Here is a 144179-nt window from a genome sequence, read left to right on the forward strand (position 1 = left end):
ACGTCCGACTGGAAGCTGTAGGGGTTCTTGTCCTGCAGCCGGATTACCTCTGGAGCCTGACGAAGCACAAGTTACACCGACCGTCAATAATTCACTGCTTGTTCAGTTGAACTGAAAGGAAACGTCTACAAAGACTCAAATCAATATTATGGCAATGAAAGGGGGGCGCTTCTTTTTCATATTCTCTGCAATACTCTGTTCCCCCAAACAGGGTGAGAATGGGCTGATCTGCATTTCTGATCACTTCTGCGTTCTCACTCTTGCTGTATTAGCCTCAGCACGCCTGGTTTAACGCATGAGCACATTTAGAGAGCACACATCAGATGGAAAGAATGACAGGAAAACAAAAAGTGTCTCGTAGGACACGAACACCGACCATCCAAAGAATAGAGCCTGAAAGCTGTTCAAACTGGTGGGAGCCACTCCAGCGGGACTTCACCGTAGCCAGACCAAAGTCCCCGATCTTCACTGTTAGGTCCTCATGGAGGAAAATATCTGGGACAACGGGTCAAGGAAACACTCTGAGCTCCTTCATATTCCAAGTATGGATTTTCCATTTTGATCCTTCATGAAATGACAAAAAACCAAAACACTGACGTGACAATAACGACACACATGCTGGATGCTACAATCCAGCGAATCAATAAGCAGCGTTTCTTCTTCAGTTCCAGATGTTCTGTATCGTGTGTCTTGCAGTGTTGTAGTATTACGCAGTATTGGACAATCACTGCATTCTGATCCCATCACTTTGGTGGATGAACGGTAATAATATCATATTTGATATATTGGTGCCTCTGTCTGGGCCGGGGTCGTGGGAAGGTCCATACCTGCTGTAAGGTGTGCTCTTCTTATTCTCCCCTGAAACGAAGCATTTCTTGGTCCTGCTTACGCTCCTGTAGCACCAAGTCCAGCTTATCACCCGATGACTTTGATTCAAAAGGATACTGTTGCTCTTCAGATCTCTGTGTATGATGGACTTGGCATGCAGGTAACTGAAGGTGAAGAGCAAAGCGTCATTAGAGCGACGGCGCTCGTTGTGGAATTTGACAGCGCTCGATGTTTGAAAGGTTACTCACTCCATGCCCTGAGCGGTCTGTCGGGCTATGTCGATCAGTTTGATCATCTCGAACTTGGTCTCGATGATGTGCAGGTGGTGGTACAGACTGGAGCCTTCACACCACTGGGTCACGATGGCCAGCTGGGGCTTGGTGGTGTAGCCCATGAAGAGCAAGATGTTCACGTGACGCGTTTTCCTGGTGCAAACACACAACGTGTTCAAATTACAGCAGGTTTACACTGATGACGCAGGCTGCATCAGTAAGGTGACGTTCTGCAGCGTGCAGCAGCGCGCTGGTGCACAAAGGAGAAGGCGGGGCTTACCTGAGGACTCCCACTTCATTCTTGAATGCCTGAAGCTGCTGTGGCGTGGGAGCGGTGACATTCAGCATCTTCACTGCCACATCACCTGAGAGCCCGGGGACAAAATGATTAAAGATGACGCTAATTTACTAACTGCTGAGATTTAACAAGGAAAAGCTAACGCACGAAGCTCTAATCTGCTTTATTTATTCCAAATCTTTTTCAATTAAAACTAATTTCATTTTTATCTGTGGCGAGCAGGTTTATCCAGTTTGTTCACCCCGAGCTGATGGAAACTGTTCTATCCCAGAAAGAGCGCCGACTCAAGCTCGTCCCTGACCTTAACCCGCTTGCTGGTCCTGCAGGACTAACTGATGCAGGAAGCGGCGTGTACACGCTGCTCATCAAAGTATGAACACGATCAGCAGGCAGGCTGCGGCATGTAGACGGCGCTCTGTAAGTGTCTTTGCGTGGGGTGTGACGGCGCGGCGCAGTCTTACCGTGCCACTTTCCCTTGAAGACAGTTCCAAAAGATCCAGAGCCTATCCTCTGACCCAGAGTAATCTGACCTTCCGGGATTTCCCAGTCATCACTGGAGTCCCGCCTCCCCAGGGTTTTCTGTCATACAGGACACTCGATCAGCACGAGCACACAATGAGACGCAGCACAACGCTAGCATCTGCGGACGCCACTCACCATCTTATTGCGGTCCTCGGACGAGGAGGACGATTTGCGCTCCCTCTGCGGGCACGGCGACTTCTGTGGGACCTTGACGTTGGTCAGAGAGCCAGGCAGAGAGGCGGGAGGCGTGGCCGACAGACCTGTGGTCGAACCTAGAGAAGAAGATAAAGAGTAGTGAAAGGTAAAGGTCTGGAAGTGAGGGACTTGTCAAAAACAGAGAAGGCAGGAAGGGAAAAAGAGAGAGAGAGACTGAGGCTTCAGCATCAATGTGTGTGTGTGTGTGTGTGTCTGTCTGTGTCTGTCTGTGTGTGTCTGTCTGTGTGTGTGTGTGTCTGTGTGTGTGAGTGTGTGTGTCTGTGTGTGTGTCTGTCTGTGTCTGTGTGTCTGTGTGTGTGTCTGTGTGTGTGAGTGTCTGTGTGTCTGTGTGTGTGTCTGTGTCTGTGTGTGTGTGTGTGTCTGTGTGTGTGAGTGTCTGTGTGTCTGTGTGTGTGTCTGTGTCTGTGTGTGTGTGTGTGTCTGTGTGTGTCTGTGTGTGTGTCTGTGTGTGTGTGTGTGTCTGTGTGTGTGTCTGTCTGTGTGTGTGTCTGTGTGTGTCTGTGTGTGTGTGTGTGTGTGTGTCTGTCTGTCTGTGTGTGTCTGTCTGTGTCTGTGTGTCTGTGTGTGTGTCTGTGTGTGTGAGTGTCTGTGTGTCTGTGTGTGTGTCTGTGTCTGTGTGTGTGTGTGTGTCTGTGTGTGTCTGTGTGTGTGTCTGTGTGTGTGTGTGTGTCTGTGTGTGTGTCTGTCTGTGTGTGTGTCTGTGTGTGTCTGTGTGTGTGTGTGTGTGTGTTCACATGTACAGGACAGGTGAGGGTGTGCTTGGCTGGATGGCAGCTGTTTGTGTCACAGATTTGATATTTTTGGTCACTGATTCTTCCAAAACAAAGGTTCGAATACGTAATCATCTTTTTTTCTCTGAACGGGTCCTGAAGTTAAGATTCAGAGGTCCTGAAAGAACTACAAAAATGTCGTCCCGACATTTTCAGCCGGCTCGTTTGAAAACAGACTTCACAGTAAAAGCAAAAAAAACTGCTACTCCTAATCCGAGCCAATCAGTGTGCAGACCTGTTTGGTCAGTCAAAGGAGTGCACAGACTACGCCGTACTCTGGCACTCTGCAGCATGGAGGCGTTTTATTTTTGTGACACTAGCAAACACCTTTTTGATTTCAAACAGCTGCCAGTTCAGGCAATGGCTTCATATCCAATAGCTACAGATGCTACAGTTAGCTGTGATGTCTGAATAGAAATGGAAAAAAAAAATCCTGCAAACGAATCAATGGATCGTTCATGTCGACCAAAATCATGATTCAGTTATGAAGCTGGGAGGCTTTGGAAATCTTACAAAGACGACATATTAAAAGAAAAACACGACTCTTTGTTATTATGTAACAGCTATAAACTGATTTTAACAGCCTGCTAACAAGATGCTGCAGTGAACATCAAGAGGCGGGCTTTCTGATTAACATGTCATTCTTTTTAACCAATGACTGAACACAAGAGCGCCTCCATCAAAGAAACCGCTATCCATCGAGCAGGCAGCGTGTGGTACTGCGCCGTGAGGTGTATGGCTGAAGGAGCATGTGAGGGCATAAAGGCAAAGAACAGAGAGAGTGTGGAGGGAGACGGGGTTGAGGTGGAGATGTGGGTGGGTGGGGTGTGTATGTGAATGGAAGAACAACACAGGAACACAGAGGCCTAACTACCTCGGAAAACGGGCTCGGGCTCAAAATCAAACACTATGTCATTGGGATAGGAGTATAGGAGGGGGCTTGAGGTCCGTGTTCGGTGCTTCCTCAAGCAGCAGGCGGGGTGGGTCGGGGGGGCTGCAGGGCAAAGAGAGACAGACAGACCATCACTGCTACTCAACACGCCCCTGTCACTAACTAGGCTCTAACTATGGCTACACAGTCAGAGCTATAAGCTGTCAGTCAGGGTGACTCCAGGGTTTGCTCTGGGCGTCCTCTGCCATGAAGTCCATCTCCATGGTAACTCACACTGTGAGGGTCCAGGTTAGAGATCGACTGTTGTGGAGTTTTTGGATGACGTGTACACCTGCAGTAAACGTCAGCAGATGTTTGCTCTCATGCAGCAAAACCAAAACCTGTCTGCAGTCAGAAGTAATGAACACAATAAAATCACCGCAAGGATTATATGATCATGTACACACACGCACGCACACACACTCACAGGTTTTTAATACTAGCGCTCTGACACACACTGTCTGCAGCCGTGTGTTACTTCCAGCATATATTTCATGTATCGTTTCTTTTATCACAGAATTTTTTTTTCCAGCTTTCGTGTCCATGTGTAGCTGAAACACTGGGTTAGCTTATGATGTTTGTAGCTAGCTTCACGTGACTGCTTACTCTGACAACTTAAGACAACGGCTGTATCCCAACTCAGGGTCTGCAGCCTTAAAGGCCGCATTTTAAGGCCGATTACGTCACCGCGACGCGACGAAGGCTGTCCCAATTCAAAGGCTGCTCGAAATGCGGCCCTCAAATGAGTCCTTCATTTCCCTGAATTTTAAGGACGTGGCGGTGTAGACTTCGTGGCCCAACATATCCCAGAATGCATAGCGCGGCGGTGGGTGTGGATAATTTTGCCGGGAAAAAAAAAAAAAACGGCGGATGAGGGGCGCCCGAAGAGTAAACTTTAAGTAAGTCCTGGATATTATGTCACTTATTTATGTGCAAATGTTTAATAACGAAGAACATTAAACATTACTGTTGGCAACATGTCGGCAAAGTCATGTGACATTAGTGACGTTTGTGCTAACTTGGTTTTAAAGCCTTTACTTTAAAATATACGCCGTTCAGTAGCTGAGCTTAATCTCACAGAGAATGATCAAAGCTCATGTAGAAACAAACACATGAACAAAAGATTTCATTTCATTTCTGTCAAACACAGCTGTATGACACGTTTCCAGCTGTTAGTATCATGGTTGCTAGGCAACCTGGGCAGCGCAACGGAGGCTAGACCGTCCCATTTCACAAGCCTCGCACTTCCGGCCTTAGCGGTCTTTCAGTACGCGGCCCTCGAGGATCGTTGAGGCTGCGTACTTTAAGGCTGCAGACCCTGAATTGGGATGCAGCCTTTGACTGCACTTTGTAGTCGACTAATAACTGAACACCACTCATTCCCCAGCATGTCTTTATCCGGTCTTCCTTCTCTCACCCAAACCGGTCGCAGCAGATGGCCCCGCCCCTGTTAACAGGGAGTTTTTCCTTCCCGCTGTCGCCAAAGTGCTTGCTCATAGCGACTGTTGTGATTTCGAGCTGTATAAATTAAACTGAATTGAATTGCAAGATTAGTTTCGGGATCTAAAACTGCCACACTGAATGTAAAACAGTCCACACACGTGTCACAGGTGTCCCCTCTGTATCTTACTGCACACCCAGACTACACTGGAAACATTGTTCAACACTGTGCATGTATTGCGATGCTTTGCTGCAGAGCTGCTTTGTTGGAACTTTTGGAAAATTTGTCAAATGTTTTAGTTTCACGTGAGGAGGAGCCGAGCCTGGAGGAGCACTCAGACCGCTCATCCTCGAAAACCCCTGACCTTCAGCTCACGGCTCTGTGACTGGCAAGGCACAGGACTGAACGCGCACACACACACACAGATAAAAAAAATTCAAGAGCACAGAGATGTGAGATGATGGGGAAAAAGTTGAGTGTGAAGTTTCCCTCTTGGATGCTCACCTCCATCTGACCTCGGTAAGCCCTGATCTCGAATCAGGTCCTGAAATAAAGAAAGCAAAACCAACATGAACACGGTGATTTCAGCAGCTGCAGAGGGTGAAAAACACACTTAACATAAATACATGAGGACTTGCTCCGAGTGCAAACTGATGGTATTTACAGAGGGTAAAGTATTGAACACGTCACCCACTTTTGAATTAAATGTGTAAATGACATGAAATCCTCACCAGATGTTGGTAACAATCCATCCAATCCTCACGTGCACAGAAATCAAAGCACAGGTGTCCAACAATTAAGTTATGTGTAATAATGAGAAACGATTGAACACATGAAGAAAAGACCTGGAACAGCAGCTGAGATCTATCAGTAATTAAAAGTCCTGCCAATTAAAGCAAATTAATGTCAGCTGGTTCATTTACAACTGATGGCCCGTAAAATGTGTCTCATTACCAACCAGTCGCCCAAGAAACATCTCATGGTGGGTAAAAACTGCTCAAGTGTTGCCAAACATACTGATGGTTCCAGTTACAAATAGTACATAACCTTCTCTCTGCCCAACCAATCACAGCAGATGGCCCCGCCCCTCCCTGAGCCTGGTGCTGTCGGAGGTTTCTTCCTATTAAAAGGGAGTTTTTCCTTCCCACTGTCGCCAAAGTGCTGCTCATAGGGGGTCATATGATTGTTGGGGTTTCTCTGTATGTATTATTGTAGGGTCTACCTTACAATATAAAGCGCCTTGAGGCGACTGTTGTTGGGATTTAGCGCTGTAGAAATAAAATTGAATTGAAAGTTGAATACATCTTGATAAAAATCTGCAGCCATCCACCGGCATGAGGAAGATGAAATAAGGGTGGACGTTTCAGCAAGACGACGATCCCCCGAAAACAGCTGAGGAAACTTAATCGGGTTCAGAGAAATGTTAGAATTGTCCAGCCAATCACGTGACCCGATCCCACTGAAACTCCACGGAAAGAACTAAAGACGGGGCCCATGGAGCCCCGAGGATGTGGAGACTGTTGGTGTTAAAGACTGGGTCGAAATCACACCTGAGAAATCGTGCGATTCGTCTCTCTGTACAGAAGCTGTCGTTGTCATCGGCGACAGTTTTTACATTTGTATTAAATAAATTTCAGCGAGCATGTTCAATAATTCTTCCCTGTGTCATTTCTCCTCATTACATATAATATTTGGACATCTATGGTTTGATTTCTTTGCATGTGTGGATTGGATGGGCTGTTGTTCAGGGAAGTAAAATACTGCTAATAAAGAAAGTAAATAATAAAGTGTTATCAAAGTGTTATGGAAGAGTTCGTCCATCAGAGCGGCTCCACCGTCTGTGGACGATCGAGAGCTTCTGTTGTCAACTTAAGGAAGTGTATTAACTGTTATTTTAATGTCAAGAGCACAAAAGAAATAAGAGACTACATCATTCTGGTCATCTGTAACACATCTGTAACACATCTGTAACACAACTGTAACACGTCTGCAACACAACTGTAACGTCTGTAACACAACTGTAACGTCTGTAACACAACTGTAACGTCTGTAACACAACTGTAACACGTCTGCAACACAAGTGTAACGTCTGTAACACGTCTGTAACACAACTGTAACGTCTGTAACACAACTGTAACGTCTGTAACACAACTGTAACGTCTGTAACACGTGCTGGACGTTGACGTGAAACCATAGGGCGCTGTGTGAGGTGATGAAAAACATAGAATGAAAGAAAATTCTCATGTGTCAGCGAGTCCAGCGGACTCACATCGATGTTGACCGGTTCGATGGTGTTGATGTGCACATTGGGGGCAGAGGATGAACGGTCTCGCTGGCCAAACTGGTTGCGGTGGTCCTCCTCGTTGGGCCGGAAACTGGGCGGGATGGGTATGGATTTGGACGGCGACACAGTGGCGTGGCATATTGATCTGGACAGAAAGCCGCTGGTTAGTACTTCAAACTTCAGAGTCTAAATGTTCTGCTGAGGAAACAGAAGGAAAACGTCTCCTTTTCGGTATGAGGCTGGAGGACTCACCCAGTGGAGTCGGATGGGGGAAGTGATGGACAGGCCTCAGACACAGGCGTGGTTCCCTCTGAGGAGACCTCCTCCTGGGTGAACGGGTGGTGCTCAAAGAACTTGGACACTAGTAGCAAGCTGCAGAGGACACGCCGAAAACATACGATTCAGGCACAGTTGGAACGTAACCTTAAACAGGCCAAACAAGCACTAACACACATCCTTTCACACTGAGCACACTTGTTTCATTTGCCTACCACAGGAACCAACGGTGAATTTTGGAGCTTACAGTAACTCGTTTTTATGTAGTCATGACATTTCTCTCTTTTTTGTTGCACTTTAAAATCTGAGGCATTTTTTGAACCCATTGAAGCTAAAAGCCTGAATATGTCACTGCTCTTTGTTACCATAAAGATGAATCAGGATCTGTGCAGACGACAGCTTCGTTCTGTTCGCATTTTTACTGCCGGTAGCGTCCTGATCCCTGCTTCCCCGTGGCAGTCGCACATGTACAAAGATACAAGCGTAGCTGCCTGTCAGCGCGTAACTGCAGGTTCTCAGTGTCACGAGCACTGAGAACCAGGTCACTGAGCCGAGCCCGTGGAGCCATAACATCCTTATATCGTCCCAAACTGCTCACAGCAGTGTGCGCCTTCCTGCACTGAACTTACTCGAGCTGGTCGTAGTTGACGCACATGAGAGGAACCTCAGTGCTGCACCGCTGGTGGAACTTGTAGCCACAGGTCTGACAGCGGAAACCCTGGAACAACAACTTTCTGCAGAAGTCACAGAAGGCCAGTGTAAAGAAAGTCTTCCTCACCTGTGGATCAAACAGAGACATACAGACCAGAGTCACCCCGGCTGCACTGAGCACTTCTCACTACGGGACACTTGGTTTTCTGAAAGTACTTACAAAGTTGTGTGTGGTGAGCGGCACGTTTTCCAACACTTCTACATGCAGCTCCTCCCCCGTCAGCCACGAGATGTCTGTGTCCCAGCCAATAGGCTTCTTCTCTCTGAAACAGGAAGTGGGGAGTATCGGAAACTGTCTACACCTCAGCCAGCCGTTGGTTTAGCCACCGCACCAAGAGCGGTGCAAAACTAACCAAGATGGTTTCCAGCATAAAACCCAAACATCCTACTGCTCCACTTTCATACAGCAGGACTCATGATACTGTGCGCACTGTATAACCCTCCCCACAGTGTGGGACGTGCACCGCACTGTTGTACATGACATGAGACTGCCTACATCAAAAATACCCGATGGCCATATGGCGGTCCCAACACATAGGCCTATGAAAACCTTCAGAAGCAATAACCTGACGTCAGCATTTTGTGTATGGTGTTATCGGTGTGTCACATCGTGCTGGAGAAAGTTTGGCCCTCCCATCTTTACGCCGTTGTTTTAGTTTGAGTTAAAGTTTACGGACATTAATTTTGCAGCGATGTGCCATTCCATCCATACATCCATCCACCCACGTATATCCGGGGCGGATCGTGGGGCAGCAGCCTAATCAGAGAAGCCCAGACCTCCCTCTCACCAGCCACCTCCTTCAGCTTATCCAGGGGAACTCCAGCCGAGAGATGTAGCCTCTCCAGAGTCTGCCCTGTTGGGACATGCCTGGAACACCTCAGCCAGGAGGCATCCAGTGAGAGGAGGTTCCCTCCTTTCAAAAACAGCGCGTCAAACAGGCAATATGGCAACGGGGGTGGAGAAGTGGCGATTAGCGATTAGCTTATCCTCTGCACTGCTGCCCATTTCTGATTATTGCACATAACTTCTTTGCATGTGTGGACTGGATGGACTGTGCTGTGAGAACTTCAAGTCAGTAGCACCTTTACAAATATATTTACTTAGAAAATAGTTTTGTTTTTGTTTTTTTTGACAAGTGGGCCGGAAGAGTCGGCCATGGACCCAGGATGCACTGGACACACTGATGGAGCACATTCAGGTGTGGCCCATGTTGGACACCATCTCCATCTGACAACACTCTGCAGGTGCGCTCTGAGGACTGCGCCATCCCTGTGACTGTGAGACACGTGGCCTCACATTATGTGGCTGTAGCTCAGAAGGTGGAGCTTAACCTCTACTATCTTGAAGGTTGGTGGTTTGATGCCTGGCTGCTCCAGTCTGCAGCCAAATATGCTTCCCATCGGAAGTACGACTGTTGGAAGGTGCCCAGGTCTAGCGGCTGTGCCCCTCCACTACTGTGCTTGACAGCTGGTACGAGGTCTTTGTGCCGATATGCTGTATGACGTGGTTTCAGAAGTTTTGTGGTTATCCACATGTAGCTTTAAAAACCTGCGATCGTGTTCTTTTTAGAGAGAAGCTTTCCCTCGCAGCCCCTCCAAACGTGCCACACTTGTTCTAGTTAGACTGTTATGAACGTTAACTTTAAAGTGCTAACTGAGGCCGATAGTCTAAGCCAGCGGTCCCCAACCCGGCGCCGGTCTGTGAGTCGTTTGGTGCCGGGTCGCGAGAGTTGAGGCTTGGGTGTGAAATTTACGGTTTTCAGGGTTTTTATCGTCAACTCCGTTTCCCCGGGTCTTTTCCCGTGTTGTAGTTGTGTCTTATTTTGAAAGAAATAGTTACGCGTTACCATAGCGACCAGAGGGCATTAAGGGGCAGAGAGGAGGACGTTGCTCTCAATGTTGTTGGCGCATTTCAGGAGGACGCTGCGAATAAAGTTACACAACTACACAGTGAATTCGCACTTATTATATTTAAATAAGAGCCCCGTTTTTGTCTCGGTCGTATCATTTTTCTGTCGTATTTATCCACCACACCTTAAAGAAGGTTGGGACCGCTGGTCTAAGCTGTAGTTCTTGGGTTTGTTTTAAAGTGGTGCACATTCAGACCTCGGGGTAAATTCGCTGAGGTGTCCGATCCTGTGGGTCATTGTGCCACACACATCTGAACCAAAGCAGCCAACTACTCAAACTTCTGCTTTCACAGAGGCGCTCACACTCACCACATTTCATGAAGTAGCCGTTAGCTGCTATTTGCTCTCTTAATCATTCAGAAGCAGTAAACAGAGATTCCCAGCTGTTACCAAACTCATTTTCATACTATAGTTCTTATGTCTGCAGATAAAGGCCTGAAGCAAAAAACTGGCTAAACATTAAATTGGAAGTATCCTGACTGCCAGACAGGGAATCTGCACGTGACATCGACATCAGTCCATTCTTATAATATCTGTAACGAGGCAGCAGAGGTAAAATTAACATAATGTCACAGTGAAGTTGACCCTTTAAACACAAACTGTAATAACTTGGTGAATTCAGGTTTTATGCTAAGAATTAAATCACTAGCACAGTCCTCTCATCTGGCAGCTTCTTCACATCTTTCTCAAACATCCTCGCTGGGAGGAGTCAAGACGTGAAGACGCGAGGAGACGCAGTGACACGAAACAGCGACTGATAAGTCTGTGAGACACCTACCCATCCTGTATCCTATAGACTGCACAGCACTCTGGAATGAGTCCTCGCATCATCAAGGCTTTCTTCAGGGAGTCCCTCACAGTCATCCCACAGCGTGCCGGCACCTGAAGGCAGCACAACGACACTCACTGAACTGACACAGAAATGACAGGATGTAACCAGGTTTGGGTTTTACATCTCTCAGCCAGCAGCCACAGGTCATCGCTTCAGGGAAGGCTGCCAGTACAGTAGTATTACATTCAGTCACCTCGCCCGACCTCCGCCGATCGTCAACATTCAGAGAACCAGAACACCGACGATCCAGCTGACGTGCAGGGCTGGGCCTCGCTGGAAGCTTTACTCTGACTTTATGGGTCAGACTAATGCTCTCAGCCTTCGTCTGCATTAAACCACAGCAGACCTGTGAATGCACTTCAACCTGCTAAGACCCGAACTCTTCCACAGCAGCATTTTTAATCTCTCTTTGATATTTGGGCTGATTGGGACCTGATGAACGTAAAAACAAAGAATTACCAGATTTTTTTTCTTTACCCGATTTTTGTTTCTAAGAAAAATCAGAGCCACATATGAAGATATTCGTTTGAAATTTCGACAGAACAGTGGCAGCATAAAGTCCTCGTAAGTGGATATCAGGCCCTTGTAGAACAAAATTGAGTATTTTGGTCTAAATAAACCAAAATGTGATGCCCACACATGTGGACGCAGGTCCTAGGAGGTTAATGACAAACTGAAGTTTTGTGCAGATTTATGCAGAAATCACCACACAAGTCCGTCACAGAGGCTCCGAATTACTCCCAAGCTGAGCCAGACGCTGTCACACAGAACTACGTTTAGCCAGAGACAGAAAAGAGAAGCAGCCGTCCTGTACATGTCTGAGTCGATCTGCGGGACTTTTTTTTTTATAATAAGCAAAGAGTTTGTCTTAGTAATAAATACCAAGTCAGTACGTCTTCTTGGCTATAATCTTTAGTCACATTTTACTTTTCAAAGTTAAGAATGCAATGTTTAAATCAAGCCTGATGTTTCCTCAAATGTGCAACAATAATTCAGAGGAAGAGCCAAGCTGATGTCCATGATGGACACCACCGACCACAGCTGTTACAGCCACGGTGCAGGATGAGCTGCACGAGTCAGACTGAACAACGTGCATCAATCATTTTCTGTCGGACCCTTTTTGCTGCTTCACGAGTGCATTTCTCTGGTGATGGATTAAGATGTTGAACAGTAAATGGACTGGTTCTGATACAGCGCTTTTCTACTCCAACCACTTTAGACAACTTGCCTCATTCAGCCATTCACACAAGCACTTTTTTTTCCTACACCCACGTGCTTTTTATCCAACAGTCATACTAACTCTGAGATTCAGGGTTAGTATCTGCCCAATGCTCGACTGTCAACTGAATGGAAATACAAATACATAAAGGGACTTATAATATTTATGCCTTAATGTAAAACCACGTTTTATTTTAAACTAGATTTGTATTGCTGTGAGCATCTGACAGCGAGTGAGACCGAGCACTTTGTGCAACCTAAAGTCAAAAAGGCTGCACGCCGTCTTTCATCTCTGAGGTTTTATGACAAAATAATAATCACGTGTTCCTCAGCAACACGTTACATGTTACACTGTATCATCATTAACTCAGCAAAAACTAAGTCAACATGAAAAAGCAGTTTGTGAAAGACCAGATGCAAAGCTCACCAAGAGGATGTATCAACTCTGAACATCTAATATCTGCTGCTGCAAATGAAGCGCTGGCTCTCAGGAGCCTCGTCAATCAGACTTTCGTGCCTTAAAATCCACATAAGCATCCCGAGAGAGTGGCTCTCACTTACCACTGTTCGCTGTTTGTTGGGCAGGAAGACCCTGACAATGGGTTTCTGGGGGGAGCGAGGGTTGGCTCGGCTTGTGTCAGTGGGGGTCTGCAGGACAGCCAAAGTGTTTGGGGCCGAGTGGAAAGCCTGAGGCCCTGCACCAACCCCACAACCTCCTATCTTGACTTCCAGAAGGGCTGGTATAGCAGACTGAGAGCAGGAGAAGTCTGCGCTGTTCCCGATGGCCTCCAGCAGCTGCTGCTCCCTCTGCTGCAGAGCGTCCAGTTTGCTGGTGTACTCCTCATAGGCCTGCCAAAGAAGAACCGTGAGGAACGAACTCGACAGCTTCAACACCTCCGGTGACATTTACGAGGGTCACAGCAAGTTCTGTTCACATAAGCCGAAACGATCTTACCTCTAGATAAATGGAGGGAGGGTTGTGTTCTCCGCCAAACTTGTCCAGGAGAGCCTCCAGATGTTCTTGTGTTAACTTTATCATCTGTTTGATGTTCCAGATCTGCAAGGAAACAGGGTAAAACGTAAATACCTGCACGACTAAAAAACACATTATCATACCAGCTTTACCAGGATCAGATAACATGGACACCCCTGGAGATGTACAGATGTAATCAGTAAAAAACAATAAAAAATAAAGTATTTAATTGGTTCTTTCTACTTTTAGGACCTCTGTGAAGTAGCTGGGGACACTGGGGCTGTAGCTGCTTTACTAACAGGTTGGTGTTCGATCGCTGGGTGTTTGGTGGAGACACCTGTGGTACATTTTTGTCACGGGGGTAGGAAAGAACAACACAAAAGCCAACCCTCCATCACCGGGCTTATCACATGCCGAGAGATGAAACGAGCAAAACCAAATAATTTATGCATCATTTATATTGCTACACTCAGGGGTTAAAGGTGGGCCGGAACCAGCATTAGGTTCATTACTCAAAAAAAGTAATGTTTACACATTACTCATTACTTTTCTTTAAACCAAATGTTACTTAGTTTCTACCAGAGTACACCTGTTACATTACTTTTGTCTTTGTCTGTAAAATGATCTGAAATATTGCATAATTACCAGCTCGCAATATAAATCTGAGACTACAGACTCACACCAACAAAAATCCTTATGCTCACACACACACACACACACACACACACACACACACACACACACACACACACACACACACACACACACACACACACACACACACACACACCATTTTTCTTTCAGTTTGTTCATGAACTCAAACCAAACACACGCAGTGAAGATGAACACCAGAGCGACCGTTACAGCGATTCTCCTTCACAAACACGAACAGGTTGACATGGATGCTGCGCCGCTGCCTTTGTTACCTGATGAAGTTCAGCACGATGTAGCCGCTTCTGTCCTGGGTGCAGTTTTACTGTTGCACTCTTATTTTTAATTGCTCTAAAGCACTAACGTAGTGACCATATCTACACTTACTTTGACATCGGGCCTGTAGCGGGACGAAAAGCAGCAAGCTCGATGTTTTTCCCTCTTTCTACCCACCCATGTGCAGATAAGCGAGAATTTTGTTAACACAAGTAGCAGCACAATTGTAACTACAATTACTGAAACAGTACTCTGTTACTGATTACTGTAATATCTACAAGTTGTTGTTTGAGGCACTTCAGCGAGTGTTGGAGCGGAGCGAGGATGGAGACAGTAACGTGTAAAACACACAGTAAATACACAAAGTGCTTCAGTGTGTCAGCTAATGCTAATGCTACTGTATTACTCGCATAGAGAGAAGTGAGAGCTAATTCCCCCAAGACAGACAGCACAGGAAAGGAAAAGAGAGCTTAGAGCTAAAGGAAGGACAGCTCAGCCCTACGTTTCTTTCTCACTGTTGTCCCGACTGTATCATTATTCTGTGGACACAAAGTCATCATCTACAATGCAGGCGACAGGAAGCAGAAATTAGCTTTCGCTGAAAGGTAGATGGTCTATGCCAGGGGTGAGCGATCCAGGCCTCGCGGGCCGGTGTCCTGCAGGATCTCACCCTGGGTCAGCACACCAAATGATTAGTTCCTTTCCAGGCCTCTGCAGAACTTACAAGACATGTTAAGGAAGTAATTTAGCCATTTGAATCAGCTGTGTTGGATCAAGGACACATCTAAAACCTGCAGGACACCGGCCCTCGAGGCCTGGAGTTGCCCACCCCTGGTCTACGCCTTAGCGTTGGGTGAGGAGGTCAGTAAGTGAAAGAAAATGTTTAACGATGTGAAGTGCTACACATTTATGCGGCATCATTCATGATTGAAGAACGTGAATAATGGTTTAAAACACCTTATTAGTTTTTGACATTTTCCATTAAACGGTTCTCAAACGTCACTTAATATCCGAGTGTTTCTTGATTTGAGATTAGTCGTTTAGTCTAGAGATGGCACGATACCACTTTTTTATGTCCGATACCGATATCATAAATTTGGATATCTGCCGATACCGATATGAATCCGATATAGTGTTTTTTAATCAACAAAACTGTTTTTTAAATATCTTGCTGCATTTTGTATAAGTTCATACTCAAGTTTAAAACAACAACTACACTAAAGCTATTCTGTTATACCTGTATGCAAAAAAAAAAATTTCATAGTTCAGCAATACTGATCAATCTAATAAACTTAAACCTACACCATCCTCCCTATTCTGGTATTTTAAAGAGTACTTAGCATTAGGGCTGCCACAAACGATTATTTTGATAGTCGACTAGTCACCGATTATTTCTGCGATTAGTCGACTAATCAGATCATCATCCATTGGATGTAAAACGTACAGCTTATTGCACCAGCAGCATCTGCTCTTATATAACTATCATTAGCTTACAGCTTGAAGTGTTTAAGGTCTGTGCTAACTAAAAATAAAGACAAGATGATAGTTTATTAAATTTTAATGAAATTTGCAGATTGTTTCGGTGAAGTTTAATAAACTCCTTGCTATCTAAAATTTAACAGGACACCGGAGTAAATTCTGGAGCATCTCACACTTCTGATAATCAGCTGTCTGCTTGATGTTTATTCAGCTGTGTAAAAACTATAACTTTAATCTCAGCCAAACCGATTTACTCAGGAACAAATAAAACACTGAAAAAAGCCAAACAATAACATTTTAAGTTATCTAAGTGACTCATATATCATGTTTAACCTGAGTAGCGAAAGACGGCGGTGGGTTTGAAAACAATTTGCCGGGAGTCCGGTGTTCTCACGGCTCTAGTTAGCCTTGCCCCCGGCTAGCTATCGAGCTAGTGGGTAACAGACGTCTCCGAAAACGTCGGAGCGCTTTTGAAAATATGTGGTGTCCTGATAAACTGAGCCGATATTTGAGGTTTACACAGCTACATTCTCGCCTGAAAATATGTTAAACGTTTATTTTGTGACCCAGAAAGAATAATAAGAGTAATATTAAAACTAACTAGCTGCCGCCATTGTTGGAAACTGAGCTGGGCCGCGCTATGAATTCTGGGACACAGCTGCTGCTTCTTCTTCTTCGGGGTTTAACGGCAGCTGGCATCCTTGTACATGCAGTGCTGCCATCTTCTGTTTCAGTCCGTTATTACACTCTTAAATCCTGCTACTTATTCCTGCGTCTTTTGGGATCTTACAAAGCTTCAAACGACGCGTCGACTATTAAATCAGTCGTCGACGATTTTGATAGTCGACGTAATCGTGGCAGCCCTACTTAGCATATATATTAAGCAACCTAACTAATAGGGTTCCAACTCCCAGCAACAATAAAAATAAATAAATAAAAAATAGGGAACCACCCCTCACGCTCCACCTCATGATGCTTAATCGACGTAATCAACCTTAATTTGATGCAGTGTGGAAAAAAAATGCACAGAAATCAATTATTTTTCAAGAAATATTAAATAGATTCAACATCTTTCTTCAACAAAATTGCAGACTGCACAGATGGTACCTTCCCAAAGGAAAAAGTACTATAGCTTACTAGGGTATATATATATTAGACTTAATAGTCACTATATACAGTAATTGACTTCTATTCATTTTGCATCAAATTAAAACTTTGGGTGTCAGATAATTATTTATTAAAAGCTCGACATTTTAAATGAGAATAAGAAAGAAAAGTATGTCTTTGTGCCCCCTTTTCCCTGTTAATGCCCTATCGGCCCCCCTGGCTAAACTTTGCTAGATCCGCCCCTGCACAGTTACCAGCGTCAGCTACGTAGAAAAAGATCCTGGTGTAGAAAGTAATATTAAATAAATTCTAACAACAGCTGATCAAGCTTAAACGTGCTGCTGTTGTTCAGCCGCTGGTTTCCTCTTTCTGGTGCAAAGTGGGCCAAAAGCAAACTAGAGACACGGACTCGCGACAGAAAAGCCGATCAGCTGATCGTTAAGCAGTTTCATGATTGAAGTAGCAGCAAGAAGAGGCAGTCGCTCCATATATCGCTTGTTAAGCTTAACGCAGGAATGCTTTACAAACATTCAGAGATGGACTTACACACTTGCTTTACTTCTCTCGGGGATAACTTTATCGGAGATGAAATGCTGGGTTGCTAGCGAAGCTCCAAATGCTATCCAGACCACCGACAGGTCCCGCATGCCACAGCCGCTCTATCACGTGATGCATACTGCTCCGACGTGCTAACGTTCTGAGGTGAGTTACAGCGTGTTGCAAGTTTTGTGAGGTGCTTTCGTGATATTTAATGGATCGGATTACATTTTTTATTTTTCTCCGATATCCGATCCAGTAATTTAGGTCAGTATCGGACCGATACCGATACGTAATATCGGATCGGTCCATCTCTAGTTTAGTCCAGTTTACTTTTCCTCGTTTAGTCGACCAAGTGTCAGGAACAAGGGTGATGTACAGAGCTGCAGAACAAAACAGAGGGACAAAGCTGATGAGGCATACCATGAAGACATGGGAAAGATTTGAAGCCAGGTTAAGAAGAGAGGTGTCAATCAGTGCGTGGCAGTATGGTTTCATGCACCGAGTGGAAGAGCACTACAGATGTGACGCTTCACCGAGTCTTTATGGATCAGAGAAAGCAGATGATACAGTGCCAAGAGAGGAGCTGTGGTTCTGCATGAAGAAATCAAGAGTGGCAGAGAAGTATGTGAGGGTGGTGCAGGACGGGCGTAAGGATGGTGAGATTACATCAGGGATCTGCTCTGAGCCCACTCTGGTGTGCAGTGCTAATGGGCAGAGTGACAGGTGAGGCCAGAGAAGCACCTGTTTGCAGACGACACTCATCTGTAGTGAGAGTAGAAATCCAATATCCTATGAGGTGGAGGAATGCTCTGGAGAGAAGAGATGAAAATCAATAGAAGCATAAGTATAAATACGAGTCGGGCAGGTGGGACAGTGCAGACGCAAGGAGTAGAGACAGTGATGGTAGAAGAGCTTCAGTAGCTGGGACCATCGAAAGAAGTGAACAGTGCACATGAGGGGTGAAGAAAAGAGTGCAGGCAGAGTGGAGGTGAGTGCAGGGGTGAAGCGTCAAAGTAGGATAGCAGCAAGAGGGAAGCAGACGGTTATAAGATGGTAATGAGACTTGCTATATGCATGGCTGGGTGTTGTTTGTGGCTGAGCTGCAGAGCAGGGATGGAGCAGTGGGTTCCGGCTGTGGTGAAGGAGAGGCTGACGCCACAACAGCCAATTATGCCTCCCCTACTGAAGTAGGACAGGGAACCTGGAGGACAGACAGCTGAGCAGAGCACAAAGCAGAGGGCTGACTCAAGTGAGTGCTAGGAAGTGACTTCACAAGTCACTTCCTTCTTCAATGCCCTGTACCAACACAGAGCGGAGCAGCTACCTGAACGCTGCTCCAACAGAGGTCGATCATCTTGTTAATAATTTCACCTCCTCACTACGTACGACTCTGGATACTGTAGCTCCTGTGAAAACTAAGGTCTCTAATCAGAAGTACCTGACTCCGTGGTATAATTCTCAAACACGTAGCCTAAAGCAGATGACTCGTAATCTGGAGAGGAAATGGCGTGTCACAAATTTAGAGGATCATCATTTAGCCTGGAGAAATAGTTTGCTGCTTTATAAGAAAGCCCTCCACAGAGCCAGAACATCTTACTATTCATCACTGATTGAAGAAAATAAGAACAACCCCAGGTTTCTCTTCAGCTCTGTAGCCAGGCTGACAAACAGTCAGAGCTCTGTTGAGCCAACCATCCCTTTAACGTTAACTAGTAATGACTTCATGAACTTCTTCACAAATAAAAATTTTATCATTAGAGAAAAAATTACCAGTAATCATCCCACAGATGTAATATTATCTACAGCTACTCTTAGTACCATTGATGTTAAGTTAGACTCTTTTTCTCCAATTGATCTTTCTGAGTTAACTTCAATAATTACTTCCTCCAAACCATCAACGTGTCTTTTAGACCCCATTCCTACAAAACTGCTCAAAGAAGTCCTGCCATTAATTAATGCTTCGATCTTAAATATGATCAACCTATCCCTAATAATCAGCTATGTACCACAGGCCTTCAAGCTGGCTGTAGTCAAACCTTTACTCAAAAAGCATCTCTAGACCCAGCAGTCTTAGCTAATTATAGGCCAATCTCCAACCTTCCTTTATATCAAACATCCTTGAAAGAGTAGTTGTCAAACAGCTAACAGATCATCTGCAGAGGTTTATTTGAAGAGTTTCAGTCAGGTTTCAGAGCTCATCACAGCACAGAAACAGCTTTAGTGAAGGTTACAAATGATCTTCTTATGGCCTCTGACAGTGGACTCATCTCTGTGCTTGTCCTGCTAGACCTCAGTGCAGCGTTCGATACTGTCGACCATAATATCCTATTAGAGCGATTAGAACATGCTGTAGGTATTACAGGTACTGCACTGCAGTGGTTTGTATCATATCTATCTAATAGACTCCAGTTTGTGCATGTAAATGGAGAGTCCTCTTCACACACTGAGGTTAATTATGGAGTTCCACAGGGTTCAGTGCTAGGACCAATTCTGTTTACATTATACATGCTTCCCTTAGGCAGCATCATTAGAAGACATAGCATACATTTTCACTGCTGTTCTGTCATTGCCTGTTCGTAGCTAGTACTAGCAAAATAAATGCAGTTATTTTGTTTATAGCGGTAATCAGTTCAAGTATTAGTATAACACTAAGTCTATTTTTATGTTTGTGAAGTAGGGGCTGGCGATATATCGAACTTACTCGATGTATCGCTAGTTTTTCCATGGCTGAAATCGCTTTATCATAAGCTGTTTGCAAAATGCGGTAATTTGACAAACATGCTGTAAAACTATTGTCGCTAAAAGGCAGCAGCGCCACAAATGTCTTCCACCAGCTGAAAAGTCATTACCTGCAAAATGAATGTTTACAACTCTGCATGTGACCGTCTCTCTACGCACCAAAGAACAAGTTAAATAAACTACCTGTGACGGTTAGTCGTTTTATAGTCGCTATCCAGACTTGTGTCTGTAATCTGAGGTCATCACATTTTTTTATTTTCTCATTTTTATATGTTATAAATAAAACAGAGCACCCTTTTTAGTGTTGACCACAGACTTACTGTCACAGTCATTTGTGGAAAACCTCTGTGTGGGTAAAATCAAACGTTTCAATTCATTCAGACTTTTTGTTTTCATGTCTATTTGAATAAGTAAACCAGCGCAGTGTTCGGCACTACATGGTTAAAAATAACATTTAAGGTTATTTACACATATCGTGATATCAGATAAAAATATCGTGATATCAGGTAAAATATCGTGATATCAGATTTTCCTCATATCTCATGGCCCTCTCAGACAAAACTGTTTTTATTATAGTGGAAGTGTAATGTGAGGCATTCAGTTTAGCCGCAGGGTCATGCAGCGGTCATCATGCTACGCTCTATACACTTGACTTCATGCGTGTAAAACAAATATATAAATGTAAAACAATACTAATTAACTTGGGGAAATAAAAGAGGCTCAAATCTCTAATAAACAGATAACAAATAAATACATGGCATCGTCTCATTGTCAAAGAAGACAGGCAGAGGAGACAAGATGATGTTGATGTCTGGGAAGGAAAGCGGACATTTCTATGTCTTCTCTGATCTCACTGACGATTCTCCACCACAGCGATGCACTTTGACTGCTTTACACTCTTTAGCGTTAGGAGGCGGCTAATCGCTTCGAGTCAGGAGATGCTAGAGCGAGATTTCCCTTCCAGGCCTGCAGTTAGCCGTTTGATCTGTCTCTGAAACAAAAGTTTGGCTTTCTTAAAAACGTATCACTGTCCTAACGCTGCCCATGAACAGCTGCTCTGTTGCTGAGGATCAATCATTTGGGAAACTGAAGCGATGCCTCCTCTGGCCTCCTCTCTTCCACTCCTTCAAGCTTTTTATGCCACTACTCCACATCTTTGCTCTCCTGTGCTTCATCGCATTTTGCTGGTCATCTCTGCACTTTGCTCCCCCCCACCTGTCATCTGACCTCCGTGTGTGGCTCACAGCTGATCGCTGGACAGCTGGTTTCCACTGATAATGTTTTATGGTCCAACTCCTCATACCTGGAAACCAGTACTGTTTGGATGTGGTGCTCTGTGCACACACTAAGTGATGTGAATTGCACTTTTAGAAAAAAGGGGGAGTTTTTAAACCAAAGCTTTTTATACTAATGTTAAAACAACGGTTCCCCAGCATTAATCAATAATCCATCCTCACCATCTTTGACTTTTCCTCTCAGTGTCAAGCTCTGCTGCAAACAGACAGACCCAGCTCTCAAAAGTCTCCATGATTCTGTTCATCTGGACATGAATCAACTTTTGATTGTGTTCATGGTCCAGATGAACAGAATCAGCTTCCTGGGATTTCCACACCTGGACTCTGGTCACACATTAATGACCACATCCTCTAAATATGGACATTTGTGACAGTTGGTTCAGGGGGTTGGAAAGCTCATCTGTAACCGGAAGGTTGCCGGTTGGATCCCCCAGCTCTCTCTGTCCTGGTCGTTGTGTCCTTGGGCAAGACACTTCACCTACCGCCTACTGGTGATGGCCAGAGGGGCCGATGGCGCGATATGTCAGCCTGGCTTCTGTCAGCTGTGGCTACAACTGTGGTTTGCCTGCAGTGTGTGAATGTGAGAGTGAATGAATAGTGGAATTTGGGTGCCTAGAAAAGCGCTTTATAAATGCAATCCATTACTGACATGTCCAATTTTGGATGAACAGAATGCAACTGAAAAGCACCATCAAACACAGTCGCAGCTCAAGCTCAGCTCTCATTATTTCAGTCACTTTGGAGCTTTATCCAAGTTTCCAATGCACAGCAGGTTCAAATAGTTTCTCCGTCCTACAAAGTCCTGAAAATAATCAGAGTGAAGCTAATTCAATAACCAGCCAAACACAAACTTACAGAATTTAGAAATGATTATTTTTAAATAGGGTCAGAAAAGCTACGGTTTACTGATTGTTTATGTTTACACAGCTTGAGACATGCTGGGAAATGCAACATGAAGGTCATGTTAGGGAATAAAGACTGATTATCTATCCAGCTGCACAGCAGCAGAGCTGGATAACCGATGGATCACAGTTTGCTAACTGTACTGTACAGTTAGCAGCCTTGAATTATCCCAGTGTTCTGGGACGACGTTTAATCCTCTCAGGGTGATGTCCAAACTGAGGCACCAAAATATTCATCCCAGGTTTCCCTTTAAATCTGTAGTTAGAGCCATAAAATAATTGTAACCAAACATGGAATATTCTCAGTGAGACGCAGTGAGAGAGATGATCCAGAAACGACTCAAACCAGCTGCTGGAGAACGGTGCAGCAGGGACAGGTGAGACTTCATCTGCAGTTTTTCATATAAAACAGCGCTGTGTGCGTGGACCAGGGCTCAACACGTCCTGCACCAGATGTTATCTGGAGTTTGAATGGCACATGAAAAAAGCCCGTCTAAAATACACACTAAACCATTTTATGAAGAGGCCTCAGAGTCATACCTGAGCTCAGATTTGTGATTATAGACATTTGAAGAGAAACCAGCAGATGCGCCTGTAGCCGACACACCGCAGATGCTCCAGAGACTAAAATCCAGAGTCAGCGCAGTCTTTAAATGCTTTTATTTTTAGTCTCTGGTGAGCTCGGGCCCCTGGAGCTCTCACTACAGAGCTGCAGTGACAGAGACGTGGACACAGGAACTCTCCAAATGTTCACGCAGGAGTTCTGGACCCTAATTTCTGTAATATACTCACATATCTATATTATTGCTAATATATATTGTAATATATCTATATCACTAAAGCACTTCTGGATGGATGCAAACTGCATTTCGTTGCCCTGTACCTGTGCATGTGCAATGACAATAAAGTTGAATTCTATTCTATTCTATTCTAAGATGGGTGCTGCCAAAGCCTGTGGCGGATTTCTCATGTTCTGTATGACATAGCAGGGAAATGTGTTCACGTCAGACATGAGCTGCAGTGTTGTTTGTTCCAAACTTTGACACAAAGCTATCCTGCTGTGTGCTTCAGGCTGCTGTCGTGGTCCAGCAGGGAGGCCTGTGACCTGCAGAATCAAGGCTAGGCTACGTGGTCGGTGCAGACACCGCTGAGGACACAGCCTGATGCTTTCTGCGTGTGGAGGAGTTGCGGAGATGCTAGTCATCTTGTGTCACATTAATAAAAGTAGCATGTGTGGCTAAATCACACCTCAAACACCACAAGCACGACTCGGGCTAGCCTCCAGGTCCACCATCAGCAGCCTTCTGAGCGCAGGCCTCGCAGCACCGCTCGCCGTCAAACTTTGTCCGCACCACAATTCCGCACGACACAGCACGAAGCGCTAAACTGCGTCTTTGTGCTTTGAACAGCGGTGTGTGCGCGCGCGCGTGTGTGCGCGTGCTGTTGTCGCAGCAGGCTGCAGATGCTGTGAGGCTGGAGAGAGAGGCGAGCAGGCCCGACACAAACACAGCTCCGCAGCCGGAGCTTCCCCCGCCACGGAGCCCGGCCCGCGAGCCGGGTGAGCCGGGGCCGCTCGCATTTCCAGCCCTGCGCCGCAGCCCACCGCCCGGGCTCCAGCCGCCGTTTCCCGAACCTTTCCATCCAATTACCTCCGCTCGGAGCCCGTGTCCCCTGCCCAGCTTCGACCCGCTGCCGTGGGGCTTACCTCCTCATCCTGCGGACCTCCCGGGATCCCCGACGAGCAGGACGAGTCCAGTCCGGCGCCCAGCTCGTCCAGGCCCCGCTCCCTGCCCGGCTCCAGCTCCGTAGTGTCTCCGTTAAAGACGGGCGGTGGGGACTCGGCGCTGCTCAACGCCGCCATTTTAAACTGCGAGAAAGTGAGTGGAAAATAATCGAGGAAAACGCAACCCGGTGCTGAGGACAGGAGGGGGAGACAGAGGCACGGGCCAGAGCTCCGGACCTCTTTCGATTGAGTAAAACCGGAAAAAGCAGCCGTTTGAAACGACCACGGAGAGCTTCTTACAGCCTTCCTGCGTCCACCTGCCGCTGGGAGCTTCAGGTGCCCGGGACGCTGAACACGCAGGAGTGCTGCAAGGTAGCAACCCTGGATGACCTGAAGCGTGCCGAGTGCCAGGATTCAGCCCCTCAGTACTCAGCGTGGTAGGAAACGCGGGCTTAGCATGAGCGAACCGTGGCTGATTATGAGTGTGCGCTCAGCCAAAGTGAAACAAGTCCGCACAAAGATGGCAATGCAGTGAGACCCGAACATTAACAACATTGAATTAAAACTTTTATTCACATCAAGTCCACTTATTTAGCAGCCTTCTTATAGATCACAAGTGGGGAACTCCAAGTGTCCAGGGCCGGTGTCCTGCAGGTTCTAGATACCTGAATCAAATGATTAGTTCATAACCAGACCTCTGGAGAACTTCAAGACATTTAAATCAGCTGTGTTGGATCAAGGACACATCTAAGACCTGCAGGACACGGGCCCTGGAGGCCTGGAGTTCCCCACCCCTGGTTTAGTAACTACCTGCAATAGCAAACCTTTTTCTTAATGTCACGGAAGTCAGAATGCAGTAAATGGATGGGCTGCTACTTAAAGAACACCTTAATACTCAATGTGAGCACTCGAAGCACTTTCTCCTACAATGAGACGCCTCATTCACCCAGTCGCACACACTCAGTGCTTTTATCTGTGCCCAAGTACTGTCCGACCGACCGACCGACACACACACACACACACACACACACACACACACACACACACAGTATCCATCGGAGTGTCTCAGGGTTCAGTATGTTGCCCAATGATACTTCAACTCTTGGACAGTAGGAGCTGGCAATCATCCCGATTGGTCGATGACTCCACCAGCCACAAATTGTTTAATGCCCACATGTGCTCACGTCCGCAGGTCGACCCAGAAAAACAGACTGTGGATAGCAGCATATGCTGAGCGTTTCCTACATGGAGGGATTTTATCTCCCTCTTCTTGATTTTTCCTCTTTAAAGGCAATAAAACAAAGTTTTGCACCACTCTGCAGATTTATCACATTGACTTTATTGTGAAAAATAAGGGTGTCTACTTCTATACATTTGAGCCGTTCCATCCACAGTCAAGCTGTCAGCAGCTAACGCTTCCTCCTGGGCTGTTCGACAGAAAGACATTATGTGGTAATAAGATATAAGCACAGCCCTCTTACTGCCACACACACGTTCAATGACATACACAATTTAACAGAAGTGGGATACGCCCGACTCAGAGCGTCCTGTCAGCACAGAAACACAGGACAGTCCCGACCAGTGGAACGCTCTCAGGACCAGCATCCCACCACGGTGCACAGCAGCCAGCGCAGCCTGCAGAGAAACCGAAGAACGAGTCCTGTGCAGCCTCGGGGAGCAGACGTGCCGCAGTTCACTTCTTCTTGCCTGCTCTCTTCCCCTCTCCTTTTTTTGGCGTCCCTTTTCCTCTCAGTTTCCTCAGACGACGCATCTCCTCCTTGAAGTCTTCATGCTCATCTCTAAAACAAATTAAGGATTTGATTAGACACAGTTTTTACTTCTGCCATACTTACATGCACTTCATCTTATGGGTTTCACTGTTTTTCACATGAGATCTCTTCAGAAAGTTATCAAACCATCACTCAGGACTTTCTGGTGAAGCAGATGAAAGCCACTTTGAATAAGTGTACAGGACATCTCTGCAGACTTTACCTGCACGGGTATGTAACATAACAGCTACCCGAGTATATCTGTGACCCATTTGAACTTTTTGTTTCCCACTGGGAGTGATCACTAAAGGCAGTAAGGGTGTGGAGGCAGCAGAGGGCTGTGAGCTAAACCTGGTGGAGGAGTGGTGCAGCTAATTTGCTCCCTCCAGGCTGCTCACTGGTCGTCTGTCACATTCAGTGGACTGGTGGACATTAAATGGACACACAATCATACAGTGAAGCAGGTTTATCTAACATTCACACTCTGATGGACGGATCGGGGGCAACCGGGGTTCAGTGGGACACTTTGACACATGGACATGAGGAGCTGGGGATCGTTTCCTCGACCTCCCAACTGGTAAATGACCCACTCTCCCATCACTGAGCCACAACCAGTCACTTAAACACAATGATGTTCTTCATTCTTCTCCACACATCTTGTGCTGTTAGCTAGTAGTCCTTGTATTTCTTCAGCTTCGCCTTCAGCTCATGCTGGACCCTCCTCAGTGGGAGCCTGACCTGGAAGCTTTAAGCCAGGGATGGGATCTAGATATCACACCTGAATCAAATGATGAGTTCATTACCAGGCCTCTGGAGACCTTCAAGACATGCTGAGGAGGTCATTTAGCCGTTTAAATCAGCTGACACATCTAAAACCTGCAGGACGCCCGGAGTTGGACACCCCTGATCTGAGCAGTTAAACATGTCTTTAAGGGAAGTAATGAGCCAAAGCTTCTTGTTCACAGAGCAACATACAGCCCTGAGATGGTAAGATGGTGTAGTTACACACAAATGTAATATACTCTGTCATACAGCTTATTAATGTCCTCTCAATGTGGTTTACAAAGTTTATTCCAGCACGTGGACCCCTGCAGTGCCTCAGCAGCTTCAAATAGCCAGCCTAATAACTCCAGTGACACTGTACGCTTTAGCAGCATTACCACACAGCATGTCTCGTTCTCTGTTCTAGTGCACACTCAACTTATTGTTGTCTAGTGAGGCGTGGTTAAAATCCCCACTGGTAACCATGAGACATTTTCCATAATAGGATAAATGATGACACCTCCACATCACATGATCTTTGAATGCACACAAAGAAACAAAACCCCTGATGAATAATACAGCAAATCATTTGGATACAATCAGTTCAATATCTGGGCCACAGAAACATTTCATCACAAAACAGAATAAATAACAAAAAAAAAATGCATATCTAGTAACAAGGTAATTAGTAATTAAGAATAATTAAGTGATTAAAAACTAGTGGGAAGTGTGGGAGTGGCAGGATGTTGTCAGGCTGCACAGCTCCATGGTAGGAAAGCCTGCTCCAGTGAGCAGTGGGTCAGCACGAGGCCACGCCGACGCTGAGAAACAAGAACTGTCGTCGAGTTACAGTCCAGACGTGAACCACACTTTACATTATTAACATTTATGGATAGAATCGAAGATGCCGTCCAATATGCCAAAATCAAAGAAAGCAAAAACCCCTCTTCTTCAGACTTACCCATGATGACCTTTAAAATATTGCATTCAGCGTCTTATACTTTGTAAATGAGTCATTTCAGTTTTTAACAAAAAGGCAAAGCAGTCAGAGTACTTTCTGAAGCAACTGCAGTTCACATTTCCCCCATTTATAAGTCACTTCAAATTCTTTCTGAAGTAATAAATAGTTGCTGATAAATTTCAGAGGCACCGACAGAGGCAGAGGGCGGAGCTTGGATCTCTCTCGGATTCCGGCCTTCATTTCCTGGTTATCTTTTTTGGTTTTGGAAACAATGTAACTGCTCCTGCACTGACATACTTATTGTATGTTACAGTGTTTCATGCTGAATTTCAATTATTTATAAAATGTATTTCAAACAAAACATTTTAGCGTGCATATTCATATTTGTTTGTTGTTTAATCAGGATGATCCTCAGTAATCAGTTCATTATCACAGCTACACTGTAATGTAATTACATTTTTAAAGGGAGAAAATGACAACAGTGGGATTTGTTTTACATTTTTTTGTAAATCCCACAAAAAATGAAAATAAATGAACTTTCAAACTCTTAAAACTGTGTTTCGGCAGCACAACTGTGTAAAAATAAATGAAGCCATGTTTGCTTTTACAAAGGTAAATACTGTCATCGTATCACAGGTGTATTCTACTGTACCTGAACAGACCCATGAACCTGAGCTTCTGGGTCACAGCGTAGTAAATCTTGTGGTGTGGGTACCAGTCATACACCTCCTTCCTCTTGGCCATAGGGGGCTCCTGGAATAGCTGGACCACCTTCATAGATTTCGGGTCAGTTGGATGCACAACTTCTCCAAAGATCTGTGAGCTCAGTCTGGCCATCCGCAATGCATAGCTGGACAGGCCTGCCATCACTAATGAGCACAAGAAACACAGAGTTTGACATGTGACGAGTTTGGACACGCCTTCTCATTTAATGTTTTTCTTTATTTTACTACTTTCTACATGGTAGATACAAACTGAAGACATCAAATAAGTCAAACAGGATATATGGAGTTACGTAGCAAAGAAAAATGTGAAAAATAACTCTGAACACGTCATATCACAATGTACAGTTTTTGGGTTTCTTTGTGGTACAACTTATCTGTTTAATCAGCATGAAAGTTACATGAACGTAGCATGTGTAAAAGTATTCTACGTAAGTTTTTCTATGATTTTAAAAGAGCTGGTGATTCATCTTCATGGTAAGAAAGGACTGAAAATTTTGGGCTTTTATTTGGAGGAACAATGAGATGCTCGTGCTTGTCAGGGAACACTGGACCAGCTCTGCATCCACTCAAAACATTCAAGGGCGTCTGGGTGTTTGCCCAACTAGCCTGTGTGTGTTTTGTGGATTTGGAGCAAGCATTTGACCGTGTCCCTCGGCTTCCAGAGTAGATCGAGCCTGTTGTTGCAGGGTCCAGTTCCCGTGAAAGTTTAGTCTGCGCTGCAAGCAAAAAGTCAGACTCATCTTCAGTGGGTTTTGGACTCTGCTGTTCTGCTCATAATATTTATGGACAGAAGTTCTAGTTTGCACTCAAGGGGTAATGTGAGAGGCTAGTTCATTACCAGGCGTCTGGAGAAGTTGAAGGCATGTTGAGGATAGAGCAGGGCGATATGGCCAAAAATATTTATCACGATATATATTTGAAAATTTGCGATAACGATATAACTGATGATATAATTGATGCGAGACAAAATACAACTCCACAACATTACTAGTGCAAAAAGACAACCTTCCATTTATTTTCACTTAAACAAGAAGCTGGTTTTTATGTACATTAAAGCTTTATAAAAATGTAACAGTGCAAATGCAAATTCCTTGCTGAAAGTTTAACCAAAAGGCATTTCCAGCAGAAATGGGCCGACATATCCTGAGCATAACCATGTATAATATCCACTGAAGTTAAAAAGAGGTGCTACCTGAAGGAGATTAGGAATCTGGAGAACTGGTGCCAGAGGAACAACCTCCTTCTAAACGTCAGTAAGACAAAGGAGCTGATAGTGGACTTCAGCACTAAGCAGGAGAGGAACTACCAGACCCCCGTCATCAACGAGTGCCCAGTGGAGAGAGTGGACAGCTTCAAATACCTCGGAGTTCACATCACGTAGGACCTGTCATGGTCCTGTCACATCAACACCGTGGTGAAAAAGGCCCGACAGCGTCTCTACCACCTCAGACGCTTGAGAGACTTCCAACTGCCCTCCAAGGTGCTCAGGAACTGTTACTCGTGCACCATAGAGAGCATCCTGGCGGGAAACATCTTAACCTGGTTCGGGAACAGCACCATGCAGGACAGACGAGCTCTACAGAGGGTTGTGCGGTCAGCTGAGCGCACCATCCGCTCCGAGCTCCCTGACCTGCACTCAATCTACAGCAGGCGGTGCTGGACCAAGGCCAGGAAGATGGTGAAGGACCTCAGCCATCCCAACAACAGACTGTTCTCTCTGTTGAGGTCAGGAAAGCAATTCCGCTCCCTGAAGACCAACACAGAGAGACTGAGGAGGAGCTTCTTCCCGCAGGCGATACGGTCTCTCAATCACACCACCACACAGTACTGACCCACACATATGGTTCTTACACACACTGGACTTTCTGGACTTTGTTTTTGCACAACACTGGTCACTATATTCTTCATTTCCGGTTAAGACTTGTACAGCTGCTGTTATTGTGTATATATTTATTTATATTTAGATTTCTTCATACATTCTTATATAGTTCTATATTGTGTATTGTGTATTTTGTTGTACAGTTATTTTATTTTCAACTTTAATTTATATATTTATCTTTATCTTATTCTTCCCAGTTAAATTTACCCTTCATTCTAATTTGTGTTGTACAGTTATTTCATTTTTAACCTTAATTTATATTTTATTCCTTCCTAGTTAAATTTACCCTTTTTAATTTTTCATATTTATTTCCTATCTTATTCATAGCCTTTCCTTTTTTGTTTTCTTTAGGTCACGAGCAGTTGTCCAAGCATTTCACTACATATCGTACTGTGTATGACTGTGTACGTGACAAATAAAATTTGAATTTGAATTAAACTGCAGTGTGCAGTACGTATTTTTCGGACCATAAGGTGCACGGGATTATAAGGCACATTAAGCGAAACAAAGCAGTCAGATAAATCAAACTTTATTAAACTCATTCTTCTTGCTTCCTCCACTTCTGTACCATTGATTCATTAATGCTGTATTCTATCACAGCTGCTCTATTCCCATGTTGTTGCAGTATATTAATGACTAACCTGGTATTGTGGATGGATTATCTCAGTTGTTCTTCTGACTGAAGTTTGGTCCGTTTACAGCATCCTGCCATGCGATTGCATTTGTCCCTAACCATCAGGAACCTTCACGTTAACTTTTTTAAGTGGAAAAGTGTTAGCGTTCATCCTCCAGCTTCACTGTTTATATTATGCTAACATAGCTGTGTTGCTAGCGATCACGTAGCACATCATTAATACCAGCTAGCCCAACTTCAGTAACCCTACAAACGTCACTGCTGTTTAGTTTCCTGTCTTCATTTATGTTGGAAGTGATAGCAGAGCTGTACGTTTGATTTTTTTCAGAAATCTCTCAGTCAGAACATGCTATATCATGCTTAGGTAACTAGCGAAACTAGCGAGCTAACTTCCGCTAGCTTCCTGCTAACTTCTAACTCCGTTAAATGTAATACATTTTGTTTTCATGGATGCCTGGAAGTTAAACTTCATAGTTTCACCTGGTAAAGCAGCGATGCTGATCGTTTTATTAAAGATGAAAGAATATAGACAGTTTTTAACTCTCAGTGATGCTGCAGTGTTGTTTGACCTGAAGAATATGGAGTTTAGGACCCAGATTACTCCCAGATTTAATAGCATCTTAGTCCGACAATCCGGTTAGGGTTAGGTAACCCTAACCCTAACCCTATGGCATTACTGAGAGTTGAAAAACTGTCTTTCATCTTTCATCTTTAATAAAATGATCAGCGTTCTGCTCTACCAGGTGTAACAATTGAGTTTAACATCCAGGCATCCATGAAAACGGAATTTATGACATTTAACGGAGTTAGAAGTTAGCAGGGAGTTAGCTCGCTAGCTTCTATCTAAATACAATATAGCATGTCCTGACTGCAGGGTTTTGGAAACAAATTCAAACGTACAGCTCTGCTATCACTTCCAGCATAAATGAAGACAGAAAACTAAACAGCAGTGACGTTTGTAGGGTTACTGAAGTTGGGCTAGCTGCTATATAATGATGTGCTACGTGACCGCTAGCGACACAGCTATGTTAGCATAATATAAACAAGCTAACTTTTTTTCCACTCGATAAAAGTTAATGTGAGTGTTCTCGGTGGTCAGGAACAAATGTAATCGCATGGCAGGATGCTGTAAAAGGACCAAACTTCAGCCAGGAGAACAACTGAGATAATCCATCCACAATACGAGGTTAGTCATTCATATACTGCTGCATGGGCTGGGCTGTAGTTACATCCTAAGGTTTTAAAAACTGAGCTTAAATAAATGATTAGCGGTAATAAAAGCCGAGGGAGGTCAACAGTGGTCGCTGACTGTTTTAGGAGCTTTTTGAGATCAAATAGAAGAAAATACATAACATTAAACATGTTAACAACACAAAAGCCATATTAAACGCAGACTACTTTAGACCCGGAAGTAGGATTCGTCGCGTCATCACTGAACAACCGGATAACGACGGCCGCTTGCATGTTCTGCAAAAAAATGTGCTTTGTCGTGTATCTGACGGACAAACACCAAACCAGTTCCACATCACTGAAGTTGCACCATTTTTACAAACCAATTCTGGTTCATCTGTTTCACTCAACAATCGGCCATGTGCGTATGAAAACAAAGGCACTGCGCATGCGCGTTTTACTCATATTCTATCGCGATATTTCATTTTCCTATCGTTGCCTAACATTATACCGGTATTACCGTGAACGGTATAATATGGCCCAGCCCTAGTTGAGGAGGTCGTTTAGCCATTTAAATCAGCTGTGTTGGATCAAGGACACGTCTAAAACCTGCAGGACACCGGCCTTAGAGGCCTAGAGTTCCCCCACCCCTGCTCTACACGATGGTTTGGCTTCGCCTTAGAGACAGGGTGAAAAGCTTGGTTATTCAGGAGGAGCTTGGAGTAGAGCTGTTACTCCACCACACTGAAAGGAGTCAGTTGAGGTGGTTCGAGTATCTGACTAGGATGCCTCCCTGACACCTCCTAGGTAAGGTGTTCTGGGTAGGTTTCACTGGAAGTAGATCTCAGGGCAGACCCAGGATACACAGAAGAGTAGATTTCTCAGATTTTTTGGAAATACCTTGGTGTCCCCCCAGGATAGCTAGAGAAGGTGGCTGAAGAGATGGAGCTCTGGGCGTCTCTAATATGTACTTATTGAGACATATAGCTGCATATGACTGGAATGCATACAGCAAGAACTGGTTTATTTTCCTCGCACTAATACACAATACGTAAAGGAAACAATAAAAAGCACAGTGAACATTCCTCCAAAAACATTTAACATACCATGTGCCGTAGTATAGCTAGCCTTCTCCCTGATGCTAATGTAATAACTAGCTATGCCAGCCTGACATTCAAGGGTTAATAAAGATCAGCAGGTTTTGGCCTGAACTGGAAAATGCAGCGTTAGCATCTAAATGATCTGAGACAATTGAGTCGGTCGTGTTGATTATTGCTGTAAATTATGAGAAAGTACAATTTTTCCTCTCTCTGCTAAAGGAGCTAATAAAGGAAACATATGTTAGAGCTGTTTCTTATAGTTTATAAACTGTATAATATGCTGTATTATTTAATTTAGTCCAGCCTGTTCTGGTCTTGGAGAAACGGCATCATTTCCATAGAAATGAATAAAGAATTCTGATTGAAGCACCATTGCTTATCATTTCAAATATTTAACTGCAGGTCACGTCACTCACAGAGCACAGTGGAGTACACATACACTGGTTTGTCGGTAGCAGCTCCTGAAACGTAAGACTGCCACACATCTGTTCGACCAACACCAGTTGATCTAAGCGCCAGTTAATCTGGAACACCGGTAAACCCAGGAGTCCGGCGGCGTAGATTTACATAAACTCGCTAAATCCAGATTATAAACTATGTTAACTTATCAAAGTGCGTTCGTGGGTCCGTATAATTCAGTTAGCAAGGTTCGTTGTATTGCAGATTTAGAACTATTAGTAATTATATATTAGCACGTTTTTAGTTACTTTGGGTCAGCTGGGATAAATTATACCGGGAGGCCGCCGAAGTGAGTTAGACTGGATCACTGAACAGCAGGTAAATATGAGAAGTAGGGTTTCTGATGCTGCAGTCACAGGACGATCTGTTAACACTGTTCTGTGTTTGAACAGGAGGAAGCAGCTCGTGTCTGTGAGCTGCTGTGAGCAGACGAACAGCTTCATGACAGTGAAATTAATCCTTACCGCAGCTGCGCACGGCGTTGTTTCCCGAATCTGTCTGTAGCCTCTGCTTCAGGTAACAGGTAACAGTGCACACGTTCAACTAACCGTAACCTTCACCAGAGACGGTGCATCACGCGTGACACATGCTCCGTGGAGCTGATTGGCTTGTTCCTCTTACTTCCTGTTTGTGCGACTCTGTGTGAATTACACATATCTATCGTTGGAACAATTAGTAGTTTTTATTACACATATGTGTACCCGTTAGCCGTCATTAAATTCTCGAAAACACCATCCTAGAAAACAGTATCCTAGTCGATATATTCTAATTTATCTACGCATACACCAATGCGTTTACGCAATCAAAGCGGAAGTCCGTCCCTGTTAATAGTTCCGTGGATGTGACAGGTATAGGCAAAGTTCCGCTTAAATGCAGCTGTTCGCTTATAAGTGCAGGAGGCGCTGATTTTTAATTTGGCTTGGTAATAATGAGACGGAATTGGTTTGAAATACACTGTTGGGTTTCACTCAGAATTTCCAATGTACCTGCCTTCACATCTAAGGATATTCTTTACTTTATGGACAATCTGGATTCTGAAATCTCAGATGTTGTCAATTTTGTAATAGTGCTATGTAAGTTTTTTATTCATTTATGTAAGTGGAAGAATGCCTCTCCTATGTTTACCGTCTTCTTGAATTACTTTTGTCAATATTTTAAGTCACTTAAGCTTATTTCAAATATGAACAAAAAAACTGCTGTACTATGCTGTAAAATCACAAAATACTTGCTATTCTAATTTTCCTGCCTGTGTCAAAAGGTCTATGTTCCTTATTACTTTATCCTAGAAACTTTTATTTTCTCACTGTAAAGTTATGATGACTTGCTTCACCATCTTTATAATGTAAATTGTTACAATTCTGGTCTGTTTCCTTGACTTGTTTTGTATATGAAAATTTCTTTCAATAAAAAAAAAATAATAATAATAATAATGAGACGGAAGCATTTCAAAACAACATTTAGCCCACGTGTTCTGCAGCACATAATTCAATCAATTACTCTTTACTGACACACTTTACGTCCATCGTTAAAAAAACCAAACAACAAAAAACACAACATATAAACTTAATAAAAAAATAAAGTATTAGTAAAGCTGGTATAGCTGGTAAGGGCGCGCTAGCATCATATTAAATATTAAATATCCTGTGGATTAAGAAAGTTTATATTCATGTGCAGACAGATGAATGAATACTTCTGACAACATACTGTAGCAAACCTGTCGAACACTAAAGGTGCTTTCTAAAAGTCTCATTTTGCAGCACTTTTATCTATGCTTAACACTTTTTCTGACACACACACACACACACACACACACACACACACACACACACAGGCACAAATTGGGTTTAATTTGCGCCTGTATAAATAAAAAACTGTAAATTCATAATGATATTTTAATAACATTGTTTTGTGACATTTCATTAATACCTTTCTATTCAACATATCTTTGCTATTTACTTTCTTTCTGTCATTCCTTTTCACACAATCTCGAGTGTTTGCGTTCCTGACAGTTAAGTTCTTTGTATTTAGTTATTTGTATTTTCTCCAGCAGTAAAGCTGTTGTTAAGTTCAGTCCAGCTTGAGAGGTATTTGGGTCCTAACCTGCCTGGCGTTTAAGACGTTTAAGGTAGGTGCATGGGACCCATGGCTCAGTGCTCTATGGGACCACAGTGCACACGTGTGCTTGAACCTGCCAACAGAGTCGCTTTACTGTAGTCACATTCACTCAGCCAGTCCAGAGTGGAGCACAACCAGCAATAGTGCAGTGTATAGTAGTGTAAGAATGCATGAGACAGTGTCATCAGTAGCACACTTGGAAAAGATGCTTTTGCAAACGTTTGTCTAAGAGCCGTGCGTTACACAGAACCTTTTTTTATTTACTGTGGTTGAATATGAGTTATTGAATAAAAAGCTCATCTACAGTACCAGCATCATGGTTTTGATGTTAGACTGTAAAAGTCTTGGTGACCTGAAGTGTTTTCACGTCTGAAAATAGACTTAAATTAAAATGTACCAAGGTAAAGCAAGGCTTTCATGTCAGACAGCTCTGTCATAAAGCTACTCACCTGTCAAATAATATGTGCATCCAGCCTTTACATTACAGCCTTTACATTACTTGTGGCTGAAGAAAGCTGTGCTTGTTTCATCTCATGGCAAAGTGTATTTATCTCTCTCTGAAGGCATTTTCGTCTCATGTTAACAAAGACTGCAGATGAGCAAGCTGAGGGGCCAGCAGCTTGTTTCTGGTGGTTTGTGCATGCTCGTTGTGGATAAACTGCCACTCTGTGACTGAACTGATGGAAGGTATGGTGCCTACTGTTCTGAGATCAGTTAGACCAGCTACAGTTGATGGCAAAATTATTAGCCCCCGTTATGAAATTAGACAGCACTCTTGATTTCAGTGTGAAAATGACCATTAACAACAAGTCTTTGTTTTGTATAGTGTGTCTGCTTCCAAAATAAATATGTCCACTAAGTTTAATTACAATATTTTATTGATACACCAAACTGAAAAAAGGGCAAAAATGAAACATCCAAAATTATTAGCCCCATGGCCATTAATAGTCAATACTGTACCCTTTCTGAGCCACAACTGACAACAATCTCTTAGAGTAGGTCTTTACAAGGTTGGCGCAGGTCTCCTGAGGGATTTTGGCCTATTCCTCCATTGCAAACTGTTCTAGCTGCTCCAAATTGAATGGTCCACTCCAGGATCTTGGTTTTGGTATCCTTGAGGAACTGTTGGACTAATTTTGATGCATGCTTTGGGTCATTGTCTTGCTGGAAGACCCAGCGATGACCTAAGCCTAGACTATGAGCAGATTTCTGCAAATTCTCCTTCAAAATGTCAACATAATTTCTTTTTTCATGATGTCATGCAACCAAACAAGGCTTCCTGTGCCCGAGGCGCCAAAACAGCCTCACAGCATGATGTTCCCAACTGTGCTCCAGGGCCCTATTTCAGGAAGCCGGTTTAGAAAACTCAGAGTGAAAAACGATACTCAGGGTTGAGTAACCCCGAACTGTCCAACTCGGAATATTCGGTTTCAGAAAGGCTGATAACAATTAGTTCAGTCAACGCGGAGTTGCTTTAACCCCAAATTAAGCGCGCGCACGAGGATACATAAAGCCCTGATTAGTGGAGCACAGATTAAGCGAGTCACCATGGAGACGGAGGGAAAGAAGGCGCGGTCAATGTATTTCACAGCGCTTGAGGCCGAAATTCTGATGGCAGCATATGCTGATAACATGCAAATTTTGCGGAAAAAAAGTAACACAGGCTCAGCTGTAAAAGAAAGGGAGCATGCATGGCAAAACATAGCCGACAGAGTCAATGCGTGAGTGTTAATTTAAACATTGATCGAGGGATTTCCACCCATTTAACACGTTATTTTATCATATTTTATTTTATTTTTTATTTCATACATTTTATTTTGTGATGTGATGTGAGCGCAGGTGCAACCCAACAGGCCCCAAACGTTCCTGGCAGCAAGTAAAAATGAAATATAAAAATATAGTCCAAACAGGTAAGGTGTAATTGTATTATGAGCCATAGTGCTTGGTCTGTTTGTCCCATGTAAATCAATTGCAGTTAGAGGCTACATTAATTTTCTTTCTGTAAGCACTTATTGAAATTATCTGAGCACATTACAAGTACATATTTGCTTACTCTGTATGCTCAAATGTGACCCGTTATAGCCAACAGAAAAAAAGCGGAGGCCCGAAAAACAGGTGGGGGTCCTCCACCACCACCACTCACAGAGGCTGAGCAGTTGGCTTCCACATTTGTGATAATGTTGGCAGCATCACATATGATCTTCACAGTGCAGAGAACACAAATTAGCATCCATTACTATAATGAAATAATCTGTTAGTTTGAAATGCTACAGGGAACTATGCACCTGTACATTAATGCTGTGGAAAGACTTCCTGTTCACATAGTCTCCTTCATTTACTGAAGGAGCAATGATTGGAATGTGAGTGCCATCTATACAGCCAATCACGCCTGGGAACTGTGAAAATAAATGTAAAATTTAAGTAGTAGTTCAAATATCACCACATCATGAATTAAGTTTCGTTCATCCTGCTACCTGCAATTTTGTGGCATCCCTCTTTGATGAATCTTGTGGGTCTATGGCCGGGGAACACCACAGACGAGTACAGGAGACGTTTCAGTGCAACTGTAACATTCCTGACTGCCCGACAGACGGTAGCCTTGGAAACGTGCTCAGCGTCACCAATATTATACAGAAAGCTCCCGTTTGCAAAAAACCGAAGTGCAATACAAATAATATGTACAGAACTGAGAGGATGTCCGCGATGTGTCACATGAGCAATATTAGGCCTGAGGATGTTATTCAAATAAATTATAGATTGTGCTGAAAAACGGTAACGTTCACACAGGAAATCATCAGGAAATGATAAAATGTCCAAACGCGCTCTAATCACTCTCTCCCGGCGGAGAGCTCTGCGGAGAATTTGGGCTTCAACATCTACTGGCTCTTCAAGGAAGGAGCACGCCATGTCTGACACTTCCTACAGTCAGGTTTCCGACAAAGAGGCGGGGTCAGTCAGGGTTAGTTGAAGTAAACCTGCTAGGGGGCAGGTTAGCTTCACGGAGTGTGTCGTCATAGTAACTCACTCAGAATTAATCTAAACTCGCTTTGTGAAACCGAAAACCCAGAGTTTCCGTTAACTCAGGGTATACTTACTCAGAGTTTGCACTAAACCGGCTTCCTGAAATAGGGCCCTGGGGTTGAAGGCCTGTGGCTTTCTTCGCCAAACATAAGCAACAACTGTGCTGAAACAGTTCCAGTTTAGTCTCATCAGATCAAAGCACAGACTACCAAAACTCATCTTTACCTTTCAAATGTTCATGGGCAAACCTCAGTCGGGCTACGATGTGCTGCTCTTTGAGTAAAGGGGATGTTCTGGGACGATGCTGCTAAAGTCAATGAAGAGCCGTCACAACTGTGTTCCTTGAAACATCAACTCCAGATGCAGATGTCCGGGGTTCCTTGCTGACATCTTTGACTATTTTCCTCTCCAGAGTTCTTGAAATCTTGTGTTTACGGCCACGGCCAGGTTTGTTTCTTACAGAATTCGTCTCCTTGTACTTGGCAATGATGCAACATACAGCATTTCTAGACACTGTGAATTGCTTGGAAAAGGCAATGTAGCCTTGCCCTTTATAACGAGCCTCTACTATCTTTTTTCTGAGCTCCAGAATTATTTCCTTTGTCTTTGGCAATGGTCAGTAACAGTAACTCTCATGTGTTCAAGTCCCTGTTCCTTGGACCCTTTCTATGCTGATTGAATGTTGTTAGGAAGCCAGTTGACTGCACACCTGTGGTTTCAAAGCTGATTGGTGAATTGATCAAGGAGTTTTGAAAGCAAACATTCACATAGGGCTAATATTTTTGACCACCCCATTTTTTTATTATATTTGATATAAAGCAAGCCTAGAAATGCATTTTATAATATACCAAAAGCTACTAAATAGCGCTGGTGAATGTTTGATTATATCAAGTTTCATCAATGCTGCAAACATTGGGCAAAAGTTTAGCAAAATGATCCAAAATTCCTGGGGGGCTAATAATTTTGGCCTCAACTGTAGCATTAGCCAGTAAACGAGCTTCAGTAATTTAGCATCATAATAAATGGGATTCTCTTGCTAACAGCCTTGGGCAACAAGTGTGACGTCGAGAAGATGGAGTTTGAAAAAGTTTTAAATAATTCAGTTAGCATGAGCATTAGCATGATAGAGAGGGGGACGATGGCTCTGACCAAGTTGAACAGGATAGCAGAACGGTGAAGATGCTCATGTAGAGTGCATACAGGCAACACTAATGGTATGCACCCTACCACTTTATCATGGTAAAAAGGTGTAGTGAAGGAAGACAGTTTGAGGATTCTTATGTTAAACCACTGAGTACATGTGAAAGATGAGTAATGTTTACTCTGACAAATGTTGGATGAATTTCTTAAACTAAGTCGACACAGCAAAGCGAATTCGTTTGCTGAGTAAACCTAAAGGCTGTGAAGTTCTTCCTTTATTTGTATTTTGTCAGTGTTTCTTTCTTTTTCGACTTAGCTCATTAGAATTACATTTTCATTTTGTTTTTTACCAACTGAAGATTTTAAATGTAGAGCCGTTCCAGCAGGGTTCTGTTAGGGTCTTGTTTAATATTGTTGGGCTCCCTGTGTGACTATTTTTCCTTGTTCTCTGTATTTCTAGTTTAGGTTGTGTTGTTTGTTATTAGGCCCCTTTTCATGTCCTGGTCTCGTCTCTGTGTCCTTCCCTGTGAAGTCTTCCTCTTCTCCAGGTGTAGTTGCCTGTTTCCCAGTCATGTTTCTATGTGTCTGTCTGCTTTCTCTCACCTCTCTTGGCCCTCTCCCTTTGTTCCCTGTATTTTAGTCAGTCTGCGCCTCAGTTTGTGTGTCCTGTTTTATTCTGCAGCCACTTGTCCCCGTCTCACCTCTTAGACTGTTGCCAGCCGTGTTCTCCAGGTGTTTCCTCTTTGTCCTGATTCCCTCTTGTATTTAGTGTCTGTTTCCCTCTTACTGTGTGTCCTGTCTAAGTGTCAGTTCTCTGTTTGAACCTGTCTGTTGGTATTTGCCAGTTCCAGTTTCCGAGCACAGTCCCGTCTGCTGTCTGAAATTTGGATCTGCAAATGTGCCTGCCACACACAGCGTTTCCTGCCAGCTTCCTGCAAACACTGCTCTGTGTTTTGACTGTGCTTTCACTCTCGATCAATACTTTACCATTTATTATTTTTCATTCTGTTCAGTTTTTTCCCAATTTTCATTTAAGCCGAAGCTACTTTGAGAAGTTGAATGGATCTTTTGAATCGTCACTGAATTGATTGCAGCTCTAGGTGGCACCCGGAGTCTATTGCTCTTTAATAACAGAAGATGGCGCCAGATATGAAGAAACAGAAAGATTGTTCTGGATGTTTTCAGTCCAAATTTTTTAAAATGTGCATTTTTTATGTACCTCAGTGAATTGTTTAAGCAGCTTCGATCAGCATAATTATGACCAATCATAAATTCCTTTAGCTTCCTTCTAAATATGTGACTCAATGTCTTTTTGTGCTGCAGTGCTCAAACACCTCCAAAACAAATGTGTCAGGCTAAATAAACAGCATACAACATACTAATATCAATATTGCCTACATTAACTGAAAAGCAGCTCTTCTGGGTCCTAAAATAGCCGGTTTCTGCAGAATATGGCATATTCTTTATGGGTGATGAAAAGTTTAAGAACCAACACTACTTGAATTCAGGGAAACATGGTTTCAGCTGTCCCTTCATTTTAATGTGACCCAAAATGTTTGAGCTACACAGACATGAACATGGACCATAGTTATCAAAACCACCTTTGAGGTGAATGTCTCCACCAATAAACACTCAGAAGAACAGTAATACCAGCTGCTGCTGGTCAGTCCACCAACATATGCTTTATACACTATGACTGACAGCAGCCTGTTCAGGAGCTGAAGCGATGCATGGTCACGTGACTGTGTCAAACATATGTTGTATTCCTGCAGGAAGCACTTATTGAGGCAAAACACTAGAAACAACTGAAAACCTATTTCACATGATCACATTTGGAAACTTCACAGCAGAAATTCCTGTTTTGCCCCCCCCCCCCCCCCATTAGTTTGAAGGGAACGGCTCAGCTTTCAGTGTTTCAAGCACAATGTTCTACCACTGTGAGGAATCCACTCCGCCTCCATCGCTGCTTCGTTGGATTTTTCCGTTTAAGTGAATGTCAGTGCAGCACTCTGTAGATCTGGTTACCACAGATCGATACATCTGTAGCACATCTGTATATTTGTTCATACAATACCTGTAAATCTGCCCGTCTGTATAGCAATATAAACATCTGTATACTTAACTTATTTGTACATAATCTGTTCATATTCCCACCTTTATTCCTACCCGTATTGGTATATAATCTGCTCCTATTGCTCTTACTGCTCTTGCACGTATGATTAGATTCAAACTGTAATGACAATAAAGTTGAATCCGAATCAAAAATCAAACCTGACTGGAGATTTCACGCGGGCAGCTGTAGTCATGTAGCCCGTGAGCTGACGGCGCTGCTCCAGACAGACGGGTGCTGATTGGTCAGCGCACAGGCCTGATGTGTAGCAGCTGCCGTCATCCCCTCAGACGTGCTGGGGATGCTGACTGTGGCGCTGATACCCCTGCGCTGTGCTCTGGCTGGTGGGCTGCGGCTGCGTGGGCTCTGTGGACACATCAGGTTGGTTCTCTAAACTATGAGCTGCACGTTATAGGTGGTGCATGTTCGTGCTCGTTCAATCGCACCCTTACATTCGGTAAATACGGCTGTATAAATCACTCGTTGCATGTTTGCACTCTTCCTCGTTCATCGTTACTGTCAGTGGGTGGGTTATGCAGTGGTTCGTGTCACGTATGGCCTACTACATGTTTAACTAAACCCTTAGCGGCGTGCTGATGTGTTTTGTGCTTGATGGTGTCGCCCTATCAGACAGACGGATCCGTGGCTGGGAGCTGAAATGAGATAAGCGTCTTTTTCTCTCCGCCGAGGTGCTGCAGCGCCGCGCACGCAGGACGGACGTGGGCACTTTATCACCGAAAACCTCCGCGTCCGGGGATTAAACGTATTTGTCTGCAGACTGTGCCGCCGGAAAGGTTCGCCTTCCGTTTGTACATAAAGGTCACCCGGAGGATGGTCCCGACGCTGCTCTCCAGAGGTGATGTGAGTTGAAGCGGTGGGGAAGCCGCAGAGGAGCTGTCCGTCTGTCGAGGTGCTGATGCGGCTGTGACAGAACCGAGCATGGCTGCGGGGAAGTTACTGCTCTACGCCGGCCTCTCTCTTTCTCTTTGCGCCCTGGGCATGCTGGCCGTGGCGATGTGCTCCGACCACTGGTACGAGACAGACGCCAGACGGTACAGGGAGCGGTGCCGAAGCTTTTCCAGCCGCCGCAAGGACCCGGGCTTCATCTACATCCCCAACAACAGCCTACCGCTGCGGGCCAGCCGGAGCAGCGTGTCCCGATGGCAAGAGAAGCTGCTTTTGGCCCGGAACAGACGGCAGCTGTTCGCCATGAGCGCCGCAGATGAATGTAGTAGGCAGTATAACTCCACCAACATGGGGCTGTGGAGGAAATGCCATCGGCTGGCCTTCGACCACGAAATCGAAGAAAGCATCCGGAAAGGTAAGACAAGAATGACACAGACGCTACGTTAGAGTGACAGAAACACGATGGATGTGCTGGAACATGAGTCGCAGGAAAGGATTCAGGCTGCTCTGTGGTCAATGATCGCACAATATAAATCATCCTGTTCTGGAAGCTCATGTTGCTCCACGGGCATGGCTCAGGGTTAGGGCCTGTTGTCATGCTATTTGCATGTTGACGATGACGCCGAGCAGCAGTGTGTGTGAACCTGCTCCTGCAAAATATGACATAATCGTTTCAGGATGTGCACGGGCTCGCCAAGCACTCAGCGTGAAACAGGAAGAGCTGCTTGTTAAGGAAGGAGCTAAAGAGCAGTATGTGACACTCTGTGAATGAGTAATGCAGCATTGCAAATCAAAAATGTTAACTGTGCTATAGTACAACAAGTATGTGCAGATGATCAGGACAGTACAGACTGTGGTACTGTCCACATTACTTCATCAACAGGAACTGGAGCCAAGTTACTCCCTCACTGACACAGCGTAGCTTCACATATGAGGGATTTGTTTGTGATCCTGGGATCTTTTGCTCGTTAGAAGAATGTGTAAACTGCTGCACTATGGAGTCACGTCACCTTTGTTTGCTATTATAAAGTGTAGCTTATCTATCAAAATAGAGTCAGGCGAAACCTATGAGGACCATATGAGACATGGTCGTTTTAGTACTGCTTATGCAAATGTTAATTCCTGCATTTAAACAAACACCCACCATGATTTGTATATTCAAAGTCCAGGTCCGTCCTTCTGCCTCTGACTGTGCTTCACAGGCGAGCTGCGTGTTAAGGCAAGGAGGATGAGCTTTCTGATGGAAGTTACTGGCTCGAGTCAAAAATGGAACAAGACTGTGTGTGTGTGTGTGTGTGTGTGTGTGTGTGTGTGTGTGTGTGTGTGTGTGGTGATATGTGCATATGTGTGTGTGAGCTGCAGCTGTGCCTTCCTTTGACGATGCCTGAATGGCCTTGATGGCCTACCATCTGCAGTAATGGGCAGCCCACAGTCAGAGCTCTCAGTGATCAGATGAATGCCTCCATAGAGAGCTCTGATCTGTTCCATCTCCATCAGCTTGGAAAACTATGTGTGGTTTGTCTCCATGATGCCTCTGAGTGTCACCTCACAGTAATGGATCGATAAGGACGTAGCTGTGGGCATAAACACTTAAATCCATGCACGATGCATGTACAGTTGTGTGATCATCTAACAACTCCTGTAGCTACATGCAGCTGCTTTACAACAACACAGTCAGCAGTGACAAGGTTCAAGGTTCAAGGTTCTTTATTATTTGTCACATGCATAGTTATACAAGTATAACACACAGTGAAATGTAGCCTGACACGCTCCTCGACATGTGCAAAAATTGGGGGGGGGGGGGGGGGGGGGGGGTGTAGAGGAAGAACATTATATATATATATATATATATATATATATATATATATATATATATACACACACATATAGTATATACATTGTGCATGTGCAGTAGTAGCAGCAAGCAGGTGAATTCTGTACATTAATATGAATAGACATCTGACTATTTTACAGGATAGACAATATAAACATATTTAAAATTAAAGGAATTGAAATGTACATTGTGCCTTGGTTTAGTGTCTGTAAGAGTCCTGTCTCAGTCAATTATAGATGATGTGAGAGGGCGGGTGTGTGTGTTTAGGGCCCGGATGGCTTGGGGATAGAAGCTCCTCTTGAGTCTCTCTGTCCTTGCCCGGAAGATGCGGAACCTTCTACCAGATTGCAGAAGTTGGAACAGTTTGTTGCCAGGATGGGACGGGTCCTTCAGTATCTGCGCTGCTCTAGTCCGGCATCTCCTGGTGTAGGTGTCCTGAAGCGGGGGGAGAGCAATCCTGCAGCAGCGTTCTGCTGTACGGATCACTCTCTGGAGAGCTTTTTGGTCCTTCACACAGCTGTTCCCAAACCACGATGTCATGTTCTGTGTGAGGATGCTCTCCACAGCGCCTGTATAGAAAATCCTGAGGATCTTTGGAGAGACCCTGAACTTCCTCAGTTGTCGTAGGTGATACAGGCGCTGCCTAGCCTTTTTGGTCTGGACCTGAATGTGGGCAGCCCATGTCAGGTCTGAGGAGATGTGGACACCAAGATACTTGAAGGACTGCACCCTCTCCACTGGAGCTCCATTGATGATAATGGGCTTGTAGTCTCTGTGCTGACCCCTTCTGAAGTCCACCACCAGCTCCTTGGTCTTGCTGACGTTCAGCTGGAGGTGGTTGTCCTGGCACCACGATGCCAGATTCTTCACTTCATCCATGTAGGCCGTCTCATCGTTGTTGGAGATGGCACCCAACACCACTGTGTCGTCAGCAAACTTCACAATGGTGTTGGAGCCATGGGTGGCCACACAGTCTGAAGTGTAGAGGGAGTAGAGCAGTGGCGAGAGGACACATCCCTGAGGTGCTCCTGTGTTGATGGTGATGCTGTTGGAGAAGCACCTGCCCACTAGAGCAGGGCGATATGGCCAAAAATATTTATCACGATATATATTTGAAAATTTGCGATAACGATATAACCGACGATATAATTGATGCGAGACAAAATACAACTCCACAACATTACTATAATATTAATGACTAACCTCGTATTATGGATGGATTATCTCAGTTGTTCTCCTGACTGAAGTTTGGTCCGTTTACAGCATCCTGCCATGCGATTGCATTTGTCTCTAACCATGAAGAACCTTCACGTTAACTTTTATAAGTGGAAAAGTGTTAGCGTTCGTCCTCCAGCTTCACTGTTTATGTTATGCTAACATAGCTGTGTCGCTAGCGATCACGTAGCACATCATTATATACCAGCTAGCCCAACTTCAGTAACCCTACAAACGTCACTGCTGTTTAGTTTCCTGTCTTCATTTATGTTGGAAGTGATAGCAGAGCTGTACGTTTGATTTTTTTTCAGAAATCTCTCAGTCAGAACATGCTATATCATGCTTAGGTAACTAGCGAAACTAGCGAGCTAACTTCCGCTAGCTTCCTGCTAACTTCTAACTCCGTTAAATGTAATAACTTTTGTTTTCATGGATGCCTGGAAGTTAAACTTTATAGTTACACCTGGTAAAGCAGCAATGCTGATCGTTTTATTAAAGATGAAAGAATTTAGACAGTTTTTAACTCTAAGTGATGCTGCAGTGTTCGTTTGACCTGAAGCATACGGAGTTTAGGACCCAGATTACTCCCAGATTTAAGAGCATCTTAGTCCGACAAATACGACAATAACGACGGCCGCTTGCATGTTCTGCAAAAAAATGTGCTTTGTTGTGTATCTGACGGACAAACACCAAACCAGTTCCACATCACTGAAGTTGCATCATTTTTACAAACCAATTCTGGTTCATCTGTTTCACTCAACAATCGGCCATGTGCGTATGAAAACAAAGGCACTGCGCATGCGCGTTTCATTTTCCTATCGTTGCCTAACATTATACCGGTATTACCGTGAACGGTATAATATGGCCCAGCCCTACTGCCCACCCTCACCACCTGAGTTCTGCCAGTGAGGAAGTCCAACACCCATGCACACAGACGGCTGTTAAGTCCCAGATCCCTCAGCTTTGTGAACAGTCTGCAGGGCACTATTGTGTTAAACGCTGAACTGTAATCAACAAACAGCATTCGCACATAGTTACCCTGTTTCTTGTCCACGTGGCTGAGAGTGGTGTGTAGGACGTGGGCGATGGCATCCTCTGTGGATCTGTTGGATCTGTAGGCGAACTGCAGCGGATCTGTGGTGTCTGGGATGGAGGAGGAGATGATGTTCTTCAGCAGCCTCTCAAACACCTTCATTACTACCGAGGTCAGTGCAACTGGCCGGTAATCGTTCAGGGATGAGGGTTTGCTGTTCTTGGGCACAGGGATGATGGTGGATCTTTTGAAGCATGTGGGGACCACAGACTTCGCCAGGGACTCGTTGAAGATGTAAGTGAACACACCTGCTAGCTGGTCAGCACAGCAGCGCAGCAGACGGCCGGTGATGCCGTCTGGCCCCGCCGCTTTCCTTGTGTTCACTCTCCTCAGTGCCGCTCGGACGTCATGCTCCGCGATGCTGGTCACTGGTCTCTCGCTGATGACGTCACTGTCCTCGGTAGTCAGGCGGTAGATAGCATTAGCCGCCTGGCTAACCTCGAAACGGGCGTAGAACCGATTCAGCTCGTTGGTGAATGCAGAGTCGGCGTTGATCGGCGCAGTGTCCCTGGCTTTGTAGTCCGTAATGGTGCGTAGTCCGTGCCACATACTCCGTGTGTCGCCCTGGTGGAAGTGGGACTCCACACGTTCCCGGTACCGGCGTTTGGCATCTCTCACCGCGCGCCGCACGCCGTATGAGGCCGCTTTGTAGGCGCTCATATCGCCAGTGGCGAGACCCGCGTTGTAGGAGGCGGTCCTGGCGTTTACTGCAGTGCGGATCGATCTGTCCATCCACGGTTTCTGGTTTGGGAATGTGGTGACTCTCGCAGTGGGGATAATCTCCTCCGCTAGCATACTGACGAAGCATACTGCTACTTCCGTAAACTCGTTGATGTCGACTGCGCATGCTCTGAACATGTCCCAGTCTACGTCGTTGAGTGCGTCCTGTAGCGTAGCTTCTGATTGGGCAGTCCACCGTTTTACTTCCTTCGTGGTCACGTCTTCCCTCCGTATGCTTTGTTTATACTGGGGGATGAGGAAGATGGCGTTGTGGTCAGACTTCCCAAAAGCCGGGTGTGAGACCGCTTTGTAGCCCTGCTTGTATGGCGTGTAGCAGTGATCCAAAATTCGATCCCCTCTCGTTGGACACGAGACATGCTGGTAAAAGTTTGGCATGACTTGTCTGAGGTTCGCTTTGTTAAAGTCTCCTGCTACAATGAGGGCTGCGCCCGGGTCCTTGTTTTGAAGCGAGCTCAGCACATCATGTAATTCGGACAAAGCCATACCTGTGTCCGCTTGGGGTGGGATGTAGACCGCCGTGGCGATGACTGAGGTGAACTCACGGGGCAGATAGAAAGGGCGGCACTTAATGCTCAGGAACTCCAGATGTGGCGAGCAGCCGCTGGAGAGAGTAGAAATGCTCCTGGCATCACACCACTTTCTGTTTACCATGAAACACACTCCCCCACCTTTGGTTTTGTTCGACTCTGCCGTTCTGTCCGCGCGGAGCACAAAGAATGAATCCGACGGAGTTACGGCCTGGTCCGGCACGGTGGGGGTCAGCCATGTCTCCGTGAAGCACAGAATGTTGCAGTCCCTCATGTCACGTTGGACACCTACAAGCAGCAACCTATTAGAACCATATTTTACCAAATTACTGCTGCAACTACACCACAAATACAATTGCTGCCAATTCTTTTAGTGATACTGGTATTACTAATACTACTGTTCAAAGTATAAAAGTTCAGTGGGAACACCAGACAGGCACCAATACCCCATCAGCCTTTTATGGCTGTGTACAAATGCCTGTTTAAATGTCATTTTTGTGATGTTAAGAAATAAGAAAACATAAATCATATTAACAAATGAGTATTCGAAATGTAAAAACAGTAATTGCCCCTAAACCTAGTAAGTAGTTCCCAAAAGGTGGATTCTGTCCATCTGGACGTTTTCAGTGGGAGAAACGTTTCCTCATCATCAGGTGACGTCTTCAGTCTCAGCTGACTGCAGGTTTCAACCTTATAATCAGGACATTTGCACAATGACTGAAACCAGCACCACTGAAGGAACAATGGGCTGTGAGGTCAGTTTGTTGATCACTCTTTCAATGATGAGGACGTACACGTCCTGGACACGGAGTCAAGGAGGCCATTTATGTGAAAAGGGAAAGACCATCTCTGAATGGAGGAGGGGGCCTAAGGGTCCATCTGTCACCATCTAATAATGCTGTGATTGCAGCCATTCCCCAACTCTCTCATGGTTATTGATCAATCATCACGACAATTTGGATATTAATGATGAAGGAACTGACCTCCCAGCCCAGTGTTCATTCAGTGCTGCTGGTTTCAGTCATTGTTCAAATGTCCTGATTATAAGGTTGAAACCTGCAGTCAGCTGAGACTGAAGACGTCACCTGATGATGAGGAAACGTTTCTCCCACTGAAAACGTCCAGATGGACAGAATCCACCTTTTGGGATTACTTACCTGGATGACTGAGCGTGCATCAATACAACCTAATAACTGGCTGTGCCACCCTTGGCAGCAACAACTGTAACTCAAGTGTTGCAGTAACTAGCAATGAGTTTCACTTCCTCGTGGGGGACATTTGACCCTCTCTGCTTTGCAAAATTGTCTTAATTCAGCCACACTGATGGTTTTCCATCATGGATGAGCTGTTTAAGGTCATTCCAAAGTATCGCAATCATTTACATTTGAAATTTAAACTCGGCCACTCAAAAATCTCCAGTTGGTTTTTGTTGTCATCCAGAGGTGGACCTGCTGCATAACCCAAGTCCTCTTGAGCTTCAGGGCAGAAACTGATGGCTGGACATTTGCCTTCAGGATGTTCTGTTAGACACCAGAATTCATGGCTCCATTAATTATAGCAAGTCATCCGGCCCTGAAGCAGCAAAGCAGTGCCAGACGATCACACGACCACACATCATGTCCGACTGTTAGTTTGATGTCCTTTTCTGAAATGGTGTTAGTTTGAAGGCAGATGTAACGGGACTCAAACCTTCCACAAAGCTCAACCTTTGCCTCACGAATCTACAGAATATTTTCTCAAAAGTCCTGGGGATCATCAACATGTTTTTTTTTTATCTTTTGCAAATGCGAGACGAGTCTTTGTGTTCTCTTTGGTCAACAGTGGTTTTCTCCTTGGAACTCTCCCACAGATGCCATTTTGCCCAGGCTCTTTGTTATCGTTGAATCACAACCTCTGACTGTAAATGAGGCAAGTGAGACATTTTTAGATGTTGTTCTGGGTTCTCCTGTGACCTCCTGGATGAGTTGTTGATAAACCATTGGAGTACCTTTGGTAGGCTGGTCGCTCCTGGGAAGGTTCATGTGTGGATAATGGCTCTCATCCTGGTTCACTGGAGTCCCAGAGCCTTAGAAATGTTTTTGTAACTCTTTCCAGACTGAAAGCTGTCACTTTGTTTTACAGCTTTTTCTTTAAAGCACGAAATCATGTGTAGCTGTATGAGATCTTTTAGCCTGCTTTACTTTGTCAGAGAGGTTCTATTGACTGAACTGAGCTTTCCAACAAATGTGGTTAACCTCAGTTAATTCATGATCGACTTTTAGGAGAATCTTTCTCCACATTTATGAAGATTAACTAGCATTGTGTTGTTGGTCTAACAGTAAATTAGCTGAATAACCAGATATGAACCTGGATATTTTAATATGCGCTTGCCTCCCCATATTCTCCTGCATATGGAAAAAACAAAGAGCTCAAGTTATTTTATAGTGCTAATATCTAAAGTTTTTTCACAATTACCAGTCGAGAGATTGAAACGCCAGCAGCCCTTTGATGAGGTCTCCTCTGTGTTTGCTTTGGTGCATAAACTTGTGCTAAGGGTCACCCAGCTGCTCCCAGTGAGCGTGTACACACACACACACACACACACACACACACACACACACACACACACGCACTTTTTCCATCTTAACCTCAAACCCTGCTTCCTTCGGTCCACATGTCTCTGGACAGGACACTAAATACACAAACTGACCACATACTGCTGCTTCTTCATTGCTCTGCATCCTTGTTATTGGACACACATCGAAACACTGATGAATCGTGTCCTGACCATTTTAAATAGATTATGCTGTTTTTAAAAAATAAATAAATATAGAACTTGTTAAATATAAGACATGAATCATTACCTGCCCATCACTTTGCACGGTCAAATCTGATTCCCTTTCACATTTAATTTCAAACTTAACAGATCTGAGACTAATGTTTTGGTCCTCATTCATCTCTCTGGCATGTGCTCTAATATTGCTCCAGCGTTCAGTGTTTAGCCAGATCAGCAACATCCCTTCATCTCCTCATTTTCCAGTATCTTCCATAATAGCATGCTGCATCATTATGCAGATTTATGGAAAGAGGGCAGAGAAGATGAGGTATGAGGTCAACGGCTACAGCAACAGGATGACTTATCAAGTGATTATAAATTATTTCTTTACAACAAACCTCACAAATCATATTCAGGTGGAGTCTGAATGACACAGTCTGTAAGTCTGTATCACACATAAAAGAGTGTGTGTGTGTACGTGTTTACATATCTTTGTGGGGACCAACAATTGGAAATTTACTATGCTTGTGGGGACCAACAACCCTTATGGGGACAAAATCCGTCCTCACGAGTTTAAAGGTACAAAATGTGGTTTTAGTGTCAGGGTTACAGTTAGGTTATGGTTTAGGTTGTGGGTTAGGGTCAGGCATTTATTTTTGATGGTTAGGGTAAGCGACTAGGGAAAGTATTATAATAATAATAATAATAATAATAATGGATTGGATTTATATAGCGCTTTTCAAGGCACCCAAAGCGCTTTACAATGCCACTATTCATTCACTCTCACATTCATACACTGGTGGAGGCAGCTACAGTTGTAGCCACAGCTGCCCTGGGGCAGACTGACAGAAGCGAGGCTGCCATATCGCGCCATCGGCCCCTCTGGCCAACACCAGTCAACTACATGTCCCCACAAGGATGTGAAAACATGCTGTGTGTGTGTGTGTGTGTGTGTGTGTGTGTGTGTGTGTGTGTGTGTGTGTGTGTGTGTGTGTGTGTGATGTTGATAATCCAAATATGTGTTGTATGATCTTGGTTACAGTGAATGGGCATGGTGCGCGATCTGCTGGGGATGTACTGCTATGGAAGCAGCTCACTCTGCTGCTGTGTCCGTCCCAAGGAAGGGACAGATAAAACAACAATGGACAAACATAAGCTAAAAACTGGTATGAGACAGAAAATGAGAATAAAGAGAAAACCAATGATGGCTGTGGAGAACAGGATGAACAGGGAGGGGAGGATTACAGAGAGAGTGTGGTGGGGGTGGGGGAGTGAGGTTTCCTGTACCATCTGCCGTCACCCTGTGAGGAAAAGGCCTTTCAGTTCCTCATAAAGATATTCACAGTCCCGTCCAAGCAGAAACAGCAGGGAAAGGCCTCGGATTGGATTACTCGATTCCCCAGGAGACCCGGGGAGGGTTAAATTAGATACTACGGGAGGTTAAAGGTATCTCACAGGTTCCCTGTAAATGAGCCCAACTGGCTGAACTACTCATTTGATAGACACATGGAGGGTTTGGCAGGTGGGTGTGGCACTTTTACGATGGACAGCTGTCTATGAGGTCTAATTTTAATGACAATAAAATAACAAGTTTCCTATTTAAACTTGACATTACAGACCTGCTTGGTGTCAAAAACTGAAACTGTAACGTCAAAATGATTTCTGCAATTAGAGGAAGATAAAAGAGGAGCACACCTGAAAGTCAGTGACGCTGGTAACATTTCAACAAGTACTCCATCCATCCACCCATTCTCATACCTTCAATGTTATGAGAAAGTGAAAGGGCCCCCCCCCCCCCCCCCCCCCCCGGTCTGTCATTGGCCAGTACTAGAGTGACACGCCCTCTTTTGATTAAACTCAGGAAGCAAAACGTTGTTTTTACTAATTCAGGAAAGAGGTAGCCATGTGAGTAAAGGTGAGGAGCTTAGTGCTGGTTTGGGTTTCCTCAGGCAGCCTTCTGAAGGTGGACATGACAAATACATATATTTTAGTGGTTTTGATTGTGTTACCTTCCAATGAAGTACTAGATCAGTATCAGTTCTTGATGATACTACTGTAAAAAATATCCAAGCAGATGACAAACGGTGGTCTCAGATTCAGCTTCTGCCTCATTTAAACCGGGTCGTAACCAGGCCATACGCGTGTCTGTGTGTCAGGTTATTATAGCCTCCATCGTTTTAAGAATCCAGGTTTTATTTAGCTTATTTATGTGAAACATGTTTTCTTGTGGCCACGGAAACACAGCCAGGAGTTCTCTCATCCTCCTGGAAACAGTTAAATTATTCACATGTGGCTGCACTCTGTGCTCATTAGTGCACCCACAGACTGAAGACAGGCTGAGCAAACTCACTCACTTCATGTTAGGTGCAGCCATCACACCCCAAGAGTAATGAAACATAGACAAAAATATTTCCCTGAGCAGTATAAGGTAACCCTTTATTTTGTGTGTCACTCTGCAGTAATGTCACACAAACATGTCAAATTATCAGAACTGTAGTCAGGCACCAGGAGAGGTTTGACTTTCAGCGCTACAAAGCTAATCTGAGGTTTCTGTGCTATTTAGCAGAGAATGATCCTGATGAACAGATGTAATGAGATTTGACAGAAGCTGCAGTGCCAGTGTACTGAATGCTCCTTTATGCCTTTGCTGTCTCTTTGTAATATTTCAGAGATGGATTCGGGTTGAGTCTATAGTGGCTGTGAGGTGAGGAGACTCTTGCTAGTTTTGTCGCACAAAGGTTAAACATAAGGTTTGACTTCAAGCGAGTGACCTGGTTTCTGCTGCCTCACTCATTTTGACAGATACAAACTAACTCTGTTTCTCTTTTAAAGAGCTTTGTGTGTACATGTTCTCTGTTACTAATACAGGAAGCTCTTTGACTGCATTACAGAAATCCCAGTAGAGTTTTGTAAAATAGTAAAGATCAGGAGTTAACTCAGCATGTTTCAATTCACAATCAGTTCCAAGGAAAGATCAATATTTATTTAATAAACAGAAAAGGGAATTTATGGGCCAAACCATTACACCCAGTGTTTCTCTGTGAATATGTGTATCCAGGTTTTCATCATATTCAGAATATGAGATTCATGGACAGCAAAATCTGTTCTGCATTTTTCTGAATACTGAGCATTAACACATAGCACCAGACAACTGGTTACAGCAGAGGTTCAGTGTGGGGCCCGCTCCCTGGGGGCGCGCAGAGCCATTGCGGGGGGGGGGGGGGGGGGGGGGGGGGGGTATGAAAAGAAAAAAAAAGAATGCTTGGACACTGTTAGCATCATGGACAGGTTTTTGACGGGGCTCCCACACAAACGCAAAGCAGGAGATGAAGCATCGCTGAATATGTTTCCAAACCAACTTCATTCTAAGCCAAAGACTAGAAAATATAATGAAGCAAATCTTCCCTTTGGCTTCACCTGCACAAGTGCCGAGGTAGGTCTCCCTGCAGGATTGGTTTTCCCTGTCGGGAGCAGCGCTGGGCTCTCCAAATCAAACAGCATCCCACAGCTGTTTATGTTTTTGAACCCATTTTGCACAGAGAGGCATTTTTTGAAAAGGTAATGATAGCAATGTTGAACATTATTACACAGGAAAAAAACAACTACACGTAAAATAATCACACCGTGACGCCTCTGCCTTTCTAAATGGAGGGACAGTAACTGCCTGTGTAAATGTAAGCGTGTAAAACCTGAAGATAGTCAGATTAACAGTATTTTGTCTGTATCTGCGAAGATTTTTCTTGTAAAACAAAGGGGGGCCTAGCAAAAAAGGTTTGGGAACCACTGGGTTACAGAATAATGTTTATTAAGGAACCTGTGAAGTTCACACACACAACAGAGCAATGACTCTTTCTTACATTCTGCCAACTGTTAACCTTAAACTTTGAATAATTGTGATAGGTTGGAAGACTACTGCTATGACCCCCCTAGGCAGCACCAAAAGACTCCATGCAGCTGTTATTCACAAGATTTGACAGTAAAAGTTGACATAAGTATGAAAAACAATGTAAATACGGTATGAAAACTGTTAAAAAGTTATTAATTTTCATTATTTTTCAGTGAACTGCGATCTGTACGTTACTAATCGGCTTGTAAGCCTTTTCTGGGATCGATTGGTAGTGGCTCCATCCTCCACTAGGAGGCTTTCGCTCTCTCGCCTCATTATATTAAACTACTGCATAAGAGAAGCAACTGAAAATCACTCCAAATACATCCAGTCAAATGGATCCATTATATTATGATCATTTTGTGTCTTTTCATGGAAAATGAGAATATAAATGCAATACAAATGATGACGGCAGCTCAGCACACAAACCCGATTTCTCTTTTGCCTTTAACAACGTGCGAGTCCAGAAGCAGACAGCAGCTCTGATCGGCTGGGAGACTTACTCATCCAGTGTGACTCCTATAACCACAGGCAGCGTAGATGGACACGGTGAGAAAGCGAGAGTGATGAGGGGGAAGAATCAAGATGTGGTTTGTTTCCCCGTCGTTACAAAGCCAACATTAATGTTTGATGACCTCATGGTTTCTCCCACAGACCATCGCTGTATGGATACATACAGAGCATGGGCAGCTGTACTGTGGGACAGCAACCTTTGTACACTAAGACATAACGTACACAATGGCTGCATAGAAAGATGCACTGTGCAAAATGCACACATCCCAATGAATGCATGTATTAATAATAACCTTACCAAGACAACTTACCAATGTGTACATGATAAGTTATTAAGGGGCTGTTCCGTCCCCTCCAGTCAGACTCTCGTGTGAGCTTTATGGCCAACAACTCCCGATCCTGTTGTGGCGCTGGAAACCACTGAAATGAAACCTTGGGAGAGGTCAAGCATGTCAGAGGCAGAGCAATTCCACTAAAGTCTGGAATAAAACGTCCGTAGAAGTTGGCGAAACCAAGAAACCTTCAGTTGCTTCCGAGTCTGGGGCTCCGGCCGTTCCACCACGGCCTTAATCTTGGCCGGATCAGCCCGAAGCTGACCTTGCTCCACAATAAACCCAAAAAATGAGAGACGAACATCTGGTTCTCTAACAAGATTGGTCTGGCAGGTCTGCAAGAATGATTCTTGTGTTCTTCCAAAGACTTTGAAAAAATCTGAATGTTGTCTAGGTACATGAAAACACTGTGGTTAATGAAATCCTTCAATACATCATTGACCAATGCCTGAAAACTGCTGGGGCGTTGGTGAGACCGAAGGGCATGACCAAGCACTCGAAATGTCCGAGGTGAGTACTGAAAGCTGTCTCCCTCCCTTATCCTGACCAAATGTTAAGCATTCCTTAAATCCACCTTACTGAACATAGTAGCCCCCTGGAGAAGTTCAAAGGCGGAACAGAGCTGTGGAAGAGGATACTTAATGGTGATTTTGTTTAATCCTTGAAAGTGTGTGCACAGACAGACTTATCATTCATCTTCACGAAGAAAAAAACGCAGCTCAGGCAGCGATGTGGATGGATAGATTATTCCGGCTCCTAATGAGTCTGTGCTATGCCGCTCCATGGCCTCACTTTTAGGTTTGGCCAGGCTGTACAGGCGACTAGTGGGAAGTAGAGCACCAAGGAGCAGATCTATCCCACAGTGGTATCCGGTCATTAAGTGATGACGTGACGAATCCTACTTCCGGGTCTAAAGTAGTCTGCGTTTAATATGGCTTTTGTGTTGTTAACATGTTTAATGTTTTGTATTTTCTTCTATTTAATCTCAAAAAGCTCCTAAAACAGTCTGTGATCACTGTTGACCTCCCTCGGCTTTAATTACCGCTAATCATTTATTTAAGCTCAGTTTTTAAAACCTTAGGATGTAACTACAGCCCAGCCCATGCAGCAGTATATGAATGACTAACCTCGTATTGTGGATGGATTATCTCAGTTGTTCTCCTGGCTGAAGTTTGGTCCTTTTACAGCATCCTGCCATGCGATTACATTTGTTCCTGACCACCGAGAACACTCACGTTAACTTTTATCGAGTGGAAAAAAGTTAGCTTGTTTATATTATGCTAACATAGCTGTGTCACTAGCGGTCACGTAGCACATCATTATATACCAGCTAGCCCAACTTCAGTAACCCTACAAACGTCACTGCTGTTTAGTTTTCTGTCTTCATTTATGTTGGAAGTGATAACAGAGCTGTACGTTTTAATTTGTTTCCAAAACCCCGCAGTCAGGACATGCTATATTGTATTTAGATAGAAGCTAGCGAGCTAACTCCCTGCTAACTTCTTTTTTTTTCTTTTTTTTTTTTTTTAATAAATAGGACAGGGGGAATGAATGAGAGAAAGAGGGAGAGAGAAAGAAAGAAAACCAAAGGGGAGAAGAGACGGTGAGAAGGGGGGGGAAGAGAGAGAGAAAAAAAAAACTCCTGGGTCACCTGTATGGAGAAAAAACAAACAAACAAACAAACAAAAAAAACAAACAGAGGAGACAGCAAACAACAAAGAGCAACATAATAATAGAGAAAACAAAGCACCATCACAATAAACTAGCTAGTCATAGATATCAATGTTTACTAAATAATAAACGATATTGTGCAGCACGCAAGATAGACAGCGCACAGTGTGCTTTGAGGCAGCAGCCAAGAAAGCTTTAGTCCGCGTCTGTGAATACCCATGTGTGCATACCTGTGTGGATCAGCATGCTTGCATTCCAAAGGTTTCTCCATGTAATGATCTGCTAGGGAGTGTGGGGGGGCCACAGCCCCGTCCTCCAGGGTGTGAAGCGGGTATGGAGGAGATCAAAACTCCAGACATCCAGAGGCCCCCAGAACACAAGAGACCAAGGAAGACCAACAGAGGGGCAGCCGCGCCACTGTCCCAGTAAGAGCTGAGGAGAGTCCCAGATGAGGGCTCGCCCAGCAGCCGCGGAGCAGAAGTCAGGGGGAGTTGCAGTGACGCGCCCGTGAGCTCCGCCGGCCCCCAGCTGTGCCTGAGTGACCGAGCCCCAGGCCGAGAGGCCGGGGGCACCCCACCCCCAAAGGGGCCCGAGCGAGCCCCAGGCCCCAGGCCCCGACAAGCGGCCGCCAAGGAGTGAGCCGGTGTGTACCCGGACGCCCACCCCCAGACACAAAGACTCCCTGCTAACTTCTAACTCCGTTAAATGTCATAAATTCCGTTTTCATGGATGCCTGGATGTTAAACTCAATTGTTACACCTGGTAGAGCAGAACGCTGATCATTTTATTAAAGATGAAAGACTTTAGACAGTTTTTCAACTCTCAGTAATGCCACAGTGATCGTTTGATATATGGACCTGCAGCGGAGTTTAGGTCCAGACACGACTAGTGACGTCAGACTTTACGACCGGATTGGCGATGTGGAGGGAGGGAGAGAGCTGTCTTTGCTAAAGACCATAGCGAGGTCATGATAGACCACCGGAACTTGAGTAACTTGACAAATTCAGATGGAGCGGAGGATGAGACTCTGGGTGTGGCAGAGCGTAGACAGTTCTCATGGCACGACAGGCTCCATCCAGCAATACAGAGCTTGTTGTGTGTGTTTAACCACAGATGAACAAGAATAATGGGTGCCAGGAAAGAAACTAATTTTCTAAACATATTTACCTGATAAGGTGAAACCATTTCAGGTGACTACATCATGAAGCTCAGTGAGGAAGGCTGAGGGTTTGCAGCGCTGTCAACAAAGCAAAGGGCGGCTACTTTGAGGAATCTAAAATATAAAAAATATTTATCAGTTTTTCCATTGCCACATACTTTCATATATCTTCATTCATATATGTGATCTCTTCAGTTTGTGTCTACAATGTAAAAAGTAGTTACATTTTGTACGTTGTTACTTTTATCTTTAGGCCACCTCGCTCATGCACTTTAGCATGCAGCGTGGTGTAAATGCACCCTAACAAATGAAACAGTGCAGTTCAGCTGAAACATAAAATACAAGATAAAAGAAGCAAAGCAAATCCACACAACTCACAAAACAGAGTGCACTTACAGCGAGCTGGGATGCACTGCTTAGACTTCCTGAAGCATTCAGCATAAAAACCATGTTTGATTTCACATCAGTGGACATTTCCATTCTTTAGAAGGCAGCTCTCTCTCCCGCGGTGTCTCTCCAGCCTCATCTTCCTCTGCCCATTTAATCAATGGCTTATCAAGTCAGCAGAGTGCTGTGGGCCTCTAGGAAGAGCCCACATCAATCAGGCCCTTATTCTGCCTGCCCTGAAGAATTGCTGCCTGTGTGGAGGGAGAGCTGATGAAGGGAGCTCTGTAGCCACAGCTGCCCGCCACACAAGAAAGTCCTTTTCACTGCTCAGGACTGCAGGACAGCACAAGAATTATGTCCTATGAAGGGAGCATTATTGTGCAGGAGCAGGATCCAGGCAGGGTGTTCAGTGAAAGGCAATAGTTATCAGCTTTGTGCTCCCTGTTTGCTCATAACATCGTCTCACACTAACCACAGACTGTTAATTTGCAACTGCTGATTAACACAAGGGGGACTAAACAAGGGCCTCATTATCGTGTGCTTTGTACCAACCAAGAACGCCCCCCCCTCTAGTTTGTGTTGTCATGGTAACACGCATTGACTGTTTGACAGATGTTATGCAGGCAGATTGAGCCGGTGGCTGAGCTGAGCTGAGCTGATGAGAGCAGGTCAGGATGAATGTTTCTCTGAACGTCAGGAGGTTAGACAACAAATCTTCCTGCTCCGGGTGACGACAGACGAGGAAAGAAAAGTGCCGTTCTCACGACGACAGCGTCACTGCTGGCGGGATGGGGGTTTTCTGGGCAGTTTGCTCAGAGCAGAGAAGCCAGGTGACTCCTGCAAAAAAGATGAAAATTATTTCTCTTTCTAAGTAAATCTGCGGTGAGTTCAGCTAAAGCTCCTACACAAGTGTCAGCACCTTCATTAGTGAGCATCAGCAACAATCATTAAACAAATACACAAACGCCTGCTCCTTAGAGAAGATTAAGAGAAGTGAAAGTTTGATCAAGCTTCATTTATAATGAGTTTTTTAAACGCCTCATATTCCTCCACTTTAAGTATCATCAAGGTTAGTTCACATGTGCCCAGAATGTAGATTTCAGCCCCCAAATACCCCACAGCTCATGTTCGGTACCTTGCATGTATAACCTATGGTTTTCTGTATCTGTAGCTTTAAATCAACATTGAATGCGCTTTTCAGAAAGAGGTCCGTGTGAGAATAGCCAGCACTCTCAGGAGCAGGGAGGCTCATTAAGCAGATGTCATGGCTTCCAATACAGACACGAACGACGCTTCCAACTTTCTAAGTGATTATTTTACTTGTAAATACAGCTTAATTTAGCATAGCCATTTGTTGCTTACATGAATCTGGAATTTCTTATACATGTTTACAGTGCAGGGTTGTTGCTTTATATATTTGATGTCTTCAGTTTGTATCTACAATGTAGAAAGTAGCAAAAATAAAGAAAAACCATTAAGTGAGAATGTGTGTCCAAACGTTCGATCGGTGGTGTATAGATATACATGTTTGACCACTTGCACCGTATTAACAGTATATTAACTTTTCATCACTGCTGTCACGGTACAGTGACGATGAAAAACCACGAGTGTGAGTACATACTTACCTAATCGTAGCAACTATCCTTCTACCAATGAAACACAAAAACACAATTTAGCACAAACTGTTAATTTGCAATTAATTAATTGTTAATTAACACTTGTACTAGAGATAAGATTGGTTTGACTGATATGAATTAAATGGCAGAAGATTTGGATTTATTCCAGCTGTCTCAGCTCCTTCCATTAGAAGAGCTTTGTGGATTAAGGATCAGTATGGACACAAGAAACTATTACAGCAAACAAAAGTATTTTGGTGTTCATTATAGCAAGAGAAATGTCAGTAAAAAAACGAGAGACAAGGTTCGGATCACTGAGAATCATAACATATACAGTTGTGTCCATAAATAGAGTTCTGACAACAATCCTGTTATCATGGAGAATCTTGTTGTTGCAGTCAGCTTCGACCTTGGCAGCCTTCAGCTGGCGCCAGTGGGATGGCTGCATGAGTGAAGATGGTTAATGTTTGGGTTTAGTGTGAACAGCTGCATCCAGTTTTTACAGTTGGTCTAATGTCCATCACTGGTCACCAATTCTCTCAATTCCCGTTGTTCAGGCACACCTGCACATTTCAGCAGGTGTTTGCTTTTGTTGTGTTTAACTCAGGTTTGATCCACGCAGCCTGTGAGATGCATTTAATTAACACCCTGACACATAGCTCAGGCAACACGTGCCACTGGAATGACTCTGACATTTGAATGACATCCATTTCTCTGTGAGTAATTGGCTGAGGCCCGTGTGCTGACAGGTGGAGATAACCCTTTTCATTACTGGGATCTTCTAAGCAGATACAGAAAATGCGCATGCACACACATGCATGACGGTCAGTCTTCTTACCGGCTCGCAACGTGCCGCTTTGTTTCCCTTGCATCTTCACTCCATTATTTGATTCTACTGTATACTTGCTTTTGTTCTATGTCTTTGTTTATTCAGGTGGTTATGCATTTATCTAAACCAGCAGAAACTTGTGTGTTCCTAATGGCTAATCAAATGCTTTTAAAACAGTTAATGAAAGCAATGCATTTCAGACTTAAGTCGACTTCAGTAGACTTTAGAGTTCTGCAGCTCAGTTCTGCATCCATATGGACCCGGAGAGCTTGTAGAAATCATCCTAATACCCACCTGCTAGATGACATCTTGATGATTTAATTTTCAACCTTAATATGATGCAGTGAGCTTGAAACATGCTTTCAAATATAATATAGAGCCAGGCAATTTAGAGCAAGGTACCAACTAAGAGATGATATCCAGCTGCAGGTAATTTACTGACAGGACAGGTGCAGCTTGTTATAATCAGTAACACATATAAATATAGGTCATGCAAATGTTGGTTCAGTGGTTCCAATGCAGTGGTAATGTAAATGCATTGATCAGATTGATGACCATGCGTGCGTGTGTGTGTGTGTGTGTGTGTGTGTGTGTGTGTGTGTGTGTGTGTGTGTGTGTGTGTGTGTGTGTGTGTGTGTGTGTGTGTGTGTGATATACATGACTACAACCATAGTGATAGATGTAGGTACATCAACATCAGGAAAAAGGAACATGAGAATCTGAAGAAATACCGAGGACTAAGACAGAAGCTAGAGAAGTTGTGGAGGGTGAAGGGAGCAGTCATCCCCAAACTGGGCTCCTGTTGGAGGGGCTCCAGCAGATCCCATCTTCCTAATGTACTCATGGATCTTTGTTATTTCATCTTGGATAGTGGTTCTGACACTATCCAGTGACTCGTTCACGGCCTCCTTCCTTCTGCTTAGTGTACAATCTCAGGATGCTCAACTTGGAGGAAACCCGACATGCATGGTTGAGCGCTTTCTTGTTTTGATGTCAGTAACTTCTGTTTCCTTCGTTAGACAGATTATTATGACATCATGGTATCTGATGACCAGCAGGGTTCATGTGTTAATTGTCCAGATATTGTTCTTGTCATTCAGCTGACTCCTCAGGACTTGTCTTACTCTCTTTAGGTATTTGGTGGTTGCGACAGGCAGGTTATTGGCCTGCAGTCGGATGACATTGGTCCCTTCTGGGAATCCTTGGGGGATTGGGACTATCCATCTTTCAGTTAGCCATTCTGGGGGGATCTCATCCATTAGCAGCGGGTTAAGTTGTGATGCTAGATGTTCTGCTGCGAGCAGTTGGTGGTGAGGGGGCAAAGACAAAGACACACTGTGGTAGAGAACCAGGAATTAATAATAAGTAATGATTAAATGCAGAGTCATGTATAAACACATAATGAGTGAAAAACAAACAGTGCATCATGGGAATCCCAGCCTACGGGAGCATTCAGGGTCAACTGTTCCAGGCCTAACTATAAGCTTTAAAAAACAAAACAAAACAAAAAAAACGTTTTAGGATTGATGGGTGTCTGTCTCCTGAATCCAAACTGGAAGCTGGTTCCATAGAAGAGGGGCATGAAGAAGTGTAAACAGAATTGGTCCTAGCACTGAACCCTGTGGAACTCCATAATTAACCTCAGTGTGTGAAGAGGACTCTCCATTTACATGCACAAACTGGAGTCTATTAGATAGATATGATACAAACCACTGCAGTGCAGTACCTGTAATACCTACAGCATGTTCTAATCGCTCTAATAGGATATTATGGTCGACAGCCAAGAGCTGAAGTCTATTAAGTAAAATATACTGTGGACAGCAGTATTGCAGGCTGCACTGAGTTTAGGAAAATTACTACAGACTTGGCCAATTGGCCTATTACCAGTAGAACTGATTAGTGACCGGTGTAACACTGGCTGCTGTTCAGGAGGTAGAGCAGGTAATCTGCTAACTGGAAGGTTAGTGGTTCAGCCTGCATGCTGAAGTGTGAGCAACGGCACATTTAAATCTTACAAATATAGTTATTTGGCTTATATCGTGATAGATATCGTTATCGCCTGAAATGAAAAAAACATATCGTGATATGAAAAAATCTCATATCGCCCAGCTCTAATTCAATAGTACATATAGTACTTCATATATTACTAGTACTAGTATTGGTAGTAGTAGCAGTAGTAACTCTTCCATGCTCATTATCATTCCCAACGTGCAACATACCAAAGATTTGCCACGCCCCTAGGCGTAGTCCAGCCGTCCCTAACCTTAACCCTATCAGATGTGTTTTCCAAAGTGATTAACATACACAATGCTTTGTTAGGTTGATTTTCACATGACACGTAAAACACATGTATAGATTCATGCCAACCCGCTCTCATGCCTCCCAGCGTGTAACATACCGAGGATCTGTCACATTCGTCGGTATGTTATGCTTCTGGTCTGGGTTGATCAAAACACATCCTACAGCCAATCTTGTGAAATTTTAGTTTGTAAGATGAAGATGTTTTGGATGTTTTTCATATAACCTTCTACCGTTTTTATTGTTTAGTCATCGCAGCCTTGTGTATGCTACGCTGCATTCTCCACGAGTGCACTAACCTTGTTGCTGATCTGAAGTACTACGTACCTTTGAAATGGAATGAACTCTAAAATGTAACAAACCCTTTGTTATCATTGAGTTTATTATGCTAGGCTTTGAAAAATTATTTATCCAATAGATTTTTAAATGGTTCTTTGCTTGATTTTATTCTTTTGTGTTCTGTCTGCTGAATATTTAATTTCTTCTGTAATCAGGAATGTCTGAGATCAAAGATGTTCTAAAGAAAAAGTAAAGGCCCTACAAACTCCAACAACATGACAGCAAAAAGCAGCATTGGGAATTAAGAGTTCCTTTAAAGTTTGATTGCAGCATGAGGCAGTGCAGAGAGATTTAGAGGGATGCCGTCCATCATGGGTGTCATGCTGTCCTGTTGAGGTGAGTCTGTGGTTTAGCAGACAGCCTTCTGCAGCTTGCTGTGACATTTTAGATGCCCTCCTTTTAAACTGCAGCCGGCATCACAGCGAAAGGCAAGAAATGATGATCTGTGGGCTCCGACCATCACGCTGATGCCAGGCAGCCTCTTGCCTCGTTACCTTTTGAGAAGCTCAGTACTGTTAGATGTGTATTTGTTGCATGTACGTGAACTATATGTTTAACTTTATGAAGACCAGTTAGACATCCAAACCCAGCTGAACTGGACTAAATTCCCCTCGGCCCCCCACCAGTCTCATTTATTAGAGTTTGTCAGTGGTCCTGGCTTCAAAAGCTCTACATACTATTAGTTGTTCTTAGAAATCACATTTTCATGGACACCTCAAATTTGTAAGAAGACACTATTTTAAGATTCATATTGTGTGATAGTCAGTGATGACCCAAGAAGAATGCTAATGTTCCCCCTCACTGAACTCATCTACCTGCTGTAGGGCCTGCCCACAGCTGCTGTCTCACTAGGATAGCCTGCTGTGACTGCACGGGCCCATTATGTTACCAAGAAATAAAGTGATGCAATATAAAAAGAGTAAGCACATATGGTAAACTGCTCCGACACTATAATTCTGTCCAGCAGTGCATTCGTGTTACAAAGAGAAGTGTCTTCGTAACAGAGCATTTGATTTTGAAACAGGTTGGTCTTCCTATAGTCTGATGGAAACCATCACTCAGTGTGGTCTGATAACTAAATGACTTATCATTACATACAAACATAATCTGGTTCTTGTATGTGCCGTCATCCATACAATCAACATGAATTTGGTGGTTCTCCAGTTGGCAACAGCGGTCTGGTGAGGAAGGAGCGGCTAGCAGGTCCAGCAGGCATGTGGTGTGTTAGCCAGAAAACTCGGAGGTCAGTCAGTTAAATAGAAGAACAGACCTTTATTTGGTGTTAAGAGAACAAGATCATACAAGGTCACACATACATGTGGCGGGGTCAGGTAGTCGCCGCTGCAGCCCCTTGCAATGGTACAGTTTCTCTAAACAGATGCACGGAGAGCAGCATGCTCTGCTGTAATGGCTGCAGCTGCATTAGGAGACTCTTCAACTGCTACAATAATGGGACACGCCCCCTAGTGGTGCTATGCCATAATAAGGGTTGTTACAATGCCAAACATCCTCGGGCAATACGAAGCCCGAGGATGCATCCATCGGACTATAGATGTGTGTGAATGATAGCTTTGAGTGCTCAGAGTAGAAAAGTACTACCTGAACCAGTCTGTTTACCGTTTACCATCCATGTAAGCAAGAAGCATTCTTGTCCCTCACTTTTGTTTGACCTTGAGCGACACTAACAACATTAAATGACATTTAAGACAGTGTGGTTTGTGTGGCAGTTTTATTTATATCACAGAGCCAAGTTGTTGAAAATGAAAAATATCATTTGTAATAACAAGCTGATGGTTCCAGACCACAGAGGGCACACAGATGCACATGTGCATATGTTGACAGGAGGAACACGAGCACACTCAGATTTTGGTGTCAGGTACGTGATTGTAACTATGTGTCTGTATCTGCTGGTTGCTTCCTGGATTTGGAGTGGTGGACGTTGACACCACAGGTTTAATTATAGCAGCAAGCTTAGACTCGAGGCCTGCCAGACTGCTCTCTCATTGTATGAATAGGCAGGGCACAAAGAGGATCGGAGAGGCGGAGAGCTTAGCGGGCACACACAAAAAAATCATGGAACAGGAAAGACAGAAGGAGAGAAGAGGCAGACAGGGAGCGCAGTCTGCAGCAGTTCTTGAGGAAGGCTGTCATCATTATGCAAATTTGATGCAAATTTCACACTTTCAACTGATTGGAAATGGGACTTTGCATCGAGGCAGGGACAATATGATGGAGAGCAATAAGCTAAGCACATAAAGAGAGGATGAAACCAATCAAGACTGTCCCAGTGACAGAGCTGGCCTCATGTACTGACAGGGACTGTAGTGGCTTCCTGTTAAATCCAGAATTCAAAATCCTGCTCCTCACATACAAGGTCTTAAATAATCAGGCCCCATCTTATCTTAATGACCTTGTAGTACCATATCACCCTATTAGAGCACTTGGCTCTCGCTCTGCAGGCCTACTTGTTGTTCCTAGAGTATTTAAAAGTAGAATGGGAGGCAGAGCCTTCAGTTTTCAGGCCCCTCTTCTGTGGAACCAGCTTCCAGTTTGGATTCAGGAGACAGACACTATCTCTACTTTTAAGATTAGGCTTAAAACTTTCCTTTTTGCTAAAGCATATAGTTAGGGCTGGACCAGGTGACCCTGAATCCTCCCTTAGTTATGCTGCAATAGACGTAGGCTGCCGGGGATTCCCATGATGCATTGAGTTTTTCCTTTCCAGTCACCTTTCTCACTCACTCTGTGTTAACAGACCTCTCTGCATTGAATCATATCTGTTATTAACCTCTGTCTCTCTTCCACAGCATGTCTTTATCCTGGCTTCCTTCTCACACCCCAACCAATCACAGCAGATGGCCCCGCCCCTCCCTGAGCCTGGTTCTGCTGGAGGTTTCTTCCTGTTAAAAGGGAGTTTTTCCTTCCCACTGTCGCCAAAGCGCTTGCTCATAGGGGCTCATATGATTGTTATAGTGTACGATCTACTGTACAATATAAAGCGCCTTGAAGCGACTGTTGTTGTGATTTGGCGCTGTAGAAATAAAATTGAATTGAATGTTAAAAACGAGGCCAAACCCATTGTTGACAAATTCACCTTTCCACTCCCCTCTGTCTCTATGTTGTAATGCCAAGTCCCATGCCAGTGTCACTATAACTGGACTTACCCATTCAGGACTGAAACTCTGTTCAATCACTATGAGATGAGGTGGTGATAATGACAATTAGGGTGATTAATACTATATATTTTTAAATACAGCCATTACAGCACTTGAATTATAAAAGGTTGATAGCATGTACTGTCACGGTTGACACAGGCCAACCCCCCTCTAAAGGTCAGCTCCCGACGACCCTAAAACAAAACACCACAGTACAACCAACCCAGTGTGGGCAGCAGGGGGTCCTGGACGGAGGGCCAGGACCAAAAGCAAAAACAACAAACCCTCCTAGGTCACAGTCCCAAAGTCAGGCCGTGCATCCAGCAGCGGTGCAAAAAAAGGAAAAATCCCCATAAAACAGTCTCAGGCGGCCGATAACTATAACAAAGGTCCCGTGATAGCAGCAGGACACTTCAGGCGGCCTGCCAAGGGCGCAATAGCGGCGGTGCTGCAGCTCCAGCGGGCGGCCATGGGTCCGGCAGCAGCGGCGAAACAGTTGTGGCGGCCTGCCATGGAATCCAGTGGTAGCCGGCGCAGCTCCGGTGAGCCACAGTGTCACATGGCGCATGATCCATGACGTGCTGGCCGTGCCGGACGTGGACGCGCTGGCCTTGCTGGTCTCTCCGGCTCGCTGAGCTTCTCCACGGGCAGCGCGGGCTCCTCCTCAGGCTGTGAATCCACCGGCTGTCCGGGCCGGTGAGCAGCCTGAGTAGGAGAGTGGAGGTTAAGGGTTGAAAGCAGGAAGTCCATGACAACTGGGTTGAGAGAGTCCACCAGCCAGGGGAATTTAAAAAGCGTTTCCTGCAGCCGCCTCTCCACGGCGCGATGCAACCCTTCCCCGGGCTTCTCCCACCACAAATCACACAGTCTGTAAACTTTGTCCATCATCTCCCTCCCGAGCCTCTCCTCAGAGTCCGCTAGACCCATGTTTGGCTGGATCATTCTCTCACGGTTGACGCTGGCCAACCATGGGGATGTGAGGAAGGAGGACCCAGATGTTGGATTCTGTGTGCTTACCAGTGCATTTATTTACAGTGAATGGAAAACATAACAATAAATCCGCAGTGCGTTCCCAACTCCCGTGACATGTCCTCTTCCCAGTGTCAGTGTTCCTTGTCCCCGCTCCTCAGTGTCTGAGCACCCTGCGGCAGACTAACCGTACTGACTGGCCGAGAGACTAACGTGAAGTCACGCAATGATCCAGCGTCAGAGAGCGCTCCACCGCACTCTTAAGTAGCTCCTCCGACTAATCAGCTGTGTGATGGTCTTCAGGTGTGGCCAACCACCTGGCAGGGCCACACCCACCAGGCCTGAAGGTGGCTGTAAACAGGTGCTCTCAGAAACACCGGCATACACACACACACACACACACACACACACACACACACACACACACACACACACACACACACACACACACACACATATACCTGCAAGCAGGGAGAACGAGAGACAGCACACCAAAAACACACATGTCCATAATTGCTCAGGGACCCTGGGTCGCTCAGGCCAGGTAAAATAAGTAATAAAGATGACACAATAACATCTTTACAAAATATATTTGTAAATTCTCACCAGATGTTGGTAACAACACATCCGATCACAAATGGGACCATAGATGTCCATAAGTTAAGTTATGTGTAAGAAATGACACAAGGAAAAGTATTACACCAAATATAGTACTTTTACTGAAATGTATTTAATACTTTGTACAGAGGCATTTGTTAGTGATGACAGCTTCCTGCCTCCAAACTTCACTGTTGGTATGGTGTTTTATCTTTTGCTCTCCAAACCAAATATGGTGTTTATTGTGGCATCCAAAGAGTTTACATTTGGATTGACCAGTATCTTTCCAGGCTTGTCTAAATGCTGTTCAGCAAACTTTAAATGCACTTCAGCATGCTGTCAAGGCCAGTACGTGAACGTGGACCTAAACATGCAGAACCAATAGGAATGATCCTAACACTGACTTTATTTACAAGAGCACAGGTGGAGTTAGCTCGTGGAATATCACAGGTGCTAACTACACTGGGGTAACTCGAGTGGGGAGCTCTGAAATACAGGGAGAGAAAGATTATCTGCGGACCGAGGACAGATTAAACTATCTGATCTGATGAGACGTACTTCGCAGACCGTTGGAGAGTGTCTCGGGAGGGGATGGCTGAGTGGGATCGGGTGACGTCCTGGATGGTGGGCGGAGCCTTTTGGGACAGACAGCAAGGAAATGGTCAGCGAAGTGAGCAAAGAGCGACCAATCTCCATAGGCTCGGTAGCAGCCTGTACAGAGGAAGATGCAGTGACATGAGCGGATGTTGATACTGGAGCTGAAGACGTGGGAGCAGAAACTGCAAGAGAACTGCAGGGTGGTCTGTGGGATCTGCTGCTTTCAGCCTCTCTTCTTGAAGTGATTATCATTGCAAAGGGAGAGCGAGTGAGAGAGAGAGAGAGAGAGAGACTCATCATAGGAGCAGGACTGTACTGATCAGGAGGACAAATATGCTTCAGCCTAACTCAAAGCCTTACCTCTCAATCTCCCAATTAGGTAAAATAATTTTAGGGATTATCTAACCTAATTGGGGTAATTGGGGTGATTAGGGAAAGAGCGTGGGGAGCACTGTAGTAAGAACCCTCCGCAGTGACCTTGCTCCCCAGTGAACAGCTCAGGGTCTGGGGTTGAAGCATCATGAAACAACAGAGCTTCCTGGGGCTCACTAGAAATGACATCTGGGGTTGTGGAGCTTTTGGGGGCAGAAAACAGAGCAGGCTCGGAAGGAACAGGTACCAAGCCGGTTGCGGTCCTTGAAGAGATGCAAGAATCTTCTCTTGCCTGTCACTAATAGCTTTATACTGAGTTATCAAAAACTGGATGGATTGTTCATGGGACCTAACAGGTATCCCTGTTTTGCCATCACTGCCCGAACTTGATCCGCAGAATCCATTCTGCTTTTGGGCAATTCGTATTGTCAAGTTAGTTTGATTTTAGTGCGCGTGTGGTTTGGACGGGTTGTTATCGACATTTGATGAGAATTTGAAGTCAAAAGCACCTGTAGCTGCAAGCAACCAGTGATGGAAATAATGATATATCTGTAAATGTCTCTTGCAGACTGGCTGTGAGTCCATGTAGCATTCAGATTACAGTCAATCAATCAACCACTGCTCTGCAGATGGTGAAACAGATGATGTCTATCTCTCTTTTAATGATTCTTTAGAGAAAAATGTTGAAATGAAGGAAGATTGAAATCAGTCTGTAATCAGCTGGATTATTGGCTTTTTAAGTAAAGCAATCATTGACCGTGTCCTAGGTTTAAACCATGTTCTGTTCACGCTTGGGCACATTTTCAGAGATCAGATTTCTCTTTCCATTGAAACACATGCTCACTAACCATGTTAGCTACGAGTTCCACTGTCAGGTTAAATAAAGGCTCCAAAAATTCTAAATTTTAATGGTAATATTGCATAAAGTGCTTTGAGTGCTGTATCAGAACTCATCCATTAATCAGCTTCTGTGTGAGGAAAGTTTAGGTAGTTCAAGTTGGCCTTGAAGGAGTCACTTCCTTAAAGGTTGTAATTGTGCCACTGACAAGCTCCCCCCTCACGTGATGAAGCCTCCAACACCCATCTGTGTCTCTGTGTCTCCCAACTGGGAAAACACAGCATCAGGGATGGCTGTCTGCTTCCCCTTCTGATCCTACTGGCAGGAGGAGGGAGGATGGACAGAGGGAGAGATGAAGTGTGTCATGCAAAAATGAGTCCATGCAGAGCTTGAACTATCCGGTTGTTCAGTCTGACGTCACTAGTCGTGTCTGGACCTAAACTCCACTGCAGGTCCATATATCAAACGATCACTGTGGCATTACTGAGAGTTGAAAAACTTTCTAAAGTCTTTCATCTTTAATAAAATGATCAGCGTTCTGCTCTACCAGGTGTAACAATTGAGTTTAACATCCAGGCATCCATGAAAACGGAATTTATGACATTTAACGGAGTTAGAAGTTAGCAGGGAGTTAGCTCGCTAGCTTCTATCTAAATACAATATAGCATGTCCTGACTGCGGGGTTTTGGAAACAAATTCAAACGTACAGCTCTGTTATCACTTCCAGCATAAATGAAGACTGAAAACTAAACAGCAGTGACGTTTGTAGGGTTACTGAGCTAGCTGGTATATAATGATGTGCTACGTGACCGCTAGCGACACAGCTATGTTAGCATAATATAAACAAGCTAACTTTTTTTCCACTTGATAAAAGTTAACATGAGTGTTCTCGGTGGTCAGGAACAAATGTAATCGCATGGCAGGATGCTGTAAAAGGACCAAACTTCAGCCAGGAGAACAACTGAGATAATCCATCCACAATACGAGGTTAGTCATTCATATACTGATGCATGGGCTGGGCTGCAGTTACATCCTAAGGTTTTAAAAACTGAGCTTAAATAAATGATTAGTGGTAATAAAAGCCGAGGGAGGTCAACAGGGATCACTGACTGTTTTAGGAGCTTTTTGAGATCAAATAGAAGAAAATACAAAACATTAAACATGTTAACAACACAAAAGCCATATTAAACGCAGACTACTTTAGACCCGGAAGTAGGATTCGTCACGTCATCACTGAACAACCGGATAGCATGACCTTCCATCTGGCAGAGGACTGTCAAACCTTTCTACCATGACCACCAAAGAACAAAGAAAAAGTAAAAGCTCAGGTTTCCACTGGGAATGTTTCGCAGTCTACATAAAACCAGCAACTGGCAAAACCATACTTGTCAGTCGGATTGGCAGACAGAGGAGTGCGACTCCTCAGCCCAGAGAACACATGTCCTCTGCTCTGATGTCCAGCATGGTTTACAGCAGTGTGTCTCTGATGCTTTGCTTTTGGTGATGTAAGGCGTGGATGCAGCTGTGGAGCCGTGGAATCCCGTTCCCCAATGTTCTCTGGGAATGACCTCTGTGCGTCCGCCGAACCCGCTCTGTGATTTCCTGTGGGCCAGCACTTTGTGTCTGAGCTGCTGTCACTTCCACTTTGTTATAATACCACTCACAGTTAACTGTGGAAGTCTCAGTATTGAAGAAATGAGCGACCCATTCTTTCACAGATGTCTGTAGAAGCAGTCTGCAGGCCTGGGTGATTGATTTTATACATCTGTGATCGTGGAAGTGACTGGAACACCTGAATTCAATGATTTGAATGGATGAGTGAATATGTTTGGTCCTTCATAATAATCTGATAGGATAATCCAGTATTTCACTAAATTAATGTTTAAAGGACGATTTTAGTTTTTAACGTTTCGCCTGACTCTGAGGTGTTTAAGTCTGAGAGTCAGGAATAAATATAAGCACAGAACTCGGGTTCAGGCTTAAGCTACATTCAAAAATGACATAAGATCATCAGGCACAGGAAGCTGCTCTGTTCTAGGATCATGTTTAATGCTTATGAAACAATAAAGTTGTTTTAAAATTATTTGTAGCCAAAACGAGAAAATCCAGGAACAAATTTGTATCTAAGACCTTACAGACCACACACTGATGCTCATCTGGGAAACACACCCACATTTACACTGATGGATGAATCAGAGAGCGCCCTGCACTCAGTATCTCGCCCAAGGATATTTGCATGCAGACTGGAGCAGCCAGTCAAACCACCAACCTTCAGATTGGTACATGACCTGTAATACCTCTGGAGCCACAGCCACCCCAGCCAGATCTTCCAAGAATTTTGATGCAATATTTCAGATTTGTCAGTAGGCAGAGGACCTTTTAGAACAAAGTTGAAGAATAGTCGTGATAAGCAGGAACGCTCAGCTCTGGACTGCAGCCGCAGCACCGACCCGTCTCCAGCTCCTTTCTCCGCTCACTTGTGAACAAGACCCGAGATACTTAAACTCCAGGGCAGGAACTCATCCCTGACCCGGAGTGGGCACGCAAAGCCTTTTCCCAGCTGAGGACCACGGCCTCAGATTTGGAGGCGCTGATTCTCATTCCCACCGCTTCACACTCGGCTTCGAGCCCCTCCAGTACGAAAGAATAATACATATGAATACATTAGATTGACACAGGAGTGTAAAGGATATTTCAGGTAACGAAAGATCCATCCTCTCCTGCAGAAAGTAGCAGCAAGCCGGAGTCCTATTAACTGTATGTTCACATAACAGCTCTTCATTATCATATTCAAGTGAGTAACAATAACCTTCCAATGAACCTTTAATGTGATGCAATGGTGTTTGACCTTTGGCCTTCTTTATTCTAAGGCCTTTGAGCCCAAAAATAAAGCTTTAGACATCCAGAGACTGAGAACAGAAAAGCACTCACATGAGTGGATGTGTATAGAAATGCACTCGTTCAGTATCACTTCCAGTCACTATCAGTAATGGAGAGGAAATGGTGTCTGGCTCAGAGACGTTTGCAGAAGGCTGAAGGGCAATTTAACTAAAATGACTGAGATAGAAATCCATTTGGGTTTGTGAGAGCAGTGTGCCTGAGTCTAACTGCTGGAAGGAGGATACCTCAGTGAAAGGATGTAATGTGTTTGCCAGCTCACAAATATGCCAAAGGGTCGGAGTTTGGCTTGCTCAAGCATTTCTGTCCACAGAGACAAGCACCGGAGAGGTTAGCACTTCTCAGGAAATCAAATGTGGAAACACAGGCAGCTTCAGGCCAAGGGGAGAGCAGAAGGATGACGAATGTTTCATACAAACCTCCCTTCCCCCACTTCAAACATGGACTCGACTAATGGGACTTCTCCCCATTACTCAAAACATAACCTGCCTAACCGGATTTAAGTAATTATGTTGATTCAGCAAAAGCAGATTGTTAGTGAAACACAACAATCCAACAGGTCATGTTGAGAAAGTTATTTAAATAATAAGTCAAACAGAGCTTATAGGTTTTGAATATACTGCCCCCATCAGTAACTATGGTTGAATTTAAGTGACTTTTTAAGGATCAAGAAAATAGTGCAAGTGCTCTTAAAGTTGCAGTGAAATTCAGTTGAAACCAAACACGTTTTGGACAGAGACCAGACTCATTTATATTTACCATATGATGGAGCGCTGCTGCGACTGCAGCGATGCTGTACCGTCCGCCGTGAAGAGAGAGTTGAGTATAAAAGCAAAGCTGTCAATATACCGGTCGATTTACGTCCCTCACCTATGGTCAGAGCTGTGGGTAGTGACTCAAAGAATGAAATCGCGAATACAAGCAGCAAAAATGGGCTTCCTCCGATGGGTGGCTGTCCTCTCCCTTAGAGAGGGTGAGAAGTTCAGCCATCCGGGAGGGGCTCAGAGTAGAGCCGCTGCTCCTTCACATTGAAAGGACAAGGATGCCTCCTGGATGCCTAATGGGTGAGGTATTCCAGGCATGTCTCACCGGGAGGAGGCCCCCGGGCAGACCCAGGACAACCTAGAGGGATTATATCTCTTGGCTGGCCTGGGAACGCCTTGGTGTTGCCCCGAACAAGCTCATCACTAACAGCGGATATGGATAACGATTCAAGAGTGTTGTTACCGTCAGCCACCTCCTGTACGTGGATGATATCAAGGTACATGTCAGAAGTAAGCGAGACATTGAGTCATTCATCAGGACATGAGTGGGCCCGTTTGGATAAGTGTGACCAAACAGCTGAAAAGAGAGGAAAGGTGACCCTGACTGAAGGGGTGGAGCTGCCAGAAGGCAGATTAGCAGACATACAAGAAGCAACAAGAACCTACACACCAAATGGGAACCAGCTATAGCCAAAAACCTCCTGCAGGTACGACACGAGAAGCCAGCTGAACAGTATGAATAAGAGTCAAGCCCTTGTTATATGTGCCCCACAGCTGCTAGCAGCCGGTCGCAGGAGGACATAGATGCCACTGACATCAACTCCTCACAGTGTCCACAGTGAAAAGTGTCAGAATGTGGCAGCGAGGACGCACAACTCCAAGAAGAGGAGGAGACATTAACACTCGATTTTTATTTGCCTTCTATACTTTTGACGGCTTCTAAAGATCTCAATGAAGAAACTGTTGTTTTTTATTATTCCTTCTATTCCAGTGTCATATTTATTCAGTTTCTCTTTGTTTTGTGTGTTGCTGTGTTTTCAGCTCGGTGTCACATTATAGCCCTTATATGCACTGTGTCTAATAATGCAAGCAGCTCTATGGGAGTTTGTTGGTGGAGCAAACTGACAGTAGTGCAATCTCTGTTATCACATTTATACACTAAGAACACACAGTAGTGTAGCGTGTATGATGTCTGCGTAGCAGGCAGCATTGAATTCAAGTGAACTGAACTGAATTCAGTTTTATTTATATAGCGCCACCTGCAGGTGCTAACTTTAGCTGCTGCAGTGGCCCAACGTGCAGACCTTAAACTCCTGTGACAGAAACCTCAGTGAACTGAAGCAAAGTTGGCCATAACTCCTCCATAATGATCATGTGATACAGAAGATTATTACACCAAGTTACTGATGCTAAAGGTGGTTCAGTGTATAAGCCCATTAATCATGAGGTGCACACGGCAAAGGCCTGCGTGAAATGCTCTCACTGAACAGCCTTTCCACATTAAAACAGTACAGTGAGCTCTCCTTTGTATTTAGCCAAGCAGATCTTTGTAATGTAGTTTGTTATAGTTGATCACAGCTGCTCTCTGCTAAAATTACAAAATGTTGTCACTTTGCAGTGTGTCAACAAAAAACAAACAAACAAACAAGGCAGCACGGTGGTTAGCACTGTTGCCTCACAGCAAACAGGTCCTGGGTTCAATTCCACCACCAGGCCGGCGTCTTCCTGTGTGGAGTTTGCATGTTCTCCCTGTGTTTGCGTGGGATTTCGCCACAAGTGTGAATGTGAGTGCAAATGTCTGTGTCCACGTGTTAGACCCGCGACAGGCGGGCAACCTGTCCAGGGTGTACCCCGCCTTTCGCCTCTGGGATAAGCTCCAGCGCCCCCCACGACCCTGAAAAGGATAAGTGGAAGTGAATGGATGCACAAACAAACAAAAACAGCCGCAGAGAACTGACTGCACTTCAGCAGGGAGGAGCTGTGTGACGGTGCCCCATCAGTTCTCCAGAGTAGCTCTGTAGGGGCACGTATGTGGAAGTACGACCTGTTTATGTGCTTTCCACACAAGACATGGACACATCATTGCAACAGAAGAGTCAAGCTCGATGTTTACAATGTCGGCCAAATACTTGGCTGTGATGCATTTAATGTAGCTTGAATTGTTCATTATAGAGAAAGACCCTTTAACTAACCCTCTTTACTTTCCTTGGGTACAAAGCTCAAGACATTATTTACCTGTTTACCTGTTTTCTGCTTTACAAAGGTGAAATGAAAAATTATTTTATTTAAAGTTTATTTTAATAATCTCTGGATAATATTAAATGTTTTCTGTGAGATGTAGTATTTGAGCGTTTTATTTAATCTTAGCTGTGCGCTGTGATTGGAAATACTGGTAAATATCACTGGATTACATTAATGATGAAGAAAAGTTAAAAAAATAAAAATCTAGGAGATTCTTGGCCAACCAGTGCTGGCCCTGTCCAAGCGTATTTCCTCAGCCTCTAAGTGATTAATAGTGATTAATGCTGCCAATAACTTTGCCCATTTGTAAATAGCATTGAAGCAGAAAGTGGGAACTAGAGTTAGGGGTACGACTTGGGTTTGCTTGTCTTGTCTGTTATTTGGGCCTCGGTCCACCCTGGAGTTCATGCTTTCGGTGTTATAGGCAGAGCAATAAACGTCACCTTTGTCTGTGTGTCGGCTTTTACTTGTCTGGTTTTGGGGAGCACCTGTTTGTTAACCCTTATGTTACGCTCACATAAACCACAGTGTAGCAGTGTGTGTGTGTGTGTGTGTGTGTGTGTGTGTGTGTGTGTGTGTTTGTTTTCAGGACTGAGGAAATGCATGTGGTGGTATGATTGTCTTGTCTGTGTAATTCAAACCTCCAAAGACTCTAATAATGTCATGTTTGTGAGCCACGTGGCCTTGCCAGAGACAAGCAGCAATGGTGTCAAAAGGAAACGGAGGAAGTTACAGCCTCATTATGAACCTACAGCATCACAGTCACAGGTGTGGGCCGGGCCACAGAGCTACAGGAGGAATGTGTGTACAGGCCACACTAAGCTAGGAAAAAGCAGATGAAACAATCGCCTTTATCAAATAGTTGTAAATGGAGTAAGCAGAAAATGCAAAGACGGAAAGATGTCTTCATCATATTCATGAAGTATTTTAACTTTTGTAACAAAAGAATTTCCAAAACTGTATTTTTCCAATTTATTGAGTAATTGGGCTCTAAATGTAACAACAGCACACACGGGAGTTTGTTATGTGCAATGCTGCAGCAGTGCATTACAGTATTATATTTAGTTATTATACATACTTGCCTTCCTGAACATGAATTTAATTTGCTATTTTCATCATAAGTAATGATATAATTTTTAGTTTTGACCAAGTATTTGACAGATTTCTAAATTATTTGTGCTTTCTTGTTTTATGATAGATGCTCTAGCCAACGCTGTACTGTTAGGAGTGCACACTGAAAGCTCTCCTGATTCATTAGTTAATAGTTTTAGAGGAACATAATTTTTCACGCAGCCATTGTGTTCCTGCTGTGGTTTGTAGAGATGTTAAAAGAGTTTCTTCACCACTGATGCAGGAAGCTGATTGTGCGTCCAGTGCAGACGCAGCCTCTCCAGCTGAATCACGTCTGAACTGAAGCTTCTGTTCAGTCAGTGTATCGTTAGAGTGAATGTTTGTGTAAATATTCTGTTTATAAAAACAAACAAACAAAAACCTTTTGTTCCTTTGCAGGTTCCACTACTCGGTGCTCCTACATCAAGTATCACTATTCCTCAGCTACGATACCCAAAAACCTCTCCTACAACATCACCAAGACAATAAGGCAGGACGAATGGCACGCCCTCCGTAAGTCTGCTGCTGTTTCTCCTTCTGTCACGTAAAATCCTTTCATTTTAAGTAGAGATGATCTGGGTTGAGTACATTTGTTTTCTGTCTCTATGCAGTTACATGTTCATATCATATCTATGAACAGATTCAGAATTCCTCCGTCTCAATAATGACTTTACTGACTTTCCTCCCTTCAAATTACAGTTTCAGCCATTAATAATATTCAAAGGAAAAGGTGGTAAAAAGGCAGGAAACTTACACTACAATTAAACCTTAATTAAATCAATCAGTGCATTATTATTTTTCCTTTAATTCATCAACACAGGCTCCTCTCTGCTGTTCTGCTGTTGACTAAGTTTTTCTGAAATTCACTTCTGTGGGACAAAGATGGCTGTAGTTGAGTCAGAGCAGGAGGTCCACCACAGCGCGCTCACTTCTTCCGTTCATCTGTTCACCACTTTGTTTTGGAACAAGAAATTTCTTCCACTTTTGACAATAATCCAATAATTAAGGATTGAAATCTGCTCAAAGAGCGGTCATCTGATTCTGGGGTATTTTCAGGGGGTTCTGTCTATTATTGTAGGGTCTTTTCTTTAAAATATAAAACATGCTGAGGTGATTGCTGTTGTGATTTGGAACTATATAAATAAAGTTAAAATTAACTGAAATACTAGAAACCATCCTCAGTGTCTCTGACAGCAGTGTGGTGGCTTGTAGAGTCAGAAACTAAGTCGCTGAGTTAAATGGAAAAACTCAAACCATCAGTCTGAATAGTCTTTAACTGTCAGGTGACAGAAAAGCTCTGCTCTAAAACCACACGTGTCATCTTCACAACTTTGACCTTCACATCTTTCTACAATATATTGAAGGTTGAAGCCATGGATGTATTTGTAAATACCAACTAAATTCTCTAATATTTAATACTTGTTCCTCTCCTTTTTATTGTTGTTATTATTATTATTATTATTTTATTACTACCACTGCCATTTTCTCTTATTTTCTTCTCAATATAACTGCACACTCTCTATATGCTCCTGTAAAGCTGAGGAGCCAAAGAATTTCATTATGGATAAATGTTTGTCTGTACACGACAATAAAACTTGAAACTTGAAATTTGCAATTTTCTGTTTATGTTATCTGAATAAATATTTAGTGTGCACCAGGTTCTTAGACTTGCACCATAAATGAAAGAATTTTATAAGAAATTGCAAAGTTTGCATGTAGAAACTGGAACTTCACCCACTGATTCAGTCCAGTGTGAATGTGAAAGAAAGAAGAAGAAACAGCCTCAGACGGCATCCTGATGACGGCCAGGCAGCTAAAAACACTGGACACAGGGCGGCATTAAAGACAAACAGCTTATACACTGTGCTGCAGGGCTTGCTGTATATTTGGCATTTTAAGCTAAATTATGCTTCAGCATAATATTGGTATGAATGACAACATCACACAGAAAGATAAATCAAACAAATATTAGTAACAAAAGAAAAGGAAAGAGCTGCTCTTTCTAAAGCTAGTGCTTAGACGTCACACTGAAAACTTCAGTTGTTCTGGCGAGGCCAACACTGCAGAAGGATTGTTGACAGGAAAGTTCCAGTTTAATGCTTAATCTTCTCTAAATATGTTGACACAGTTTTTGCTTTACAGTCATAACACACTGGTGTCAGGGGAAGGGATTACGTGTTCCCAGGCTCAGGATCAGGCCTTTTGAAGACTCACACAATCACTGACAGCATTGAAAGCTCTGAGGTTATATTATGTAAAGGTGTCTCGTGCCACCAACACAGCTGTGAACACCAAGGCATGGACACTACGCTCCGGGACAGAGGGCACATGGGACACCAGTCACAGAAAACATCAAACTGTTCTTGGTGTTATTTTAAATGTTTTTCTGTAATATTTAATTTGCTATGTTTAGTATATTCTCTGTTACTTTGCAGTGTATGTTTTATTTTCCTTGCAATGATAAAAATCCTGGTTCTGGAGTTGGTGTGGCCCCATGTGTCTTCCTCTGTGGTTGTTTTCATTGCTGGTTGATGCACTAAAGCTAACGTCAGTGTTACCACAGATGTTAGCTTTACAACAAGAGAGGCTAAAGTTGCAATTAATCAGCTCTGTGTGAACACATTTAGCTACAATGTAACAAACATTCATTTACATTATAGTTCTGTGTTGCACTTGGTCATATTTCCTGCAGTCAGCAGCAAATCCTCTGTTTTCCATGTCTTTGGCAGTTCATGGTTTTACATTCTGCAGACTCAACTCTATCAAGTTTTAAAAGGACATTATTGACCCCAAATCATATCAGGCTTTTTAGCTGCAGCCGAGGACAAAAGCCAACACATTGGTCTCAATAAGGGAAATAGTGGATCCAACATCTAATTAATTACTATCAATTTTATGTAGCCTGTAAGGGGTGTAATATATCCTATGAAGTATGTTAAATTGCACTTGCCTGTTTTGTAGAAATTAACACAGTCTGTGCCTGTTCCAATAAGTGGTGTCATTCTACCTCTTCATAGACATGGCCCAGGTCCCATTTTCTTTTTATGGACGCTTTGTTGTGATCGGGTAACTTTCATTGATAATAGCCTCCATGGTTTGGTACAAAGATGGGTTTCAAGAGGAGTTTCTTTTGGTATCTCGGGGAATAACCCTTTGGATTTCTCCTTGACTCTTATCTTATTTCTTGCTCTCTTATTTGTAGAAATTTGAAGAAACTTTGTCCTGGAAGTTAGAATTTTTCCTTTAGCAGTTGAAAGTCAATAAATGTGTCATTATTGTATAAGTCAGCAACAGTTCCAATATTTCTGTCCTTCCGTCCCTGCGGTATTGGGTCAGGAATATGATGAGAGAGGTCAGGGTTGCCCCATAGGGGTGTCCTTCTAAGAAAGGAGATATTTATTTTCAGAAGTGAGAGGGATTCCTGCCAGACGCAGAAGGTGTTTATTATCAAATAGTTTGTGAGCTTGAACATTTTTTTGTACCTAAAAATAGAACATCTTTTAATGGGGTTTCACCTCATGACATGTTGTTCTATTGGGACCCATCGAACCTCACTGCTCTCTGCATGTAGCCAGATCCAAACTGATCGGTACTGGGAGGCAAGATAATAGTTCCTAAAGTTTGGTAAATTAAGTCCTGCCCTTGAATATGGGGCCTGCAGAGAGGTGAGTTTGACTCTTGGATTTTTCTTTTGCCATATAAAAGAAGTTATAAGTTTATGAGGCTCTTTGGAGAAACTTTTAGGAACATTTGTAGGGAGACATTGAAATAAGTAAATGAATTTAGGCAAAGTATTAATTTTAATAGCATTTATTCTGCCTATGAGAGATAATGGAAAATCCATCCATCTCTGAATATTAAGTTTGGTTTGCTCCAACAGTTTGATATAATTTTGTTTGAATATTTGATCCTCGGATTTACCAATTTGTATACCAAAGTACGTGAAGCCATTATCACACCACTGTAATGGGTCAGTCAGAGCTCTAATACGGCTGTCTTGTATATTTAATGGCACAATCTCACTTTTGGTGTAGTTTAACTTGTATCCTGAGGCTGCACTGTATTCTTTGAGACACTTCATTAAGGAGGGAATTGATTTAAGAGGGTCCGTTATGTATATTAATAATAATAATAAGAAATTTTATTTATGAGCACCTTTCAAGTCACCCAAGGACACTTTACAATAGGATAAAACACTTAGTAAAACAATGGCAGAATAAGAACAATAAAACAAAAGCACAAGATAAAATTAACAAACTGTGGATTCACAGTGAATATGCAGATTTGAACAGATGGGATTTAAACTGGGGGAGAACCAATGTTTCTTATTTCTGGGGGCAGAGAGCTCCACAGCCTGGGAGCAGAGCAGCTGAAAGCTCTGCTTCCTATGTTGGTGAGGCGGAAGGAAGGTACAGCAAGCTGGATAGAAGAAGAACGGGCAGACCAGGTGGTGGTTAACAGGTCAGAAAGGTAAGGAGGAGCGAGGTTATGAATGGCCTTGAAGGTGAGCAGAAGGAGTTTGAATATTATTAGCCAGTGAAGTTCCTGAAGAACAGGTGATGTGCTGGTAGGAGGGGTTCTGGTGATAATGCGAGCAGCAGAGTTCTGAACCAGTTGAAGCTTATGGAGGGATTTTTGGGGGAGACCATGCAGAAGAGAATAGTAGGAGGTCATCTGCGTATAGAGAAAGTTTATGTTCACTTGTACCAAATTTGATTGCAGATATGGAGGCACTAGTACGAATGGCAGCAGCTAGTGGTTCGATCGCAATCGCGAAGAGCAAGGGGAGCTTGGACAAGCTTGTCTGCAGCCTCTGGTTAAAGAGAAAGTGCCTGAGAGCACATCATTTGTTGTGATATTGGCTCTGGGGGCATTAAAAAGTGTCCTAACATAACAGGTGAACTTCTCTCCGAAGCCCATAGCTTCCATCGCCTGAAATAGAAAGTTTGTCACATGCTTCATTAGCGTCCATGGAGATTGTTAGCAGGGGGTCTTGGTTTTTTTGAGCAGTGTTCAGTATATGGAGCAAACGTCGCACACTATCTGCTCCGTGCCTGTTTTTAATGAAGCCTGTTTGGTCAGCGTGTATTATCTTAGTCATGATGTCTTCCAATCTCAGTGCAATTACTTTAGATAATATTTTACAATCTGCATTTAAGAGGCTGAGGGGTCTGTAAGAGTCACATCTGTTTGTCCTTTCAGGATTAATGTGATTGTTGCGATTTCCAGTGACTCTGGTAATTTATTATTTTCTAAAGCTTCTTTGATCATATTCGTGAGTGGTGTCAGTAATTTATTAGAGAAAGCCTTATAATAATCGACCGAGAAGCCGTCTGGTCCAGGGGTCTTATTAATTTGTAAACACTTGAGGGCTCGAAGTACCTCCATCTCAGACATATCTGCATCAAGCAGTTCTTTGTCCTCATTATGTAATTTAGGAAGAGTTATTCCATCTATAAATCTTTTTGCAGCAGTACTGTCGGCCCCTCGCTCAGATTTATACAAATCTTCATAGAACCGTTTAAACTCTGCATCAGGAAGTTTATCATCTTCTGTTAATATTGTCTGTATAAATTTATCAGATGTTTCTTCCTTACTTTGCCAGGACAGTAGTTACTTGTTTTGTTTCCATATTCGTAGTATTGATATCTAGTTCCTGCCATGGCTGCTTCCGCTCTGCTGGTGCATAAATGATCATATTGCATCCTTGTTTGTGTTAATGTATTGAGGTATTCTTCCTTTTTGGTGGCGTATTTTCCTGCTCCAGGTTTTTAATGTCAACCTCCAATTTGGTTATCTTCACTCTAATTTTTTATGACATAACCAAACCTCTCATAGAGGCTTTGAGAGCTTCCCAGACATTGGCACGTGAAGAGGAATTTGAATTGTCATCTAGGAATATTTCAATATTAGTGTTCATATATGAAATAAAGTCAGAGTCTCCTAGCATGTAACTTTTAAACCTCCACCTGTGGGTTGCAGGTTGTGACATGTTGGTAGCCCAGGAGAGTTTGATGGGATTATGGTCTGAAAAAGTAGCTGCTAAGCAGGAGCAATCTATCACTGTCACCATCATGTGGTACAAGAAACATCAATTCTAGAGTGTCTTATGTACTGGTGAAAAAGGAGAAGTTCCTCTGGTCTGGATGAAGGTTTCGCCACACATCAGTTAAGCCTATATCCTTCATACCTTGGTTTAGTGCTGTTGCTGCCTTGGATAATAAAGATGTTTTGGGTGAGGACCGATCCAAAGAAGGATTTAGGACCAAATTAAAGTCTCCATCCACAATATACTGGCCCTCAATTGTAGCCAGTTTCATAATTAAGTTGTTAAAGAATAAAGGGTCGTCGTAGTTGGGCCCATATATATTTACCAAAGTTATCTTATTTCTGTTTATTTTAGAATCTACAAGTAAGAATCTGCCATTTTTGTCCTTTTCAACTGAGTTTAGTTGAAAGTTCAGGTGTTTATTAATAAGCAGGGAGACGTCTCTTGCTTTGGAAGTATATGACGAGTAAAAAACATTGCCCACCCAGGTCTACGTAATTTTAAATGTTCAGCGTCTGTGAGGTGACTCTCCTGGATAAACGCGACATCTACACTCTGCCTCTTTAAGGATGTCAGCATTTTCTTCCTCTTGATGGGTGAATTGATCCTCTAATATTCCAAGATATACAAGTTAGATGAACCGTAATTTTTTATATGAATATCCTGGACAGGTAAGTGTCATGGTATTCAACTCTGGGGATTTCTGAACACATTCCTGCTTTCCTGAGTTTCGATGTGGTGAAGCTCTGCACATGGGTATAATAGTAAGATACAGCCTAGACCAGGGAGCTGTGTGAACAGTTGTGTGAGTGTGAGTAAAATGTTTGGTAAGAGACCAAACATAACCCCAAAATGTTAAAGTAAAAACCCCTGTAACAAAACCACATTAGGTAGGTGACAGTAGTGGAGGCCCAGGCAGCTGCTAAGGTTGAAACTTTAGCCACACTCAGTGAAATATTTACAGCTAAGCACTGAATTTTACAGTCAGACATAGAACAAAACTGTATAAGAGATAAACTGGTTGATCAAGATGTGATCACAATCACCCAGTAGGGGGTTAATGTCATGATCATAAATGCTCACAAGATCTGTACTTTTATGAATTCGTACACATTATCTTAACTGACTAATGAACGATTGTCTCTATTAGGAACCAAATACCAGATTATCATAAGTCGTATCTCAGATTAGTCTGTATACTTGAGGGTGGTGAGTTTCTATGTCACTGCTTGATGTTATAGTCTTTTCTTCCTTCATGTCGCTCCCACCCCAAAGTTAACAATGGAGGCCTTCTCATCTGAGAGTATAGGAGCCAATTGCTTGTTTGTTGAAATCGCATTAGATCACTTTAGTCTACCCACTCGGCAGATCTTTCAGAGAACGTTGTGCTTCGGCAGGAGTGGAGAAAACTTTGATGGATCCCTGGTGCCTGATGTGAAGCTGGGCTGGGTACATCAGCGCATATTCAATCTCCTTTTCTTGCAGCCTCTGTTTCATGGAACTCATCTCGTCTGCGTTGCAGGTCTGCGCTGTAATCCGGAAAGAAAAATATCTTCTTATTCTCGTATGTCGTCTCTCCCCTACTTCTGGCCAGTCGGAGGACTTTCTCTTTGTCTCTGAAGTTCAGGAACTTAGCGATGAGGGCCGCGGTCTGTCCGACTTCTTCCCGACGTGGTGCGCTCTTTCAAGGGTGATGTGTGAGGTGAAGTTATCATTCCCCAGGATTTGTGGTATGACTTTCTCCAAAAATCCAACAGCGTCGCGGCCTTCTGCTTGCTCAGGGATGTTCAGTATCCTAAGGTTGGACCTCCTGCTGCGGTTCGTCAATTTTATCTTTGATTTGCGTTGTCAATTTCTCCATTTTGTCGACACCGTTGCGTGCATCTTTAATGTCGTCTTCGTTTGCGCTCACTCGCGCCTCCATCTCCTCAACCTGCTCCGGATTGAGAGAGGATTCAATTTTCGTCAGGGTTGTTTGTATGTCGGCCGTTTTTTTGTCAGTGTGGTTCGTGAGGTCCTCTTTAGTTTCCTTGATAGCATTGAGAAGTTTGCTAACTGGCTATTCCTCCTCCCCATCCTCCATATTTCTTGTTGCTACTGCGTGCAGGTGCCTGAAGTTTTATCCGTTTTCCTTCGTTTTGTGTGTCGACAATCATAACGTGCCGTCTCTGCAGATGCCTGTACAGATCCAAAGTATAATGTGATTGTTTCCTGTGCGCACTTTCCACTTTACTAACATGCTCTTGTCCTTTTGTGCAATAAAAATAAAAGTCATCTCCATATGTCTGCTACTGAAAGCTATGTCTTTAACACGCCTGCACACAAACTGAAACCTGCACAGAAGGAAAAAACATTTTATTTCTTTCTATCTGCCTGACATGCAGAGAACTGAAGAACGTTTGTAACTCAAGTAATCACATAATTGTAGCTGTAATGTAATTTTAGTACAGCAATACTTTACTGCATTACTGAAAAATGCCCAGCACTACAGAAACCCAGCACTGCCAGCGAGTGGTGCTGAGGTTAGTAGGATAGTCCATGATGGAGTTTGTTTAAGGACTTCTTCTTCACCACAGCTTCAAAGGTGTCCAGTTAGCAGCCAATCACAGACCAGCTTCTCTGATCTGTTTATTCAGTTTGTTGATGTCACCAGCTTTGATTCTGCCTCCCCAGCAGACTGCAGCACACTCCACTTGCCACAGCTAATCTTCAACACTTTGCTTCACATGTTGAAGGATCTGAGGTTACCGAGGAGGAGCCTGCTCATGCCTTATGCAGACTGGGTCTTGCAGTGCAATCAATGTAGATGTAGAAGCACGTTGAGGTAACTGTTGCTGTGATTTGGGGGTTCACCCTGGTACCTGTACTCCTCCATCACGTCAGCATCCGGTCCCAGGATACAGACAGGCCGTGTAATTGTTGTCTTCCTTCTGAAGTTGATCATCATCTTATATACTTTCAGAAGCAGACGATTTCTCGCAGACGACTCCCTAAAATCATCCACTAGCTCCTCCTGCTCCTCCTGCTCCCCACTAATACTTTCAACCACTGCAGAATTAATAGAGCATTTCTTCATGTTGAGCCAGAGCCATGAAAGTTCGAGGTGTACAAAGTGAAGAAGAATGAAAGCAGCACTGCCTCTTGTGCAGCTGCTGTACTCCACATCTTCAACTCAGACATGCCCGGTTTTGTCAGTACTGTCAGGCACAAAGTAATCCATGGGGTGGCTGTAGCTCAGGTGGCAGAGCAGGTCAGCCACTAATCAGAAGGTCGGTGGTTCGATCCCAGGCTGCCTCCTGACTGCATGCCAAATATTCTTGGGCAAGATACTAACCCCATGTTTGCCTACTGGTGGTGGTCAGAGGGCCCGGTGGCGCCAGTGTCCGGCAGCCTCGCCTCTGTCAGTGCGCCCCAGGGTGGCTGTGACTACAATGTAGCTGCCATCACCAGTGTGTGAATGGGTGAATGACTGAATGTAGTGTAAAGCACTTTGGGGTCCTATGGACTAGAAAAGCAGGCTTTACAAATGCAGGCCATTTACCATGTTTACAGACATTTCTTGTAGCTTTTCTCTTTAGCTCTATGTGCAAAACTACTGCAGCTTTGTTGCTGGGTGATTCTTAGTCACCTGGGGTCCTTGGCTTGTGGTGGGAGTGCTGGTCTTGGCTGCCCATTGCCTTTAGTCCTCTGCAGCTCTTGCCATTGGCCATCGGGGCTCCGTGTGGGTCCTCCCTTTTCCTTTGTCACTGGGACGGACGGCCTCAGGTCAGAGGTCTTGGGGAGCTGTGACAGGCGTTACCTGCTGTCCAGCAGCCAAGTTCTCTAATGAGTATTTTTAGCAGCTTTGCTTTCACCATGAGATTCTTAATACTGGCTAGTCTTGGTAGGAGTAAAGCATGTGTGTGAATTAGACAGATGGGCGTGTTTGCACCTTTCTAACATCGTCATGAACAATAAACAGCTTGAAGTTAAACAAATTCTATTTGTTGATGAGCCAATCTTTGTTCGGCCCGAGCTGACACATCTATGTGCAGCCTGTCTCTGGAAGTGAAAGACCAGCTCCTGCTCTTAACAGCTCAGTAACCCCACTTCATCTCAGGCTTTCTAGGCTTTTTGGCCAGCAGGCAAAGTTTAATAGTTTGCTGTTCATCTTCACAGATGTCAACAACCACATCCACCCACACTGCCCGAGGCCTTGTATGGATTAAGTAAGAATGACAACGTAGTCTTGACTTTCATCAAGTGTGTGAAATTGAGCCCAGGCTGGGCGGACAATTTCTCTCACTCCTATTACACAGATTTAAGGAAACAGTGGGGTGACACTGACAGCGCTTCAAAGACTCGAAGATGAACATGTTACTCATTTGTTTCTGTCAGTCAAACAAAGCTGCAGCGACTCGCAGCAGAACTCGTGCAGCTGAGAACCAAAAAGGCTTTTCTGTTGTTGCTGAGCATCAAAGCAGCAGCAGAGAGAACAGAATATCCCACTTCCAGCCTGTCAGTGCTGGGACGTGTTTTCATACTGGAGCTCAGGGATTTTGTTTCTTCAAAAAGAATAACAAGCTGCAGAAAGCTGCCAGTGAGTGACAGTGTATCATCCGAGGCAGCGGCTAAAGGTTGTGGCTGAAGCTAATTGTTCCCCAGGCAGCCGCTCCCACTCAGTCTTATTGCACTGATATCGCAGCTGCAGTTGGTAATTATGTGGTGGAAGCCCTGCGAAAAGATGACAGGGGCTTTACACATTCAGAAGCTTTGGTTTACTGCTATTTAAAACATGCAGGTCACTGCTTTTGGACTTGTAAGCTGAGGAGGAGTAACCTGCACCCCTGCACTTCATCACCACTCCCACATAAACAAACAGAGATTGCCTCCCTCAGCATTTGGCTTATACAGGAAATTAAGTCATCCACAGGACTCTGTGACTCTGTGCTTGGATGTTGAATCTCATATATGCTTCCCAGTATTAGTGGAAACCAGTACACACCATCTGATATCAGGTTATGTTTATCTATGTAGACAGGCTGGTAGAGTTAGGTATCTGTCTCTCTGCCAGCTGTTGACCTCACTGTCCATAATATGTTGGTGTTTCTAAGCATGTAAATGAAATTCCCTTTGTTTCCTGGTCTTTTACTGTTTACGCGGTGATCGGTGAGCCTTCTCGATGAATTAAATTCACCTGCTGAAAAGTTTCCCATCTGGGTCAATGTCAGGCTTGGCTGCACTCGCTGCTTTTCCAAGTAATAATAAAATTATGTTTGAAGGTATAAGTTAGGGATAAAGGGAGGGAGCTAGCTGATATGGAGGAGAGAATGAAGGCAGACCAGGTGGAAGGTAAAAAGGCCAAGATCACATGAGGTGGAGTCAATCATGATGTAGTAATAAAGAGCTAATAGAGGTAATCTTGACCAAAAAAGAAGGTGTTAACAAGTTTGAAGATGGAAACTGAAAGGATAATGTTGATTGTTGTCACTGTGTACGTCTAGAAGGGAACGAGGAATTCTAGGGTAAGTTGGATGAAGTTGTAGAGAGTGTCTCCAGAGAGGACGCAGCAGAGATTGGTGCTGACTTCAGTGGACATAAGGGAATAGAGACAATAAGGAGGTGTAGGGTGGGGACGGTGTTGGATGGATGCAAAATGACAGATGTGAACAGGATGGAAATGACAGTGGTGAATACATATTTGAAGAAGACGAGGAGCACTCCGTCTTCTTAAAATATCCTATACAGAAAGTGGAAAGTGAAAGAGATGGGACACTACAAGGTGACGTCAGGAAAAGTGCAGCTAGGAAGCATTGGATGGTAATCTGTGAGGGCACAGGCCAATGATGCTGCAAAGAGTTCAGAGATTAGATGAGACAGACTCTGGGTGGGAGGGAAGATTACCAGGTGACTGACAGGGAGAACCACAATCTCCTCTTCCTAGAGCAGGAACAGGGGTGGTCTACAACTCAGGAGGCTGCAGGCTAATATTCCCTGTGTGCATGTTTGATCCAGGCCAGCTCCAAGGACCAAGAGGAGGGATTTGAGGAGATGGAACAGCCTCCAACTCCCAGCTTGTCCACCGTGTTTGCCCATTACTCTGGTGGTAGAAATGTGATAACAGGCTAACACTAGCTCCTAAAACTGTTAAACAAATGAAGGATTATGATCAGAGATTAGGTCAGAAGGGATCCCGAGGATATGGAAATGTGATTGAAAGGAAGGTTAACAGTTTTTAAAACTGATGGAAGTTTGAGGAGAGCCATGAAATGAGCTGCTCATGAAAACTGAATGTCAATTCACCATTACCGGAGGAAAGTCATGTGACAAACCTTTGGGTTATGAAAGACCACGACCTGCTATGAGCTGGTAACAACTGCAATAGGGGACTCACTAGATGTGCTTCTGGTAAAACAGGGCAGACCACCACAGAGAGGCAGATGTGCTTCAAGTGACTTCGAACATGGCGTGTTTGTTAGTGCCTTGTTGATGCCACAGGCCAGATGAGAATTATAATCAAGTAAATGGTAAATGGACTGGTTCTTATATAGCACTTTTCTACTCTCAGCACTCAAAGCGCTTTACACAACGTGTACGCACTGGAAAGCAGCTTGGGGTCAGCATCTTGTCTGCGCCAACCAACAATCTTCCCATTAGTAGGTGACGTGCTCGACCACCGGAGATGTAGCCACCCCACAGCTTGCAGAAGAGCATACATGCACACCACATCCATCCTTTTTACTAATGAGCTAGCAGACCACACCTGAAGATTACCTGAGACCACCTGAGACCAGGAAATGAGGCTGTAATTCATACTAGCAAACTAAAACTGGACAATAGAGAGTTGAAATACACCCGGTCTTCAGAGTCTCAAGTTTTGCTGCAGTGTGGGGTTAGGAATGGGTGTGAATGAGGGAAGTTGTGTAAAGTGCTTTAAATGCTCAGAGCAGAAAAGCATGTTTTCTAAATGTTCATTATACATGATGGGTACATGATGAAACCCCCACACGAGAAGCATTATTACAGCAATTCTGAACTCTGCAGTTTTTCCATCTATTATCACGATTAGCAGACCCAGCCTCTCTGGGCTGCTTTTTTTAAGCATTATATTGCAAAAAGTGTCTCGATGCGTGCTCAACCATCCAGGTGAGTAAATCCCAAAAGGTCGTTTTTGTTCATCTGGACGTCTTCAGTAGGAGAACACTGCGTCTAATGAACAGAATCAACCTTTTGGGATATATTGCCAGAATTACTGACTCACCCTTCCGGTGTATGATTCCTTTGTTCCAGTGAAAGGAGCTCTTAATGCTTCAACACATTTTGGGCAATTTCATGCCCCCAGTAATGGGAACAGTTTAGGGATGGACCCTTCCTCTTCCACCACGACTGTGCACCAGTGCACAAAGCAAAGCTCATGAAGATACGTCCTTGCAAAGACGTGCAAAGAGTCCTGGTCTCAATCCAGTAGAATCCTGCTGGAATGAATTAGCATTGAGTGTCTGACCTCACAATGGTGCTTGTGGAAGAATGGTCAAAAATTCCCATAAACACTCCTAAACCTCGTGGAAAGCCTTCCTGTTATGGCTGCACAGGGTGGGCCGACATCATATTAAACCCAGATTAGGATTGGGACACATTCCTAGTTCACATTCATGTAAATCCAGACTAGTCAAAACTTCAGGAAATACAGAAAACTGTTTAATTTAGTATTCCACATCCAATGCTCTTTTATTGTATTGTACTGACTTTACTTTGAGTCCAATTCAAAAGGAGCATATATATATATTTTTTATTTGTCGTGATCCACAGTTTACAGAGACAGTGAGCAACAGGACTCAAGTCAGAAGGACCCAAACACAGACTCTCAGACACAAGGTTTAAACTAAAAAAACTCAACTTTGTTTGCCGGCAGGGGAAAAACAAAACTACACTGGGAAATCTAAGGTCATGAGGAAACACAGCAATGAGGGAGGATGCGACACTGACACAGAGAAACACAGGGCTTAAATACACTGTGGGAATAACGAGGGGAATGAGACACAGAAGGAGAGCACAGCTGGGAGACATCAGACATGACGAGACGGGAAGCAAAAGTCAATACATTCACCAGGACACAGACCTTCAAAGTAAAACAGGAAACATAACACGCGGACTTGACTTTGGGATACAGCTGACAGGCAGACAGCGCAACTAAGAAACACAGAGACCACCAGGCGCAGAGAACATTAAAGAGCGGGACCCCCGACCGAGACAGTTTTATGTGATGCTATAAAACTTTGGTGTATTTGTGAAACCTCAGTTTAGAAAAATCACAGATTTGTAACAGAACGGGAAAGTACGAGACTTGTGTGTCACTACTGAGATAAAATGGGTTTGCGCCAGTGAACAGGAATCCCAATTACTGTAATCCCATTACTTTTTTCAAGTAAGGAGTAAAGTAAGGAATTGCTATTGCAAAAAAGTAATTAGATCACTGATATTTTCTCGCTGCATTACTGCGTCACTAAACCATGATTTTGCATATAATTTTTGCTTGATGCAATGTGCATAAAGTTAAAAGATTAAAACTAAGAAAAGACATTTTTAAAAAGAGACTTTTTCATGTGATTCCATTGGATGGATTATGGAGAAAAAATAGAATTGGGTTGAAATATCTGTTGCTTTATTACGTATTCAGGTTTTGTATCGTGTTTTTCAAAAGTAACTAAGTAATAAAGTAACCGATTACTTTTGAAAATAAGTAGTCAGTCTTTGTTGGAGAAGTAATTGGTAACTAAATACTATTTTCAGTAACTTGACCAACGCTGCCAGTGAACACTGGATCTTGCAAGTAGGAAGTGATCTATTATAAACAAATCTGTGCCAGTCGTCTCTAATCTTCATTTGTAATCTTTGCTCTCAGTGTTGCTTCAAACCAAACCGGCTTTCTTAGAGCTAAACGTCTTGTTACTGTATCTGGAACAAACTGTCCAATAACATCAGCCAAACTGAAGCAGCATTCAGGCTCTTTTGAACAGCTGCCAGATGCATTGAGTTGATTTCTTCTTGCAGAAAATGATCATTTTCAAACTTGCCCTTTCAGTCTACCATATGTTCAAAGCTGATGAGAGAAGGGCCGATACATGCAGTATTTATTTACGAGGTCCAAGACTCATCGAGCTGCAGGTACGAGGGCATCCCCTTACATCAGTGCTGTTGGTCTTTTCTGTCCTTTCCCCTTCTGTCAGTCTAGGATCATCATATTCTGTGCCAACAGTCATCTTGTGTTGTGACAGGGATTCAAGCTTTAAAAATATCCTGCATGCACTGTTGCTGAGTTAAATGAATTACACTTTATGATGATAACAACTGGCACAGAAATCACCATATTTAAACCTAATGAAAACGGTTTCTGACTGACAAGACAAACATTACTCACAAACACACAAACACATAAGCATGCAGTGTATCTGCAGGTTTCAGGCTTGAGCATCATCTAATATTGCTATGGACTCATGCTTTCTTGTGACCAATAGGAAAAATAATTAAGCATTATTAACGAGGCTGAAACCTCAGAGAAACGCAGCGCTGTCAGTCCTGGATGACCTCATTAAAATTTTATGTTTCAGGCACTCGCGATTGTTGGTTCAGTTGTATTCACCCACGTGACCACAACCCCTGCAGGACAAGTGATTCATCCCTGCTCATAATGTCACGGTTCTGGGTCCGTCGGACCCAGTAGTTTGAGTTTTATTATGTTTTGGTTTTAGTTTGCATCAGGGATTGTTTTCTTGTTCTCTTGTAGTGTTGATTATGATGATGTTTATTATTTGAGTTTCATGTTTCTGTGGTGTTTAGGATTTGTTCTTCAGTTGTGTCTGCTTAGTATTTGTCTAGCTCCATGTGCCATTTTCTGTCTGTCTCTCTATGTCGAGTTTGTGTCTTAGTGTGATGGTTGCTTGTTCCTGTTTTATTGTGATGGTCTGCGTCTCATGTGAGTGTGTTCAGTTTTACCTTTGTCTCGTCTTGTTGATTATTCCCAGCTGTGTCCACCACCTGTGTGTAATTCCCCTGTGATTCTCTGTGTATTTAAGTCATGTCTGCCGTCATTGTAGTTGCTGGTCCGTCTGTGTATTCCACCCTGCGTCATCTGTGTGTTTCCCTGCTGTCAACCGCCAAGTGTTTCTGCTCATGTTCAGGTTCGTGTTCTGTAGTTAGTTTGTTCCCAGTCTAGTTAGTCATAGCTCCCTTTGCCGTTTGTATTTACTTTCATGCTCAATAAACCACCTTCACACCTTCACGACTGCCTGCGTTTGGATCCTCCTTCATTGCCTCCACACGGCTCACCTCACTCGCCGTGACACATAATTACAAACCCTTAGTGTGGGGGGAAGAGCTCTAAACCATCTCAGTCCAGCAGATCAACAACTGTCTAATAAAGACAGCTCACATGGAAAGCCGATTCACTGGTGCGATTCTCACGCTCATGTTTGTCAAAGCACAAGCTCCAGTCCTCCTCCGTGTTCATACAATGTGCAAAAATACCTAGATCGAGTCAAATACTGAACTGACTGTGAATGCTTAGGAGCGTGGGTCGGCCCCAGCATGAATGAAAAACTGTTGGTGTCGTAAAGAAAATTGGCAGCTATAAGACTGGCTGATCAAACAAAAGCATTGTTTTCTGTGAGAGGGAAATGTCTGTGAAGGTTCTCAGTCATCCAGGCCACGGTAGTCTAAGGAGCTTGGAAAGAAAATCGTCTGGACTTCTTAGGTTTCTTGAAGACGTTTACCTCTCATCTGAGAAGCTTCTTCAGTTCTAAACCCAAAGGATGGAGTCCCAGGTGTTTAAACCCTAGTGGGAGTTGTCCCTTATTGATATTTTGCATTTAGTCATGTAACAGAAAAACACATCAGGATGGAAAATGTTTGAAAAATACAGCTCAGTGAAGAAATGTTTAACATCTTCCTTCGATTTTAATGACTGGGGATCTGACCATGCTTCCAAAGAAAAGGTCGAAAGGTTACCAAAACATTAAGAAACCAACAAACAAAAACACATGAATCCATCTTTTCAACAGCAGAATGAAGATGAACCTATGAAAAGGCTAATCCGACAACACGTCACTGATCAGGTATGCAGTGATAGTCTGGGTATGAAGGCAGGTAGATTTCTACTTCTGCACCCGCGTCGCCCAAATAACAGAAGAGACCAGGTCGCAGTCAAAAGGAATCATGCAGCAGAAATAAACACTGATATTCTTCTTTAAATAAGCAGATTCTGTTGTTCTCTGCGATATTTACACGATAGTCGTACCTGGTAGATAACCAATGAGCTTCACTAAAACTGTGATTTAGTGGAAAATTCCAGTTTAAAAGCAGAACAAAGTTTATTTCATCCTTACTTTGATGTGTGTCGTGTCAGTGCATTGCTGTACTTTCCTTACATTTAATGTGTTGCCATAGCAGCAGAAAGATGATGAGTCCGTGCTGCATTTTCTTCCCTTACTGCTTCCTATTCGTTAATCCGGTTAGTCACATCACAGAGCTTCTGTATCCACCAGCCCAGAAATCCTCGAGTCATTTATGGTGACTTAAGTGAGGAAGAAGAGGAGAGAGAGACAGAGCTTAGCTTACTATTACCAGCTGCCACAGAAGATTTCACAGTGTCGCACGATGTTCTTAGTATACTGTAATTACCTCCAAGTTAGCCACCTAAAGCGCAGCATCGTTGCTCTCTATACACAGTAAAGCATGTGGTGAACAGAACGCTGGAGGAAGCTCATCAAATACATTAAACCCTGTTACAGTTTTATTAGTGGTATACATGTGAAATCAGATTAGCACAGCGTTTCATATGAAGAACATTTAGCAACAGCCAAACACGGTGGTGGTGTTAGATCATTGATGGAACCACGTGTGGCGATGAGTTCATCTCCTGAAGCTCAAACACACAGAATCCAAAACGCATCAGCAAGTCCAGCTGTGAATGGCTCAAAACCAAAATGAAGGTTTTGAAGTTGCCCAGTGAAAGTTGTGGACGTCTTTTCAATGCCAGACTTTTTAATATTGCTTCTGTCAGCTCTGCTGTCACAGGTTTACTCATGTTTACCACTGGGTGGCTGAAGCTCAGGAGGTGGAGCAGTTTGCATGTCTGAGTATGAATGTGTGTGACTGTAGTTAGGAAGCACTCAGTTTAGAGAAAGTGTGCGATTGGGTGGAAGTGGCATGTTGTCTAGAGCACTTTGAGTAATCTGTGAGAGAGAAGCGCTAAATAAGAATCAGTCCATTCACTGTGCGAACAGATGTTGCACTATTGGCTTGATTAAGGAACACATTAGGCTGACATCTGGAGCTGAAACTGTTCTGGGCCAGCAGTGTGTCTGCAACTGACCTTGTGCTGGCCCATGTGTGGGCCACCAAAGAGCCGTCATTCTTTGCAGCATGTGGGCCATGTGTAAGCACATTGTGTGGGCCAGATCCAGGCCATACCAGTTTTGCAATGTGGGCATGTGTGAGGAAATGCAGAAGGATCAGCAGGGAGATACAGAGGTACACAGACAATCCAAAGAGGAACGGGGTGAACACACACGATATATAAACACAGAGGGAAACGAGGAAATTGCACACAGGAGGGAGACACAGCTGACACTAATCAGACGAGACAAGGCCGGGAGGAAGAAAAACCGGTTACACTGAAGCACAGGATGCCAGACTCTCCAGAGTAAAACAGGAAGCATGAACATGAGACACAACACAAGGAACACGAGGGAGGCACAGAGAACATCTAAACACTGGAAATAACCACAAAACTAACTAAATGAATGAATATTAATAATCACAAAACATAAACACGGAGTCTCCAGACTCTGGTCCCTGACATGAGCTAAAACAAACGTGAGCAGCTCGCCGGGGGATGCTTCTCACAGGCCGGTGGCAAAACGTGCGCATTGACAAAGACTGTCGAGCAAACTGCTTCACAACTTCTCTCAGTCCATCGACGATCACAGCCACGTTCATTTCCTCCTACAATCAGGAGCAAAACAGGAAACTTGTAAAAATGAACAATATATAATCCAACTGCTCTTTTAAACTCATTAAACACACTGCACTCCTTCTAAAAGGGAAAAATACTTTAACCATTTAAACATGGATTTCAAAGGTTTTCATATTTCAACACATTTTAATAACTGGCAGTTTTAACCTGGTTACAAATAAATAACTTGATTAATTGAAATGAATAAACCAAAAAAAACAGGAAAATGTAAAATTATTATTTTTTAAACACATGTACTCAATAAATCAGCAGACTAACATATAATATCCATCCATACATTCTCTTATCCTTTTCAGGTTCATGGGGGGGGTGGAGCCAAGAGGCGGGGTCCACCCTGGACAGGTCGTCAGTCTGTCGCAGGGCTCACACACAGACAACCATTCACACTCACATTCACACATACGGCCAATTTAGAATCAGCACTTCACCAAACCTCACTAACTGCATGTCTTTGGACGGTGGGGGGAACCCACACAAACATGTCTCCTGCTGATACCAACATTGTTGACATTCATCAACAATGTTGGTATTTGTAAAAAATTATTATATATATTAATCGTGTAAATTTCCTGCACCTGTAATAGACGTCCAGATGAGTCACGACGTCCAAAAAAAATGACCCAAAGTTCAAATGTCGAGCGTCATGTTGACATCCAAGTTGGGTGATGATTGGATGTCCAATTGTGGACCTAGTTTGGTCGTCGTATGGATGTCCAGAATAAGTCGCTGGCCGACGGACCCAATATAGACATGATCTGAAACTGGGAAGTGAAACATCTTCAGAAAACATCCATTTGCCTCCTTTCAAGACTAAATCAAGAGTACATATGACTTAAGGTTAAGCAACAAATTGTATTGTGCAAATTGTTTTGGTTCATCAGGGGGAAAAATATCACACTGATTCTGTAAAAGTCTCAAAATTAACAAAAACTGCATGTATCAGATATGATATACTGCTCGTTAATGCAATCACTTTGCATGGCTTTTCTCAGTAAGGTGAATTACATATTACCAAAGCAGTATGAAACTAGTTTACTGGTTTCATACCCATTTTGCACGCTAAACGTCTCTCACGGGATACAAACATACCGGACAGAAAATGTCTGTTGTTTTCCTTTCACAGTGGAGGTGGAAGTGCTTCCTGTTGTGAGCTACATTAAACCTTATGCATGCCCTGAACACTTATTTCCACACCTGCATCTTCCATCAGGGGTTAAACTGAATGAACAGACAATGTAAAATGTGCACACAGATCAAACAGCTCCAGAATTTGTTGTTTTGAGCTCCATTGTTTACTACCATGCAGCTGCATTTAAAGTTGCTTTAAAATGTGACAGATAGGATGCGTTTGTGTGTGGGTTTGCACATCTTGAATACAAGCATCACTGAGCCAGGACCTCAGTGTAATGGAAAAACTGTGTTGAGCTTTAAAGCTGTGTGGCATCAGGTTTGTCAAGTTGGCTTCTCAGCACTGTCGCTTATCTCCCCAGTGCACATGGGCAGCAGGATAGCTCTGCAGTCTGGAAAACCAAGGTCATCTCCCTCTGTGGCGAACAGAAACAGTACTGCTCAGATGCAGCCTGCACTGCCAAAGACTAACTGCTAGATGCTGAAAAAAGCAAATAAACAGGTTTATTACATTTGTCAGAACTTCACATTCAATTTCAATGGTTTCCCTGCACAGGAGGAAAAACAGATGGAATTTCTATCCATTCTGGAAAAGACTAAAAAAACAAAAACATTTTCATACAATAAAATCTCAACTGAAACAAGACAATCCACTGTGGAAACTCAGTGAAACTAAATTAAAAACACAAAGTCAAAATGAAATGAAAATAAAAACTAATTAGAAAATACAAAACTATAATAACTCTGATTAGGATGTCGTTTGGACTGGAGGTCTGCCCAGCGCTACCAGAGCAGAGCAGAATAGCAGACACACAGGACACCTGCAAGGACCTGAACAGCCCACAGACCAACAGGAACCGTGATAAAGGTTGTCCACGGCCAAATACCACCAGAGACAGGTGCTGAAAAACCAGCTAAATGTAAGGAATAATATCCAAGGCATCGATGCGTACGCCCTACTGGTCATCAGATACTCAGCTGGAATAATAAACTGGCCTCCAGACGAGACAGATGCCACTGATGTCGAGACACGTCAAGTCACGACGCAAAAACTCCTCACAGTGCACGGAGGAGGCCTCTGTCTGAAGTCCAGCACCTAAGGCTCTGTGAGCAACAAGGCAAGGCAAGGCAAGTTTATTTGTATAGCACAATTCAACAACAAGGTGATTCAAAGTGCTTTACAGAGACATTAGAAACAAGAACAAATAAAAAGCATGATTTAAAATTGATTAAAACAAGCAAATAAACTAACTAACTAATTAACAAACAAACAAACAAACAAACAACAGGATATAAAATCAAAACAGATAAAATCAGAACAGTAGATAAAATCAGTAGTTAAATGTAAGTTTTGAAATTTAAGCTTAAAAGTGTGGATTTGGTGCTTTATTCAAATGCAGCTGAGAACAGGTGAGTCTTCAACCTGGATTTAAATAAACTGAGTGTTTCAGCTGATCTGAGGCTTTCTGGGAGTTTGTTCCAGATATAAGGAGCATAAAAGCTGAATGCAGCTTCTCCGTGTCTGGTTCTGACTCTGGGAACTGATAAAAGACCGGATCCAGATGACCTGAGGGATCTGGAAGGTTCATACTGGGTCAGGAGGTCACTGATGTATTTTGGTCCTAAACCATTCAGAGCTTTATAGGCCAGCATCAGAACTTTAAAGTCTATCCTCTGACGGACAGGCAGCCAGTGTAAAGACCTCAGAGCTGGACTGATGTGGTCCACTTTTTTGGTCTTAGTGAGGACTCGAGCAGCAGAGTTCTGAATGAGCTGTAGTTGTCTGACTGATTTTTTAGGTAGACCTGTAAAGATGCTGTTACAGTAATCAAGCCTACTAAAGATGAATGCATGGACTAGTTTTTCCAGGTCCTGTTGAGACATCAGATCTTTTATCCTTGAAATATTCTTGAGGTGATAGTAAGCTGACTTTGTTATTGTCTTAATGTGTTTTTCTAAGTTTAGGTCTGCATCCATCACTACACCCAAATTTCTCGCCTGGTTTGTGGTTTTTAGATGTATAGATTGAAGTTCTCTGGTGACCTGTAATCGTTTTTCTTTGGCGCCAAAGACTATTACCTCAGTTTTGTTTTTGTTTAGCTGGAGAAAATTGTGGCACAACCAGTCATTGATTTCCTCAATGCATTTACCAAGAGCCTGTACAGGGCCTCGGTCTCCTGGTGACATTGTGATATATATTTGTGTGTCATCTGCATAGCTGTGATAGTTTATTTTGTTGTTGTTTATAATCTGTGCCAGTGGGAGCATGTAGATGTTAAACAGAAGGGGTCCCAAGATGGAACCTTGGGGAACTCCACATGTGATACTTGTCTGCTCAGATGTGAAGTTACCTATTGATACAAAGTATTTCCTGTTTTCTACGTATGTTTTGAACCAGTTTAGTACAGTTCCTGAAAGACCTGTCCAGTTCTCCAGTCGTTTGAGTAATATGTTGTAGTCGACTGTATCAAATGCTGCACTGAGATCCAGTAAAACTAAGACTGACATTTTTCCACTGTCTGTATTCAGACATATGTCATTAAACACTTTGGTCAGAGCGGTTTCAGTGCTGTGGTTCTGTCTAAAACCTGACTGGAAGGCATCGTAGCAATTATTCTGTTTTAAGAAGTAACTGAGCTGTTGAGAAACTGCTTTTTCAATGATCTTACTTAAAAACGGGAGATTTGAGATCGGCCTGTAGTTGTTCATTTGTGTCTTGTCAAGATTGTCCTTTTTCAGTATAGGTTTGATTACAGCAGTTTTTAGTGATTCTGGAAACACACCTGATAATAAAGAAAAGTTGACGATCTGTAACAGGTCTGACTCTAAAGTCAACAGAAAGGGGAGGAGGACCAGCGAGTGCCACGGCCATAAATTAGGATGAAACACGGAACATCAGGAAAATGGGTCCCTGAGCTGCTCCAAGAATGCCTCAGGCACCTGGAGACAGATGGTGATAGACTCGGTAGAATTACAGTTGTTAGAGGTAGAAGTAGAAGCGTAATTAATCACTTTCGCTGACGATGCAGTTCTGTTGACTTCATCGGGTGGTGGCCTCCAGCTTCCAAATGGCCAAAGCAAAGCCTTATCTTCCTCCTAAAGACCTAGAAAAACGTGTTCATGCCTTCATCCCTTCTAGACTGCAATGCTTTCTGTTTGGGTCTCCAGCACTCGTCTCTCCATCACTTGCACTTAGTCCAAAATGCTGCTGCACATCTTTTAACAGGTGTTAGAAGGTATGAATACATCACTCCAGTTTTATTATTATCATTATCGTATTGAAGTTAAGATTCTTTTACTTACTCTCAAAGTTTTAATTGGTACGGCGCCCAGTTACTCAAGCAAACTCCTCAACATATATAAGAGCGCTGAGATCATCCAGCCAGATGCTCTTAGTACAGCCGAGGTCTGATTGAGTGAAGTGATAACTGAGCTGTCGATTGACCTTTTGATCCACATCCCTACCGTGCAATGTTCCCTCTAAGCTGCGCGCGTGTGCAATTTCACACTGCTGGCGTCTCTGCGCACAAAAAATCTACCTGAATTGAAATTAAAATGAAAACTTTAACAATTCTGTTCTGCAGTGTTAGTCAGTGACTGGCTGCTCCCGTAAGGGATTACGTTATCCCATAGTCCAGCCAATGATGCGATTCACATTCGTATATATGCAGCTAATCAACGTGGTTGACTGACAGCGTCCTTATGTGCCGGTGTTTTAGCAAAGCGGCTGATGTGGAGTGAAGCCACGTTAATGACAACGTGTCCAACCATTGGAGATGTGAGCAGGACAGACGGAACAACTGACGGACAAAGTGTGGACTTTATACCAGTTTGTAAATCGTGTTGATCGGCCACGTAAAACCAGAGTTATGATAAAATATCTGCAATGTTTGTTTTTCTTCCTGAATACTGTCGTTGTTTATATTTACTGCAGGAAGAAACGGTAAAAACGGCGTTTTATAAGGAAAACGCACGAAAGCCTGTGAGCCAAACCCCCCCCCCCCCCCCCAAAAAAAAAAAACCCCCCCCAGCCTTTCCTATTGGTGGCAAAATGTACCATGTTTAGGAAGGGGGAAGTTTTAGGAGTGACAGCGTGTTTGAGATGTGAGATGTTTGCGGCGTTTAGCGTAAATCTTGTGTAGTTAGTGTGTAGTTAGTGTGTAGTGAGTGTGTAGTTAGTGTGTAGTCAGTGTGTAGTCAGTGTGTAGTTAGTGTGTAGTCAGTGTGTAGTTAGTGTGTAGTTAGTGTGTAGTCAGTGTGTAGTTAGTGTGTAGTTAGTGTGTAGTTAGTGTGTAGTCAGTGTGTAGTCAGTGTGTAGTTAGTGTGTAGTCAGTGTGTAGTTAGTGTGTAGTCAGTGTGTAGTCAGTGTGTAGTTAGTGTGTAGTCAGTGTGTAGTCAGTGTGTAGTTAGTGTGTAGTCAGTGTGTAGTTAGTGTGTAGTGAGTGTGTAGTTAGTGTGTAGTCAGTGTGTAGTCAGTGTGTAGTCAGTGTGTAGTTAGTGTGTAGTCAGTGTGTAGTTAGTGTGTAGTTAGTGTGTAGTGAGTGTGTAGTCAGTGTGTAGTTAGTGTGTAGTTAGTGTGTAGTCAGTGTGTAGTTAGTGTGTAGTCAGTGTGTAGTTAGTGTGTAGTCAGTGTGTAGTTAGTGTGTAGTTAGTGTGTAGTTAGTGTGTAGTGAGTGTGTAGTTAGTGTGTAGTCAGTGTGTAGTCAGTGTGTAGTTAGTGTGTAGTTAGTGTGTAGTTAGTGTGTAGTGAGTGTGTAGTTAGTGTGTAGTGAGTGTGTAGTCAGTGTGTAGTTAGTGTGTAGTTAGTGTGTAGTGAGTGTGTAGTTAGTGTGTAGTCAGTGTGTAGTTAGTGTGTAGTGAGTGTGTAGTTAGTGTGTAGTTAGTGTGTAGTGAGTGTGTAGTGAGTGTGTAGTCAGTGTGTAGTGAGTGTGTAGTGAGTGTGTAGTGAGTGTGTAGTCAGTGTGTAGTCAGTGTGTAGTCAGTGTGTAGTTAGTGTGTAGTCAGTGTGTAGTTAGTGTGTAGTTAGTGTGTAGTGAGTGTGTAGTCAGTGTGTAGTTAGTGTGTAGTTAGTGTGTAGTCAGTGTGTAGTTAGTGTGTAGTTAGTGTGTAGTGAGTGTGTAGTCAGTGTGTAGTTAGTGTGTAGTTAGTGTGTAGTTAGTGTGTAGTGAGTGTGTAGTTAGTGTGTAGTGAGTGTGTAGTTAGTGTGTAGTCAGTGTGTAGTTAGTGTGTAGTTAGTGTGTAGTCAGTGTGTAGTTAGTGTGTAGTGAGTGTGTAGTCAGTGTGTAGTTAGTGTGTAGTTAGTGTGTAGTTAGTGTGTAGTCAGTGTGTAGTTAGTGTGTAGTTAGTGTGTAGTTAGTGTGTAGTGAGTGTGTAGTTAGTGTGTAGTCAGTGTGTAGTCAGTGTGTAGTCAGTGTGTAGTTAGTGTGTAGTCAGTGTGTAGTTAGTGTGTAGTTAGTGTGTAGTGAGTGTGTAGTCAGTGTGTAGTTAGTGTGTAGTTAGTGTGTAGTCAGTGTGTAGTTAGTGTGTAGTCAGTGTGTAGTTAGTGTGTAGTTAGTGTGTAGTCAGTGTGTAGTTAGTGTGTAGTTAGTGTGTAGTCAGTGTGTAGTCAGTGTGTAGTTAGTGTGTAGTCAGTGTGTAGTTAGTGTGTAGTTAGTGTGTAGTTAGTGTGTAGTTAGTGTGTAGTCAGTGTGTAGTTAGTGTGTAGTTAGTGTGTAGTCAGTGTGTAGTTATTGTGTAGTCAGTGTGTAGTTATTGTGTAGTCAGTGTGTAGTCAGTGTGTAGTCAGTGTGTAGTGAGTGTGTAGTTAGTGTGTAGTGAGTGTGTAGTTATTGTGTAGTCAGTGTGTAGTTATTGTGTAGTCAGTGTGTAGTTAGTGTGTAGTTAGTGTGTAGTCAGTGTGTAGTCAGTGTGTAGTTATTGTGTAGTCAGTGTGTAGTCAGTGTGTAGTCAGTGTGTAGTGAGTGTGTAGTTAGTGTGTAGTCAGTGTGTAGTTAGTGTGTAGTCAGTGTGTAGTTAGTGTGTAGTCAGTGTGTAGTTAGTGTGTAGTCAGTGTGTAGTTATTGTGTAGTCAGTGTGTAGTTATTGTGTAGTCAGTGTGTAGTCAGTGTGTAGTGAGTGTGTAGTTAGTGTGTAGTCAGTGTGTAGTTAGTGTGTAGTCAGTGTGTAGTCAGTGTGTAGTTAGTGTGTAGTCAGTGTGTAGTCAGTGTGTAGTGAGTGTGTAGTTAGTGTGTAGTCAGTGTGTAGTTATTGTGTAGTCAGTGTGTAGTGAGTGTGTAGTTATTGTGTAGTCAGTGTGTAGTTAGTGTGTAGTCAGTGTGTAGTCAGTGTGTAGTGAGTGTGTAGTTAGTGTGTAGTCAGTGTGTAGTTATTGTGTAGTCAGTGTGTAGTCAGTGTGTAGTTATTGTGTAGTCAGTGTGTAGTGAGTGTGTAGTTATTGTGTAGTCAGTGTGTAGTTAGTGTGTAGTCAGTGTGTAGTCAGTGTGTAGTGAGTGTGTAGTTAGTGTGTAGTTAGTGTGTAGTCAGTGTGTAGTTAGTGTGTAGTTAGTGTGTAGTCAGTGTGTAGTTATTGTGTAGTCAGTGTGTAGTTATTGTGTAGTCAGTGTGTAGTCAGTGTGTAGTCAGTGTGTAGTGAGTGTGTAGTTAGTGTGTAGTGAGTGTGTAGTTATTGTGTAGTCAGTGTGTAGTTATTGTGTAGTCAGTGTGTAGTTAGTGTGTAGTTAGTGTGTAGTCAGTGTGTAGTCAGTGTGTAGTTATTGTGTAGTCAGTGTGTAGTCAGTGTGTAGTCAGTGTGTAGTGAGTGTGTAGTTAGTGTGTAGTCAGTGTGTAGTTAGTGTGTAGTCAGTGTGTAGTTAGTGTGTAGTTAGTGTGTAGTCAGTGTGTAGTTAGTGTGTAGTCAGTGTGTAGTCAGTGTGTAGTGAGTGTGTAGTTAGTGTGTAGTCAGTGTGTAGTTATTGTGTAGTCAGTGTGTAGTGAGTGTGTAGTTATTGTGTAGTCAGTGTGTAGTTAGTGTGTAGTCAGTGTGTAGTCAGTGTGTAGTGAGTGTGTAGTTAGTGTGTAGTCAGTGTGTAGTTATTGTGTAGTCAGTGTGTAGTCAGTGTGTAGTTATTGTGTAGTCAGTGTGTAGTGAGTGTGTAGTTATTGTGTAGTCAGTGTGTAGTTAGTGTGTAGTCAGTGTGTAGTCAGTGTGTAGTGAGTGTGTAGTTAGTGTGTAGTCAGTGTGTAGTTATTGTGTAGTCAGTGTGTAGTCAGTGTGTAGTTATTGTGTAGTCAGTGTGTAGTGAGTGTGTAGTTATTGTGTAGTCAGTGTGTAGTTAGTGTGTAGTCAGTGTGTAGTCAGTGTGTAGTGAGTGTGTAGTGAGTGTGTAGTTAGTGTGTAGTGTAGTCAGTAGTGTTGTGTGTGTCAGAACAATGAGGCGCCTGCTGAGTGTTACAGGTGTTACAGCAGTGACACATCTGCTGCTGTCAGGCCTGCAGGTATCAGGCTGTTGTTCTCCTTCATCTCATAGTGGACACAAATTATTTTTTGTGACACAAATAATTTGTGTGGCATCAGATTTGATGCAGAACAGCTGATTGTTCTGTAAATAGTTTGAAATGTTTGTTTAAAAAACGCCTTGGCTGCATTTTTAGGTAAACAGCTGCAAAAAACTGTTGTTTGCAAAACTCAGTTACTTTTTTGAAGAAGTAACTATATAATTAATTGCCCAACATTGGTCATTATTTACTGTATTTGCAGACAGAGTTACAGACTCTCTCCCAGACCACAGACTCATAATACAGTCAGAGCTTTATTTTTATATTTTTATTTTTATTAAAAAAAAGAAAGTTGTGTTTTCAAAATTGTTGTCAAAGTTATTTTTCCTTCCAACAGTGTTAACATGCTACAGGTCATGAACAAGATTTTTTTACATTCTCATTGTAAGTGGGCTAAAGCAGTTAATTAAAAGTAGTCTAACATAAATGCTGTAATTTGATTATTTTAATAAACCATGTAACTTGCATGGATTGGATGCTGGCGTGACCACAGTGCACACGTCTGCTGTTGCTCACAGTGGTCCAAGTGTCCGCTCAGGGAGTTTGTGTGTTCAGACACATGAAACATTAGAGGGAACTTTGCTACCGTCATCTTTCACATCAACTGTTGAACGAGGTCATGGATGCAAGTAGTGAAAGAGATACAGCAGGTTCAGTGTGGATGGCGAGGTGCCTAAAACACCTCACCCAGAGCCTTCTGTTATGGCCTTATGCATCTCTATAAACCTTAACCATGACCAAATGTTGTCGAACTCTTGAGTGACACGTTATGAATACAGAGTTGAATCTTTAAAAACTCCACTCTGTCTAGGTAGAGCGCTAATTTCATTAACAAATCAATATTTCGGTTGTTCCCAGAAACAGGATCATGTAAAGTGCATTAAAATGCATCCATTTTTTTTACCATGTTCACAGAGTGACAGAAGCACTGGATATGAAAACACTCTCACACTTGGCTTCCTGTGAAACGTTCAAATGTGTTTTAAAGGGCATAGAAACACACGCCTGTGTTCAACTTGTGTTTTATTTTCCAGGCATGAAACTGACCTAACAGTTCAGCCCACACAGAAGCAGCATGTTGAAGCACTTTGCTTTGGTGTCCATATCATGTCCAGACAACCAGCATTTTTATTGCCTTCTGTGTCCAGTTGGACTTCTTAGACATGGTCAACCATCACTTTGACAAAGGTCCATTCAAAAAGAAAGACTCATCATTAGCACCTCTGGTGTGTAGCGATGTACACCAGGCGATTAAGCCTGATTGCTGTGATCTTTACTTAAGCACCAGAGTATTCAGTGCCACCTTTTCATAAGCAGAATTTCTAAATGGTTTGAAGCTGTAAATAATATCTTTAGTTTTGCTCAATGCACCATTACAGTGAACTGAGGTCTTTGTTTTAGTTTTCATGTGTAACAGGATGACTTAATCTACTAAAATTAGGAATCTGTGTGTATGTTAACTTCTTAAACAAGCTCTGATGACCACACGCGACTTCCAAATGAGTAACGCTGTCTTCCACGCTCAACATCTAGAGCTTTACTATCAAACTGTCTTTGAGCTCTACCTTTAAGTGCTCTCTGCCTCCCCCTCACTTCCTCTCCTGCCTTTGACTCATTCAAATGGCTTTCTGGCTCCAGTCTGGAGAGTCGCTCACTTAGCAACTTGGCAATGGACCTGAAAAGATTAAGAAAATCTTGTGTCAAAAAGTGCTGAGTCAGACAAGTCTGGTTTTATCAGCAGTGCCAGAAGTGTGGCCTATCAAAGGGACACACAGCAGCCAATAAGACAGTTCTGCCGTAATAATGCTGCGCAGCCATTGTCTGTCAGCGCCTCTGTGCAATCTGCTTAGTTTCATGGCCTTTCACACACAGACTCGTGTTGTACATTGGAAGACAAAAATGCCGTCCTGCTTGGCAGAAGAGAGAAATGACATCCAGGCACCAAACTGGATCATGTCCCTTTTTTCCAGCAGGTTTCTTTCTCTGCTTTCAACCATCAGTAATTTAAAATATGAATTCATTTAGCAAAGATGCTCATTTTACTCCCTTTATCCTTTGATCGTAGTTGACACTGATGTGCAGGCCTCATCACCCTGGTCATGGGACACAGGTTTTGCTACCCATTGAAGCTGGCAAAAGAGCTTAGAAATGCTGGATGAGAGGATGCTGTTACTCCTCCATCTTCAGCTGCAGCTGATAGTCCTTGTTTTGTTCTGCGGCCTCAGTTATCTTAATTACATACCTGTTATTAACCTCTGTCTCTCTTCCACAGCATGTCTTTATCCTGTCCTCCTTCTCTCACCCCAACCAATCACAGCAGATGGCCCCGCCCCTCCCTGAGCCTGGTTCTGCCGGAGGTTTCTTCCTGTTAAAAGAGAGTTTTTCCTTCCCACTGTCGCCAAAGTGCTGCACATAGGGGTCATATGATTGTTGGGTTTTTCTCTGTATTATTGTAGGGCCTACCTTACAGTATAAAGCACATTGAGGCGACTGTTGTTGTGATTTGGCGCTGTAGAAATAGAATAGAATAGAATTGAATCTAGTTCCAGATCAGGTTGCCCTGTTGCTACCTCCAGAGGGTACTCTGTGTCATCCTGTCTCTCTGTTTTGGTTTGTAGCTGGTCATTTGCAGCAGAGCTTCTCTCCATGCTTTTAAGAGTGATATATCTGTTTGGCTCCACCCCGTCCGCCCACCCCACTCGCCGTGTGACCACGTGGGTCCTCGTCACTTGGCGAGTAACTTTGAGCTGGATAAAGAAAGCAGTACAAGCCCTTTACCTCCTGATGAAAACTGCCTGAGTCGAGCTCCTCGGCTGTACAGCTGACGTTGCTGTGCCCGAGGCAGATTCTCTGGTGATAACATCCCGAACACGTGTAGCTTTCCTCTCAGGTCCAGAACGTACTGGATTTCACTCTTTACAACAGATCCATGCTTTTGGAATATATGCAGGGTGTGGTCTTTGAAATGTTACTGACATGTTTCAATAATCTTCACAGTATTTTGTTGCCTCTTTTCTAACTTTTCCCGAAGATGTTGCTAGTGTGTAAGTTAAATGAAGCGCATGTCTATTTAAAATAATACTTTAAAAAAACAAAGTGTTTATTTGCAACAACAATAAAACAAGGTCATGAACTATTCACGTGTTGTTTCTGTCATGACTAATATATTCTGATTTCTCGTCACTCAAACAGAATAAATAAGCTGCAGCATTTATTCTGATGATGACCATAACACTCAATTTCTCACTTAATGTCTTTCCTCAGACTTGCGGCGAATGACAGCTGGTTTCATGGGCATGGCTGTGGCCATCATCCTGTTCGGCTGGGTCATTGGTTTGCTGGGCTGCTGCTGGGACCGAGGCCTCATGCAATATGTGGCCGGCCTCCTCTTCCTAATGGGAGGTGAGTCTCACACACACACACACACACACACACACACACACACACACACACACACACACACACACACACACACACACACATGCCTGACGGGGGCAGCAAAGGCACCTGGACCTCTGACTCAAGGACCTATGCAGTTTTCTCTGCCTTTATGTTTGTTGAAATATTTTTATCATCATTCAAATGATTCAAAGTCTATATTTTCTTACACAAAATGAACCATGGCTACAAACCCTGGTGTTTTTCCCTCACTCCCACTTTGCTCTCCAGTGGGTTTGATGCATTTTAGAACTGCAGTCTTCTCCACTGACTTGCTGCTGACACTAACTTGGCCCTGTTGCTCTTAAACACCTCTGGTGGGTTCTTATAATCATGCACAACAGTCTCTCCAAGCACTCAGAGGACGGGACAATCCAGGGAAGGTCTGTACACAAGAGGAAGAACGGTGACATTAGTTGCAAGGAAAACACACCAGACTAAAGAACCGGAGTTTTATTAACAGCGTCGCTCAATGATCCAGCAAAGACTGAACCTCAGCCACCATCTAAGTAGTGCCTCTTGACGAAATCATTGGGAAAAGGTAACTGATTCATCAACATCGACACAGACACACAAGCACAGAGAGAGGACAGGGAGACACAAAGAGAAAGCAAAGCCTTCGACCAGATTCCAAAAGGCTGATTCTGCTCATCTGGACATTTTCAGTGGGAGAAACGTTTCATCATCATCAGCTGACTGCAGGTTTCAACCTTATAAACAGGACATTTGCACAAATGACTGAAACCAGCACCACTGAAGGAACAGTGGGCTGGGAGGTCGGCTCATTGATCAACAGCAATGTGCACAGTATATGGTCTTGTACATGTGTCTGACGGAGGATCTGTGAAGATGGGGAAATAACTGTTCGTTCGCCTGCTGAATCTGTCATTTTACTCAGTTTCTGATCTTTTCATTCAACTGTGTGAGAGAGAATTTCAGAAAGAAAACATGACATAGAAGAACTATTTGAAAAACTGAAGCGATGAAAAGTGAAGGATGGAAAATGTTCATAACCAAGTGCTTCAACAGTTTAATGATCCGTGGCCTTATCCCAAATCGTCATTGTTGTGTTTGCATCATCCAGGGCTGCACTAGGCTGTGACTAACATGCAGGCACTCATTTAGGGAGTGTGTGATGTGCTTTAGCTTTGGATTTGAAACTTTGCTCAGTCATGCTCATTTTATTGTGGGAAGTCAAAATCATAATTGTATTTGCTGTTCTACCACAGCCCACTGTGACATTTTCACTGTGAATTCTCACAAATACTTCATGGATACTTCATAATAATAACACTTAATGCATTAGGTGAAGCATTTCCAGTGAACACAACGCAGGGAAAAAGTTACAGTGTGTTTGGGATCTATTCAAAGATAATCGGCATTAAAAGTATTAAAGCAGCTGCAACTGTATTTTAAATTTTGCATGATGTGACCTGTTCAGTTCCTGCTGCCGGTGCTCACCACGGATATCACATCTTTCAACATCTTGTTGTTTTTGCAGGAACCTTCTGTATCATCTCCCTCTGTACCTGCGTCGCTGGCATCAACTTCGAGCTTTCCCGTTACCCGCGGTACCTGTACAGCTTGCCCGATGATATCGGCCACGGCTACGGCTGGTCCATGTTCTGCGCCTGGGGAGGCCTCGGCCTCACACTTATCTCTGGCTTCTTCTGCACTCTCGCGCCCTCTGTTCAACCAATACCGAGGTCTACCTGTCCCAAATCTCGACAGGAGAACGGCACCGTGTGCTAAAGCTGGCTGCGTGCGCCAGGCCAGCTGAACCCACAGACAGACAGACAAAACAAACAAGCTATTCCATGTTTCCATGTGTCAGCTCATATCCACTCTATCCTGGTTACAGATTTTGTGTGTGTGTTTGTTTAAAATGGGTGTCTTGATATCTTGAAAATACAAGAAAAAAACCTGAAGAACTGAAGAAATATCAAAAATTAAAAGTTGTGTTTATTTTTATTTTGTGGAGTAGATGCAGAAATGGATCGTGACCAGGAAAGACGTGAAAGAAATGATATGGAGACCACGAAAGACTAAATTGTAACGAGTGAGTGCTTTACTGGTCTACTGTGATTGTGGAGACGCTAATGGATTAACAGATTGTTCAGAAGATCAAGTAAAGATCTGGTGGAACCTTCTTATGATCTTTTAAAGCTTTTTGTGGAATATTTCACAAGCCAGTGGATCAAACATGAAACCATGTGACTAGCGGGAGTGGGATCACATGAATTCTCCAACTTCTGGGGTCCTTCCAGTTACTAGTAACAGGCAAGATCCAGAAGAGAAGATCCAGGACTTCCACTGATGTACATTATTGTACAGAATATTCAAGAGAAATGACAACCAGGCATTGGACTATTTCCATCTTTGTGTCGGTGCAGCACATTCCAGCGAATGATCCTAATCTAACGTTTCATACATGCATTCCTCTTTTACTGAAACTGTTTTGCTTTTTACTGAACCTTCATGTTGTGAATGAACTGTTGACTCGCTCAATGCAAATGTGTTTAATTTTTTCATTCTAGTCATAAGGCTAAATGTGTGTGTGTGTGTGTGTGTGTGTGTGTGTGTGTGTGTGTGTTTACGTGCAGACATGTTGAGACGAGTTATTTTCAAGTCTTTACAAAAGAGTGATCAACTTGACAAAGCAGCGCCTCAGCCTGAGTATGTAGGGAAACAGAAGCTTTGATCAGCAGTGAGATGAAACAGGAAGCTGCAGTATCCCGTTTAACCAAACTGACATCTGCCCCGTCTTTTCTGGAGAGCCCCAGTTGACCCGGCAGATAAAGAAGTCGCTTTAAAAGGGAACAGCACGTTTAGCTCTGCTGAACATCTAGGGAACGTTTAAGTAATTACATCTAATGAGAACACTTCTTGTCCCTGGGGATCAGCAGGTTATCTGCAGGGCCTTCTCGAAACAGTATCTAAGCATAAGGTTTGAAAGGTCTCATCTTAGAAGAAGGAAGAAAGATCTCAGCCACGAACCATGAATCACAAACACATGGGCTTGAATTTACTCACATCATCAATTCACCAACACTGAATCCAGCAGGCAGTTGTTGCCAACATCCAGTTTGTGAAAGCGGAGACTCTAAATACCACAGTCCCGTACCAGGGACAGACAGTTCAATTCAATATAGTTCAAATCACAACAGTCACATCAAAGTGCTTTACATTGTAAGGTAGACCCTACAATAATACATACAGAGAAAACCCAACAATCATATGAACTCCTATGAGCAGCACTTTGGCGACAGCGGGAAGGAAAAACTCCCTTTTAACAGGAAGAAACCTCCAGCAGAACCAGGCTCAGGGAGGGGCGGGGCCATCTGCTGCGATTGGTTAGTTAAGGGAGGATTCAGTCAGAGGATCCAGCCCTCACTGTAAGTCTAAAGTAGAGCGGGTGTGTTATATTGGGGTGATACAGAACTATGACGTGTTGAAGATGAGACGGGACCACTGAGAGGCAGGCGACGATTTCATTTCCCACTGGATCTATCTACTGACATGTTACAATGTATCCAGCCAAGACTTAAAGCAAACACTGTACTGGGATCTGTTCAGAATAATTTAGGTTAATTACAACTTGGATCATGTTTTTCTAGCTTTGGACATCAATTGGTCATTACTGATACTGTGTTGTTTTTGTTCTTGTTCATAGTTTTGTCTATGTGTTGCTTAAGAAACATGATGGAGTTCTCTGACACCAGGTTACTGTGTGGATTAGCAGCTACTGTCAGAAACTGCTTAGTTTGAATTAACATCATTATCGAACTGCCTTTTTCTTTCAGCACTGATGGTCAGCTGGTCAAACATGTCTTATAACACTTATACTCACATACAAGTAAACCGACATTTCCAAAGAAACATCTTTTTATCTCAAGACAAAATGCTCTTTATGAGAAAAAATGAAAAATGTGAGAAAAAATGAAATACATTATTTTGTGGACAAACACTGCGCCACAGTAAGTCACAGACTGCCACAATCATGAACTCAGATCTATCAACTCCAAACCTGTTCACCTGGTCTGTGGTCACAGACATTTGTAAAAGAGTGGGTCATCCTAAAGATTTTGAGCACCGTACTCACAGAATTTGAGCGTGGTGCTTTCATACTAAACCACCCTAAGTCTGTTTTTGTTTCTTCCATCTTAGACATTCGACAGTCAGCTATAAGTGGTATTATTGCAAAGTGGAACCTCTTAGGAACTAAAGTGACTCAACCATGAGAAAGCAGATCATATAAAGTGGCAAATGATGCTCGTAGTTAAGTTAAGTCACCACCAGTCTGCTGATCTAACAACGTCCTGTGGAATCATCAGGACAAAAACTATGCATCAGAGCTTCATGGTATTCGTGGCCCAATACTTTTGTGCACATAGTGTATCTCAGATCCACATCGTATGGGAACCAAGTGGCAAAGGCAATCCATCACAGTCAGTAGAGGAGCAAAAATAGATGAGACTGTCTGTGACAAAATCTAAAATGAAAATATTAGAATTGAGAAAGTCGTTTACTTGTATGGGAATATTTCTCTAGAAGGCAGGAGCTCTGTTATTTAAAATGTTCTTTGTCTGTTTTCATAGCAGTGACAGCAGATGTGTATCATCCTCAGAAAGAAGCTTGTTGTTTCTTTTTAGACTTTCTTCATTAATTTTATTTTATTATTGATTTTTTGTCCTGTAACAAATGAATTCAGCATCATGAATGGTTTTCAGGAGTGTAAATAAAACATGAGGATGTAGTGTCTGATATTCCCAAGTCCCAGTTTTATAAGATTATCATGTTTGGCACCCGTGCTGGCAGCGTTCCTTTAATCCTGCTCATGAGCTGGGACACATTTTGAGTTCCAAAGTTACCTGAAAGACGTTTTTTTAGTGTTTCCGGAAATTTGGGACCTTTATGATAAAAATAACAACAATTCCAACAATACGTACAATCCCACATAAGTCATGTACAGTAAGTAAATATATTAGTTAAAAACATACCCAGTAGAAAACATGGGTGTAGCTTATGTGTCAGAAAAATAAAGCTAAGTTCATGAAAACCTGCATTCATCTGCCACCAGATGGCAACAGCTGTGGTTGCAAACAGACTTGCAGTCCTATAGAAGTTTATGGGAAAGGCTTTCTGACGTGACCCCTGTAAATACTGTCCTGCTGAGTTTATTGGCTCAGTCACTCATTTTGGGTCATATTGACTAAAAAGGTCTCTTTTGTAAATCTTGGTTATACCACCCCATATGGAAAAGATATATATAAATCTTATAAAGTTTGTATCTGTCTTGTGTGAAAAGCATATAAGAGTGAAAACAGATATGAGATCCCTTGAAAAATTATATAATGAAACTTGTATGTTTTGGATACTAAAACAATGTATGAAAGTAATGAGAAAGTGGCCACTTTCATGAGTAATCACATATAAGTTTTTACTATTTCTTTTCCATATGGGACGGCTCCAAATGGAGGATTATCTGTGACAGGAACTCACACGTGTGGAGGGATCTCACAACCAGATTATAGGTGGCAGACAGTTGGTGTCATAAGCCACTCCCTCTCGTCACGGATGGCTGTTCACAGTGGACGCATAGATGGCTTCTTTCACTCGTTGCTTTTCTTTCCCCCTCAGATTACAACGACCTGGATGTCCGAGAACCTTCACAAACACAAACAGAATTAACCTTTGATAGCAGAAAACCTTTGGTATGCTTGTTGCTTCATCATATCAAAGCTGCCTCACATAATATCCTTATCAAAGGTGGGTCACAGCTGATTAGGCTAAAAGGGAATCATTTCAGACACAGCATAGCAGATGAAACTGTGTGGCTGTAAATTCAACAATGTTCCAGATACAAATATTTTGTCTCCACATTGAATTCACACGTAAAGTGTCAGGCGCCGTCTGAGCTGTGCGTGTGAGATGAACCTCGCCATCAAGCTGGATCAATGAGGCCTTAAAGTGCAATATCAGTGAAGGCTGCTATAGCCAATGACTCTCCAGTGTCTTTGGCTCCAATGGACCAATGTTTTAACAAATACAAAGGAAAGTAAACTTCTGTCGGGAAATGAAGCCGTTATGAATTAGGATTACTCCGAACCCTAATCCTAACTGTAAGTCTCATCATTGCTGGTTTAAAACAACCTTATGTAACTCAGATTTGAAACATCATAAACAAATATGTGTACAATGGTTCAAATAAGCTTCTGGCTCCAATAAACTGAGATGTTAATGATGAAGGTTCCAAACTCAAGCTTCTGACTGATCGTATCAAATCAATGGGTGATGTCACGATGGCTATTTTCACTTAATCTGTATGAATTATGACCGTTTGATTTTTTGGTTTTCTCTGTGTGTGTATGGATGGGCGGTTTGAGAATATATACAACATATGATATTGTAAATCCACTGCAGTGTGGAGACAGTTTCATGCTCCGTCCATGTCGGTTTCCTCATGATGTCCGACACACGGCAAAAGCAAAAGTAAGACATGTTTAGGCAGACGTCGTCATCACATATAAACTGTTTTATTAAATAATTCAGTGTCAGTCAACATTAAAAAGACAGTCGTCCAAAGAGGATGGGCCAACAAATGAAATTATGATCAAATACTGCAAATAAAGTAGTTTTTCTGTTGATTCTGTTCATCTGGATGTTTTCAGTGGGAGAAACGTTTCGTCGCTCATCCAGGTGACGTATTCAGTCTCAGCTGACTGCAGGTTTCCCCGATCTTAGATTTTTATAATCCAAATTAATGTTCTATGCATTTTTAATGCAGCTAACACGAGCCACAGTTTTCAGTCACCGTATATTTTTCCAATTTTAAGAGAAAAACTAGGAAACATTTGTGACCTGGCCATAAACAATACTGTGCAAAGGGTTTGAGAATTGTTTTTATTTGCTCTTGCAGTAGCATCAGAGAGGAATCTGAGCACCCGCCGACACACTTTGGCAAAACAACATTTACTTATAAACAACTGCTTTAGCTTCCAGAAAATAGACAGTGAGGTCCTTATAGGTCGCTGATCTCAATATGATAAAACCAATATAAGAGTCTGTGAAAAGAAAGAGACGCTGATAAAAGTTCTTGAAGCACTGAACAGCTTAACGTCCAGGTAACTTGACTGCGAGTGTACTTTTCTCCCACTGTGCTGTGACTAATGTTAACTGAGAAAGAATCGTCACATTACTTTTAGTACATTAAACATTTGCACAGTAATCTATGTAATCCTGTTTCTGACCACTGACGTCTTTATTTCAAACCGGCATTTTTGTTGAGTGTCAAGTTTGATTTTGTGAAGCTGATTTTCTACACAGCCTTTGTGTACACGGCTGAACATGTGAGGGGATGTGGGCTCGGTCAGTTCATCAAATAAAGCCCAGTAAAAACTGATGCTTATGAGAAAGGTGGGCAGCACGTGCAGCTTTTGTATTTTTTCATTCATTGGACTCCTTGATTGCATCTTCAGTTTTGCAGTCTGTCAGTCTTGCTCCATGCATTGCAATAGAAAACAAAAATGTGTGGCTTCCCATTGTACGCTGCAGGTAAAGAAGCAGCTTCCTGTTTGGTCAAAGTGATATAAGCAACGTCTGCAGAGACACACGAGGACACGGACCGACAATGTTAACTTTGACTACCTCCACCAATCAAAGGACACACCAGAATCAGCATCAGCATCAACCGACCACCTTACAGTGTCTGAGCTAGTTAATGAAGACAGAAGGGCTGGAGCATTATGAGATAATGTGTCTGCTGAGTAAATCTGAAAAAGGAGAAAAGGGTAAATGTTTAAGTATTGCAATCAATGTCAAATCATAACAAAATAAAATTCATTAGTGTGTTTACTAATGCTCTTGGTTGTCATGAATGTTTGGGATGAGAATAAAATCAGGAGATTAAAGAGATCCACGCTAGTTTTAAAGTTCTGTGAATCCTTCAGCAAGTGAACAGAAAGATCTGTGACTGAACTTTATGCCACAAACAGAGAACTCCTAATGAATTTATTATTTTCACTAAACCTGCAGGTTTTAGACGTGTCCTCAAACCAACACAGCTGATTTAAATGGCTAAATTAGCTCCTGCAGTTCTCCAGAGGCCTGGTAACGAACTAATCATGTGATTCAGGTGTGTTGACCCAAGGTGAGATCTAAAACCTGCAGGGACACCGGCCCTCGTGGACTGAGATTGCCCACCCCTGTTCTAGTTCCTTAGTATGGTTCCCTCTCGTGCCTCTGAGTTTCTTCTTGATTTCTTGTTTTTTATGTTAGTTCCCTTTAGGGTCCAGTCTTTCTCTTTCTCGTCTCGGTGTCCTGTCATCAGTGTCCCCGTGTTTACCTTCTTTCCCCCGGTCATGTTCTGTCTCTGTGAATACGTTAGCAGTCCTGTCCGTCTGTTCTCTCCCGTATTCATCTTCCTGTGTTTTGTCCCTTTCTCCCCCCAGTCTGTCATGTCTCCATGTCTGTTGAGTCCAAGTCCCAGTGTCAAGTTCATGTTCCTTAGTCTGAGTCTCAGTGTTCATCTGAGACTGTAGACATTGAAAAGTCCATAGGAAAGATGGTATCTGATTATACTTTCTCCAGAATTGTCTAAGGAGCTGGAAAAGAAAAGCGTCTGGACTCCTTGAAGACGTTTCATCTGAGAAGATTCTTCAGTTCTAAGAGCGGTGAGTGGTGGCGAGTCCCAGGTTTGGCGTCCTATGGGAGTGTCCCCCCAAGAGGGTCATGGACCCCCTATTGATCCTCTACCTAATCACACAAGCCAAGGTGTGAAAACGGGTGTGGGTCACAATCAGCCACAGTGTCGGTCAACCCACTGTGAGGCCCAGGGACAGCACCTGGCCACGTACAGTGATGACACCTGGGTCAAAAGGAAAACCCAAGAAGGGGAATCCTTCACTGAGCTCTGAGCTGAGCAAAAATGATAAATTTGCTTATCTTTTTGCAGAATATAGCAATGGCATTATGTTATATTAAACTGTGACTTTCACGGGTTAACCTGGGTGTGTTTCCTAAATCAGCAGCAGATGCTGAACAGCTGACTATTCTGTGAAAATAATTAATCTGCAGATGAAATATCTGAAGCACAGAAAGTGGAACATGTAAACTGATCAACTCAAAGTAAAACACAGTTAACCTTAAATACCAGTGATACTCTGTTTACTCTGATTCACAACCGGAGGGCCTTTGAACAAATGAACAGTCGTGCACTACTTCCCCAGCTGCAGCCTCAATTCATCCATTATCTACCAGAAGTGCTGTCGAGTCTAAACGAGTGTGTGGTCTCAGCTTGTGAATTGGAGATTATTCATGTAAACTTCAGGAGTTGGATCAGACCTCACAGGTTCTCTGGTTATATAAACCCCCTGCACTAAAATCTGTTTGTTCTCGTTTTCGTGCCCCACTCTGCCTTTTTCAATTCATTAACCTCTCATTAGTACACGAGGATCTGCCTCCCAAACCGTAACTTATTCCTTTGGCAATTATCTACTAGAAATGCTGTAAAATCTAAATAAGGCTACGGTATCGGCTTGCAAACAGAGGACTCTGCTTTCTCATAGATCATACAGAAATGATTCGGACCATGCAGCTCTGCTCTCCCAGTTTGTAGCTGTCCACATTTCTGCAGCGATCTCGTTTGCAGCCCTTGGTCTTATATAATGTTTATATAATTGTTATAGGATGTTAGTTAAAGAAGATGAGTCTCATTCTTCCAATCATCACTCATAAAACACATCACCTAATGCGGTGCTGAATAATTCATTCCTATAAAAGGAGTGGCATTTGACAACTTACGAGTGATTTTGAAATCTCATGAATTAAACATCGTGGCTCTTGCTTGTCTGTGGATGCAAATGGCAACATAGGTGGTGATGTTAATGCCAGTGAAGCATCTCTGAATGACAGCCTGAGTAAAACGAAGAAAGGGCCTTGATGAGGGCTAAGTGAGGATAACAGGGGAATACTGATGGAGGATTGCTTTGTATTGCTCATTTTTGGGGTTATTAATTAAAAAGCTGAATGTAAGTAGAAGCTCTCTTAGACAAAATCTACATGGTAAAGACGTCTCTTCACATGTTGTAGTAAATGATTTCCATAGCCTGTTCTGTTCCTCGGTGATGTTGTAGTTATGGAGGTTAAACAGAGACTGCAGCGTGTTGTGCGCTCTGCTGAGAAGGTGATTGGCTGCAGACTCCCATCTCTGCAGGACCTGTACACCTCCAGGACATTGCGGCGTGCAGCTCGGATCTCAGCTGACCCTTCTCACCCTGGACACAGTCTGTTTGACCTGCTCCCCTCAGGCAGGAGGCTCCGGTCCATTCGCACCAGAACCTCTCGCCATAAGAACAGTTTCTTCCCCTCTGCTGTTGGACACATGAACAATAACCGTATGACTGTTCCCGCCACTAACACATGACCCTACGCTGTGTTCACTGCATCATTCCATGTTTTGGCACTGATCACCACCTGCACTCATGCATATATCTTTCTACGTAGCACTCTTAATTCTTATTCTTACTTTTATTTTTTCATGTCTATTTAAGCGCAATTTATGACAGCATGTTTGCACTGAAGCACCGCAGCAATTTCCTAATGTTGTAAACCTGCTCAACATTTGGCAATAAAACCCTTTCTGATTCTGATTCTGATTCTAATGAATCATACTGTGAGTATTTATTATGCATAGAGCCATGGAAACAGGCTCTCGTGAGGTCTGCTCTCTGCAGTGTCTCAGACCTCAATGACTTCAGCTCTTAACCACGGATCTACTTTTGAGCCACAGCAGAAAATATACCAGCTGTACAATTTGCCCAAAGGTGCATGCACTCCAGGCTCATGCCAGTGTTGTACTTTTTGCAATTATGTGAGGGTGCACTTGCATCCGGGTCATGCAGATTGTGTCATTAGTGGGTAAACAATTTTGTTTGGAAGTCCACGTGCCTGCAGCCTACAAGCAGTCACTACAGTAGAGTCCCAGACTGTGCAGCACATTCTGGGTGTGTCCTCCAAGGAACAGACTATGAAATAATGTAATAAGAACAAGACTGAGTGCATTGCAAATGGTGAGTATAATCCTGGACTCAGGATACAAATCAGATCTCAGGTCTTACTCAGATCACATTATTCTTGGGAAGTGTGATGTAATCGCCATATTGTTGTGTACAGTTTGAGGAATATATTCCAAATATACCCTTATACTCTCACCCCCAACTAGTCACAAGAGATGGCGGCGGCTCCCTAAACTTGGTTCTTTCAGAGGTTTCTACCTGTTAAAAGAGAGTTTTTCCCTCCCACTGTCACCAAGTGCTCACTCGGTTCTCTTTATTTTACAGTCTTTATCTTAAATATAAAGCACCTTTAGGTGATTGCCGCTTAGATCTATATAAATACAAATTAATTCAGTTGAGTATATATTATACTGCAGCAAGCAGGGGTGAGTTTAAAAGGCGGGCGTGGGGTGTTCAAGACCATGTGTAATGCAAGGCTTTCCTAACATTCTTTCTAAATCTTTTTTTAAGATTTAAAGAGAAATATGAGCACAGATCCATAGAGGCTGGAGTCCATCACAGCAGGCCAGACCCCAGGCTGTGTAAAGATGCCCCAGAGACAATCCAGCACATAACAGCAGGGTGCAAGATGCTAGCAGGCAGGGCATACATGGAACAACATAACCAAGTGGCCGGCATAGTGTACAGGAACATCTGTGCCGAGTATAACCTGGAAGTCCCGAGGTCACAATGGGAGATGCCCCCAAGGGTGGTGGAGAATGACCGAGCTAAGATCCTGTGGGACTTCCAGATACAGACGGACAAAATGGTGGTGGCTAACCAACCGGACATAGTGGTGGTAGACAAACAGAAGAAGACGGCCGTAGTGATCGATGTAGCGGTTCCCAATGACAGCAATATCAGGAAGAAGGAACACGAGAAGCTGGAGAAATACCAAGGGCTCAGAGAAGAGCTCGAGAGGATGTGGAGGGTGAAGGTAAGCGTGGTCCCCGTGGTAATCGGAGCACTAGGTGCGGTGACTCCCAAGCTAGGCGAGTGGCTCCAGCAGATCCCGGGAACAACATCGGAGATCTCTGTCCAGAAGAGCGCAGTCCTGGGAACAGCTAAGATACTGCGCAGGACCCTCAAGCTCCCAGGCCTCTGGTAGAGGACCCGAGCTGGAAGATTGAAGACCGCCTGCAGGGGCGTGCTGGGAATGTTTTGAAATAGTTTTTCTTTTTAATCAGGTTTGTACAGTTGTTATTGGGTTAGTTCTTAGTCATTCTTAGTTGCACTGAACTGCAGCATGTGGCAAAAAATACACTTTATCTTTGAGCAGTGGCTCATGGACGTGGTCGTCCCTCCGTCTATTTTTCTTACCTTGTTAATTTCACCTTTCACTTTTGCTCCTCCTGCACTTCTCTATGGAGTCACAGCCTCCTGTGCCCGTGAGGACTCGTTACTAGCTGTTACTACTGTTGACTGTGCAGCAACAGCAGCTGCAACAACTAACTTGTCTGTTAATTTTGACTCATTTTGCTGCTTTTATTTTCAGTGTATTTTTATTTCTCTGCCTCAGCTTTTCACCACTTCATCTGCACTAAACTCTTTTCTACAACCTGTGTGAGTGCACAGAGAAGGTACGGGAAGAGCTGGTGGTTTAATTGGGCAACACGGTATCTGTAATGAACTGAAAAGTTTAAAGCAGCATGAGGGTCTTATCTGATGTGATGTGGACTGGAGTGAGATCATTTATGGAGGTGTTTGGAGTAAAATAATTATTCATCATAGAATTTACAAACAGATTATTTCCACTTCTTCACAGCAGAGTGGACCAAGTGGTAAAAAAGAGACTGGACGTTTATATGATGGTGTTCCTGCATGCAGTGCTGCCACCAAGTGGTCCAAATGAGCATATGTCCACAAAGAAATGTAAAACATCATGTAATGAAGTCAAGAATTATGAATTGAGTTTTATTAGTTTCATGGCAGTGCTCTGTCTGTCATGGTCCTGGGTCGTCGACCCAGTGTTTTGAGTTTATTGTTATTATTATTTGTGTTTTGGGGTTTTGAATGCTGGGTTTCTGGGTTGGTGCTCCCTCTGTTGGTCCCTGGTGTTAGTGTCTCGTCAGGCTAATCAGGTCCAGCTGTGTCTCCCACCTGTGTGTGATTTCCCAGTGTCCCTCTGTGGATTTATAGTGTGTGTCTGCCTGTGTTCTTTGTCGCGTCGTCTGTATTCATCCTCTGTGTCACCCTGTGTTATTGCGCACTCTGCATTGCTCCGTGAACCTCTCGGTGACTCCATGTGCTCTCCCTGCAGTCCTCCTCTCGTGTTTCAGGTTTGCCGTTCTATAGTTTAGTTTATCCTTAGCTCTGTTTTGTCATCCCCACTTTGTGTTCTGTCTTCTATAATAATCACCCTGCATTTCAAGTAGTGCTGCATTCGAGTCCTTTTCCACACATCACACGGCTGCTGCCCCAGTCGTGACACTATCTGTCTCACCTGTAAAGCGTAACAACAATTAGAATCCATTAGATTTCATATTTATAGTTCATATTTCTGTATAGTTTTCATAATTATATCCGGTTCATAGCCTGTACATACTCATAGTTATAGCATATTCATAACATACCTCCATGTACATTGTAACATTGAGCTCTCAGAGGAAATGTGAAAACTCATACATTTTTAATAAAATGTTTATTTAACAAACAAACAAAGTAAAAGATAGAAAAGATAAAATAATATTCTACTGATATCAGTTTCTATAAAACACCTAGTTAGTGACTACATAACAGCAGTTGTACCTAGCATTATATAACCAATCAAAAAGTGGAAAGAACATATTTATTCACACGGACAAAATTCAGTCTTCTAAAGTCATTGTGGTTACAGTCGTTTCTACAATGGCAATGATGAGTAACGACTGCCAACGTAAACTGAGAGCAAAGACATGATACAGAAATAGCCCTCGTTTCTTTTTCACTCACTTTATACGCCTCTCTGCATTTAATCATTAGTGATTATTAATCTCTGCCTCTCTTTCACACTGTGTCTTTGTCCTTTTCTTCCTCTCCTAACCCCGATATTTGCCCCTCCCAGAGCCTGTTTTTGCTAAAGGGTTCTTCCTGTTAAAAGGGAGTTTTTCCTTCCCACTGTCACCAATTGTTTTCTTGTGTTTTCTTTGTATTATTGTAGTGTCTCTACTTTAGAATACAAACCATCTTGAGATGACTGTGATTTGGTGCTATATGGACAAATACGTCACCTGTACTGTACAGCATCATCATTCCTTGCTGTGTGTTGCAAAGTGTCATTAAAAACAGTGGATGGAGACACAAAGACAAAGCCACATCAGAACAGACACCACATTTCTCTGCATGCAAAATACAAATGATCATCGAAATACTGAAATATTTCAGATTTAATATTGACCAGTTATTGATTATATTTATATTTATAATGGTTTGTTTTCATTTTTTTCATTGACAAAAATCATTTTTTATCATCAACCCAAACCTGTTTCATTGTGCACATTAGTATGTGCACATTTCATGCTTGAATAAAATAGTTTCGTGACTTACATTTGGTCTGCAAACAGAGGTACTGTATCTGAAATGGCCAGTGCAATGTCTTTCAGAACAACAGATTTGTCTGCAATATGCAGCGTGGATTTCAGGCTTGCCCAGAAAGTCTGCTGCTTCCTGTCATCTTTTGGCCACTCAAGGTATGTCTGCTGCCTCAGCAAACTTCTGAGTCTCAAATACTTCTTAGGAAGAGAGTCTGTCGGAATGGGCTCCAATAATATGAAGACCAGTGAGTCCCGATGGACACTGATGGCTCGGTGCTGAGCGAAGAAGAGCTCGTAGTTGCACCATTCGCTTTGCACAAAGTGTTTGGAGAGGACAAACAGCGTCTTGTAGCTAGACTCAACACAGTTGATGATGTTGTCTATGATCCACTCTCCAGGGACAAAGTCTCTCTCGTGGACACATAGGGAAAATCCAGCACCTTCCAAAGTGGGAACCAGGTGGGTGTCCACCCAGTCAGAATCTTGATTACTGTAGGAAATGAACGCATGATAACTAAAGGATGCATTGTTCAAAATATTGGAACGTTTCTTGCCTCTCCTTTTCATCCTTATCCAGACCCATAACATCTTTGTATACCATGCTCCATCACATTTATGAAAAACCAGACCTACGGCTGCAGATATAACTATTAGCACGGGCAGCGCAACTGCAGCTTGAAGCCACATCTCACACGACAGCTTACTGGGTTTGTACTCTGACAATGGCAGACCTGCAAATGACAGTGGTGTGTTACATGTATAATCTAAGGGCCAGTCCATTAACAAGGACTTGTTGAAAGCAGTGATGAACCAATAGGAGTCACACGAGCAGACAAACGGATTGCCTCCAACTTTGAGTTTCTGAAGCCTGGGAAGCCCTGCCAAGACCTCTCTCGATATAGATGTGATAGCATTCTGGTCTATGTGAAGACTTAGCAGAGCTGGGACACTAAGATCTACCGGGATAACCTGGATGCTGTTGGAGCTAAGTGTAAGATGTGTCAGCTTGGAAAAGCGAGTCAGATCCTTTTGCATTATAGACGTTATTCCTGTCTTTGACAAGTCAATCTTCTCAAAGTCTGATGACAGATATGCAAAGACACTGTTGCCCAGGTTGTTGTTTCCAAGGCTAAGCTCAGTCAGCTGAGCAGGCCAATAGCAGTCCCCATCCAAGTGGATGGAGTTGAAGCTGAGATCCAGAGACTCTAGTGAGTTCATCTGATGTGTCTTCTGAGAGATAAAGGAAAGACTGCTGAAGCGGTTCCTGCTTAAAGACAGCTTCCGCAGTTTGGGAAAAACAGAGCTGTTTGAACACGGAGTCCACCAGAAGCCCGATTCTGTCAGCAGGTTATCTGATAGATCAAGAATCTCCAGTGATGGCAGGGCAGTCATGACTCTGCAGGGTAAAATATTCATTCCAGTCCCAGAGAACTTTAAATAGGTCAGTCTGGAGAAGGCCTCAAAGCTCATGTTTATCGTGGGATATCTGTATTGATAATGATTCACACCATTAAAGATAACTGAGGAAAGATTGATTGTGTGATTAATGGGTGGTAAATTAAAGCCATCTGGTGTATCCTCATTGTAAGTGATGTTGACAAATGAGAGCTCGTGGAGAGGGGAAAGCCACACGTTCTTCATGAACACCACCATAAACGTGCTGTTTATCCAGGTGTTTTCTAAGGTGAGATTCTGTATAAAAGGCATTGTTCTCAGGTTCTTAAAGGGGTTGTCGCTCACATTGCAGCTGTCTGGAAATAGAGAGATGAATCGCAACATTTTTGCTTGTGTCACATTCAAGTCCACAAGGAGGTTCTCAAACATCCCAAAGGTTCCACAAAAAGATGCAAAGAGGGACAGTTTTTTGAGAGACTTGATTTTTGCAAGAGAACCAGATTCATACTTTTGCCAGTGAGTTCCTGCTCCCAAAGCCAGATGCTGAACAGAAGCATTCATCAGGGCATCAAAGTCACCGTAGCTCACTGACAGAGCAGCTGTACTACCCAGAGACAGGAAGTCTAGCTTTGTAAAGTTCTGAAAGGATGCCGGTAATTCATAGCTGGTATACAGGTTGTTGGCCAGATCAAGAATTTTCAGCTGTTTCAAGGAAATGTCAGGGATGAACGCTAAGTCATTGTTAGATATGTTGAGAATTTTGAGTGCTGGTGTGTGGGTGAACACTGTGGCTGAAATCTCCCGAAGTCCACAGTGAGCTGCTTTCAAAAAACAAAGCTGGGATAGTCCAGAAAACTCAGTTCCTTCCAGCGTTTGGATGACGTTGTAGGAGATGTCCAAATACTGTGTTTCGTTGGAAAGACTTGATGGAACACTGGTGATGTTTTGATGTGAGAGGTCTTTGACACCTCGCATTGATGTGACGCATAGTTTGAATCCTTCGTTATTTTCCTTAATAGCTGTGCAGTCCGGTCTCATTAGGGACACGATGACTACGGTCCCAATCAAAACAGCCACAGATGTGCTGAAAACACCAACATAAGAGAAGTCATTCAAAGACACGACCATTTACTGTGCAGGAATATCTTAGCACAACTATGTTTCCAAAAAATAGCACCGCCTGAAATGTAAATAAAAGTAGAATGCACATCATTTAAAGTTCACAGTAAAGTATGCGGCCATAATAAAATATTTTGAATATGATTCCAGCATCAAACAGAGAATTTGAAAATCATCGCATTCAGTTTCAAAGCTGTACAATAAAATAGAAAAATAGATGTACCAGAGATGAACATGTACGTTACCTTTGTGGAGACATAGCTTCAGCTTTGACTATGACAAGTTCAGGTCTGAGCTGTGTGAGTACTTTTATCCTGCTCTTAAAAGAAACTGTTCCTCTTTTTCCTCTTTTAAATTCCTCTTTCTCTCTGGTTCCTTTCCGTGACTTTCCACTGAGAAAGCAAATGTTATGTCTAAAGCTTACGCAACTGACAGGAGAAAAAAGTATTTCCTCAGAGGGTCTTTCCAATAAAAGTCTAAAGTATAATTTCATTTCCTCATATTTTGCTAGGAAAATGAAAAATGGGTGCAACAGTTTATTACAACATGTCCAACCATATATGGAAGCACAGTTTAAAAGGCAAAAACGGACTTTTTACAATTCTTATGAACTTGACATTATTTGATATATTTAAAGTCATATTTGATATGACTCCCTTTATTCTTCAATACAGCCTGAAATCTTTTTGTTATTTCTTTGAGAACAGTTCTCCAGCCTTCTGAAAGGACACGTCTAAGCTCTTCTTTAGATGCTGGATGCATTTTGTTCCACGTCCTACACCGCTTAAATACTTTTGAGCTCTGGACTCTGGGAAGAGTCCTTGATTAGTTCCACTGTGTGGTTTCCTATACAGCTTTGATTCCGATCATTGTCAAGTTGAAAGAAGAAGCTGTTGCCAACCAATGGTTTATAGACAGTATTGTGTAGTCAGTCAAAATCTGACTTCTCAGCATCTACAATTCCTCACATTTTGACAAAATACCCAACACTGCTGGCTGAAAAGCACTGTGCTGTACAAACAGCCATAGACAGCTATAGACTACCTCCGTACATACATTACAGTCTAAGGAGCTTGGAGAGAAAGTGACTGGACTTCTTTAAGATGTTTTAACTCTTCACTTCTTCCGTTTTTTTTCTATTTCTTGTGGATACAGTTTTTAAATGCTGCAGATATTTTTTAAAGCCCTCCACTTCTTCTTTAGACGTTTACTTGTCCTGTTTCCCCAGTTTATTAACGGCACACTGCACACCACGCCGAGATCTACCAAGTTTTTGGCCAACAGCACTTTGAGAATCACCTTGTTGGTGCAAAAATGCTATTTTATACTCGTCAGTCTTCAGCAACAGACTGCTTTCCTTTATGATAAAGCAGATAGTTTCAGTGGGTCAGGTGACCCTGGATCCTCCCTCAGCTACGCGACGATAGACCGAGGTACTTGGGGCCGTTTGATGCTCTGAGTGTTTCTTTTTCACTCACCATATGTTTAAACCACTCTGCAATGAATCATTACCTGTAATTTTCTGGCCTTCTTCTACGAGTATGCAGAGTGAAACAGGAGGTTGATCAGCAGTGATACTGGCACTGTACCAGTCAGCTGTGGTGACTTCTTAGCCTATCCTTTGCTCATGAGCTCAGCTGGGCTCCCGCCCTTGGCCCACGCACCTGCCGTGAATCTACCTGTTTACCTGGACTTCTGGGCTATTTAAGCTGAGGGCTCAGCTTAAATAGCAGCTGACGAGTTACTCGAGTTACTCTGTCAGTACAGCTCCAACCCTGTTTCTCGTGTGATTTCTCTGTTTATGCTAAACGCAGTTCTCCTGTGCATAGATTCTCGGACTCGTTCATAATCCTGACCTGTTTCCCTGCGTGGCATGGAGTGGAGTGGAGTGAGAGTGAGTGTGCTGGAAACAAATACAAAAGGAGCGAACGAGCGCAGCATGTTTTGGACTTTCTCCCCTTTTCCCTTGGACCATTGAATATCACTGCCCTGTACACTTTATATACTTTCACGTGGTGTTTTGTAAAAAAACTTGTGATTGCTATTCTAGTTCAGCTGGTCTGCGCCTGAGTCTGTTTTCACCTGCGTGACACAAACAGGTTAGCCACTCGAAGCTTCACCGTATAATCACATATACTTACATTGTCCACTGTGGACATATGATTAAGTGTTTAACATGAGATCTTTGTGAATTAAGATGTGCTGCTCTCATGGAGACACAGGAAGTCTGCTCAGGTGTGTCAAACACAGCAGTATCAACAACATCAGGGACAGTGTTACGGCTCACACTGCAGGGACGCTGTGTTTTCACCTCTCTCTCTGTTCACACACACACACACAGATAAAGACTACGTCCACACTAATGCGTTTTCATTTAAAAACACTTCGTTTTCACTCCGTTTTGGCCTCCTGTCCACACTGAGACGTTTTGCAACTTTGTACTTTTGTTTTACTCGCAGCAACGGCTCCACCTCATTGTTAGTCCATTTAAAAAACTCGGTGCTTTTCCTCGACATTTTGCCGGAAAGTAAATAAACAGCAGACAGAAATGAGGCAGGCTGAATCTTCTTGCGTTTCACGCATGCGCAGGACTGGAACGTCAGCGTTTTCGGCTGTTTCATTTTTTTCTTTTTTTTCCGCCTGTCCCGTTTGGATCTTTTGTCATCAGAATTATTGTCTAAAGTCAAAGAAAGATGCCCAACAGATTTACTTTACCAAGTGGACCATCCCGGCCTGGCCGTCCATTTGATTGGCCTTTGTTTTTATTGTTTATTTTATTTTATTTTCAGTTGTTACATACGGGACAGATATGACTGGGAAAAGGGAGAAAGAAAGAGAGGGAGGGAAAGAAAAACAGCGGGGAAGAGGAACGGTGAGAAAGGGCACAAAACAAAAAATGGTAAATGGCCTGTATTTATATAGCGCTTTACTAGTCCCTAAGGACCCCAAAGCGCTTTACATATCCAGTCATCCACACACTGGTGATGGCAGCTACATTGTAGCCACAGCTGCCCTGGGGCGCACTGACAGAGGCGAGGCTGCCGGACACTGGCGCCACCGGGCCCTCTGACCACCACCAGTAGGCAACGGGTGAAGCGTCTTGCTTAAGGACACAACGACTGAGACTGTCGGAGCCGGGGCTCGAACCGGCAACCTTCCGATTACAAGACGAACTCCCAACTCTTGAGCCACGATCGCCCCAAAGACATTCCTTTGTCGCTGACTCCCTCCCCAGCCAGTTTGTTGGTGGGGGAGGTTATAGTGTTTTATCACAGGGACATCTGTGTGAGGGTTCTGTTTTCTTGGTTAGTAACCTTCCTGCTTTTATGACTCTTTTGTGGGCAGGAAGTCAAACACAAACACACACACACACACACACACTCTCGCACATACACACACACACATACACACATAGTGCCTTATCTTTTGTGACCATAGGGGGGGTTTACAATGGGAGGTGCTTGTGTGTACTGTAACTGTTTTCAATGAAAGGCGGCAAGCGGAGGCCTGAGTCGAGGTCGTCTGTGGTTGGATTCAGAGTGCTTTCCTGAGACACCGAGCGGGCTTCACTTGCTAGCAAGTAAAAACCAGTTAAAGATGTTCGTCTTGTTTCTTTGCTTTTCGTTAACGGGAATAAGTCTCTAAACCAGCGGGGCCTGTGGAAGCGCAGACCCAACACTGGGATTTATAATTAAATGAAAGGTTTTTAAGCATATTTGAGACCAGAAGTTTTGGTCTAAGTTAACTGATAAATCCGCTTCACATTTTGCAATAGGAAGTGATATTGATTCATCTGTTTTAGAAAGCATTCTGTATATTTTGGAAAGTAATCTGGGGGTTTTAAGAGTAATTGAACCACACTTGGTGGTGTTTGTAGTTCAACTTGACCCGGTTTAAATTTCTTTTTTTACTATGGATTTAATTTGTTGATATTCTAAAAATCTTTTCTTGTTGATCCCATATTGTGTAACTAGTCCGTCAAATGAAATAAATTCTGTTCCTTCTAGTATATGTTTTAAATATTTGATTCCTTTACCACCAGTGTTGGGTAAGTTACTTTAAATTAGTAACTTAGTTACATTACTAGTTACTTCTATCAAAAGTAACTCAGTTACTTCAAGTTACTCGTTACTTTCAGAGTAAATAGTTACTAGGGAAAGTAACTTTGGTTTTACTCAGAATTCTCTTGTTAATGTGTTGCTTCCGTAACTGGATACCCAGCCAGATTGCCAGTCTTCTAGCTTGCTTACTTGCCACAGTGCACTGTGCCACCTACCAATAGAAAGGAAAAAATAATGTGCACATTTCCACGAGAGAAATCCCACGCCTGATTCTATCCTAGCCTGCTTTTTACATCCAACACAAAAACTGCAGTCGTGGTGCTTTCGATTGTACTCAGAACTCAGAAATTCTGCCTTCTGAATAGGAAGATGTAGGTAACACCAGACTGCAGATGAGCTGCATACAGGGCTGGACTGGGACAGAAAATCGTCCCGGGCATTTTGACTAGAGACCGGCCCACCATTATAGGAAAAATCATAAAGCCTTTGAATGAAAATAAACGCTGTTGTGACAGTGATGTACACTGTTCTGATGGTATATATGCATCAATCTATCAATTGTTTGTTGCAAGACTCAGATAATTATTTTTTTAAAAGTGAAACATTTTAAATGAGAATAAGAAAGTATTTCTTTGTGCCCCCCTTTCCCTGTTAATGCCCTACCTGGCCCCCTGGCAACACTTTGCTAGACCCGCCCCTGCACAGTCACCAGCTGTCAGCTACTTAGAAAAGGATCCTGGTGTTATTTGTCTCTCAGAAACAGTTCATAACTTCCCTTCAACTCATCCATGTTAACTAAAAGGTAAACCTGTTTCTCCATCACAGCTCTGATGGTTCAGTAAGGACATCTCCTGGTTTCATCTTCATGTTTCCCTCTCACCAGATATACAAACCTACATCATGACCAGCAGCTTTACAGCTGTGGCTCCAGCAAACATCAGCTGATACTAGAAATTAATATTAAATAAATTCTAACAACAGCTGATCGAGCTTAAACGTGCTGCTGTTGTTTAGCGCGACATCCGCTGGTTTCCTCTTTCTGGCGCAAAGTGGGCGATAAATAAACAAGAGAGACGATCAGCTGATCATTGATCAGTTTCATGATTGAAGTACAAACGGGAGAGGGAGGGGGGAGAATGAGAGAAGAAGAGGCAGCTGTGCAGCAAAGACACAGAATAACTCCAGCTTTGTGTCTTTTTCATTGTAGCTGAAGTCCGGGACAAACTGTTCCTTTTCACCTCAATAAGAAACGCGTAATATTTTCTCTGAATACCAGACGGGACGGTTGGCAACTCTACTAACTAACCTTATGAACAAAATAAAGTTCAACATCAGTAACATAGCACCACCCAGCTGTATAGAAACTCCGTCATGCTAGCTAGCACGCAGTAGGAAAAAGTCAGCACAACGAAAATAAACTCCACCTAAACTTGGTTTATATCTGACCCAGAGAGACTGCAGGTCATAACTTCTTACCTGAAGTTCAGTTCACCTGACACTCTCGGACCAGCGCTGCTTCAGGTCTCTCCTCCTGCCTCCCCTTTCCCTCATCCACCTGCTGGCCTCCACCACTTGCTAATGTTACTGAATCTGTGGAAGCTCCGCGATGCCACCACACGAAGTAACGAGTAACGAGCCTATCTAAATCCCAGTAACGAGTAACGCGTTCCTGGTTTTGGCATAATAACTAGTTACCGTGCTCGTTACCACAATAATAACGTAGTTACTGTAACGCGTTACTTAATAACGCGTTAGTCCCAACACTGTTTACCACTCCAATCTGAAAAGTTTATCATATTATTGTTTTGTAATATGTCAGGGTTGTTCCAGATAGGTGTACGTTTGCATGGGATTAATGAAGACGCCGTCATTTTTAGAAACTCCCACCATGCTGTCAGAGAAAAGCTGATGTTGATGCTTTTAAAGCATTCATGTCGTTGGATGTTTGAGCTGATAAATGGTAGGTCTGAGATCTCTAGATTATTGCAGAGTGCTTGTTCTACATCTAGCCAAGGTTCATCTAAGAGGGTATGTTTTAGCCATCCTGAGATAAACTGAAGCCTGTTGGCTAAGAAGTAGTGCTGAAAGTTAGGCAGTTCTAGTCCTCCTTTATCCTTGGTCTTTTGTAGTGTTTTTAAGCTTATACGTGGGGGTTTATTTTTCCAAAGGAATTTGGACATACATGAATCTAGAGATCTGAACCAATCTTGTGGCGGTTTAGTTGGGATCATTGAGAATAAATAATTTATTTTTGGTAAGACCATCATTTTTATAGCGGCAACCCTTCCCATGAGTGATATGGGTAGACATTTCCATCTAGTCAGATCACCTTCTACCTTCTTTAAAAGTGGGATATGGTTTAATTTAGTTAGATCTGCAAGCTTGGGAGAAACATTAATACCTAAATATTTAATATCTCCAGATTGCAGTGGTGTAGAAGAAGAATAATGGAAGGAGCAATTAATCGGTAGGACTGTAGATTTTGACCAGTTAATTGAGTAATCTGATATTCTTGCAAAAGAGTTTATCAATGCAATCACCCCAGAGATATTGGTTTGTGAGTTTTGGAGAAAAAGTAACACATCATCCGCATAAAGGCTGATTTTATGTTCCACGTTCTTGCATTTTATGCCCTTAATTACTGAATTCTGTCTAATTGCTGCTGCTAGTGGTTCAATAAAAATTGCAAACAGTGAAGGGTGAAGTTTCGGCCGTTCCAATACAACTCTGTGAAAACGACTGGAAACGCTAGTGTGGACGCAGAGCGTTTTCAGACACAAACACCGTTTTCAAATCTATCCGGGCCGGTGTGGACGTAGTCGAAGAGTGAGACGGAGGAAAGACCAGCTGCTCTGTTTACTCTGTTTTATCTTTAGATCTGCATTGTACGGGCTGAGGTGTGTTTACAGTGCACTGATACCTGGGATCTAAGCAACATGTCATCAAACTCTGTTGCTTAAAAATCCCTCTGAGTACATTTTCACTGGAATATGGTGCAGATTTGACTGACTGTGAAAACCATTCATAGAAACAGCTGAGAATAGCAGAGCAACAATGCAATAAAGTTACATAAAGTTTTCAGACACGTGTTGCTTCACCTTTGTCATCATATTGCACACCATGTGAGCTCAGCTTCTTATCTGTTATAAAAAATAATAAAAATATCTGTTATAAGTAATTTATAGTGTTTTAAAATTCAACCTGTAATTCTGGGAAATATGATGACCCCCCCTCCCCCAAACAGTGTGTCCTTGGGTAATCATAGCACGGTGTGGGAGTTTCCAATGTCACTTCCTTAAATTAGGATAAATGTGGTGGCGAGCCACACATGTTAAAATCCACAGCTCACCATTAGTTGTTTCACTTTAGTTTACTTTGCAGTCGCAACTTAATACAGTTTAATTATTAAATGTGTTTTTGCACCTTACAGTGTTTACATGGTGCACACACACATTAGCACTTTTGTGTTGTATTGGTTCAGCTTTCTTTGTTTGAGTTACCTCGGGCTTCGGCTTCTCCTTCCTGGTTGGCAAACCTGTGGTTTTGGCCTGAAGTGCTGCTGACAGCCTCTTTGGACTGAACCACGCGCTTCGCTGCCTCAGGGGTGTTTGGTTATATCGCAGCCATTTTTTTCCTCCTTGTGTGTCATTTGGTTTAGCTAAGCCAGTATTTAAGTTCCCTCATGTGTCGCAGATCAGTCATGTTTGTTTGAGGTTTTCTTAGTTGTTATCTTGAGTTTAGTTTATTGAGTCGACCTCTTTTATTGGTCTACCAGTTTAAGTTTTTGGCTTCGTTAATAATCTTTCATATTTTTGTATTAAACGCCTGTGTACTCTGTACTGTTCGGATCCTGACAATTAAGGAGTAATTTTGTCCATAATTATTAGACACAACGACACATTTTGCATTTACGTGAGCAGTATTTTAGTCCTGCGTATCACCTCCACATATCAAATGTCTCGAGGCAATGACTGTTTTGAATTGACTCTATAAAAATAAACTGAGCCAAATCCTTAATTTGTCCTATGAAGTGGTTTGTAGCCAAATGCATGCAGACTCGTGCTGTTCCCATCAACCTCAGCTGTATTTTGTGTTTTCTGCATTATCAAATGTTCTCAAACCACCAAAAAAGTTGATGATTGTATTAGTGGTATGGACATTTCAAAGATTTCTATTTTTATGATTGTTGTCTGTGAAGGTTCTCAGTCATCCAGGTCATCGTAGTCAAAGGAGCTTGCAAAGAAAAGCGTCTTTAAGTTGCGTGAAGACGTTTCCCCTCTCATCCGAGAAGCTTCTTCCGTTCTAGGCTCAAATGGTGGAGAGTCCCAGATTCAAGCCTAGTGGGAGTTTCCCCCCACAGACATTTTTATGATTGTTATGATTTTTTTAGTCCAGATTTGTCTAGTTGGAGAAGAGGAAAATCTCTTCTTCAGTAATGTTGTTTACACTGACGCACCGTGGTTGGGTTTAGTTTTCCTCTTATGGCGGTCTCACCTCACGGTCACATAGAAACTCTGCTGTTTGTAGTTTGTGGCTGAGAGCTTAATTGTTCAGGCCCAGCTTCCCACTGACAGTCTTTACAGTGACAGTGAATACATCCGGTTGGTCTACAGAAAGAACTGTGTGGGCAAATGAAGCTGCTGCGCAGTTTAAAGCTGAAACCTGATGCAAGCTGTTGTGTTTTTGCAGCGACCTGCAGAGGTTTGGTGTTAAACTGTCTCTGTTCATTGGATGGCTGAAACAAATATATTGTATATATAAATATATATATTCTTCTCTACAGTGACAGAAGTGGAATTGTCAGAAACACTGCATAATAACACAGCTAAAAATGATACTTTTCTTAGCCTTGCAACCTTACAAAAAATTACCTAGAAACTTACGAACAGCACATTAATGGTAACTGTACACTTTTAAAACACTTCTTCTCTAATTCCAAGAAAATGAAAGTAGAGAAAAGGGAAATGAAGAATAAAGTTTCACAGGGTAAGAATGTCCTTAAAAGAATGAATGAATCTGATTCTTGTAACTGGGTGATGCTTTACCACTTACTCTGTTCATTGCAGGGCTCTAGACTAACTTTTTGCTACGGTTGCACTGGTGCACCAGCACAAAAGTTAGAGGCACCCAAATGTTAGTTTTGTGAGCTTTAACCTGAGATTCTGCCGTTTCTGGCCAAATACATTTATATTTAAAAGTCAGGATTTAATGAATCGATATGGCTTCATTCAAGCTCCTCACCTCTCTATCTGCCTGCACTTTCAACTGGACCACGGCCAATCAGAGACCATCTTTGATTGGTTTAGACCACAATAGGGGCATAATGTGTGTCTGCTGTTGACCACACGGAGACTTTCAGAGTTTCGTAGTTCTTTTTTTTTTTTACTACACTCGAACATTTGGTCGCACCATTGAAAAATTTGGTGGCATTTGTGACCAAGTTGGTCGCACTCTAGAGTCCTGCTATGTGATGAGTCCACACACTTTCAGTTGTCTGGCAAAATTAACACAAATCAGCAAAATAAATTTCTCTTTATTAAAACACAATGAAGACAGAATCAGAATATGAGGAGAGTGATGTTTATTATCCTTTACTACTGTCACGGTGTGCTGGGCGGTCGTGGCGGCGTGCTGTGCTGTGTTAACATCTAAATGATTTACATCTATGTCCAAGTTTAAAAAAGACCATGACAACATGAAGAAATCTGAGCATTTTGATCATGAAAGCTGTGACAAAGGTGATTTCTGTTGTAGAAAGAGCCACGGGTGTGTTCAGCTGTGAGATCTGCTGTGAACAATGGACCATGACCCTCCCACCAGTCCACACATGTGGAACAGAATGAATCACACCTCAGTGCATCCTGTCACTTTGTACACCACAACATTTATTTGTCCTTTTATATTTACATTCATACCTATATCTCTATATTTATCTATTTATCTATCAATAAATCTGTTTCTACTCTCATTTTATGTGAGCGCTTGATGTTCGTTGTATATTTCCTGCTATGACAACTAAATTTCCCTCTGGGATTAATAAGGTTTCTTCTTCTTTATATTGTTTATTGGCGGTTGGCAAACAGCAAAATGGTGCATTAGTGCCACCAACTGATGTGGAGTGTCGATTCTGGTATCTGCCAAAGGGGGCTACTTTGATGAGTCAAAAGCTTAGAAGATATTTTGGTCCATAAGTTGATTTCATGATTTCTTTTTTTTTTTTTTTGCGTGTTTGTACCATGCTTTCATTTCAGAGGGCAATGAGACATTAAACTGCACAATTTTCTGCATAATTTTCAATAAAAAACTTCTAAAACTTTTGCAGTTAAATTAAATGCTATGAGACAGATACAAATATTTGATGGAACTTTGCGAGCCTGGTTCATCTTCTTGATTAATAGAAATGACGCCTGCTTCGACTGATCCTGATTATTTATAAGGTCGAACATCTAACCTGCCAACGGTGCCGCGTAGTGGACGGCAGTCTGCACGGAGACGGTTTTTCGGTGAACTTCGGCTTAAATTGTCCACAGTCGAAAGATGCCGAGCTCGAGCGAAACTGTCCGGAACATCCGGCTGTAGCTTCTCAACATAAACAGCAATGGCGGAGGCAGCAGCAGCGTCAACGGCGGCTTCAGCAGTAACAGGCGGTTGGACAAAACACGTAACCTGCAGGTAGGACAAGACAATAGAACTAGCACATTCAGACGGCGATCGCACACCGTGCCGTTTGACGCCAGAATAACGCTGCCAGGGCAGCTTATGAGTGATTGACGGGAATGTCTTTCAAGGGTCCGCTCAGCTGTTCGCGGAGCTAGCTGTAATGTTGTCATGTTCGCTGTGTTGTGGTCACACAGCAGCCTGCTGTGCTAGTTTAGCCGCCGTCCTGCTAGCTACGCTTTCGACAATCGGATCGGCAACGCTGAACTGTAAAGCTAGTGTCACACAGCAGCCCCTCGACGAAAGCTCTGAAGCTAGTCTCAGCTAGCAGTTCTCACTAGTTTCACATTAAAACCAACAAACTAATCTGCGTTTAAACCAGCGGCTTTAACTAGTTGTTGCCTTTCGGTGTCACATCATCTGCTAGGTTCACATCCGGACCAAGCTAGCGCCGCGGTCCCTTAAACATGACCGCGATGGCGTTATGAGTATGAAAGTACAAGATGACATCGACACGCATTTGATTCGCCTACATCCAAGTGACGGGCTGGCTGCTTTTTAACGCTGACATTGGGCTCTAAAAGGAAACACGCTGTTTCATGTGTTAAGTAAACTTTGATTTCCTTTTGTATTTCCAGATATTTCATGCACGGTCTGTGCAAAGAAGGGGAGAACTGTCGTTATTCCCATGACCTGACCAGCAGCAAACCTGCCAGCATGATTTGCAAATTCTTTCAGAAGGGAAACTGCGCGTTTGGGGACCGTTGCAGGTAAAGACTGAACTGACACCAGAGCAGGAATGTGCACCTGAGCGAAACCGAGCTTGCATGTTCGTGCTGCGACGCAGCGGCCCTGCAACGTGTTTTCAGCTGAGAGCTGAGCTGCTTTCTAAAAGTGGCAGCATAGCGGGTTTGCTAGCAGGGCTTCTCAGAAGTGTCCCCCTCAAGTAGATGTGACACCCGAGACTGCGCCTTAATGTCAACATGTTGTTGGTCTGTGTGTGTGGCAGCTTTATGTGGGTCAGAATCACACACGATGACCTGCTGTTTTACTGCATGAACTCTTGTATTTAAAATGACTGCCTGGGTCGTGCTGTGTATTTTACACGGTGGGACTCTGCCTTCAGAGGCCCAGATTAGTAGGATGACAGTTTCAGAACATGCATGGACAAATCTAATTAAAATCTGACAGAGTATGACTTGTTTGGAGTTTATCTTGTAGAAGGACTTGTGGCGGTTCTGTTTTAATTTAAATGTTAGTGAATATTTTTTTATTTATACATAAGTACGTACAAGCATTCGATTATTTATATTGACCATTGAAGATGGTGAATTTTCCAATTCCCAGCGTTCTGATTGCTTTAGATTGAATAAGTTATTATTTATTGTTACTGCTGCAGAAAGAATGAAAGAGGTGAGCAGCTAAATATAAACAAAATGTACAACAATATGTTTCCAGGCACTTTCCTTCTGTTCTTCTCAGTTTTAATGAAAATACAGTTGTACAGATCAAAACCTTTGTTAACAAGATGAAGATTGTTTCAGCCCTGCTTTGTTTTAGTACACAGCATGTTTGTATTATATTAATAAACAACAACATGTATACATACTAACGAGGCTCAAACATGCAGAGGTGTTTTTGAAAAGTGGATTAGGCTCCCAGCCGCCTCGTAGAGCCAGTGTCTGCTCCAGTTAGATCCTCTGAGCTGGTGAGTCAGTGTGAGGACCCCAGCAGCAGCAGGGGCACAGCGGTTTCACACATACTCGCATCTTTCTTTAATAGCATTTTTGCCTTTATGAAATCCTCAGGTTGCTATGTAGTACTGAGTTACTGTTGTGTGTGTTGTTGTTGTTAAGTCACATTCATCCATACCTGTGATTGAGCTGCACCATGGAGGTGCTCTCGTTATTTTGGAGGCTCCACAGGCCTTCGCACCCTGCATTGAGAGTCCAGAGAAAGACTCTCGCTGTGGGGGGTTATTAAGGTTGAATTCCCTGGGCTCTATCTATTGTGATGCACTCTGTTTTGTTCTTTCACTGTGTCTGTCTCTCTGCTGCTTTCTCTTCTGCGGCCCCCAGGGCCAGACAGGGTGCACTGCAGCCTGCATGGCAATTGCATAATGCTCCATCTCTGTGTCTCTGTTTCTCTCTGTTGCTGGGTTCCCCAGGTTCACTGTGCTGCAGCTCCCTCCTCTCATTTCTTTATGCATTGCCTCAGCACAGCGCCCTCCCCTCCCCACTTATTCAACACTCCACAGTCTAGGAATAGTCTGGTTGTGCTCTGAGCTAGTCTAACAGAAAGGAGAAAAAACCATCAAGGGGAGAAAAAGATGCATAAAGTAACAAAAGCAGCAAATGTGCTGGTAATTAAGATTTACTCAGTAAATGACTAAAGAAAGCACCAGAAAAGCACGATGATGCCATGTTGAGCTCACATTGAGTCACGGTGCACGATTTGTACCTGATGCATGCAGTTGTTCAGAGATGGCACAGGTAGGACTGAGTTTATGCAATTCTGAACACAGGTAAAAGGAGAGCCACAGGGACGTTTTAACGCCAACAAATTATGGAATGGAAAGTGTGTGTGAGGCTTACAAATAGCCTTACCTGAAATTTGGCTGCTTTCGTTCAAAGTCATGTTTACCATGTGATCTCTGTCCCAGTTATAATGAAGCAATAATGTAATGAAGAGTTTTAGATCTCGCTGTAGAAGTCTCTCTCTGCTGCTCTTGCAAAGGCTAGATGATGTTACAGGGAGGCAAATCTTTGGGCGCACAGTAGAGTATACCTACTGTCTCTGTGCACGGAGCTCCAGCTGCACAGGAGAAAGGGCTCCACTTGTCTCCTTCACTGACATCCTGTTCTTAATCTATAGGCTTTAATGTCAGCCCTCCCTTTGCAACCATAACAGCAACAATTTTTGACTGTTCTCCAGAAGCGAGGTCAGACACCGATGTTTGACGAGAAGGCCTGGATCGCAGTCTGCGCTTTATAATTCATTGCAAAAGTGTTTTATCGGGTTGAGGTCAGGTTTCTGTGCAGGCCAGTCAAGTTCTTCTGCACCAAACTCGTTCATCCATGTCTTTATGGAGCGTTCTTCGTGCACAGTCATGTTGGAACATAAAGGGCTCATCTCCAAACTGTTCCTGCAAAGTTAGGAGCATGACATTCTCCAGAGTTCCTGTCACTAAGGGACCTTGAAAAACAACCCCTTACCATTCCTCACTGCGGAGAACACATCTCCACACGTGGAAGCACGTGTTTTACACCACTGCATTGCACTTGATGCTGTTGCTCGCCCTATCATGAAACTCTCTGCGCACGGTTCTTGGGTTAATCTGAAGACCATAAGAAGTTTGGAGGTCTGCAGTGACTGACTCAGCAGGAGGTTTGTGACCTCTGCACCCTATTTGCCCCAGCGTGCCCCGACGCTGCTTATTTATTTATTTATTTATTTATTTATTTATTTATTTATTTATTTATTCCCCTTTTAAATGTGGCCTACCACCAGGGCTAACGCTAGGAGGTTAATCTGTGGGTGGAACCTTATCAATAATTTCAAAAAAGGTTTAAATTAATGAAGTATTTATGTATTTCATTAATTAAATCAGCTGTTTACTTATTAGACAGTTTAATTGAACACTACACCGTCTGAGAAACCATGATGTGATCAGTAACAGTCTTTTCTTATTCTGTTCTGTTAGTATGAAGCACAGGCGTATGGATGAGTTTAGGGCTGGGCCATATCATCCCGTTCACGGTAATACCGGTGTAACGTTGGGCAACGACAAGAAAATGAAATATAACGATAGAATATGGGTAAAACGCGCATGTGCAGTGCCTTTGTTTTCATACGCACATGGCTGCGACGCAGAACGAGAAGAGCGAAAGCAGATCGTTGAATGAAACAGATGAACCTGAACTGGTTTGTAAAAATGCTGCAGCTTCACTGGTGTGGAACTGGTTTAGCTTTCGTCCGTCAGATACACAACAAAGCACTATTTTTGGTAGCGCATGCTAGCGGGCCGTCGTTATTACCGTGTTGTTTGGAAAATACGGCGCACTTAAAATCAATCCTTTGATTTTTCTGAAAGTCGACAGAGCCCCTTATAATCCCGTGTGCCTTATGTATGAACTCTGGTTGTGTTTACTGACCTCGAAACGATTTTATGTACACGGCATACATGCATATAATGCATGGCAGCCTCGTCGCGAGCTCCCCCAAGCAACAGCTGTTTTTTGTGTTTAATTTTACTTTTCCTTTATTTTTTCACGAGCAGCACTTGTCTCCTTGTGTACGACCGACAAACCTTACTGGACATAAAAGACGGACTTTCCAATCACTTTCCGGAGTTCAAGTTTTGCAACACGGACCCTCCGTTTGCAGACCCCCCATTCATCTCACGTGAGACATCTTTGTTCTCTGGCCCTGGAGGCCGCAAACGCTGACGCAGAGGGTGAAGATCTGGCGTTCTGGTTCGACTGAGACGGCGCACTTACAGACCACCGTTACCCAGTTTATTACTGGCTAATATGCAGTCTCTGGAGAACAAGCTGTGCGAGCTTCGGGCACGGATCTCATTCCAGCGAGAGATGCGGGACTGCTGCGTGATCTGCCTCACAGAAACCTGGCTATCGGACAAAGTACCGGACTCCGCAATACAACTGCCGGGGTTCTCTGTGCACCGCGCGGACAGGTCACAGGATCTTACTGGGAAAAGCAGAGGCGGTGGTGTATGTTTCATGATCAACAACAGCTGGTGTGATTATGCGAACGTGCACCCGGTCAAATCCTTCTGCTCACCGGACCTGGAGTACCTGATGATTAAGTGCCGGCCATTCTGGCTACCGAGGGAATTTACAGCAGTGATTATTACGGCTGTTTACATTCCCCCACAAGCCGACACTGACCGTGCACTCAGGGAACTGTACAGCGCGATCAGCAGCGAGGAAACCGCACACCCAGAGGCAGCGTTTATCACAGCCGGAGACTTTAATAAGGGAAACCTGAAGAAAGTCTCACCCAAACTCCACCAACACATCCATTTTAACACCCGTGGAGATCGGCTACTTGACCACTGTTACACCTCTTTCCGGGATGCATACAAAGCCCTCCCTCGTGCCCCATTCGGCCAATCAGATCACCGCTCCATCCTGATCCTGCCTGCCTACAGGCAGAAGCTGAAACAGGAAGCTCCAACCCGGAGGGCGGTGCACTGTTGGACGGACCAATCGGAGTCTGCGCTGCGGGACTGTTTTGATCACGCGGACTGGGAAATGTTTCACGTGGCTGCTAAAGACATCGACGAGTACACAGACTCAGTCTGTGGATTTATCAGGAAATGCGTGGAAGATGTCGTCCCAGCCAGAACAGTTAAATCCTTCCCAAATCAAAAACCCTGGATTAACGGAGATGTTCGCGCGGCACGGAGCACCGCCTTTGCCTCCGCGAACACATCGGACTACAAACACGCACATTACCAACTCCGGAAGACGATCAAAGCAGCCAAACGTGAGTACAGGGACAGGGTGGAGCAACAGTTTGACAACCCTCGGAGTATGTGGCAGGGACTAAACACGATCACAGACTTTAGAGGGAAAACCAGCACACCGCAGACCACGGCCTCTCTGTGTGAGGATCTAAACGTATTCTACGCTAGATTCGACACAGCGAACACCATGAGACCGGACAGTGTGCGCACCGCGGATGACGTCAGTGCGCACACTGTGTCTGAGGAGGATGTGCGGAAGTGCTTCAGGAAGGTGAACGCACGCAAAGCTGCTGGTCCGGACGGGATTCCCGGCCGCGTCCTCAGGTCATGCGCGGCTCAGCTGGCTGGAGTGTTCACGCACATCTTCAACCTTTCCCTCTCTCTGTCTGTAGTCCCAGCCTGCTTCAAAATGGCCACCATCGTCCCTGTACCCAAATCCTCCACCATCTCCTCATTGAACGACTGGCGACCTGTAGCCCTGACCCCCATCGTAAGCAAATGCTTCGAGAAGCTGGGACTTCATCTGCTCTGCACTACCCGACTCACTGGACCCTCTACAGTTCGCATACCGCCACAACAGGTCCACTGATGATGCCATAGCCCTGACACTACACACTGCCCTGTCACACCTGGAGAAGAGAGACACGTATGTGAGGATGCTGTTTGTAGATTACAGCTCAGCATTCAATACCATCGTTCCCTCGAAGCTGGACAGGAAACTGCAGGATCTAGGACTGAGCAGCTCCCTCTGCAGCTGGATCCTTAGCTTCCTGTCTGACAGACGCCAGGTGGTCAGACTGGGCAGCATCACCTCATCCCCCATCACACTGAACACTGGTGCTCCACAGGGGTGTGTACTGAGCCCTCTCCTGTACTCACTCTACACCTACGACTGCACAGCCACTAACAGCTCCAACATCATTGTGAAGTTTGTGGACGACACTACAGTGGTGGGTCTTATCACCAACGGTGATGAGACGGCTTACAGGGAGGAGGTCAGCGCCCTGACCCACTGGTGTCAAGACAACCATCCCACCCTCAACGTCGCAAAGACAAAGGAGTTGATAGTGGACTTCCGGAGGTGCAGAGAAGTACACACCCCCATCACCATCAACGGCGCTGCTGTGGAGAGAGTGAGCAGCTTCCGGTTCCTTGGAGTACATCTGGCTGAGGATCTTACGTGGTCAGTACACACAAACAAAACAGTGAAGAAGGCGCAGCAGCGCCTCTTCTTTCTCAGGAGACTGAAAAGATTCGGCATGAGCCCCCGCATCCTCAGGACCTTCTATCACTGTGCCATTGAGAGCATCCTCACTGGATGCATCACCACCTGGTATGGCAACAGCACCGCCTACAACTGCAAAGCTCTCCAGCGAGTAGTGCGGTGCTCTGAACGGATAATTGGAGGTGAGCTTCCCTCCCTCCAAGACATCTACAGGAAGCACTGCCTGAGGAAAGCGGGGAGGATCATCAAGGACTCCAGTCACCCCAGCCATAAACTGTTCAGACTGCTTCCATCAGGAAGGAGGTTCTGCAGCATCCGGTCCCGTACCAGCAGACTGAGAGACAGCTTCTTCCACCAGGCCATCAGACTGCTGAACACGTCATAGACACCTCAGCTTCACTACTGGAACTTCAACATTATGCACTCCACACTGTATATAAATGCCACTTGTTTTGCACATATTCAACTCTGTATATTTTATATATTTTATTTATTGTTTACTCTATTTAATTTGTAAAATATGTGTACACACACACACACACACGTAGAAAAACACATTTAGTATACACATCCAGTAATGCATATACTATTATATATTGTACATATATTTGTTAGTCTCAGATGTAGCCATTCTTATATTTTGCTTGTGCAAAATACAATAACGTAAAACAACTCTGTTGCTTGTGAAGCTCGCACACAAGAATTTCACTCACATGTGCTGTACCAATGTACCTGCACATGTGATGTGACAATAAAACTGATTTGATTTGCTGAGGATATGTCGGCCAATTTCTGTCAGCAAGGAATTTGCATTTGCACTGTTA

General features: G+C 43.4%; 5 protein-coding genes and 1 long non-coding RNA gene across 8 annotated transcripts in view; 3 read left to right on the plus strand and 3 right to left on the minus strand.

The window, feature by feature from the left end:
* The window catches only part of braf (B-Raf proto-oncogene, serine/threonine kinase), a 32291-nt gene extending 6916 nt beyond the window's left edge, over positions 1-25375 (minus strand). The window contains exons 1-17 of one of the 2 annotated variants that reach the window (XM_085386431.1): positions 24177-25375; positions 13465-13566; positions 13071-13358; positions 11238-11341; positions 8710-8812; positions 8468-8616; positions 7815-7934; positions 7548-7707; positions 5783-5822; positions 3781-3900; positions 2056-2192; positions 1860-1977; positions 1381-1465; positions 1077-1253; positions 946-992; positions 377-495; positions 1-56 (exon numbers count right to left, since the gene is read on the minus strand). The exon at positions 1-56 is cut by the window's left edge and continues 76 nt beyond it. In XM_085386431.1, coding sequence (XP_085242557.1) covers positions 1-56; positions 377-495; positions 946-992; positions 1077-1253; positions 1381-1465; positions 1860-1977; positions 2056-2192; positions 3781-3900; positions 5783-5822; positions 7548-7707; positions 7815-7934; positions 8468-8616; positions 8710-8812; positions 11238-11341; positions 13071-13358; positions 13465-13566; positions 24177-24332 — 2081 coding nt within the window. In that variant the 5' untranslated portion in view covers positions 24333-25375. The remainder of the gene's footprint in view (positions 57-376; positions 496-945; positions 993-1076; positions 1254-1380; positions 1466-1859; positions 1978-2055; positions 2193-3780; positions 3901-5782; positions 5823-7547; positions 7708-7814; positions 7935-8467; positions 8617-8709; positions 8813-11237; positions 11342-13070; positions 13359-13464; positions 13567-24176) is intronic. The other variant, XM_085386432.1, reaches the window with a different exon arrangement.
* Positions 25376-25511: 136 nt separating this feature from the next.
* Positions 25512-34417, minus strand: mrps33 (mitochondrial ribosomal protein S33). The gene is made up of 3 exons (XM_085386443.1): positions 34118-34417; positions 28339-28555; positions 25512-25993 (listed from the first exon to the last, which is right to left on the minus strand). Exons 2-3 carry the CDS (start codon positions 28551-28553, stop codon positions 25888-25890), a joined length of 321 nt encoding a protein of 106 aa, XP_085242569.1. The 5' UTR covers positions 28554-28555; positions 34118-34417; the 3' UTR covers positions 25512-25887.
* Positions 34418-42289: 7872 nt separating this feature from the next.
* tmem178bb (transmembrane protein 178Bb) lies at positions 42290-113740 on the plus strand. The gene is made up of 5 exons (XM_085386915.1): positions 42290-42420; positions 42670-43360; positions 78081-78194; positions 108668-108805; positions 110343-113740. Exons 2-5 carry the CDS (start codon positions 42979-42981, stop codon positions 110591-110593), a joined length of 885 nt encoding a protein of 294 aa, XP_085243041.1. The 5' UTR covers positions 42290-42420; positions 42670-42978; the 3' UTR covers positions 110594-113740.
* Positions 102557-105425, plus strand: LOC146650288 (uncharacterized). Its single transcript, XR_014908229.1, has 3 exons — positions 102557-102622; positions 104026-104085; positions 105192-105425. It is a non-coding gene; the product is annotated as an uncharacterized LOC146650288 (long non-coding RNA).
* An 8092-nt stretch (positions 113741-121832) lies between the features above and the next one.
* LOC146650289 (toll-like receptor 1) lies at positions 121833-125870 on the minus strand. 2 transcript variants are annotated; one of them, XM_085386419.1, is made up of 2 exons: positions 123421-125870; positions 121833-122338 (listed from the first exon to the last, which is right to left on the minus strand). In XM_085386419.1, the coding sequence occupies exons 1-2, from the start codon at positions 125838-125840 to the stop codon at positions 122335-122337; spliced, it is 2424 nt and encodes an 807-aa protein (XP_085242545.1). In that variant the 5' UTR covers positions 125841-125870; the 3' UTR covers positions 121833-122334. The 2 variants fall into 2 exon arrangements, with proteins under 2 accessions (XP_085242545.1, XP_085242546.1); XM_085386420.1 differs by lacking the exon at positions 121833-122338 and having other exon boundaries at positions 122688-125870.
* Positions 125871-136504: 10634 nt separating this feature from the next.
* mkrn1 (makorin, ring finger protein, 1) overlaps positions 136505-144179 on the plus strand; it is a 13209-nt gene continuing 5534 nt past the window's right edge. The window contains exons 1-2 of the mRNA XM_085386511.1: positions 136505-136654; positions 137278-137409. Coding sequence (XP_085242637.1) covers positions 136581-136654; positions 137278-137409 — 206 coding nt within the window. The 5' untranslated portion in view covers positions 136505-136580. The remainder of the gene's footprint in view (positions 136655-137277; positions 137410-144179) is intronic.

The sequence above is a fragment of the Rhamphochromis longiceps genome, linkage group LG17, assembly GCF_057381845.1.
Source record: "Rhamphochromis longiceps isolate RC_006_pf linkage group LG17, R_longiceps_female_GT1.1, whole genome shotgun sequence".
NCBI classification, from domain to species: Eukaryota; Metazoa; Chordata; class Actinopteri; order Cichliformes; family Cichlidae; genus Rhamphochromis; species Rhamphochromis longiceps.

Bases quoted from the DNA above. Each gene is read 5' to 3' on its own strand.
- mrps33 (XM_085386443.1), bottom strand. From the start codon at position 28,553: ATGGCAGGCCTGTCCAGCTATGCATTGCGGATGGCCAGACTGAGCTCA. The intron at 25,994-28,338 runs GTACAGTAGAAT...AATTTGTTTTAG, and splicing joins AGGTTCATGGGTCTGTTCAG to AGATGAGCATGAAGACTTCA.
- tmem178bb (XM_085386915.1), top strand. From the start codon at position 42,979: ATGGCTGCGGGGAAGTTACTGCTCTACGCCGGCCTCTCTCTTTCTCTT. The intron at 43,361-78,080 runs GTAAGACAAGAA...GTTCCTTTGCAG, and splicing joins CGAAGAAAGCATCCGGAAAG to GTTCCACTACTCGGTGCTCC. The intron at 78,195-108,667 runs GTAAGTCTGCTG...GTCTTTCCTCAG, and splicing joins GGACGAATGGCACGCCCTCC to ACTTGCGGCGAATGACAGCT.
- LOC146650289 (XM_085386419.1), bottom strand. From the start codon at position 125,840: ATGAGACCGGACTGCACAGCTATTAAGGAAAATAACGAAGGATTCAAA.